The following is a 144,179-nucleotide window of genomic DNA, read 5'->3' as shown; positions in this document are numbered from 1 at the left end:
GTCATAGATTAAGGAACCATATGCCTATCTCATGTTTACATTCACTCACTGTATTAGACTCTACCACTACTGCTTGGAGGCTGTTTTACTTATCTACCACCCTTTCAGTTGAGTACAACTTCCTTACATTACACCTAAGCCTCTGACCTTCTAGTTGTAGACTATGACCTCTTGTTCTGAAGAACACACTCTAGAACTCTTGGCTTACAGGATATATACATTTAATCCCAATACGGCATGCATGGATTCGAAGAGCTGTCATTTTTATGTGAAGAACATTCATTAGTGAAAGACCAAATTGGGGGTTCCTTTAGAGAACAAGCGTAGGGAGGACCATCAATGGTGGCATTGTGAGACCAGGAAGCAAATACTGTAGGACCATAATATACCATTGGATCTCAATAGAGGACATAGCTACATGATATCTATTCATGTATTGGGGGCAAACCGGTTATAAGGACCTGATTAGTTATGGATTGTTGATCGGAGATCAGATTGTCCTGGAATATTAAAGTCTTTTTCCCCCTTTTCGAGACAGAATTTAAAAAGTTTCAATGAGGGACTTTTGTCGCCTTCTGGATCATTCGCAGATTGGAGATTGGTCGGCCAAGTATAAAGCATAGTTAAATAATCCTATAATACAAAAGGTATTTCTTTGTATAAATAAGCAATTTGGGCATTTTTACACTGACCATCCATGTATCATGGTGGATTTAGGGGACCTCCACTGTAAAGTAATAAGTGCCATGGAAACATTGAGATATTTTTGTGTGTAGATATGTAGATCCTAAAGAAAAATCCCACTGGAATCTGTGCAGAGTGGCCATAATCAGTTCCCTGAATCATGTCTGCCTGGGTCATGTCCCCCGCTGGACCCTGGCACCTTCATGTAGTTTGATCATTGGATTTCTACAAAACTGAGCCTCGCTACTCTGGGAAAAAATTGCCTAAAACTACGAAGGTTGAACCCACTTGGGTCATGACAAGAGTGAAATAGAATTCCCGTTCCAGGGGAATCTATACAATTTTAAGTACGTTTTATGGAATCACACCAATTGATTTTTCCACCAAGGGTGAGATGTTTGAAATATCAAGGTTAATCTTTAACTATTATACTTTTTTTCGTAAGGTTTATAATTTATTGTTGATGTGTTAATCACGATCGGGCTCTCTCATTGCTGGGTCTCCTTTCTGGGGAAAATGCCCATGTCATTATGTGCTTGGGGGGGCCACAGGCTTTTACACCTGACATCTTATGTCAAGATGCAGGGCTTTATTCTTGACATTGTGACTGCCTAGCCGAGTATAGCATTTCACGCCTTTTGCCACCACTTAAAACTTTCTTCCTCGACCGTGTAGTGAGTCTTGTTGGAGTATGCTATTCTCTTATTGATCCCTCAATATTCGACTTTGGTTAGTCTATGGACATTGCTCATCCTAAGCCTGCCCCAACTCTTTGGCTTGTTCTTCAACTTAGAGTTGCCCTTAGTTTCTTTTACTCCAGGAAGGAGAAGCAACTGGTGGTCATGGTGCCTGGGCAGAAGACCTTCTCTCTTAGACTTTCCCTAGTTTTCCTGACCAAGGGTCCATCCTCCGACAAAGCCTGCGTTACCACCGGCAGATTATTTAGGTGCCTGGTTGCCAGGATGTATTGTTTTAGCTGTCAGTGCCTGGAGAAGAATTTAAAAATGATCTTACGCAGTTAGAAACATTCTTTCCTCCTTTTACCGAAACAAAGAAACTTGATTCATTGCCAATTAACAGATTTCGTATAGCATTAGCATATTGTAATGAAGCTTAAGACATTAATGAATTATTTAAAATGCAAGCAATTATTTTGTTAATCACGTCTGTGTACAATGAGAACTGCTTATAGCAAACATAAGTTGGATCCTCTGTTTCTTTAGACAGTTTTAGTTTACAGAACCTAAGTAAGCAACAAAGCTGAATATGCAAGGACTGTAAATATTTAGACACTACACAAGTGAGAATAACACACCAGAATGTGCGGTCGGACTAAATTACATCAGAACGGCCAGAATGGTAAGTGTTCAAGAGATCGGATGATGTCACAGAGTCCGTTATCCTACCCTGCTTCCTGATTGACCTATAAAATGCTGGAACTCCATGGTATACGCTACCCTTGGTTGGCGTACATGTTCTACTGACTCTTGGTTCCTGATCCAATTTGGTGTCTGTCCACACCTGGTGTCCGATTACGCTTGCTCCAAGATTTGGTTTTGTCTCATCCAGTTTGGTTCTGACCCAGCTCGGCCTTTGACTCTGCACCAGTCTTTAAATTTGGTTCAGACATCTTGGTTCCTGTTTTGTCGACCTGCATCTGGTCCTATCTTCGCTGCAGGATTTCAGATTTCTGCTTACCCGTTACAAATTATTCAAATTAATTGCACTCTGAAGTGTGTAAAGCAAATACAATTTAGCAGATCTCTACTTCTACTCTGTCCTCCAAAGGTTTTTTGCATAAAAAACATAGTTTCTATGACAACAGCCTGTCATTGTCTGCCTTTGCGTCACAAGAGTGAGGTCATTTTTTACTAGATTGAAGATTTAATTGTGTAAAGTCCCATTTAACAGTAGTGGGTCTAATGTTTCAGATGCTACATGAGTGTTTTGAGGGCCTATGAATTCAAATAAGGTGTCTTTAGAAAAAAAGGTCAAAGTTGGAATCATGGTACATATCCAGTGACATATTCCAGCCTAGTCTGGCAGATTCAGGGAGGTTGAAGTCCCCTCGCCTCTTTGACGGTGTGCCACTGCCCAACTGGCCCATTGTCTCTATGGAGGTTGAGTCAAACTAGCACAGCCTCCATAGACTGCTTTAGAAGCCACTCTCCCTTAAGTCATGGAGCAGTGAAGATGGACCTAGAACAGTGCCCAAGGTAACTACACCTGGATACACCTTTTATTAATACATGTAGTATTAAAGTATTCAATGCTGTCAATTTTAGAAGGTACCACTAAGACCTAAGGCTAGTGTTCTAGAACATAGATGCTGGATGTTCCTTAAGAAAAGAACTTCATAAGAGCATTCATTAGGCATATTAAAAGACAGAATGGGTTAAGTTAGCATTTTTTGGCACAACTCAAACACTTTTACAATGTAAAAAAGGTCATATGATTTTGTTTTTATGAATTTTCTGAATTTGTTTTTCTGAATTTTACTCACTAAGACTATTAATTGATTAAGAGGAGGCCGGATATCCCTCGGAAGAATTTCAATATAGGAGGTTTACTGGTGATTCTTTGAAGGCCAGTTCTGTGCTTTCATTTGTATTTAATTAATCAATGGAGGTGTAATTATTACCAAGCCATCTGTTGTATTTAAATCAGTTAATTGTAATTCATTTCAAGGTTACTGAAATAATATGAATTAGTTCATTTTTTTTCATGTCAAAACTGCACATTTGTTTAAAATTAAAACTTTAATGCAATTAGTGTAATTTATACACAACAGGTTAGTCTGAACAAACTTTAAGGCGATTGCCAGAATCTTTTCTCAAGCATTGGATCACTGTAAATGAACAAATTCCAGACTGGGAATGGATATTTGCACACCTGGTGACCAGTGGCTTCTACGGCCCAAAGGCCCAGCAGCTGGTTCAGGTTTATGAGCATGGTGGTGTGGTTACACTGGCATGGCGGAACCTAATAAAGCTGTGGCCAACACCCTTTCCCATATCAATGTCTCCTGTCTTCAACTTAATGCGGGTGGTTAAGAGGTGTTTGAGAGTCGGAGACTCCAGACCTAAGCAGTCATGTAGACAAAGAAACATAGAATCTGAAGGCATATAAGAACCATTCTGCCCATCTAGTCTGTCTCACCCATGATCCTCTGGAATGTCTTCTCCTGAAGTCTTGAAGCCTCCTTCAGCTTGAAAGACTGCCGAGATGATGTTGCACAATGTAACGTGAAGTCATCACATAAACATGGAGGTTACAAATGCCCCTTGCATGAAGTCATTTATTGCCAAAAGGGCTGCTAAATGTTGTCTTGTGTTTGGCAATGCATGTCTTCACACAAGGATGTCGCTGCCCCGGTTGGGAGAAGTGATGCTGGAGAGCTGTGAAGAAAGAACATACTGTAGATATGGAGGGAGCGAGGAACTGAGGACAGCCATGGAGAACTGTAGGTATGTTCTCAAGCTCACCACTTCTCCCATCACCTACAGTACCTACTAAGCACAGAACACTAGGTACCCTACTGACTATACCGCTATACCAACAACCAAAAAAAAAAGGAGGGGGTGGTAGAGGGATAAAAAATCAGAACATTCTTTACATGAAATGAAATTTGTGAAACAAACTCCAACGTAATCCCAGTGGAAAGCTGGAAGTACCAATGTACTCTGGAATCATTAAGAAGAATATGCCTCTTCATCTACAGCTTTGATAGGACCTCATACCTCATATAAATTCTGTTTTTTTACAATTAACTCTCAGAACGTCATTTATGGAGTGGGAAAAAGAGTAAAAAAAAAAAGAAACATATGGCAGACGCACCAGGGAAATGCGCTGAAACGATGGAAAAAAAAGTCAAACTAAGGAAAATTCTGAAACATAAACATGGTGGCATACAGTAGCTGCGTTTGTGGGTTAGAGGAAAAGATATTTAAGAAGACGTTAAACAACAAAGAAATTACACCTTTGTAGGATTTCTTTAAACAGTATAAAAATGAAGAAATTATCATTTTGCTATTGATTGAAAAAATGTAACAAATTTTAAAATTTGAATTTTAAATTTAACATAATGGTTAAAATTTGACCTATAGCCTTTTAGTTTAACCTGTGCCGTCAAACTCTTTAATAACCGGACATATGACACCAAGGAGTCCACCAATAAGTTAATTATGAGTCAATAAAGGGATAATAAAGTCTCAGGAATCCCCCCCTAGAGCTCAGTGACTTCACCCGATTCCACTTACGATGATCGGAAGCGTGGGCAGATACCACCACTTCCTTCCTGTAGACCTCATGAGTAGTCAAGTAACATCTACGTCAAGATGTTCTTCAACAATGTTCCCTCTAATTTTAAGTAGTTGGTGTGCCCAGAAATCTTATGTTGTGCAAAAGTGTGCGCGTACTGAATTTGTTTCAACAGTATTTTGACAAAGCCCCCAGAGTCCCTTTGTCCCCCTCCTTCACTGTTCTACAACTCCCTTTTCCTCCCCATGAAAAAAAACACATGGAAACACACCATTGTGGGTATAGATCAAATAAGTAATGCATGGAAACTCTAAATTGCAGACATAGTTGCTTTAATTATGCAGACATAATGCTTCTGCTTCCAGTATGCTATAGTTGATATCTCTGCTTGAATACAGGTGACTCATTCAAAGTGTATCTCTAAATCATTGATGTTGATTTTTCAATGATGACTGGGATTGGAGCCATTTGGTGAATCACTACATAGAATCTCCACGATAGGCTATTAAAGAGTCAAGAGAATCTCAGGGTCTTCTGATTTAAGTAGTACCTTCCGTCAGTTACCTGCGAAAGGGTGTGAAATTGAGAGGTTTCTCTTACAAGGGGCTATTCTCTTGAACTAGAGTCAGAGATTTATCTCTCCTATTTCTCTTTTTCTCTCTTTTTTCTCTTTATCTCTTCCCCCCTTTTTCATGACCTCTCCATCTCTTCTTTCTCTTTATCTCTCCCCCACCCTTTTTCATGACCTCTCCATCTCTTCTTTCTCTTTATCTGTCCCCCACCCTTTTTCATGACCTCTCCATCTCTTCTTTCTATTTCTCCCCTCTTTCGTTATAGCTCCACTTATCTATTTTTATCTCTTTTTTTCTCTTTATCGCCCCACCCTTTATCTCTCAGACTTGGTAGAGGCTAATACAGTGAGGGAATTTTTAAACTTTGCATTACAATGGCATACAAAGGGATTCATGGAATTTATATTTTTTAATATTTCTATTTTTCACAAAAAAAGGAAGGTTAACCCCTTAAGGACAATGGGCGGCCCCTAAACCCATTGAAAACAATGCATTTTGAGCCCGTACATGTATGGGCTTTGTCATTAAGGGGTTTATAAAAAACGGTGACCGAAATGTTATTTATGAAAGGTTTATTTAGGGAGAGCATAGTCGTTTCTGCCAAAATGTGTTTATGTAGATATTCTTCTTTTTTTTTAATTTCAAGTCAAAATATTCCGCAGCAGCTGGGGAAACAGATTTCCAGAATGCCATGAAACAAACATACGCACATCAGGTGCGAAATAAAGAATTTTGTTCTAGAGTACGCTAGCTGTGATAAACTTGTTTTGAAGCTTTTGTTATTTTGTCGCACACAGAGACCTCAAACGGATGCGACGAACGGCAAAAGAATAACCTATTTGGAAATAAATTCCGACATTAAAACAAATATTTTTGGAAGTTATTACAATCATACAGATGGCTCCGTGAACGAAGGCAAAGGGGCGCGCACGCATGAAGATGGGGTACCTTAGCAAATCTGGGGAAGGTACTTGGATAAGCCAAAGTCAAGAAGAGAGAGAGACCCGCAGAGGCAGCACTTCACCCAGAGATTTTGAGTAAAACGCAGAGACTATGACATCTTGTCCAAGGATTTTCCTTAGGTGTCCCAGCTCAGTTGGTTAAGTAATTCACCAGCTTTGGGTTTCAGTATATTCTTATTAAAAATGCTTAGTCTTAGCATACATGTAATGACCATACCTGAGAACTCTCCGGGTTTGACCCGGAGATCTCCGGGTGAAGCACCGTTTCTCCGGTTCTTCGGGTCCACACCTGAATCCTCCAGGTCGCGGCAATGCGGTCGCGGCATGACCCACTCCCCGGCCATTTCCCCTTTAAATGGGGGTGTTTCCCACGATGTCAGCGGGAACGTCCACTGACATCAGCGGAAACTTCAGTGGGCAGTCCTGGCCGCGTCGGACAAGGGAAGGCTACCGGTAAACTTCCCAAGGATGGAGTCGCTGGAGCTCTACTTCTCCTGCTTCTTATAGCAGCCAGAATGGGGTGTGCCTCAAATAAAGGGGCAGGACAAATTACACATAAAGGTAGGGTAGTTTCAGATTGCGTTGAAAGGGGTGGGGCCACGGTAGGAGTGGGTGTGGAAAACTCTGCTTACCTACCCACAGATCGAGCTGATTCTTGCTAACAAAGTCTGCTCCTCCTTAGACTTTATTTAGTCAGTGTGTCCGACTGGGTGATTAAAAAATTCTATTATCTACCACAGGCAGTATGATAAGGAATCAGGGGATCAGATAACAGAACAAGAACTCAAACGGCTAGTATTCAGCTGCCTAAAAAGATTATTTTGTCCAAAATGCAGAACTGCTTTAAAAAAAATAGAATATTTCTAAAAATTAATTTTTAATCGGAGACTAATAATAAATAAAAAAAACAAACATTGCCAGTTGGCACTAGTATATACCATTGGGAAGTATAGAAAGGATGGTTTGCTTATCCATTTTATTTAAACAATCGATTTTTAATTGCCGTGTCCTTGAACAATCATTTTCCGGAGCATTGTAATTTAGATTTAATGTGAACGCTGCTGGTTCATCAAAACAAAAATCCAGTAACCGCTGTGAAATCCTGTCTCAATGTCACTGAATAAGAAAACCGTCCAAACTTCACAAGAGAAATAAAACGAAAAAAATATAAATTCAAGAGGTGAACTTCCTGATCCGTTGCATCGTCGGAGGCCATATTGAATTCCAGATGGCGGCTGGTGGTCAATTATGAAATGTAATATATATAAATAATTTTTTATATATTATAAAAAATTATATATTATTTATTTTATTATGCTGTTTATATGCATACTGGCCCATCGTTAAAATGACGTGCCTGATCATATCTCTCTTCTGCTCCCTCTCTCTCAATGTCTCTCCCCTTCCTATGTTCTCACTCTCTTTCCATTTCTTCTTTCTCTCCTCCTCCGTCTCTCCCCTCGCCCTGTCTTTAATACATTTATTTCAAATTGAAACTGTTAACTTCTACAAAAGAGGGAAATCAGGGGAGGAAAGAAGGATAAAGGGATTTGGTTCCCTTTGGAGGAACGTTAATGTCCAGCTAAAGGCTGATGTCGCTTCCTACGGCACCCAAAGTGCCTAAAACAGCCATTAATGAACTGAATTAAATTTTTGATGTATTATGGTATGTATTTTTTTGTGTTATGGGTACCTAAGTTGGCACATCCAGAAAGCAGGGTGTGCCGTTGCTCCAAGCAAGTCCAGGTCAGGATTCACACACGGGTGAAGCTAGTTGTAGCTCACCTCACCTAATGAAAAGGTCCATGTGAGGAGTCTCACAGGGGTGAAGCTAGTTGAAGCTCATCTACCTCATCTAATGAAAAGGTCCAATTTAAAAGGACCAATTCAGTCTCTCCCTTATCTTAGCCAACATTGGTTTGTGTTGGGCTACAGGCAGGCCTGGACAGACCATCTACTGCACTGGGCAAGTGCCCCATACTCACCAGATAGGCCTCTTAAGCTTCAGATTGGGTTTTGATGCATGTGGATACATATGCCTGACCACACGCTGACCGCACGCTTACGCTGACAGCACGCTTACGCTGCCAGGTGACCGCTGGCCTTAAGGTGTCAGGGCTACCTCGTCATGGCCAGTCAGGCCCTGGCTACAGGCCCGGGCAACATTGAGACGTGGAGAAGCTACTAACATCTTTGACCCATTAACCCCTTCGTGAGCCTTAGGACATACAAGTACGTACTATAAAACAGGTCCTAAACTGTCGAATACTAAAAAAAAAAAGACAGAAAGAAGCCTCAATGTATTTTAAATAAATAATTAATTTTCCTCTTCGTCATCTGTTCTTGGTGCTATTAGTTTTGCAATATTGCTTTCCTCCGTAAGAGAAATGGTCTCTAAAGATGACTTCAAAGGACTCCTAATTATGGTCATTCTGAATGTATTGCTTTAAGTGGCTGTTTTCCAAATGATAGGAAAGCTCTAACAACTGGTGTCCTTTTTTACCAACACTAGAAGTATTCTGTTTACATGACGACGAATAATAATTAGCCCGGTGAGTCCAAATGATCCTAGGAAATGATGTGGTTTCGATGTTATCTTATTACCAATCTACAAAAGAAAATACATTTATAGAACTCGAGACTCTTCAATGATGTAACATAGTAACATAGTTCATAAGGTTGAAAAAAGACCAAAGTCCATCAAGTTCAACCTATATACATATTGTGTCCCTACTGTGTTGATCCAGAGGAAGGCAAAAAACCCTTATGAAGCAGATGCCAATTGCCCCATACCAGGGGGAAAATTCCTTCCCGACTCCAAATATGGCAATCAGAATAAATCCCTGGATCAACGTTCTGTCCCTATTAATCTAATATCCATAACTTGTAATATTATTGCTTTCAAGAAACACGTCCAGGCTCCTTTTGAACTCTTTTATTGAGTTTACCATCACCACTTCCTCTGGCAGAGAGTTCCATAATCTCACCGCTCTTACTGTAAAGAACCCCCGTCTGTGCTGGTGTAGAAACCTTCTTTCCTCCAGCCGTAGAGGATGTCCCCTTGTTATAGATACAGTCCTGGGTATAAATAGGTCCTGGGAGTGATCTCTGTACTGTCCCCTTATATATTTATACATAGTTATTAAGTCCCCCCTAAGCCGTCTTTTTTCCAAACTAAATACCGTATTTGCTCGATTATAAGACGAGGTTTTTTTCAGAGCAAATGCTCTGAAAAATACCCCTCGTCTTCTACTCGGGGTCGTCTTCTAATCAGACCTCAAATAGAGTCTGATTAGGAGACTAAGATCCAGATCCCCCACACCGCTCGCTGCAGGGGACCTGGATCCTCCTGTCTCACCCCCCCCCCATCATACACACACACACTTACCGGTGCTTCCTGCTGTATTGCCGGGGCAGCGGGTTGAGGTCTACGCGATCCGCGTAGACAACGTCCGCTGCAGCCGGAAGGAGGTGTGGCTAGCAGCGGGGGTTGTCTGCGTCCGTCGCGTAGACCTTCCCCGACTGTCAGAGATCTCTGATCTCTGACAGCCGGGGAAAGTATACGCGACGGACGCATACAAACCCCCGCTGCCAACTCCACCTCCTTCCGGCTGCAGCAGAAGGCGACGTCAACCCGCTGCCCCGGCTGGAAGCACCGGTAAGAGAGGGCTGAGAGGGGAGAGAGGGGAGAGAGGAGAGAGGAGAGGGGAGGGGAGGGGAGGGGGGGGAGAGAGTGTGTGTGTGTGTGTTAGTTAAATGGGGGCATAGGGCATTTCTGGAGTGGCGTTAAGGGGGCATTTAATAGAGCACTCTGCCTCCTGAAATGCCTTATACCTCCCTATATGCCACTCTGCCCCATAATATGCCTTTTAACCCCCTAAATGCCAGAGTGGCATATAGGGGTATAAGGCATTTCTGGAGGCAGAGTGCTCTATACAATGCCTTTTAACTCCCTTAATGCCACTCTGCCTCCTGAAATGCCTTATACCTCCCTATATGCCACTCTGCCCCATAATATGCATTTTAACCCCCTAAATGCCAGAATGGGATATAGGGGTATAAGGCATTTCTGGAGGCAGAGTGGCATATAGGGGGTCAAAAGGCATACCATGGGGCACAGTGGCATATAGAGGGTTAAAAGGCATATCATGGGCCACAGTGCCATATTGGTGTGGCAAGCCTGGGGGCAGATGTGCGTAACTGGGGGACAGGCTGGAAAATACAAGAAATAAAAACAAAAAAAATATTTTTCTCAATCATAGCTTTTATTAAAAAAAATAGTTTACATGAATTAACATTTACTGGTAAAACTTTTTTCCTTTAGGGTCGTCTTATATTCAGGCTTTTTCTTTTTTCCTAAGTTAATATTCAGATTTTGGGGGGTCGTCTTATAATCAGGGTCGTCTTATAATCGAGCAAATACGGTAACCCCAATTCTGATAGGCTTTCTGGGTACTGTAGTCCTCCCATTCCCCTTATTACTCTGGTTGCCCGTCTTTGAACCCTCTCCAGCTCCACTATATCTTTCTTGTACACTGGTGCCCAGTACTGTACACAGTATTCCATGTGTGGTCTGACTAGTGACTTGTACAGGGGTAGAATTATTTCCTTGTCGTGGGCATCTATGCCCCTTTTGATGCACCCCATGATTTTATTTGCCTTAGCAGCAGCTGCCTGACACTGGTCGCTACAGGTAAATTTACTGTTAACTAAAACTCCTAAGTCCTTTTCCATGTCAGTCGTCCCCAGTGTTTTCCCATTTAATACATATTCCCAGCCTGGATTTTTCTTCCCCATGTGCATAACCTTACATTTATCTGTGTTGAACCTCATCTGCCACATCCCAGCCCAAGCCTCCAACCTATGCAGATCCATTTGTAATCGTGCGCTGTCCTCTATTGTGTTAACCACGTTACAGAGCTTAGTATCGTCTGCAAAGATTGATACTTTACTATGCAATCCCTCTACAAGGTCATTAATAAATATATTAAAAAGAATAGGACCCAAAACTGACCCCTGTGGTACCCCACTAGCAACAGTAACCCACTCAGAGTATGTACCATTAATAACCACCCTCTGTTTCCTATCACTGAGCCAGTTACTTACCCACATACACACATTCTCCCCCAGCCCAAGCATTCTCATTTTATGTACCAGCCTTTTATGTGGCACCGTATCAAATGCTTTGGAAAAATCAAGATATACGACATCCAGCGATTCACCCCGATCCAGTCTTGAGCTCACCTCCTCATAAAAGCTGATCAGGTTAGTTTGACAGGACCGACCCCTTGTAAACCCATGCTGATATGGAGTCATACACTTATTTTCATTGAGATACTCCAAAATAGCATCTCTTAGGAAACCCTCAAACAGTTTACACACAACAGAAGTTAAACTAACAGGCCTATAATTCCCCGGGTCACTTTTTGTCCCCTTTTTGAATATTGGCACAACATTTGCTATGCGCCAGTCCTGGGGAACAGACCCTGTCACTATAGAGTCCTTGAATATTAGAAATAGGGGTCTGTCTATTACATTACTTAACTCCCTTAGAACGCGGGGGTGAATGCCATCTGGACCTGGTGATTTGTCGTTGGAAGTTGGAATTTGCGCAATCTTTCCACCTCCTCAGAAAGTATCGTTTTGTACTTAATTAGCGTCTCATTTCTTTTATGCGGAACTTCATCACCTGCAAATGTCTTTTAACCCTTGGCCTTAATTAGAAAAGCATCTGGTGCTATGCCTTATACGTGGCTCACAAAAGCATCAGCACTTCATATCTTGAGTCAAAACACCTCCGTAATCTCTCTTCCCTTTATCTTCACACAAGTCGCCTAACGTACTTTCTAAAGACACGGCAAAATCTTTGTATGGAAAAGAGCCACATGACACCAACGTTCAAACATGGCATATTTAATTAAAACACTCATAATTCTAATTGCAAGCTGTTCGTGTAAACAGGGAAGGACATGATGAAGATAGTTCTATGGTCTTACTGATGGACAGAGGTCTACTTGGTACCCAAGCTTCCTTATTACTTGGTTTGATTCTATGACTTTTATATGCATAAATGTATGTATATAACCTGGGAACCTTCCTGAATAGGAGGTCTGCCTCTTCTGGACATGTGTAGGAGTGGGGCCAGTCTCAGACAACCTTTAATGGGAAGGAACTGGGAAGGGATCTGGGCAATTGAGCGGGGACAAGGCAGAACATGGTCAGAGAGCGGACATGGCGACATGCTGCTTCCTTAACCAGGAGATGAAGAAGAAGCTGGCCTGGAAACCTTCAGGAAGGTCCAACTCCACTGAGCTTCTGCTTCAAGAAAAGCTTGCCTGGCCCTGTATAAAGTGCCTGAAAATGAGGAGGAAGCCCCAGCAAGACAAACGGAGGAGAAAGCACACAATTTTCATTCTCGGACAACTGCTTCCATCTTTCTCCACTTTCCTGTCTGTCTCCGCTTCCCCATCTCCGCTTCTCCTTCTGCATCTTTCTCTCATCTTTTGTGCTCTTCAGAGTACTTCCGCAACAGGCCCAGCCTCTGCACGCACCACGTGGACAACCACTTCCCCCGTTGGGGAGCAGAAGTGAATACAGAGAAGCAGTTGTCAGAGAAACAGCTAATTTAATTTCTGGGGGAAACAACAGAATTTTGTCCAAATTGGGGAACAAAATGAGTTGTCTGAAGAAGAAACCAAAAATGAAGGTCAATAATTTTTGGTCCACAAGCGCATCTCTAGTTGAAACCACAACTCCACTGTCAATAACCCTCAAAGCAAGACAGGCATGACCTACCACTATAGTAAATTTTCGGCGAAGATGTTAACGCTGAGACTTTCCTAAATAAATAAAATTGTGAGGCATGAAGCTGCCACAGCATTTCTATAAACCAAGGATCTTCGGCATTCCTTCAAGCCAAGTGTGACAATGTCCCATCAAAGATACAGTATAAAAATAAGTAATATGAGTTTTTGTAGCTCATATCAAACCAGTTTGCAAACTTAGACAAAAAAATAAATAAAGTAAGATTGATTGAACTAAGGCAGCCAATTCCAAAACATATTTCTAAAAGAAAATATGAAAAGGTAAGCAACATTTTGCCACAATCCATTAAACCAGCCTTGTCTTTTTTATTACTCTCGCCGAAGACATATTCTATCAAACGACTTGACCTTTTTAGAATCCGAAAGCAGAGAATTTTAATCGCCGAAGAAAGAGACTTTTTTTTTACTTGCCTCCCGTATTTTCTCATTTCTGCGAGAGAGCCTCTTTACGACGCAAGAGGACATCGTTAATTTGGAGCCGTTTCAGCCCGTAAACGACACATTTGCCATCAAAATTAGATTAGCGTTTTCAAGGCGAGGTATAGAAGACAGGCTTTTTTATTTTTTTTTATATTCATTCCGGCGCTTTGGAAATTCAAATCGATAGAAGCCTAGCTGTTTGAAAACAATGCAAATATTTTTATTTATTTTTTTTGCGTTAATTTTCCAGGATTTTGAAAAAAGATGGCCATTTTGTGATTTTTTCCCCCCTAAAATTATCCAACATAAAACTAAATTGGAGTCTCTAATCAGACCTTTATCAGACTAACTGCCAACCGTATTTTTAAATCCAAACGCATCTGAGTTAAATGGCCGAAACGCGGCCAAAACCTACGTTGGGCCAAGGTGGTCAATAAAAAAATAAAATTAGGATAAAACATTAAAATAGCCCATCGCTAGCATTCTGCTTTACTATGAAATCAGGGCTTCCAACCAGGAGCTACCGAGTTTTTCTGTTGAATTAAGAATATTCATGGACCACATCGCAGCTTGAAGCTACCTGAACTTTTGAATGAGATCAGGTTCCATATGAATAGGACTAATAAACAATTTTGCATGTGTAGTCCATTTATTTGAAGGTCCTTGATACCTTTTATTGGGCCGACATAGAGTAAGATGTGAAGTTGTATAAGCTTTTGGAACCTCGGAAGCCTCTTCTTCATTCCACCTGAAAAAGACATCTTTGAGGTTTAGAAAATGTCCAGCGTCCTCCACAAATATGAGAAAGATATATTTGAAGAATATTCCCAGTGATATTTTACATTTTTTTAGTACACTTGGGTGACTAGAAACAGGAAATTGTTCAACCTATACAGGGGTATAAATAGTAAGTAACACATGGGCCAAATTCCCTTAGTCTTCATCACAATGGGTAAGACCAAGGACTATATCTCTGATTTGTGGCAAATGGTTGTTGAACTTCATAAAATGGGAAGTGGCTGTAAGAAAACGGCAAAAATGCCCATTTCCGCCATCAACTGGAAATGTTATGAATCAACCTGGTAGAGGTCATATGTCTATATCATCTTACACTGCGAAGAGGATGGTTCGAGGGGAGCATCACAGCTGGAGAATTGCAGAAGTTAGTTGCGTCTTGGGGTCAGAAAGTCTCCAAAAATTACAATCCGACGTCACCAACATCATCACAAGTTTTTTGGAAGGGCTTCAAGAAAAGATCCTCGACTCTCATCCAAAGACAAACTCAACTGTCTTCAGTTTGCCAGACACTACTGGAACTTCAAATGGGATCTGTTTCTAATGTCAGATGAAACCAAAATAGAGATTTTTTGGAATAAACACCAGAGGGTGGTTTGGCGCACACAGAGAGGTAGCCATATGTACGTCATGCTCACGGTTAATTATGGTGGTGGCTCTTTAATGTTTTGGGGCTGTTCCTTCTCCTCTTCCTTCTGAGGACCTAGACCTTTTGTTAGGATACATGGCATTATGGACTCTATCAAATATCAACAAATATTAAATGACTGCCTCTGCCAGAAAGCTTAAGATGGGCTGTGGTTAGATCTTCCAGCAGGACAATGATCCATGTTTCTACCTGTGTTGGGGTGTGTGACCATCATGAGGTGGCCACATGGGAGATACAATGGAGATCTCTGCTATAGCTTCTTGGGCAGTCAGGGGAGATCAGAAGGTCTTTCCACTATCAGCAAAAGTAGGACAGCTACCAGGGACAGAAAGACAGTGCCTTAAAACTAGAGGAACGCTGCCGGTCCCATGAACCATGACTGTTGGGAGGTATGTAGATACAACCTTCAACACCGAGACAACAAAAAATATTAAAACTGCTTAAAAAAATACAAAATAATGTACCCTCTAAGCAGTGACAATAAAACATCGCAGGCTATCTTGTTGACAACAAGAGGTAGGCATCGGACAATTTCCAGTGGATCTAATCGGGAACTTGTCCAAGTGACTCAGTAGGTACTTTAATGACGCACAGAACAAACATATCTTAAAACTTCTTTTGGTCCTTCTCCCAAGAAATGCAAATCACAACAAGCATTGCCATTTGTATTGCAATATTAACCCCTTAAGGACAATGGGGCGGTCCCTAAACCCATTGAAAACAATGCATTTTGAGACCGGACATGTACGGGCTTTGTCATTAAGGGGTTAAAGTACCGGGATGTATTTGTATTCCTTGTTTCGGATCGATAGCATGTTTTGTTAACAAAGGATTCTTCCCACAGTTCTTTTTTTTTATCTCAACTTTCAGTATTTTTTGGCTGGGAGGTTAACGAATAATTGTTGCCAAACTATTTATTTTTTTTTGCTTCCTGCTGTTCAAAGCTGCTGCAGAGCCAACAAACGTCCTCTCTCTCTCTCTCTCTGCCAGGGAAAAAAAACCTGTTAGAGAAAAGACCGCGCGGAGAAATTAGAGATCGCTCTGTAATATTTAGAACTCATTTACCAAATGGCAACCCAACGACCTTCGTAACATTTATCTGAATTGCTTCAATATTGAGTTTAAAAGAAAAAAAAAATTGTTGTGATCTCACGAATAGGATTGTCCTTTAACCCAAGCTGAAAGATGAAAAAACGTAATTAGCTGGCGGAAGAAAAAAAAAAAAAAAAATAGCTGGAGGAAAAAAAAAATATATAAAAAAAAAAATAGCTGGAGGAAGAAAAAAATAAAAAAAATCTGGAAAAAAAATATAATGTAAATATTATTTTTTTGTATTTTTTTTTTTTTTTGGTGGGTTCTCCGACACCTCGGTAAGCTGATTGGAGGAGAAGAGATAGAACTTGTTGATGCTGGTTCTGCCACAGGCTGCCACGGATATGAAGTAAAAGCTATAGGTACATTGAATGAATACATTTAGTTGTGATGTCAATAACTCCAGCGGTTTTCAAGTTATACTTTTTTTTGTTTCATTTGCTTACTTTGGTTGGATTACTTTTGTTCAAAACCAAAAAAAAAAAAAAATCACATTATTGTAACGCAAGTAGGACCTGTTGAGAGTCGGATACGTTCCCGCAATTTCCCTGTGTGTCATGTAAGCGGGGGGGTGTTTCGTATTGTACGCCAGCCTCGCATTTTAATTTTAGATCCGTTTTGTTATTCCCTGATCTAAAAAAAAAGAGCAATTGCGTATAGTTTAAACAATAGAGAAAAATTGCTGGAAATAAAGCTAATTAGCTCCGTAGAAATAGGTACGTGAATAAATCCTTTTTTCTCGACACCCTGTGTATATAGCGCCATACTGTTTTATACCTATCAACGTATGGATCTATTTAGCGATATATTGTTATACTTGCAACGGCAGCAGTAGGCGGCTGCGCACGCTTTCCGTTTAACCGCCGTGTTCCTAGGAGAATCGGAGACCTAGTGATCGGAGGAAAGACTGAAGTCACAATATTTTTTACAATCTCTTGTTGATTTATAGTTCCAATAATGCTTGGGCCCATTGAAACATATTTTTGGTCTGGGGATGACTAAGTGGCCCTGGCCAGTAAGTGTGGCTGCCGGCCGCGTGTTATGTTTCTGCATCTCTGGCATCCGCCTATTCCACTCCCAAGAATCCACAAAAACTCTGGTTCATTCACTTATCATTTCCCGTCTTGACTACTGCAACACTCCTCTGGTTGGCCCTCCACTGTCTTGACTCTCCTCTGCAGTCCGTCCCAAATGCCGCTGCTAGGCTTATCTTCCTTGCACGTCGCTCCTCCACTGGCTCCCAATTACCTTTAGAATTAAATTTTAAATCCTGGTACTGACATATACATATACATAACACTGCCCCCCCATAATACTGCCCCATAACACTGCCCCTCAATAACACTGTCCCCCATAACACTGCCCCTCCATAACACTGCCCCCCATAACACCGCCCCTCCATAACACTGCCCCCCATAATACTGCCCCTCCATAACACTGTCCCCATAACACCGCCCCTCCATAACACTGCCCCTCCATAACACTGCCCCTCCATAACACTGTCCCCATAACACTGTCCCTCCATAACACTGTCCCCCATAACACTGCCCCTCAATAACACTGCCCCCCATAACATCGCCCCCCATAACACTGCCCCAAATATTCTCCTACTCGATCCCTACGTTCTTCCCATAGGCTAAGGCTCTCCTCCTTGCTTCTCACCTCTTCCTTTTCCCGTCCATAAGATTTCACTCGAGCTGCCCCCTTATCTCTGGAGCTTTCACCGTCCCTTCCAACATTCAAGAAACATCTCAAAACCCACATCTTCAGAGAAGCCGCACCATAACGTCACTGATACAACCCCACACTACCTCTCACCTCTCTCTGTGCCTTATGTTTGTCACCCCTTTCCCTCAAGATTGTAAGCTTGCGAGCAGGGCTCTCTCCACCTAATGTATCGGTTTGTCTTAGTCTGTAAATTCTCGTCTTGTCAGACACCTTTGAATTTATGTATTGTATGAAGCGCTGCCAAAATTTTTGCCGTTATATAAATAAAAGATAATAATAATAATACTAGACTTGTGCATCCGGAATCATACAGATTTTAATTTGCGCTAAATTTGCCAATTTGTAAGGCTGAAAAAACGAGGAGGGACCCACAATGCATAGAGATTCGCGGAGAAAGAGAGGTGCAGAAACACCTCTTGATGTACTTACAGGAAAGGGAAGAGTTACAGAAACAGCCTCTCACCCGTTCCTCCAATTGGGGGAGGTAGTGTGCACGGAGGCTCCACCCTTTTTGCGGAAGTGCTCTGGTAGGCCTGGTTCACAGAGAAGCGTAAGAAGAAAGAAGACACAGCAAGAAGTGGATGAAGATAGAAGAAAGAAGACACAGAGGAGAACGGAGATAAGTACATGGAAGCAGTCGGCGGAGATGGTAGGGGGAATCCAAGACGAGACCAACGACTGATTAAGGTTTGAGTAGACAAGTGGACTTGATGGGGCCGGAATGGGGCAGATCTGCCGGCGGATTCTATCTTTTTATATGGCCGAGCTTGGAAGAAAAGCCAAGAAAACACCTTGCTAATTAATCTGTGATTGGCTTCTTTCCTTACCTTGCAGAAGAAGCCAACTGAAGACCATGAAGACCTCTAAAGAGATCAGTGCATTGGATGAAGAAGAAAGACACCACCTTATTCTTCTTCATAATCGTATGCATTCAGCCAATCATATTGATCTTGGTTTTGCTGAAATAGGTCAACGTACCATCAGCTCTGAATTGATTTCTTCTCTTGGCCTCTGGGATTGTGATTTTATTCATATAATTACCGCTATCAGTGGATTTATTTATTTATTTATTTTACTTTTTTTTTGCTTCTTTTTGGAAAGGAAAAGGAATTTCAACGCTGGCCAAATTCTAACGCCGGCGGTGCCAAAAGTTATCAATGATGATTTTATTAACACACTTAACAGACAGGTGTTCGGTTTCCAGGTTGTCAAGTATTTAAGGAATCGCTAAAACGAAAAAAGTGGCAGATCTAAAAACATAAAAATTTGGTCTAACAAAAATTAGACCTTTTTGAAATTAGAAATTTTTGAAATTAGAAATCAGATAAGAATGTATAAAGGTAGCTGTGCTACCTATGTCTCCCAACAGTCTCAGCGTCAGTGGGACAGTCCTGATTTTGGACTTGGGATGTCATTACAAATCAACCCCATTGTGTATTAAATTTTAGTTAAATGGTGATCTTTCCTTTCTATAGTGAGAAACTCTCTGTGCAAAACAGTATGCATTGCAATATCCAATAATATGTCCACTAAGATTTAATTAAGGTACGCAGCAGCTTTGGCGCCAGGATTTTAAAAGTCTGTACAAGCAACTCTATTGGTCGCCGGCTGGGAGCTCCTCTGGCATCAACCAATGAAGGAGCTCCCTGCCGGAGTCCAACAGAGTTGCTCGTACGGACCTTTAACTCCTGCCGGCGAAACCCCGCCTGGGGAGGTTCCAGGTGTTAAAGGTCCGTGCGAGCGACTCTATTGGTCGCCGACAGGGAGCTCCTCTGGCAGAGTCGCTTGTACAGACCTTTAACTCGTGTCGGCAAAACTCTGCCTCAGGAGACCAGTGGTCACCCTGATGCAGGAGTTAAAAGTCCGTACGAGCGACTCTATTGGTCGCCTGCAGGGGCCTTCTTCAAGAGCAGACAGCTGTCCTTCATTGGTTGATGCCAGAGGAGCTTCCTGCCGGCGACCAATAGAGTCGCTCGCGCCGACCTTTAACTCCTGACACCCAAACTCCCTGCTGCATGAGTTAAAGGTCCGTACGAGCGACTCATTCGGCATCAACCAATGAAGGGCAGCTGCCCTTCATTGGTTGATGCCAGAGGAGGCCCCAGCAGGCGACCAATAGAGTCGTTCGCATGGCCACTTAACGCCTTGCGCAATCCTATGGATTCCCACTCCCGTTAGCCCCTGCGATGCTGCGTAGACAAGGTAGGCTAGAAGGGGAAGGGACCAGGGAGATTATTTAGGAGATATTAACTCTATACCCTGCAATATCTGCAAAACAAACGAGGCAGGTGATGGAATAGTTGCCTTTCACATAAAACCTGTTTTATCACTGTTTAACTCTTCGTTTATTATGTATTCTTCCTCTGCACTGTTTGTTCTCGCTTTAACGGACCTTCTGTGTACTAGAAATAAATAAACCGACAGAGGTTTGCGAACGGTTCTGCAATAATAAACTTTCACTCCCTGGAGCAGAGAAATTAGTACTGGAACACGCTGTGTACAAGCAATCAACAATTATAAGGATTGCTTACAGTTGTGTTCCCATCACTACCTTAACCAACAATTAAACGGCCCCCGAGAGGTCGCTGCTAAATCTTAAAATCGAATCTAAATTTTTGAAAATCGGGGGAAATAGATGCAATTTCGGGGTATAAAGGGGGTCTTCCACAAACCCCCCCTCCCCACGGATTTGAAAAAAGGGTAACACCAGATTTAAAGGGACCACATAGTTATTATCATATCCCTTAAAGGGACCCCTATGCACCTTAATGGATATGATAATAACTATGTGGCCCCTTTAAATCTGGTGTTACCCTTTTTTCAAATCCATGGGGAGGGGGGGTTATGGAAAATCCCCCTCATATGCGTTTGCCCCTTTTCCCCCACCCCTCAGCTAAATACTCTGCAAAGCTTCCTGCTTCAAGCTGCCAATCACTGGCAAGAATAGTGGGAGCATGGAGAAGGAGGGCAGCTGCAGTAGCAGGACTGCAGCTTCTACCTTAGGTAAATGCATTATTATTATTATTATTATCAATTATTGTTATTTTTTTTAGCGCTATCATATTCTGTAGCGCTGTACAATGTAACCACAGCAGTTTAGGGTTAGTTTAATATGCATTATTTTATAGTGGGGGTTTGAGGGACATTAAACTGTCCCTTTAACTCTTTTTGTTCCATGCATTAAAAAAAAAACTGACAAAGTCTTAATATTGGGTTTTTTTCCCCCAAAACATCTGACCTTGCTTTCCAAAAAAGTTAAAACCCGAGGCAATTACTAATTATTTTCTCCGCCACCCATTCCCCTCTTAACAGCTCACGCCTTCCTTGGTGTTTATTGGCACGGGAACAAAAGGAGCAGGTGTGATTCAAAAGACAACAAAAAATCCCATTTATGACACGAAATTGGTTTTACGATTGCCGTAAGCAAAAATAAATAAATAAATAAAATTGGTGGAAAGCTTGTGTTCCATTGGAAAAATATTACACTGATTGCCCTTGAAGCAGGGCATGCAAAAGTGCCTCATTTATACAAAAGATGCTGACTGTGTACCAAAGAAATTAGTAAAACATTGAAAAACATTGGCTGGTCATTTATTTCCTGGTATAAAGCCTATCCCAAGCTGGTTTCAATTCCCTTACTGTGTTTCTACCACTTCTGCTGGGAGACGGTTCCAAGTATCTACTAATTATCCGTACAACCTCCTTGCATTACATCTACATTTCTAGTTTCAGGTTGTGACCTCTTGTTCTTGTTCTATGTCTCATAGAAAAATACGTCAACGGTGTCTTTTATCCACCCAACTGATGTTCCTTATTCCTTGGGCATCGAGACAGAAGTTATGGTGAGAACACCTGTTGTCAAGCATCCCACAGCATGTGGCTCAGTAGCAAACCTGCTTCGAGTTTGACCTGGGGTCTCTGGGTAAAGTGCTGCTTCCCAGGGTCTCCGAGTCACTTTCTGGTTGTTTTTTTCCGGGCTAGCAGTTTTTAGCCATGCCTACTCCCTGCCCACTTTTCCTTCTACTTAAGACTGCCAGGGGCTAACCCCGCCTACACAGCTGACTAGTCCTGCCCCCTTACAAAGCCCCTCCTCAGAATATCAATAAAATCATCCGCAGATTATTAAAAATCAGAATACTGAGATTTGCATTATCATAGGCCCAACATTTCAAGCATCCAAATCGGGAAAACCTGTGTTTGTGGGTGTGGCCAGGGACTGGAAGAGGTGTGGCCAGCCATGGAAGTGGGCGGTTCTAATGCTGGAAGCGGCAGTTGTTTGAAGGTCCATAAGTTTAAAGGGGACTAGATGTGGTTGTAGGAGGTCACACTGCTGTCATATAATATATAGATTAAGGCTTTGGAAGAATGGAAGTACTCTATTGCTAAGCAGCTCTAGTATCTCAATATACCCTTTAATGCCGTTTTCATGTGACAGTATATTATTCAGCACTTATCTGTAGAGCAGCAACTTTATAACAATCAATAGGAGGAATAAACAACCGGCATAAAGAACCTCTATGAGAAAAATCAGATTCTGTTAAATTTAATAATAATGGCCTGAAATTTAATTAACACGTCTAGCTATAACGCAATAAACTTTAATATATTATTTTGCTCTTATACATTTATTTGTCATGAAAATTCATTGTGTTGCTTTATATAGTTTTTGTGTCTTCTAATTTATTTTATGTTTTTTTTTCTTTTTTCTTTCCCATTCTTGTTTCTAATTAAAAAAAAAACCCAATTATTTATCGACTTTATAGGCAGTATATTAATTGCCGGCTTGCAAATACATTTTATAAATCGTAAAAAAAAATTGTAAAACAATTATGCCACGCAAGCCGGTCTATTTATTATACAGTGAGAGCTGACGTACATACCGATATATATAGAAATACCCTATGGGAGGCACAAAGCTCATTGCATGCACCCCCCCTCATACACCATCCCATGCCCAGTGGAATTGTGAAAAGAAAACAATACAAATAGCCTTGGAAGGCATAGAACCCATATATGCCCCCACCCACCCAATGGGAATGGTAGGGGCAAAGTAGCATTCATCATTCTGATAGAAATGTAAGGGCAGCTTTACTTCAACATGCAAGGCTTCCAATGGGTGGGTAGGAGAGGGCTTCCCATAGTCTGGTGGGCAGACCACTACCCTACAGTAATGGGTTTTGAAATGTATATATTTATACTAGACTTATGCATTCATTTTTGGGCGAACATGAAAACGAACACAAAGGGTGTGTTTTCGTGGTTTAGCCCGAATACCAAACATACGAACATGGCGGCGGGAAAACGTAGACGAACAATACGAAGAATCTTCACGTTCGTCTTCGTTTACTACTCTCCCTGGTCCCTTCCCTATCTACCCTACCTTATCTACGCAGCATCACAGGGGTTAACGGGAGGGGAAATCCGTAGGTTCGCCGTCAGTAGTTAAATGTCCATTAGAACATATTGGTTGATGCCAGAGGAGGCCCCTGCAGGTGACCAATAGAGTCGCTCGCTCTGAACTTTAACATCTGACGGCGGAACTTGGCCTGGGGAGACCATGGTACGCATTATGCAGCAGCTTTGACGCCAGGATTTTAGAGGTCCGTACGAGCGACCCTATTGGTGCACTTCATTGGTTGATGGAGGAGGAGGCCCCTGTCGGCGACCAATAGTGTTGCTCGTACGGACCTTTAAAATCCAGGTGCCAAAGCTGCTGAGTAGTCCGTTCCACGTTAACCCCGTATTAACCCCTTCTACAAAAAACGCCCCCCAAAAAATAACACGAAGAATGTACACAAATATTTGAACCAAACCGAACACAGGAATAGGCGAATATTCCTGGAATACAAAGATTTTTTTCCCCACGAAGACGAACCCGAGGAGTTGGCCGGCACCCAAGTCTAATTTATACCATAGAATAGCAGTATGTACGTCTGACGTAGTTGGCCTTCTGAGGCCAGATTGTCATCTTGACACAACGTACATAGCTGGCACTTTAAACTTATTGTTTAGAAGCCATTTAGTACTATGAAGTGATGCCATAGATGGTCCTCTGTAACTCTGAAAAGGGCCACTCCAAAAATAAACGCATCACAAAAAAGTTGCTGGTTGAACAGGTATCATATATATCCCTGCGCACTGTCGGCCTCAAGTGGTTAGTGGAAGTACTGCATCCTCCAAGACACAACTTCATTTCCTGGCCTCCCTCCAGCAGGTCAAGTTTTCAAAAGATTGCCATTTGTAACCGGCTCAAACTACCAGGAACTGGGCCCCTGCACGCTCTGCTATCTAGGACTGGTCCTTCACGGCACTCTTTCCATTTTGGGGCATAGCTGGAAGCCTTTCAGGGGATAGGAGCCCCACTGGCACCTTCCTGGAGAGTAGAGCATGATGGTGGACCCTTCTTGACTTTGGGACACAATGGTCCCATTGTGAGGTTTAGGACTTGATGGCAGTGGGATAAGTATGGGGCAGGGTGGTTGGAAGAGCATTGGGTGGGGCAGGGTGGTAGGAAGAGCATGGGGTAGGGCAGAGGGATGAGTACGAGGTGGCCATGTCTTAACATTTGCACTGGGCCCTAAGATTTACGATGTTGGCCCTGTTCATGGGTTCATCCATCATAACACCTCCCCCAAATATAGTGTTTGACCCCGTAACATGTTGCATTATAATAATCTGTCATTTTAAGAACCATTTCGTACTTTCTTTGTGCATTCCCTGCCTCCTAAAACTAATTCATTTTTAAGCTATGAAGACAAAAAGTGTAACAAGGCTCATAAATAATGTGTTAATATGCACCGGCAGGAATGGTCATATACTTTAAATGATAAAACAATGTTCAACATTCTAAGTAAAATCGTACTCATGAGAAAAGTCGGAGAAATTCTAGGTTTATGGCAGGCAATTAAACTGAGATTCAACTTAACTACAACTAAATTGCCAGAGAAGCAAAATTCATCCACACAGCATCATTTTTGTTTTAATTTTTTTTTTAAATTTACTTTTTCGGAATTTAGCTTAAGGTATGTTGCAACTTGTTAAAGAATCCCCTCCGGGCTCCATTCTGAACTACTTTTTACAAGTTAAAAAAATAGAAAAAAAAAAATAGAAAATGTAAAAGTGTTTAAAATGCACTCACAAAATATTCCGTTTAGATGATACGTCAATTATCCGTTGTACGTTGAAGGAAAAATAACATATTGGAGTGACTGAAGATATTAAAGGGGAAGTCCCAAGGAATAAAAAACCTCGTTTTATCTCAATTTGTTCCAATAAACTCCCTTTATCTGCAGATCTGGAGCCGCCGTTGCTGTCAGTCATGTGATTTTTTGGGTGACTTTCCCGGCTCAAACACCACACTGAGCTGATGCTTTACGGCGATGCTAATGAAGTCCGTTCCTCAATACGCTTTCATTAATCACAGTGCCCGACTGGGTGATTAAGACCGATCCATTCTATTGTTTAAAGGGACACTCCAGCCAACAGAGATGTCCCTTTCAATATAGGTGGTATCCCCCTAGCAAGTGCCCCTATCTACCGGTGGTACACATATCACTAGCCAGCTGGCTATGCAAGTCCTGGGGGGGTCTAACAAGACTATTTTTAGAGGCTTTAATCAGTGGCAACAATTGCCATACCCAGAGGGGGCCGAAAGCTGCAGCTTCTCCTTAGGGTAAGTAATTGTTTTTTATATTTTTTTACATTTTTTTTTATTATAATTTAAAGAATGCATTAATTAATGATTAATAATTAATATAAATATTTAATCTTCTAATGTCTGGGACATTAAAGTTGTCCCTTTTTTTGAAAACATTATATTATGTAAAAAGTAGAACTGTTTAAAAAAAAAAAAAAGATTCTTTTTAATCTGATACGGCTAATAAAAAAAATATGAATGCAGAAATAGTAACACTAATAAAAAAAAAAAGGGTGGAAGTTCCTCTTTAACAAATTTCGCTTTGTCTGGCACATTTTTATAAAGCACCTAGAACCGGATGAAAAATTTCACCTATCTTTGTCTTTTTTTCAGTTAACAACTACAACTTTCTTCAAAAAGGAAAAAAAAATCAATGAAGGTATCTTTTTTTAACTGCGTAATTATACAATTCTCTCTGCTAGCTCTGTGTCGACAAGCAAGGAACATTTATCTGAAATATTGTTAATTTGGGAAAATATTTTCTGATACATTTCTTCATATTTCTTCAAAAAATATATACATATACCTATATATATATATTAATTACGTATTTTTTACGTTATGTATAAATATATATAAATATATATATATGTTTATATTAATTATGTATTTTTTTACATTATATATTTATATATTTTATATATATATATATTTTTTTTAAATATATATATAAATATATATGTGTATATATTAATTATGTATTTTTTTTACATTTTATATTTATATATTTTAGATATATATATTTAACTATATATATATATATATATATATATATATATATATATATATCTATGTGTATATATTAATTATGTATTTTTTTTATATTAAATAAAATTTAATAAGAAATCAAACTATCCGGAAGAGTATCCGCAAGCCCTTCCCTTTAATGTAATGTAATAATCTAGCAACTTTCATTAGTATTTTTCTTCTGCAAGAGTTAATCCAGTATGTATCTCATTCTGTTCTTGTCTACGCTAGACATCGTTTTAAATGAGGTGTATCAATTGATTCTTGCGCAGCCGGAATGCGGCGCTGTTAATTTCTGCCGGCGCTTACATTTATATAACACCTTTAGTGGGTCAGTTAATTCACCGGTTCTTAACGTTTTGTTGCCTGGACAGTTCGTAAAAACGAAAGCCACATTTTACACTTGAAATAATTTTACACCGGCTTTAAGAAAACCAATACCTGTATGAAAATAGCATTTTTTTTATTTTATTTTTTTTTCAAATTAAATTAACAACGGTTTAAAGGCGTTGTTCCATGTAGGCATATCGTTAATTTCTCTTTAGTATATTAAGCAAATAAAACTTAGAAGATCTATCCAATTAGTCTTTCTTCTAAAGGTTGAATCACATAACAAACAAGAGCTTTTAAGAAGCCTTCACAGTTTCTATGGCAACAGCCTATCAGTGCCTGCTCTTTTGTCACATTACAGTTCATTGTTCCCGACAAAATTAAGAATTTGAGGCAAAACTTTACTTGATTAATTAATAAAGAGGTAGATACAATATGATAACCCGCTTCGATACCAGTAGAACATAGAATGTTAGGCGGTAACGTTGGCCAACGTTACTGCCTAACATTCTATGTTCTACTGGTATTGAAGCGTATGTTGAAGTAGATCATAGGGCTCACGTTGGCCTTGTCAACATTGCCGCCTAACATTCTATGTTCTACTGGAGCGGTGAATTCAAGTGCCGCAAAAAAAGCAGCATATGCAATGGTATCCAATAGTAGGAAAATGCCCAGATTATAATCATCCTTGCAGAAAGGGTTAAGTTTTTGCTTGTGAGAATGGGAACCTGGATTAAACAATATTAAGAGAAAATATACATGACGGTACGTGAAAAACCTGAAACAGAATCAAAAGGCAGACAGCAATTTTATGGGGATACCAAGGTAGCCAGGTCGAGTTCCACCATTTTTTCAAGGTCAACTCAAAGCCAAGTCATTTCTTCTACATTAAGCACAAAGGCCTGCAGATATGCTTGTAACCCTCCCCATCTGCTATCAGCTAGACTGTATATGATGTTATGACGGTGTTCCTCCCAGAATTTTAGTTATATTGAGGACTTTTACTCATGGGACCTCCTCCGAGGATCCAAGAGGAGCTGGGCTTGTTTCTTACGCTTCAGAGAAGAGGACAATCTACAGAATGATATGTTAACAGATCAGATCTTCACTCTGAATGCCGAGAAGTTGATATTTCCGGTAAAAAAAATTCTAAAAAGTTTACTATTTATCATAACTTATATTTGGATTTGGGACAACTTAAGGAGACACTTCAGCCACCATGTACAGTCCCCGCCATATGCATTCCAAGGGGTCCAGCGTTTCCTCTGTGATTACAAAGCCAACCTTGTTTAGCTCATCAACCAACTTATTCTAGAACATCAACAAACACACACAAAGTGGTAATTCTTTGCTCACTGGCTGATTTTGTTATCTAAATATGTTTACGCTGTAAATATAAAGATAATAAGCACTTCGTCTTTAGAAATGAACTGCGCTAATTGGCATCAGCTCCAGCAGCTGCATGGCGAGACGAGTTCTATTGTCTCTCTCCCTAGAACATATGTGACTGTTTTTTTTTCCCTCTGAGTTACATTTATCGGAGGCACACACAGGAATTAAATAATATTTTTTGAGAACGATGATTATGATGGTTCGAATTAGTCGTTATTATTAACGGAAATGAGTTTTCATGAAATTGAGTGTTTTTACACCGAGGGCGACCATATTGTCACTATAGTAACCAACCCAACATGTCGCATAGCTTGTTTTCCCACAACATTTTATGGATTTATGAACTATTTAAAAGGGATGGTAAATGATACGCATACGCACATAACCCTTGTTTCTATTTATTTTGGCCTTGTCACCCCTGATGACCTCATTTTTGATCAGGAGGTTCTCATTTAAACACTGGGACTTCAGTTTTCCTTGGGCTTTTTGATGTAACTTGTGTTCTGATCCAGTTTGCCCTTATATGCTCCACGGTACCAGGTCTGACTTATTCTTATGACCTTCACCGTGTCTCCTAATTTGGTTCTACCTGTTACTATAACATCTTCTAGGTGGCATTCCTGGCCCTCATCGCTGCATCAGGTCTCCTGTTTTCTACGCTGAGCATTACACTATGTTTCCTCAACCATTTTTACTTGTCGCCCAACTCAACATTTCACCTATAAGACTCAATACAAGGCCCTTTAGACACTTCTTCCATCTCTTCGTCTCCTTTCATGTAACATCTAATATATATATATAGAAAACAACTGTGAACAATTTAAAGCTAAGCTTCAGTTCAAATCTGATTTCCAGGAATAACGGAAACTGCTTCACGTTTTGTTTCGGCTCAGTTGTTAAGGGGCTCACTAAGCTTCAGATGCTTTTCACAGTTAATCTCTTCCTGCTCTCCATCTGTTTTGCTATAATGCAACACATCTCCCAAGACACAAATCATGCAGATGCAGTTCTATTAGTTGTCACAAAGTGTTCTAAACCCTAGTCTTCTTTTCATCGGTATTTAGCAAAACATAATTTTCGTGTTCTTATCAAAGGTCTGTTTACATATTGGTTGCTCTAATAGGATCAGTAATAGGCCAATGTAGTCAATTCTGCTTAGGCCTAGATTAGCATAGGTCTAAGTATTTCCAAACGTTTAGTTCTCTATTTACTGTTGAATTATGTTTCTGGTTTATGTTTCGGTAACTGTCAAAAATCTCCACACTCTTGCAATGTCTCTCTGCCTTCTTCATCTCCTTTTCCACAGCTCTTCTTCTTGTTCTCTGCTTCTTCTCCTTGTTCCTGTTCTCCACTTCTTCATTCTTCTTTTTAATCTGAGTTACCCTGTCCTCCTGGATCAGTGAGGAGGAATGAGGGAGAGGTTGTCACTGTGTGGAGAGGCGAGGCTCAGCCATGATTGGAAGTGCTCCAGGAGACCAGGGTAATGCAGCAGATCGCTGGGAGAAGCGGATCACCAGAGAAGAACGAATAATGAAGAAGAAGAGAACAGAGAAGAAAATGGAGAAGAAGCAGAGGACAAGTTAGGTACTTTGCATCCTGCATATGGACCTTTTCTGGTTACTAACAATGGTATGGACTATCACAGTCAAGATCTCACTGATGTTGGCCTTTTTTGGGTCAAACAACAGTGTATGTACAGAACGTAGAAAGCTGGATCAACTGATGGACTTATGTGGTCCTTTAAAAATAGGTAGTAATTTTCTCAGGATAAAATTGATCACTTTGAGTCTTTTCTTGACACAATTCAACACACAGAGGTTGAGGGCAATTACTCTCATCTCTAATCTACGATATTTTACACCAAGGCAAACATTTAGGCAAACAAGTTAGCAGAGTAAATAATAACCCGCAATGTCTTACATACAAATGTATTACTTTTTTTTGTTGAAAAATAATATTCTTTCTTCTGAATCTTGAAGACCCCAACATCTCAGCCCAATGGTGAAGGCCCATCCCAATGGGGAAGTCCTCAACGTCTTTGGTTTTCCAGATGAGTTTCACAGGCGCCCGCAAAGCAAACATTTATGTTACAAACAGAAATTATGGTCCTTTATATTGTGATAGACGGGCAGATAAAGAGCAGAAAGGGTCAACAGGGGTATGGTAAGAATGAGCGACCTACAATTTATTAGGTTGACACTATTTCCTATTTATCACAGGTTGATTCTTATCCATCTATCCATCACCTGGACTGGTGATTTTTTTCCCCACTTCTGCCAGGCTCTGACTTTGTCTGTTGTGCACCAGAAGGTGGTGCCCCATAGGACCTTTAGATAACTGTTCTTTTTGACCCAACCATTAGTTTACATCGGCGCATCTGCCTTAGCATAAGGTATTCATTATGATTTCCAATTGACAGAAATGATCACTTACCCTCAGCCCTGCAAAGGCATCGGGAAATGATAACGTTCAGGAATAAATTAAATTAGTCGCATTAAATATTTTATATTTGGGGGGGCTATAGGGTACATTTCCCTTTAATCGAATTAGTCCTCAAATTATCCGAAGAACACATAACAATTTCCCTTTAAAAGCATTTTGTGGCAGCCGCAAGCATTTGTATTAGTAGCACATTTTGAAGGACAGAAATTTGGCAAGGAAACTCACCTTCTTCTCCAAGTAGCAAAAAGCCTATTAGTGAGCTTGACCTTCCGGCTAATTGAATTAGCTGTGTGATGCCTTATCTGCAGCACTTTTCCTTTTTATTATACAATATTTGTTATTTTTTTATTACTCATTCAAGTGTTTATTTATCAATAATGCTGCCAAAAAAAACAAATATACAAAAAAACCAACCCTTTTTTTGTACCTCTTCGTCCTTTGATCTCAGTTTCTTGAAACCGAGATAGCTTAAACTAACAGAAGCTAAATTCATTCTATGATACTTCTTTCCAACAAGCTATGCATATTAAGATCCCTAAATCTTTCATGGTGAAGATCCCTTAGTCTTTCTGATAAATTTTCCTCCACCCTTTATCACTTGCCATACTTTTCCTCATCCTTGTGTGGAGTGCAAACAGTGTCACAGGCGTCCCCTATTTAAAGCACGTGATCGCTAATATAGGCATAATATGGTGGTGCTACCTACTAGATTTGTGTATTTGGATTTGTATTAATTGGAAATATAACGAATTTTGGGAAATTCATCGATTCATGTGAAGCCCTGAAAACGAGGCCAGACCCCCCACAAATCGGAGGAAAATAAAGCAAAAAGCTCCAAACTTTTGTCTGAAATTTGTGGGCCCGCATTCATTTACACAATCTCACTCTCTCACACTCTCATTGTTGTTCACCCTCATGCTATCTTAATGTTTCTCTACCTTCTCTGCCAACCACTTCCGCTTCTGCTGACCACTTCCGCTTCTCCATCTTCTGCTCTCTACATCTCCGCAGAAATAACCTGTCGGGAACTTCCGCCAAAATGGCGGCGTTTGTGGTGACATCCTCTCTCTGACACTTCTGATCTGGGGAGAGGTGGTCACCGGACGTCATTTTGTCCTGACCTCAAGTGAGGGTAAAAATACAGCATTTGAGGTGACGTCCTTTCCCCCGATTGCAGGATCTGGGTGAGGATGTCACCGCAAGAGCCGCCATTTTGGTGGATGTTCCCGCCGGATTATGTGAGCTGAGACACGGGTGAAGACAGGAGAGGAAAGATTCAGAGGGAAGATGCAGAGAGCAGAAGATGCAGTAGAGGAAGTTGTCAGCAGAGAAAGTAGGGAAACACTTGGAGAGAGCGTGGGAGAGAGAATGAACGAGAGTGTTAGAGAGTGAGTGACAGTGAATGTGGGCACCGGGCAACGAATTTCGTTCCTAAGTGCCACCGTGTAAGGATCCTACCTGGAAATTGGCTTCCTCTTCTCCCCCATTTCTGTTCCATAGGAGCATGGAACGTGTCACCTTTCATATTTAAATATTTTAAGAGGCGTCCATATTTTATTTTTTGTATTTATATATTTGTAGTTTGCGTGATGAAAATTCAGAGCGTCAACTTGGAAACTTTCCGCCGACAGAACCTTCCAAGGAACAAAATTCTATTTTCCTACTCGGCAGCAGCTGTTGAAAGAACCAACTTTAGTGTTGTTATCGATAGGCGCAATTATGAAAAGTGTAATGTCCCCCCCCTTTACAATTAAATTAAACTCCTTATTCATCAAGCAGGAGGGCACCTTCTCTATGAATAGTAAAGGAATACGTCTTGGAAGGTTGAGGCACTTTAAATATTCATGCAATTAAGCACAGAAAAAGGTTTTATTGAGTGAATGTGTGAAATTTCCTTTTGACACTGGGGTTGATGAGTAATCAGTTACAGGAAAATAGAAATAAACAATTTTCTGGTATCATTGGGCAAAGATCACATTACGTAACAAATTAAATATGAAGCTGTATAGAAAGTGATAAAGGCTACCGAGGCATTAAAAAATAATACTCTTGGTTTCCAATAGTACTTATGTTGAAATATTCTTTCAATGGCAGGCGCTAGAAGCCTTCTGCTAACACCATGTGCCCTAATGATAAATAATGAAGCTACAATATAATAATAAGAGAGATATACTAAATTATCCATGACATACAATAAATATATTGAAAAAGAAGCCCTATTGGAACGGAAGGTGGAGATGACATTGCTCTTGAGGCTACAGGTGACCTAGAACAAGGCTATACAACTCCAGTCCCTGTAGACCTCCAACAGGCCACAGTCTTGTGATATCCTAGATTTAGCACAGACATCTCAGTTACAAACTAATTTACCTATTTACGTTCAGGCAAAGATAAACAGAATTGCCTGTTTTTACAGCCCTCAAGGACTCGAGTCATAAGCAGCCCTAATCTAGACAGACATTGACGCCAAGGACCATTCATGGCGATGGTCAAGAGGAGAAGTAGATTCAGTTTCAATATTAGAGCAGGGGGGATATCCGGTCTCTCGAATGCAGGTCATGGGGTATTATCTGGAGATGTAGGTTTCTAGCGAGTGTGTAGAGTTGGAAAAGGTTAGAGAGAGTTAGGATAGAAACGGCATTAGTTAAATCCTGGTGGAATGAGAGTCAAGAGGTGATGATAGCTGGTTAGAAATGCATGTTGTGGCCTTCAAAGGAGGAGAATATGTAATGTCTATGTACAGAATCGAGCAGAAGGGTATTTGGAGATGTGAGCATGTGGGGTACGTTAAGTGTAGGGTCAAGAGTTTGAATTATATGGGGACGACATGGAGGGTATGGGGAAGACATGGAGGAGCCAGCAGATGAAGAATAGTGGTTTAGGAAAACGTTTTTATTTCTACATCCTCTATTCTATCCTGAAACCATGTAGTCCTAATTACTGCTGCAAGAGAGCTCCTACTCCCTTTTTTCAGCCCTCCTATTGTTTCAAATATTTCCAAGGGAGGAAGTGTAAATGAAGAAGACAAGAGGTCTTAGAATTCTGGGCTACACCAGCAAAGATAAAGAGAGGCCTGAGCAAAAAAGAGTGGTGAGTGTGCGGAAAAGGGTTGTTCAACAGTGTCAAGAGATGGAGAGAGATCTAAGAGGATGAAGGAAACGAGAAAATCGAGCGATGTAAATGGAACTATAATGGGACAAAGAAAGGAACGTGTCTATTCACTAAAGAACTTGACTGATCTCCGCGTCGATACGCGTTCTAATGAAAAGTATAGCAATTCAATGTCAACAAGCGGAGCGCTCGATTAAATTTGCAAAAGCGACTGTGTCTCTCGAATTTCATCTCGTCTGCCCAGGACGAGACAAGTTAAGCAAGAACAGATATATTGGGTATGCAACGTGAACAAAAAATGGGTATATTACTTTAACAATGGTGCTTGCTAATTAACAAATTTCATTACACACTCCATTTACCGCAATAAAAAGGAAGAAGACGCCATGACAGATCCCTTTTCAATATGTTAGCAGGAAAGGCAATGCTTGAAAACACTTTTCTGATTGTAAGTTGCTGTTTTTTTTTAAAATTGGCATAAGGTTTGTCTAGGAATCAGATCGCATGGAGACTCGTGGACTTACATGGTGGTGGCCCACAAGCTCTTCTGTGATGGCACCAGGAAAGACTTAGGGACTTAGGGATTTAACAAAGATCTAAGATGCAGGCAGAATTCTATGTTTCTGTGACTCCCAAGCTCTTGCATGGTCGGTAGCAACCACTCTCAAAGTCCCTTGCAGGCGCTTGGGCTTGGTTTCTCAAGGCGCAAGAACTTGACTGCACGTGTTAACGCTCTAACATGACTGACTTGATGCTTTAGTGAATCAACCCGACTGGATTGGGTTTAAGAAGAAATGCATAAGCTACATGGGGCCATATCATCATGGATACATACCTAGGAACTCTCAGGGTTTGGGGCAGGTTCAGATGTCCATTCCGTTATCTTTGATGCCACCTCATTCTAGAGGTGGAAGACATTGCGCGGAAATGGTCACCGGACAGCTCAAGTGTGCCCCTTCCCTTGCGGCACCTGGGGAAGCTGCTCTTCTTGCCCCATGGAAATTACGGCTTTGTAAATTTTCTATAATCCAGAAATCTGTTCTTTTCTTCAGTGCTTCGGAGCCAATCTTTTGTCATCGGTGTCTGCTGTATCTTTAAACAGAAGATCTTCCAAATGAAGTCCATCGCATTAACTAACCTTGTCCACACCTACGAAGTGTCTCCTGCAATGAGGGCCAACTTGGCCATCGTTTTAATTATGCATTTCGTACAGTTTACCTCTCTCACTTGTGGTTATTATGGATATTATTTATGATGTAATCCTTTCCTGTGACATTTTTACCTTCTGCGCTACCATTTGCCTAACCCGGCGCCACTAGCAGCGCTCCTCCGTGCCGCTGTCCTAAATGCTGAATGGCGGGATGTACCTGAAATTGTGAAGCGAGAGAAGTAAACTGTAGAATAATGCATACTGAATGATAATTATTCTTCTTTGGTTTAAAATAAATACATACATTTTTTTTAAAAGAATATCTCCTTAGAACAGATGCAGCAACAAACGTTCTTACATTTAAACAAAACAAACAAAAAAAAACAATTAAGACAGTTTTTTATATTTTTTTTTTTGTAAACACATACAATTATGTCACCGTAGCAACTTTATTTATGCAAAACAGTTTTACAAATGAGTGTGATTTGAGAGAGAGTTTGCTATTTGGCTGGGCAGTAGGTTTAGCCACCGATGACAAAATAAATAAAACAATGCAATAACATTATTTCGGAGGTAAGTAGTATTCTGTATAAAATCTATAGCGGATTTTTGTAGGCTTGAAACGTATATTTAAATATCACAATTAGGCACACTAATTAGCCACACTAAGCAATGTATATTCATGCTACTACACAAACACACATTCATGCTAACACACAAACACTTACACATACACGTTCATGCTAACACACACTTACACATTCATGCCCAGACATCCAGGTACACATACACATTCATGCTTACATACTCTCCCTCTCACACATTTACACATTCATATACACACACATACTTATACATACACACTAACACCCTCCCTTCTTCAATCTTCCTCACCACCTCACCTTACCCACAGCTGCAGCTTTCCTTCTGGCTGCACTCAAAGTATGAAAGCAGCCTCGCCTTTACAGTGGGGTCATGTAACATTGTTTTACCTGACCCCACCTAGTTCCCCCTCTCTGGGGCCAGTCCAAAATTCTTCACAGAGGTCTAGTTCCGCCAGTCCAGACTTCCCCCATTCCCTTTAGGCACCTACGAGGTACCCCTCCATACCCAGGAACTTCCCAGGGAATGGGCTTACTATTCTGAAGGGGTGACGTCAAGAGGCGTCAGGGCTATCCATGAGTGGAGATATGACAAGCTGTACGTGGGGCAGATCTAGGTGCACACAGGAGTGGGGCTAACCCCAGAAAGGGACGGGAGTAGGAGAAAGAGTGTGCATGGCCACATTTTGACCCTCTGTCCAATGGATCAATGGAAACAGGGCTTCACCTGGAGACTCCAGGTCAAGCCTAAAAAGGTTTCCAGGTATGGTACTACCTCATCGCTAGCATCCACATCCTGAAATCTGACCTGTAAAGAGGGGAATGGTTGTGCTGCAAGTGAATGCCCTTAAAGCGGGGTTTGCCTTCAGTATTTAAAAATTAATACCCTTGAATGTCAGAGGTTTTTATTGCCCATTCACATTTAATACGTTGCATTTCGAAATTTGAATTGCAAGCAGCTGTCATCATGCCGGTCTAGATTCAACGTACATTCTAGGTACCCTTAGACACATGATTGTGAATAGCGTTTGCCAACTCTTAGGAAATAATAAAAGGTAGTCTCACGGTAAAAGCTCAGTTGACAGCAGGTATAATTTATTCTTATAATAACTGTTAAATATAAAACTAAACACATATTTTAGGTGACGAGTGACTTAGCCATCTGGTCCTTTTTTATGCATGCTTTCAAGACAAGCCCAATTATATAAAGTGTTTTAAAAAGAAAGCCCTAAGATACCATCCTTCAAATGGCCTTCATTGTGACTTTTCAGCAACTTTTTATGGCGAATATAGAATTTTTTTTACAATAGTATTTATGGCTGATTCTCATCACATTCAATATTAAAATGTTAAAAATTATTAAGTTTCAACATTTCTTATATATATTCTTTAATATTCTTGTGTTATTTTTTTTTCACTTCATCTCTTTCCTCGGTTTCACCTAACCACTATTTTACCAGTGAAAATTGGATTTTTGGTCAATTATATAATAGCTAGTATTTTCTTACATACAACATATGATCTGAATGGTGTCCTTAGACTTGAATTGGGCCTCCCAAACACTGGAGGGCGCTGTTGCAAATAAGTATATATATAAATATATATATATATATATATATATGCAATCATAGGTGTACAGAGGTTCTTACATCACTCCTGTGTCCCAATGGCACATTGTGTTCGCTGATTCAAGTTAAAGTTTAAAACATTTTTCATCGGGCACAGATGGGCGGAAAATGAAGTAGGATCATTTGATGGGTCCTGAAAAGGAAAACAATGATCTTTTTTCCCTTTGTGGGACACAAAGAGTCCATGAATTGACCTCATCTTCCTCCTACCAGAAGGTGGGGAGTAGGGTTTTTTTTGGGGGGGGTTGACACTACCCCTACATCCCACATGGCAATGATGAAAATGGAGGAGAGGCATGGGATTGGGGGAGGTAGGGGAAATAGAAAGGTCATACTCTTGAATACGCCGTTTGAAGACAATTTGACTGTTTTGACCAACTCTGCCGGAGAGACTCTTCCTCCATTATTTATAAACCCTTTAGTAGAAGATCACAAAAGCATGGGCCAGCATCTTGATGATCTGAGCTGCCCATGAATAAGAACACTTCTTGTTCTCCTGCTTGGGTTCTCCACTGGTCCTAGAAACAGTGTGCTGGCGTATGATGTCATAATCAACCATGCAGCCAGTGACTCCGCACAAAAGAAATCTCAAGTTTATATTTTATTTATAACATTCAAACATCCATCAATATAATTTAAACTGACACAAGAAATAATTATTTTAGGTGTGTGCGTCTCCACGATATTCAAATGAAGGCTTATGTAACGTGTTGATTGACAATTTCAAAAGTGACATTTCCATAGTAACATTAAGATGTGTTTTTTCTAATTCTCTGCCGTAGCTGATCATTACATAATTCTGTGAGATCATATTCTAAAGTATCAGTCAGTACTATATATCGCCAGAAATGGAATATAAACATGAGGAAATTCTAGTGGGGGAATTGAAGAAATTTCTAGGTACAATGGGTCAAAGTCCTAGATCAGCCACGGCTCTAATTCCTCTATGCTTGCAGCATTGCAAAGGATTACAGACTTTCTGTCCAAAGAAAAGCCATATCCTTATGATCTCTGTCCAGCACTGAACTGGGGATAAAAATTGTCCCCGGCACTTTAAGGCCAGCAGCTGCCTGCAAGGACAGAATTTGACAGCTGTAACGACTCAAACTTTAATCAGTCCTTGGTCTAATCTTAGATTCAGGAGCTCTTAGATGTATATAAGAAGTTAGAGGCACATATCCCACCAAGCTTTTGCCCAATGGTGTATTTATCTTCGGCGCTGCCCTAAGCCTAACTCAGAGGAACACCACCAGCACCCCTTCCACGTTGGAGTCCTTACTGCTAGGCGTCAGGTTATGGCGAATGGCATTTTCTGGCGATTCACTCATTAAAGATGTACAGCATTGAAGGAAACTAAAGGGGACTTTACCAACCTGGCACAGTCCTCCAGCTAATGAGATCAGTGATCTCCCTCTTAACCAGTCCATGGAGCAGCGCCACTATAGAGCCTGATCGCCCAATAGGAGAACAGCCCCCTGTACCTGCCACCTTAGGCCTAATCGGCAAAGGCAAGAATACGCCACGGGATTTTCCTGGTGTGGCCGATGACCATATCTGGGAACTTCTGGGCTCCGGCTACCTGGAGCTTTTTTTTTTTTTCAAATCTCCGTTTATTAAGTATGCACATTGTCAAATTAGAGAAGAAGCAGAGAAAACATGTACAATATGCATAATGAAGAACAAAACAGGAGGACAGCAGGTAGTTACGATCCACAAGTCTTAACAGCAACCATGCTAAAGACGCCGATGTGGACGGATCAGGCATAGACGGCAAGCCAGAGTCGGTGTAACCCGAGGCAAGTGCAATGTTACCAGTAATCCAGTGTAATGGAGACGGAGCAAGAACCGGAGATTCACAGCATAAACAGTAAGACAAAATAAGAAAATAAAATAAACAGTAACCTCATAAAAAGAAAAGAAAACGAAAGCACATGCTGCCGCGAAATGTCATGTGAAAAGACACGGTCAACAGGGGACGCGACTAACAACATGACGGAGCCCAACCCTAGGCGAGGTGGTGAAGGGGACCAGAGGCCAGTAGTTAATCCAGCAGAGAGCCAGGAGGAGGGGAATCATACAGTCAAGGAACCCAAGTTGGCAGGCCGTGGGGGGATCAGCGGCACAAGTCAAGGAGGCGGTTGGACGAAATAAAGGACGTCCAGGGGAGCCATGTGATATCATTCCCATATTCCTTCCCCCTGGAAGACGCCACTAAATCCTCCATTTGGTAGATAAAGGTAACCCTAGATATCCAGGCATCAATGGGGGGCGGTCTCGGGGACTTCCAAAAGCGGGGGATGACGGCCTTAGCTGCCTGGATCAGGTGGACAAGCAAGGACCTCCTATAAGCACCATAGGAGGATTGCGTGTAGTGGAGCAAGAGAGCTGCCGGGGAGGCTACGAAATTGGGGTCCACCACTTCTCTTATCACCTTCACTACAGTGGACCAAAAAGGGCGTATCTCCCTACAGTCCCACCACAAATGCAGGTACGAGCCGGCAGAGACGCCGCATCTCCAGCACAGGGGGGAGACAAGGGGGAGGTAATGGTGCAACTCCGCGGGGACCTTGTACCATCGAGACAAAAATTTATATGAGCATTCCTGAATCCTACTTGATATGCTGCCTTTATGAGTAAGTAGTATCATTTTGTCCCATTCAGCCCCAGAGAACGGGATCCCGAGATCCCTCTCCCACAGGCTCAGGAAGAATGGTTTCGTTTTGCACTGTTCGTCCAACAATAACGCATAAAGGTGAGATAACAAATGGGCTGGTTCCTCAGACAAAACACACAATTTCTCAAGAGCACTCAACTCCCTCGTAAGCAGAGGAGCCGGTAGCAAGGCAACAGCGTAGTGTTTGATTTGGTGGTATACAAAAAGAAGCTGAAAGGTGGGGGGTGACTGGGACGTGAATTCAGTAATCGGGCGAAAGGAGGTGCCCCTCAGGATCTGATGGATCCGGACAGGACCAGAATGCGGAGGGGGGAACAAACCCTGCAATCCCCTGCGTGTGGTGAAGTCAAGGTCAGGGTTATGCGTGAGGGGGAGCATAGGGCTAGGAACGGACGTCAGGAGGCGTCGTGAAGCCACTCGCTTCAGAACACGCAAAGTGGCAGGGATGGTAGGGTGTGAGGCGGCAGTCAGAGTCCAGTAACGGGTCGGCAACCATGGGGCGGCTGAAATATGGTGAACAAAAAAGGAGTTTTCCAGGGAAACCCAAAGCTTAGGCACGTCCAGAGACCACTCCACGAGTCGACGCAAATGTGACGCCATCCAATACCCTTCAATATTGGGCACCCCCAGTCCCCCCCTATGTTTAGGCCTGGATAAGTGGGAAAGGGAGAGCCTGGGACTCCGCGCGGCCCAAATGTAGTTCCGAAAAATCTTATGACACTTCCGAAAGTACGATTTGGGAAGGGAGATGGGTAGGCATTGTAATAAATATAAAAACCTTGGGAGGATGTTCATTTTAAGAACCCCTATACGGCCGAACCAGGAGATATGCGGGACCGCCCATTTGCGGAGATCCGCAAGCACTGAGGAAAGCAGCGCATCAAAGTTAAGATGCTGGAGGCGAGACAAATCTGACGGGATCCAAACACCCAAATACTTAATCGCAGAAACGGCCCATCGAAAGGGGAAAGAACGAACTATATCCTCTTTAACCGAGTCAGGAATGTTGATCCCCAAGATCTCGGACTTATGCAAATTAATTTTGTAGTTGGAGAGGGCCGCAAAAATGTCCAGCTCGTGTAGAATGTGTGTGAGGGAGACCCGCGGCCGGGTGACCATGCAAAGCATGTCGTCCGCATAAATAGCAAGTTTATGTGTGTGACCGTCGACCGAGATTCCACAAATATCACTGTTCATCCTAATGGCCTGCGCCAGGGGCTCCATTACCAAGATGAAGAGAAGGGGAGAAAGGGGACAGCCCTGACGGGTGCCATTCCGAATATCAAAACTGTCAGAAAGGATGCCATTTACTTTGACCCGTGCAGAGGGGTTAGCATAGAGAGCCCTGAGTTGGTTAAAAAAATGTCTCGGTAAGCCAATAGAGGTTAGAACCTGGAAGAGAAACGGCCACGAAACTCTATCAAATGCCTTCTCGGCGTCCATAGAGATCAGCGCGTAGGGCGTATCCAGCCGGCGGGCATGGGTCAAGAGATTGAGAACCCTAATGGTATTATCCCTGGCCTCCCTTCCGAGAACGAAACCAACCTGGTCCTTATGAATTAAAGAGGGAATATATGATTGGAGGCGAAGGGCCAGAACCTTCGCTAAAAGCTTGAGGTCAGTATTAATAAGGGAGATGGGGCGATAGTTGGAACAGCAATCGGCATCCCTACCCGGCTTGGGAATGACTGTGATGTGGGCCAAATTGGTTTGGGGGTCCGGGATCGGCTACCTGGAGCTTAACCTTGCAGGACGTGTCCAGGACTGCCCACTGAAGTCGGTGGGCGGTCCCGCTAATGTCCTGGACGATTCCGTTGACATTGGGGGCATTCCCACTAATGTCAGTGGGTGTTCAAGGGTAAATGGGCGGGGAGTAGGGTGTATCAGGATCCTGCTCAGGTGACCCATAGGGTTCAGATATTGACCCATAGAACTGGAGAAGCGGCGCTTCTCCCGGAGTTCTCTGGGTGAGTTCCCAGATATGCCAATGGCTAGTCCAGGCCTGTCTCTACCTAAATGTCGGCCTGTGAACAGTAAAGCTGTCATCTCCAGTCGGTGTGGCTGTCATTGTGGGCTGGGCTAGCTGACATAGGGGTGGGGGTTAGCCCCAGTTAGACTTTGAAAGAACATGAAGTGGGCAGAGAGTAGGAACTGGGCTCTTATAGGAACACTTAGGCCAAACATTCATTGAATTCTCTAGCATAATAGGCAAATAAACTTTAGCAGATCCATAATTTTAAGTACAGTCCCATAAAAAAACCCATAAAAACTTAAGGAGCCGATTCCAGATTTGTGGCAAAAAAAAATACACATTTTGTGTCACATGACAATTATGTATTCCCTGAAAAACTAGTAATTTTTTCCCTAATTAAAGAGTTATTTTTGAGCAGCCTTTAGAACATGAGGATTGAAGATTGACAAGACAGGAAATTGACTAAAATGTCAAACATCTCATGCCAGAAATGAAAGTCCTCCTGTTTTTTTTAATGAAATTTCGCCGAAACAATTATCAAAAAATCATCAAAAAAAAAGAAAAAAAATTGAAACAAAGAACACCTTTTCTGCAATATCACATACTCAGTCTCTGAGTACAGTAGTAATAATAACCCAGGGAGGGAGGTTAAAATACTCTTTAACATTTTTTTTTAAAAGTTTTAGGTTGGGGCATTAAAGGGTTTTTTTTAAATTAAAGATTTCTATTGTGAGAGATACAAGGTGTTTGGGCATCACAAAGTCAGGTGATGTTACCACTCCATTACCTCTCTTTGAATGCTTTCTAGAAAATCGGGGACATACCCAACACGTTTTAGACCATGAATGGTGGCATGATGGCCAGACTGGAGATGACAAGGTGACCCTTCACTTTGAGGCCGGCGGCCACCGGATGACATATGTGGCCCACGCATTATGGTTTTATGTTCATGTAGCATACAACAGGGAATGTCCACACTTTTGCCCCAGCTGTTCTGACCAACAGCCCACTGGGCATTTGCCCTGTGCAACAATAGCCTGCTAGATGGGCCAAATTCTATGTAAGGATTAAGGCTGTTGGCAATCACAACGGTTCCACTCAAAAAGTTCCATATTGAAAATATGAGTTGGACTCCCTAAACGTAAATCAGCCATTGAGCCCCGGTTAACGCTTTACTGTCCATTGGACGTCTTCGTTGATGTTCACCAGAGATATTTTCAGACAGCGCGATTACCCATCAACTGTGCTGGAACATCCCGAAAGTATACTGATGAGCAGAACTCCAACGTCAAAGTTGTTCAGCGGAGAATGAACAAAGCATAATAGCTTAGCTATCGGAAGCTGTGGGAAGGTTGCCCTCTTGAGAATAGAACATTGTTTTTCTCACTTTCAACATGTGTCTGCAATAAACGAGGACGGTCTAGTGCCTTTAATAAACTGCGAATCGCAGAGGATATGCGGCTCACAATGATTTTTTTCTCTGCCTTCTCGTAAAACATAAAAAGATGCGTGTCTTACATCAGATAACGTCCATGGTCAATAATTCGAGTTTAGTAACCGAAAATGGCTGACCATGTCCACCATCAGGATATTTAGACCGTATGGGGGGGGCGTCTAAGTTAAATTAAAATCCAGAGCACCTTGCTTAATAGCATTTTAAATGACATAATCCTTAAAGCGGATCAGTCCCTCTTCCCAAATAATACACTTTGCAGTTCATTACGTTGAGTAATGGGGTTTACAGATTAAAGCAAGCAATATATTAAAAATCCATTTCTTGCTAATGCCTCTGTCCCCATGGGCGTCCACAAAAATTCTAGCCCTGCCCAAAGGGGTGGGGCATAGGCAGAATTAAGGAGGAGCATGGGCAGGGCTAAAATGCACGCTGACGCTAACACAACAGAACTACCAAACTTACACACACACGTACACACATACAGAGACTCTATCACGCGCGCACACAGACACTAACACTCACACTACCATACTCTGACACACACACTAACATGCAGACACACAGTCACCCACATTAACAAACACACACACACACTAGAATCCAGTTATTGTCAGCCGTATCCTTAGATGAACTAAACAACCAGGATTTTTTTTTTAAGCTTCAATTTCAGTTTTTATAGCTGCCGGCAGATATGTTTATTTTGTTTTTCCTTAAGGATTTTGGGTTTCTCCAACTGTCTTGCTTATAGCCCTAGGGGACTGACACAGGTAAAGGTCACAAAAGGAGATTTTAAGCGTAAACTTTGTCATTTCCCCCTCATAAGACAATCTTTTCGGATATCATCATTGCTCAGATAGACGGGCAGAGCAAGATTAGGTTACATTTGGTATTGAGCAGTTATATAAAGCATAGTTCTGTTACACAAAGCGCATTTCTGAAATAAGCTACAAATCTTACAGCATGTACACAGATATAGAAAGATGTTCTTTTGTTTCAATCAAAACAATGTATGATGTGTTTTGGGCAGCAATGAGGATGTTCTGGCACTTTATGGCTGACAGCTGGCATATTTTTAATGGGTGCATTGCACCCAGGTGCCTCTAGGTGGCAAGCATCAGAGAAGGCAAAAGTCTCCCTCCAAGGTGTCCTCATGAGTGAGCAGTGCACAAGAGTTGTAACAACGTGCGGCCAGGCATAGCCAGCTATTGACCGCGTGCTACAATACCCAATCTGTCAGGGGAGTGTCGTGCTGGTGAGCCAGGTGGCCAGTAAGGGCCTGATGGTGCATCAGTAAGGAGTCCATCAATGTGGTCACTAAAGGTTGAGTAGACAGTCAAGTTGAACAGCGTTGATAAGGCCCACTCAAGCTCAATAAAATCAACTGCCAACAAAGTTTCATTCAACTCAAATGCAGTCAAGAAACTAGGGATATGAACCAATGACATTGAGCACCAAGATGCTCTGTGATTGCATGTCCCCTGTCATCCTGGACTGGTTCCTGACACATCAGCAGCCCGTCAATTCACTAGGTCTTTTATATATGAGGCCTACTTCTAACTTCCCTTGGTGGATCATTGTGCCTTGGTCATGATCTGTGTATTCCTGAAGATTTTTCTATAGTAATTATTGTCCATGTCCCCACCCACGGCTTTGGGCTTTAGTTTTTGTGTTCCTACTTACCTTTCTGATACTTTGCGTCACCCTGACAAATTATTATTTTCTGTACCTGACCTGGACTCATTGTTTGCTCATTGGTAACTACATTTGACGTTTGCCTGTCCAAACTCTAGTTAAGAGTGAGCCAACACTATAAAAAAGGACAACATCTCCAGAGCTTCACCGTGCCATGTCCCAACTTTGCATATGGCATATGATCATGAGTTATGTTTACAAGCCACAGCTGAAACTAATAGATGGAACTTTCATTGCAAAAGTTTTGGGTTCTGTCTGGGTTTAATTTTAGAGAACTTTAGAGAAACTTTATTAGAACTAGGGACATGTGGGCATGGTTCCGATGTCAATAGACAATATATCTGAGTACAGGGCACGAGTCAGTCCTAAATAAGGTTACTTTTAAAGAGAAAAAAATACAGCTTTCTAAACTAAGGCCCCTATGTAGTACTTTAGGTGATAAAATCCAGGCCTAATTTTGTTGAACCAAGACAGATAAGTGTCAGTATGCTAGCGGAATTTTTATATCGCCCAAGGTTTTATCTTCCAATGTTCTTAATTCTCAGAAGAGCAAGAAAACTTCTCTTATGAACCACACGTACTAAAGCAAAAATTAAAAGCAATATATAGATATCGCTACTTTGGTAGAATGCCCCCTTAGGATCTCTCCTTCTTGCTAAGGCCGGCTCTGCGGAGGTTGCTGTGTCTCTGCAGCACGGATGGCCCGGAGACAACTTTAAATTAAATCGCTTTACTTGTAGTGTAACTTTGTGCTAAGAGTAAACGAAGAAAATAAAATGAAAACTGTTCGCACTAAAAAGGACTAACCTTCGGAATACCCTGACTAAGGCGACCCATCAGGAGCGCAACAAATACACGATTGACTTCTTACTGTCTTTTCTTCAGGCAACGGTATTTCCAGATGGAATTCAGGAACCGGCGATCTATTGGTTTCAGGCCATCACAAACCAGAGGAAGAAGCAACCCACAAAAGATGCGAACACAACCAGCATTTATAGACGGATTTTCAACTTTAGAAATCCATCGGTAGAAGGAACCGGTGGATTAATGAAGAGTTTGTGGTCTCCTGTCTCATCTTGTACTTTGTGCCACAGTTAACTATGCAACAATAAGATGACCAAGCACTGATTAAGGTTCAGGAAGCATGGACAGTCTAGATGGGGCCAAATGGGTCTGATCTGCTGGCAAATTCCATGTTTCTCTAATTGCGGTTGTGGCGTCTATGGTGTTGTGCCACCACTTCCCCTAGAATTGGAGGTCATTCTACGAACGCCGAAAACTCCTTGAAGACCAAACTCCTAAACAGCCGGAGAGTAAGAAACTTCCCAGGTCAGGCTATCCGGAGCCATCGTTCTTTAAGGGCAGGGGCTTAGTGAGGGGGAGGGGCTAGTTGCATACGTGACCTATCCAGAACAAGGGTGGTCCCAACCCCAAATAGCTTAAAACTGCAATGAAATGGAATAGAGCACTCTCCCGGCCCAGAGACGGAGCATGGCGACCCGGAGACCCCGGAGAAGCAGCGCCCCGCATATTGGATCGGTTTGGGGGAAGCTCATCATAAATGAATGTGTAAATTATTTATAAATATATCATTGTATAATTATTACATATTATAGATATATATTTTTTATTATATCATTTAGTTTTGGTAATTTTTTTTTTTAGAACCTTTGAATAAAAAAAGAGCAAAAACAAGAAACAATAGCGTCTAGGTTATAAGGTTAGATATTTTTTAACCCCTTAATGACACATTAATGATATTAATGATATTTATGATATTAATTAATTAATGAAGGATATTTTTTAACCCCTTAATGGCATTATTTTCAATGGGTTTAGGGACCGCCCATTGTTAAACAGGGGTTAAACACCAAAAAGTTTGAGCGTCCTGTGCAATGGGAAACAAAACACAGAATAAAAGAAGAGGAAATGTCAGCCGTGCTCTCTAGGGCTTCCAATCATATACGTTGGGGTGAAAATATATAAATATGTGAATTCATATCTGTCACCTATCCGTGTTCTTATTCCAGTATCATTTTTTTTTCTTGGAAATATAACCCCCAAAAATGTATGTCTTACAAACAAAATCATAAACACAGACATTGTTGATAGGGTCTACAGTCTACGGATACACATTTCTCCGTAAATGCAATTTGGACTTTCTACAATATCATGAAAAATGTATCGACATTCAGTCTGAAACGATTCCCAGAACGTTGCCATGGAGACCAAGTCCACTGACCAAAAAAAAAATGTTTAAAGATGAGAATTTGTCGTAAGAAAAGGCTAAAGAGACACGGCGTATATACAGTTAAAGGTGCTGTTCCACTTACACACACAAAAAAAGCACTTTTTTTTGTTTCTATGGTAACAGCCTATTGGTGCCTGCTGGTGGGTCACATGACAATTAAGTGTTCCCATGAAAAATGTAAGAATGAGTTTTACTGACTACATAATTATTTCTCGGGAGAGAATGATGGTTTTGTTTTCTTTGTTGTAGCAGCAACTCATCCTGAATGTTATCCGTTTCCACGAATTTTTAGGTCCTCTGAATTTTTTTTATTTTTTTTTACTAAAACGTAAGCGTCTCTCATTCTCCTTCAAAATAATAATTATTGATAATTAATAATTAATAATAATAATTATTATAATTCCTTAATTAAGGGAACCTTCTCTGTGAACCTGGGCTCCCGGTGCACTTCCGCAAAAGGGCGGAGCTTTTGGGTACACCCTTTACCCCAATAAGACGAGCTTGGGGAGAGGCTGTCACTGTGGCTCCTCCCATTTGCAGAGGTACACCAGGAGGCCAGGCACGGAGAAGCGGAAGAAGATAGAAGAAAGAAGACAGGTGCAAGAATAATGCAGTTTCAGGGAGGAAGACAGAAACGCTTCTCTTTCTCCAATAATCTATCCCCAAAGAACATGCCTTAAGGCGGCAAATTGCTGCCCCAATCAAAGTGCCATCTGGGTCCCGTGGACACACCAGGACCCATGTATGGACCGTCTCTCCGGCCGCACCTATGTCTTTAGGTGGCTACTGGACTAAAAGTGCCAAGGCTAACATTTTGGGCACATGTACGGAAAGTGCTCCCCTTGATTCCAGTGGATCACTTTCCTGCCACTGGCGACACTCCTCAGTGCTGCAGCTTCTCCTTAAGACAATACATTTTCTTTTTAAGAAGCTCTTTGTTGAGGCTGCCAGTAAACCGTGCCTTTAATGAACAACCGTTTCGTAGGGAGCGTAAGATAGAGATGTGTGTCGATAAATTCTGGATGCTCTTAAAAACAGCCGGTGCGTGAATAATCAGATTCCGAGAAACAAAGTTGAATACATTGGCTTTTTTTTTCATGCTAATTGTTTCCTATATAAAACAGAATAAGCTCACTACTTAAGGCTATGTTTATACGCGAATGTTGATCACCATCTTTATTTGGCGATCATTAAACGTCTTGATGAAATAATCACATTTTAGCACAAACTAATGATACCAAAAAAAAACTTAACGTTTCCTATCTCTGTCATAAAATCTCCAGGCTAAGCCCTTTTTTCCCGCATTTGCATGTAAAGGCTAAAAAAAAAAAATACATTTGAATAATTTGGAAGTTTTGGAGAAGTATTGTCATTCTGTTCCAGGTGAAAAAAAGGTTTTTGGTTTTTTTTTAAAAAAGTATTTTTATCTTTTATATTTCACCCTACTTACCTACTTTGACAATCTATAAAAATAATTATATTGGATTTAATAAAAAGTGCTTTAAAATTACTTTGCGAAGGTATTAACTTTTGAATTGTTTTCCGGTTACGCATTCATTCTTTTACGTCAAGATAATGAATATATTTAATTTTAAATCTACTCTTTTTAATATCTAAAAAGTAATAGTTCCGTTTTAGTTAATTTTACAAAGACAATAGTTTACAAAACCTGCTAGAAAATATAGATAAATTAGTATGGGGGTGTTAAATTGTATTTTATTCTATAATAAGAGCTAGTAACGAGTGAAACAGGAACATGGAATTTGATGAGAGAAAAGATCCATTCACATTGAGGGGGCATTTTTAATTCATCACTCTCATTCATTCTCTTACACATCCTACGTTCACTCTCACGCTCTCTACATATTTCCCTACCTTCTCTGTCGGCGACGTCCGCTCCTGCCAACCAGCTTCTCATCTTCTTGTTCTTCATCTTCTCTCTTTCATATTCTTTCGTCTCTCTTTTATCTTCTATCTTCGTCTACATTTCCGCAGACATAAACTGGTGTGAACGTCGAAAGCGGCGAAGGAGAACTTCCGCCCAAATCGCGGCACTTCCGGTGACATCACTGGAAGCACCGCCATTTTGGCGTAAATTCACACCATCTTATGTCCAATCCTCCAATCGAGTGAGAAGACGTCAACAAAAGCTCCGCCATTTTGCCCAATTGGGGGGGTCTAGTCTAGTTCTTGTGGCTTTGTATGAATCGCTAGCTGCAACCTCCAAGTCCTTCATGTTTGCCTTTACAACGTGGAGCGCTGGGATATGACGTCATGACTTAAAGGCGTCGACCCATTGAGCATGATGAGGGAGATCTGTCCCCTACTTTTGCAGCTGGAGGACTGCCGTCCGCCGGAGACCTGCCATCATAGGCCCAGGCCAAGATACATCACTGTACATATTATACCCGAGTGCCCTTAGTTCCTGTTTTCCCAGTATGATTTTCCCTGCAGTAAATTGAGTGCTTGCTTCAGTCGAGTGACGCGTCAAGCTGTTACACTCAGTCATCACTTTACTGATAGAGTGGTATATAAGTGGAGCAGCATCACAGCAGAAGTGGTAGAGGGTAATACAGTGAAGGGAATGTAAACATGCATGGGATAGACATACGGCTCCTGAACCTAAGACGAGACCCACGCCTGATGGGGCAGACTAGATGGGGGCCGAATGGGGCCGATCTGCTGTCAAATACTGTTCCATAAAGTGTCCCAATCAAATAAGTCCTTCAGACTCATCTATGTTTTATTTTAATGCTTACCAATTATGTATTCCATTTTATAAGGGAAAGAGGTAAACTTACAGAAATATTTAGAAGTCAGCACAACATTTTTAATTTTTTGTCTTAATAAATCTCTGCTTAATTTATTTAGTCTTAATAAATCCACCGATCCACTACACATCCATTCTTCAACTCTCAGAAGACACATGTAGGAAAAAAAACAGAGCAAGTCATTATAAATCTTAAATAAAACAGAATATTTCTATACAATTATAAATCTTGAGGATGAAAAACAAGCCAATTTGATTTGCTCAGAATTTATGAGAAGCAATTAGGGATATTTAGAGCAAATTTATGGCTTCCATTTCATAAATAGAAGAATATAACATCATATACCTGGTGGTTAAATTCACGACAATCAAATACCTTGAAGATCACAAAGTATATATTGGCCAATTGACTAATGTATGCCAAACTCATAAATCTTTGAATAATTGACCTGGCTAGAGATGGAGACACTTTAAGCCAATAAAACTATTAGCCGCCAGCATGAATGTTTTGGTTTCCGATTAACAAATAATTTGGACAAAAAGGTAAAAAAAAGATCAAAACGGGAGAAAGTCCCATGACAACAGAAGAATGGAAGAAAACAGGATTGGAAGAAAAGCTGTCGTCCTCCTAGATGATGCGATGATGACAAATAGTTATGGCAGCTTCTGTTTTGCCAAATATAGAGTTGATTTTCATGACCAAAACAGTCCTCAGAGTAGGTTCATCTGGAATTTGGTCAACAGTCAAGCCACCAGTAGCTCATCTATGTCAAAATGATGTCATAGACTAGCTAGTATGATGGACTATAGGCCTAGACAGGACATCTGGAAGCCCAGTAGGCCATTAGTCGGTGGAGTTGGCTGGATACAACTGGCCACAAACTGCAAAGGTGCCTCCATCTCCATCATCCTGAGAGATCAAACACTGAAAAGATATTTCCATACAAATGTACACAGATTCTCCACCACAACTTACACTGAATTTGATGGCGGACAAGAACCATTTAGCCCATCTAGTCTCCCCATTTGTGTTGCCCTAATCAAGGCTGTCCCCACCTTCTTTCCATCACCTCATACACTCCTTCCATACCGGGGAACTCTCAGGGTTCTTGCCCCAATCTCCTGGTCTCATGGTGAAGGAGCAAATTCTCAGGGTCACACAGTCTGGAGCTGACTCCTTTGTATTCTACCCACTCTGATCACATATTAGACACCCAGTTGGTGCTTTTGATGCCAGGATGTTACGGTTGATATCCCTGCTTGAATGCATATTAAATGTATCTTTAAATATTTAGAAATCAAGGTTCCCATGAGGGCCGGTATTAGAGCCATTTGGGTAACTCGTTTGGCCGGTCACCACGTAGAATCTAAACGGTTGGCTTTGAGTCTCAGGGTCAGCTCTTTTAAAAGGTTCCCAGGTATGCCTTCTTCACCTCAAAGCCTCCACCACACTTACACACACCATGGGCTGTAAACCTCCCAATACAGCATTATGGAACCTCCCAACAGTCCAGAATTAGCGGGACAGTCCCGATTTTAAAGGACTGCGCCACTTTTTGGGATCATCCAGTTGGAGAGGTCCTCTGATCTCCCAAGAGTGCCCTAGGGAACTGCAAAGTCAACGGAGCTTGTGCTGATGCTGAGCTCCCACATGGCCACCACCGAAGCTCTGCTGTAGAACGTTGCAAGGTAGCTCCTCACCCTAAGATGGGTGAGTAGTTATGCCTCCTGGTCAACATATTTCTGACATCTCCTTCCACACCCACAACACAGTCACCGCAATTTGGACGCCTGAAATGTTCAGGGGGTATGGAACTACACCACTGATACCTGTTAGTGTCAACCCTACACTGTGTTCGTTCCTTGGTTTCATACCCCACCCAGTGTGACCAACAATGCCCGCAGTGACAAGTCTATTATATATAGAGAGAGATATTAACCTTTTTGGTGCAAAATGACCTCACAGACACAATTTTCATTATTTCACAAAGCGTATCATTTAATTAGACAGCTTGACAATAACGATTCAACACATCAAAGCTTTTATTGATTCTGCACAACTGAATAAATTATGTTTTTCCAGATAAAATCTGATTTAATTTCTAGTATCTAAAACAAAACCAAATTTATTACGTGAATAAATATACATGCTGAGAGGAGCTCACTGTACTTAGCTGTCAATCTCTCAAGGCAATGCCAAATCGTATTAATCTATTTTATTTTTTTCTTGATTTTTTTTTTCACAATGGGATACTGGGCCAAGCAGAACACATCGATTTTTTTTTTTTAGAAAAGTTTACGTAAACAAGCCCTTTTTTTGGAATAAATTCATTTAATTTCTATTGATTTGTTCCTATACTTTCTCCCAAATTTTCCATTTTAAATGTTAATTTAAATTCTTTTTTCAAGAAGATGAAGAACATAATAAATTCATATCAGTTTTTGAGTAAGTTAAATGGAGAAAAATGTAAAAAAAAACAAACCCTGACATGTTAACATTATTGGCAAATACTGGGACATAATATGTTTTACAACTAAATCTATAAACGTAATATATAAAGAAAATATGGATTTATTTAGATACATTTTTTTTTAATAAATATTCATATTTAATACAATGTATGTTCCAGCACGTTCCAGCCATCAACAGTCCCGGAACAGCCGCAATTTTCGAGCGCGACCATCTTTCCTGGATAGCTGCCCCACTGTCCTGCTTTTGTTGGCAGTCGGGATCATGGGTTGGTTGGGTAGATCTTCTGATCTCTCCTGACTGTCCCAGGGAACTGTAAATTCTATAGTGGACAGTGGTTTTGCAAAGTTGACCTCCATTGCAGCCTCCAAGAGGCCTCCATACGATGCTCTTTGGGTTGGTAATGCTGCCCTCTTCTGGTGGTAACTCTGCCCACATCTCACCTGGGATCTGCCTCTTATTGGCCAAGTTGGACATCTGAAACATTGAGGGGTATGCCTAATATATACTTAAATGCATATGATGGCTTGACAGACCTCGATTGCAGCTCCCACGTGGCCACCTCATGAAGCTCTGGAGCTGCGAGGTGTGCTGCGAGGTGGCTCTTCGGGTACGATGAGTGGGTGGTCCTGGCTTCCCCGTACCCATATCTGTCCCCCATCCCCATGTCCAGCCACACTCCCAACAAAAGTCCTCATTTAACTTGGGGTTCTTCAGTTTTGGGTCATGAAATGCCATTTGTAAATAGTGAGCATTTTTCAGCAAGTATTCGGGTTCTATGTATTGAACAACGAGATTAACCTATAAATTAAACTTTTCTACCAAATTTCTCTAGCCATTTGTCAATATTTTCACTCAAAGAAAGTAACGACTAGGTACAGAATCGATATAGTTTATAAAGGGAATGTCAGGGTGGCATGATACTGGGATAGCCCTATTATTATTACTATTATCAATCATTCATAATAATAATTCCTGATCTAGGGTGAGTCTGACTTCTTCCAATAAACTCCCTTTATCTGCAGACCTGGAGGCCGCCATTGTTGTCAGTCATGTGATATTGTTGGTGACTTTCCTGCCCAAACACCACGCTGAGCCTTTGCGTCAATGCCAATAAAGCCCATTCCTCCATAGATTTTTATTAGTCAGAGTCCGACTGGGTGACTGAAACCGAGCTATTCTATAATTTACCACAGCCAGCATGATAAGGAGCCAGGTTTTTGTCTAGTAGATTGGGGCCCAGATCACAGAGCGAGATCTCATACAGATGGTTAATTATTAATGGTTATTTTTATAATTATTAATAAAAAAATAATTTAAAAAAACCTGATTTAATTATATAAAAAATATATATATATATATAGTTTTAAATGTGCTGTGCTTTGCTAAAATGTTAGCATGTCATATAGCCAGCTTTCTATTCATTACTGATTAATGTCATTTAGTTCTCAGATTAAAGGTCTGCTTTAATGGTTTGCCAAGTATGCTTAATTCGTTTGTGCCAGTCACCAATTTACTAATTTGAAGATACTTTGAAATTTGTCGTGTCAGTGTGAATTGATGTCGCTTCGCAAACCGATGAGCTGCGATTTCACTGCCAGAAGTATTAAGTTGCCAATAACACTTTCATTGTGGTTATTTGGCACCAAATTAACTGTTAAGTGAATGAATGGGCTATGTAACCGGTTGCTTTTCTATTATGAGCACTGGACTGGCCACCTGGCAAACTGGACAAATGCTTTAATGTGTGGCTACGGGCTGGATACATGTAGCCTGGAGGCACTTACCTTAAGTGGTAGAACTGCAGATCAACCCACCCCAGATCTGCTGCCCCCAGGCCTAGTCGGCTTAGGACATAAAACTCATACCTGGGAACTCTATGGGTTTTGCCAGGAGACTCCAGATGAAGCAACGTTTCTCCAGGTCTCCAGGTCATGACCTGAAATCTCCAGGTCGCGGGATCGATGTGTAGACACGTCCTTCTCCTCCCTAATGGCCATTTCCCTCTTCACCCCCCATACAAAAGTAATGGGACTAACCAAGCACCTTTGGCTTTGGCCGCCAACATCATGGACCTTGGCCGCCAAGGTCATTGGCATTGACTGTCTACCCACTGGGGATGCACATTATTTCATTATTTATGAAGGAAATTCTCAGAATCTTGGTGGACCTTATGTTTGAGATTATATACCTTTTTCTTGGTAGGAATCCTTTTTTTTTTTTTTTTTTAGAACGTTAGATAGAATTGTCAAACGACATCTCTGGAAGAGGTGACAGATCCTCTTTATCTTGATGGAAAACAGTATAATAATATATATCTGGGTTCCCAGGCACGGCCCTGTCTCGTGAAATGCAATTTTCTTTTTTTTTTCTTTCCTTCTAAACGGATGAAAATGCGTAGAGCGCGGAGTACCGGATACGTGGACGCTTCTTTAAGTAAATTGAAAAGGGCTCTTAATGAAAGATCCATGATGTTCAGTACACGGCGTATTAAGATTGGAAAAGCAGCCACGACGTAATGCATAGATCAATTCCAGTTTTTAAACAAAACGTTTAGATCAATTCATGTAATAGTTCCGAGCCGTTTATGACACTACTTTATCTTGAAGAGCAATCACGGAAGGTCCGTGGCAGAAGGTATATCGTAATTGCTATTGTTTTTCGACTAGAGATAATAGAGTGTGAGCGGGAAACCTACTAAGTAACAAGGTTGCTCTATGGCCGTATTGCAACGGCTTTCACAAAATGCTAGAGCTTCATAGAAATTCACCACCAGATAAGGTCCATTTGGCCCACTCGCACTCTGAAGGAGCTTCTTGGCTTCTAAGAAGGTGTTAATTAAGTCTAACAATTACAAAAGCAGAAAAGTAGCCCGAGTAGTAAAAGTTTCGGAAAGGCGTCCCTTGGATGAACCCATGTGCCTCGAGAAGAATTACAAAATAGCAAAAATTGAACAAATTTGGAGTATAATAAAGAAGAAACTGACCCAGAGACTCAGGTGGCCAGGGCTTCACCAGGAGACTCCGGGACCTACCCAGAGAATGATGTCTCTTAGTAGTGTGCATGTGATAAATAGGTGTGCGTATGGCGTATGTACAGAGCTCATGTAATAGTTGACTCATCTAATTAACCCTTAATGGGAGCTCAAATGAAAAAAGAGATGGGGAGAGTAAGGATTTGTAGACGTTCCATTGACCCAAGAGGTAGATTTTCGATGAGGTCCTCCCATGGCAGGGCCGTTCTCACTTTTTTGTGACAGAATTTGGTGGCTCGATATAGATCCATAAATATTGATAGCCGCTGACCTGCCGAATGCAGAACATCTACGGATGGATTCAGAATTATTCACCCATCATGTTTGGGAAAAGTCCATTATTCATAATAATTTTTAAAAAAGTGGATCCTAATGTTATTAAAAATCAGTCTTTTTTACCCAGAACATCAAAAAGAGAGAAAACCTCCATGAAAGTTTGTGCGTTTGCCACGTAAAAAGGTATCACCTTCTCCATCTTCACTTTAAAACGTGGAAACTAATACTTAACGTGGATCGGCCCCATTCGGCCCCCGTCTAGTCTGCCTGTTTCTCCTCCTTTAAAGACTCAAACCTTAATCAGTCATTGGTCTCGTCTTAGATTCAGGAGCCGTATGCCGATCCCATGCATGTTTAAATCCCCTCTGTATTAGCCTCTGCCACCTCTACTGGGAGGCTGTTCCATGTATCTATCACCCTCTCAATAGCCTAAAACTTCTTTACATTTCATCTAAGCCTCTGATCCTCTAATTTGAGATTATAGCCTCTTTTTCTGACATTTCTACTCCTTTGAAATAAACTTCCCTCCTGTGCCTTTAGTTTTTTCAATGTTTCCATCCCAAACCCCTCTCTCTTCTCTCCTCCAGTCCAGACATATTGAGATCTATTTTGTCTTTCCTGATGATTTTTATCCTCCACAACATTTAGTCGCCCTCCTCTGTATCAACCAATAAGCAGTAAGTTATTAAAATGCCCCCCCAATAAATAAATAAATAAATAAATAAATAATAATTATTATTATATATAAACATTTCAGGATACGATATAATATAACATCACTGTATAAAAAATACATTTATAATTTAATTAAAGTTTGTAATATTCTTTTTTTTCCTATAAAACATTCAGAATACGACATTTCTATGTGCTTGATATGATGGGTATGCACTTTAAAGGAATACAATGCTATGGATTTCTGAATAAAAATGTAGAAATATAATCTGATGGTCTTCTTCAATGGAAGTGCACAACAGCTGTCCTCGGGGGGCCCCAAACATGGCATGATTTCTGGGTATCCTTACCTGAAAACCAGTAATTCTGGTTTGCTTTTGGTCAGCTGTTTGTATGATTCTCGCTCTGTTATCTGAGCCCCGATCTACTAAACACCCCGACTCCTCATCATACTGCCTGTGGGGAACAATAGAATGGCTCAGTCTTAATCATTCAGTTGGACACACTGTCTATGGAGGAACGGACTTCCTTAGCATTGCCATAAAGCATCTGCTCAGCTGTATTCAGCGCTGGGGGTAATATTACTGTATACAGCGCTGGGGGTTATATTACTGTATACAGCGCTGGGGGTTATATTACTGTATATACAGCGCTGGGGGGTTATATTACTGTATACAGCGCTGGGGGTTATATTACTGGTTACAGCGCTGGGGGTTATATTACTGTATACAGCGCTGGGGGTTATTACTGTATACAGCGCTGGGGGTTATATTACTGTATACAGGGCTGGGGGTTGTATTACTGTATACAGCGCTGGGGGTTATATTACTGTATACAGCGCTGGGGGGTTATATTACTGTATACAGCGCTGGGGTTATATTACTGTATACAGCGCTGGGGGTTATATTACTGTATACAGCACTGGGGGTTATATTACTGTATACAGCGCTGGGGTTATATTACTGTATACAGCGCTGGGGGTTATATTACTGTATACAGTGCTGGGGGTTATTACTGTATACAGCGCTGGGGGTTATATTACTGTATACAGCGCTGGGGGGTTATATTACTGTATACAGTGCTGCGGGGTTATATTACTGTATACAGCACTGGGGGGTTATATTACTGTATACAGCGATGGGGGTTATATTACTGTATACAGTGCTGGGGGTTATATTACTGTATATAGCACTTTGGGGGGTTTATATTACTGTATATAGCACTGGGGGGTTTATATTACTGTATGCAGCGCTGCGACAGTTATGTACCCCATCTCCCAGGTAGCTGTGGCTCAGGAGTGGCCTACCCAAAAACCCCGTCACATACACAATATTATATCTATCTATTTCTATCGTTGTGGATCATTTTCTCGCTAGAACCCACTCAGAAAATTCTACTCTATAACATTTACAGGCGTTTATGCTGTTTGCTAACCGGACATTAAGAAGACCTATTAAGCAGGAACGTATTGTTAGCAGCAGTAAACAGCAGTAACAGTTGTGTTAACTCCTGAGTCTGCTTACTTCCACCTCGAATAATTCTTTCTTCTGGGTAATGTGGCCTGGGCTGACTTAACAGGAGATGAACTTATCCACCAGGGACCATTGTTAGAATTTTGGCAAACATTCCACAAAAATAAAAAATGTTTACATTTGTAAATTTGTGCTACAGAACTTACTATATGCCCTCTTCTCCTTCCATACCAGCATGTCTTATTGTCAAATTTGTGTACTGTTAATTTTAACGTTATTTTTACTTTTCACTCTCCCTCTATTGTTACGAATCACATAGGAGGGGATGCAGAAGAAACCATATTACAAGTGAAAACAAAAGTCCCAGAAAATATGTCAATTTCAAGGCCAGATTAGGTGTAAAAAAATAAAAATAAATAAAAAATAAAGTGATTTGGTCATAAATAATATGTAAAATACTATAGTTTCATTTTTATTCCTTATATGGAGATGACCAGATCTAATGTCTACTTTTCTGATGCTTTTTATGCACTTTCACGGGTTTCTTCGTAATAAACATACCTGGGAACTTTCCAGGGCAGCCAACCTATAGATGCTCCCTCTTCTGGGGGAGGGGCTTCACACGGCGGTGGGAGGGATTTTGGTAGGGATCGGGGGGAATGGGCAGAACATGGGCGTGGAGTGGGCACGGACGCACACCATTGAAATTGACCAGGAGACCCAGGAAAGCAGGACTTCTTCCTGGAGACTGACGGTCAAACCCAGAGTTCACACAAATATTACCAAAATTAGTTTTCTGGAATAATTGAAAATATGTATTTATGAAATAATGTCTGAACAAAGACCTGAAATGACTCATTTACTGCATTAACTCTTTAGTATCAAAGTCCAAATCATCCATTCGTTCCAAACCATGGCTTCTTGAAGGTTTCTTACATCTTTGCAGTCTGAAAGAAGCAGCTTGAAGAAGCTTTCGAAAAAATATTAATTTACGATCATTTCTTTAAATTGAAGCGAACGTTATTAACCCCTTAAGCTGCTAAGCAGTATCACTAAAACAAACATATGTTTAACAATATATATATGTACGGCGCTAGATAGAAAAATACATTTAAGAGGCATGTATATTAATAATTATTCTGGATTCACTGCAGAATAAAGATGGCGACCTGGTAGATAAAATATACATTTTTTTACCACGGGACGTAAATAAGATGACCTAAATATATAAAATTAAACCATTTTTGAACCAATTACATTATAATACTGTCATAATTATAATTATCCTTGCTTCAATCCATCCATATGGTGGTCAAGCCAATCGCGCTATGTGCCAACAATAATTTGTTTACGGGTGTAAACATTTTAAAATTTACATAACATTTTTATTAATTATATTTTAAACATGACCTACTAGGTCAAGGTTGGAACTGAGTTATGTTCATGGCAAGACAAATAAAGTGAGGGTCCATCACCATGGCTAGATGTTTCAGAGAATTGTATACTTGACTTGTCTGAAGAGTTGGTCCATAGCCAGTAAAACCCATTGTCCTGTAATTGTCTTTTTTTTTGTTACTTTAAGAAACTTTTTCTTTCTGTTCCCCGCTAATTATCCAACCAACCTATCATCAAACCAACAAAAAACATGATTACAAGGTTCGATTAAGATTTTTTTTTTCCTTCTCACCTCTAACCTTCTCCTAGATATCATAGATCCTTCCAAATCTGTAGAGGTTAAATCAAAAGGCCACACAGCACAGTACACGTAAAATACAATTTAATAAACCAGTGCTTTAACCTAGAAATTTTTGTGGAGAATCAATTCCAAACGACTTCTCGCTAGAAAGAAACATTCCAACCGTTATCTAACGTTCCCTTTTTTAAAAAAAAATAAAATAATAAAACATCTTGTTAACTACAATAAACTTTAATTCTCGTATGCTAACGCTGGTCAATAATAATTTTTCCGGCCTAGTTTAAAATGAAGTGCTGCGTGGTGACTAAAGTACGATTGGTAAATGTGATAGTCGAAGCAATAAATGAACCCGACCCCCCCCCAAAAAAAATTGTACAAGTGAGTCTTCTGTACCTGTCATGGGTCTTCTTTGGCACTTCAAAGGGATCACAAGTTGCTGTTTTTTTTTATTCATATAGAACAAAATTTACAAAGCCATTCATACATTTTTTTTTTTGTTTGTTTTACTGACTTCAAAAAATGGGAATATTCAAAATACACTTTTACCCCACTTCATTCTTTTGAAATTTACAGATATATACAAGAAAAATTTATGAGTTCTTTTTTTTTTTTTTTTTTTTTTTTTTTTAGTTGTATTAAAAAGCTTTGAAGGTTTTTTTTTTTTTTTAATTATATAGATGTTCCATGTGAAGGCTCCATAGCTTCTGGAATGGGTCCACCAGGCATGGACTGGAATGATATTGGCATGGGTGTTTTCACGGGACTTTGACGAAATAGTCCTCCGTTTGGTGATCTGTGTTTACATTGTATTGAAGGCATGGTAGCCGAGCTGCTAAGGGGTAAGGGCAAGTTACTGCTTGATACAGAGGTAAGTGTTCTACCACCGTGACCTGACTGTTCAGGTAAAAAGGTGGTGACAGAGAGCTGAGTGTTCTGGTATTCCCGCACTGGTTCCAAGGTTTGAGTCGACGACATTCCGCCGATCTCTAGAGCCGATATTTCAATGGATGCTGCGGAGATTTGCTTATGTGCCATATCTTCATCGATTAAGCTGTTCATACGTCTGTGTACTTGTTCCAAGTTAACTTCCTTATCCTAAAGAGAGAAAGAAAGATTAATATTTGGAAAGATAAGAAGACACTATATTCTGTATAGGAGTATTAATTTGTTATTGAAATTTCTGCATGATATATTAAAGTGTTAGTGGGTATACTTATATACAGGGCCGGACTGGCGATGATGGGTCGGCCCTGGCACTTTCAGGCCACCAGCTGTTTCATGGGGTAAGTGCGACCAGCGGCTGGATATGGATGGCTGCAGTTTTTTTATGGTCACGTAATGTGCCGTCAGGCATCTCCAGCTGCCGGGCACCCGGTATGCTGAATGAGCTGAGTGTGTGGCTTTGTTGGCCAGCGACCCACTGGGCATTTGCTTGGTATACGAGATGGCAACGCAAAGTACCATATGGTGATCATTTTTGGAGGATGCTACATATAAGTGTGTGGGCAGTAGATTGAGCTTCAGAGTCAATTCAAGAGTCAAGGACAGTTCTAGAAGCACAGATGACTTCCAAGCCAAGAAGAAATAACTCCACAAGGTCTAGCCTAAATATTATGGCAATATGTTGTTCCAGAAGCTAGACACCATCATGATTATCTACCCAGTTCATTTTAAGATCGACTCGGCTTCACAACTAGTCTCAACTAGTCTCAGGGTCATATGGATATCGGCGACCAAGGGTGGAAATAATGAGTGATGGCCAAAACCAAGTGACGTTGATACGTGATTTTCTCAAGAGGGTTACCAAAGACTACCTAGCTAAAGTAATGACCTGAAATAAGAGCGAGTGATAAGTGAGCCAGTTGGCATTAACCCTATCAATGACCAACCAGTGATCAGACAATTGGCATTCCCCTATACTATTCCCCTATCACATCAAAATGGCAGTCTATTGGATCTACAAAATGAGGTTAAAAACAGCTAATTTTTACAATCTTTTTTCTGTTCAATTATTAATAATATATTTTCATCTGACATTTAAAACATCCCAGTCATAATCGTTTTCAGAAAACAAATATTAAAATCGAATTACTTGCAAATTCATATAATCTATATTGTTTCCATTATTTTCCATGGTAGCCGCTTCCACATAATAACCTATATAGAGAATATAATAAACCGTATACGTAGTTATGTTGTTTTTTTTTATTGTTTTTGATCCCTCTGCTTGGTTGAATTTACTTTTATTATTTGTAGAAAAGTCAGTTGAAGAAACCCTATTTATTGCATTATTCCAATACATTATATATATATATACACATCTTCTGCTGACAGGTTTATAAATTCAACCTTTCACATCATTAGTTAATTAAAAGATACTTGTATGAAATAAAATAGCAATATGCAGCGGTGTCCAATAGGTATAAAACAAAAATGATATTAAAAATGTGTATTAAAATAATGAAACCATTTATTATTGAGATTAAATTATATTATTTGAGTTTTTACTTGACTCAATTTCTACTAAAGATTAAATTTTTCTTTTATTATGACAGTTTTAATTCATTATTATAATATTACAAACAGAGCGAATGCATTCAAATGGGGAGGTCTTGACTGAGGAGCTCAGAAAGGAACCAGCCATCATTGCTCTACAACCCCTAGTGGCTGTGTGTGGAACTGCAAGTAAAACACCCCTAAAAACATTAAGAGGCCCAAAACATTGAAATCAGAGAAGCCTAGGAGGCATTGCGCCCCTGCCCCCATGCCAGCCACCCCTAGCCATCTGCTCAGTAGTTGGGCTACTGGGATCTAGGTTTAATAGGGAGATCTGTTCTTTAAAGGTTGATGCTCGTAGAGGCTATTGGGTTTATTCACTTAAGTGGGGGACTCCTATGTGTACAATGAAAGGACAATTCTACCATAACATACTTGCCTACGCATTTTACAGGGCCAGCCCAGTCCTAGCTCGAAAGAAGCTTGCTGGGCCCTTCATAATGCATAGGAAAATCAGTCACGTCCCATTCAAACCACTTCCTTAGTGAATAATTCCTAAGAATGCATAGTGAATCATGGTATTTTTTGTCACCATAAGTAGATATTTCTATAATGCATGTGGATATCATGTATCAATTATAAATGTCATATGCGAACGGACGGTCCAAAACAAATAAGGTTAGACAGGGGAGAGGGGGCGAGGAAAAAGAGAACTCAAAGCTATGTATGAAGTAGAAGGGATATGCAAATGAGGGAGACCTTGTGACAGAGGGTACGCAATCAAAAAGTGAACTATTCTGTCCTCATCTGCATGTCTCCGCCTAGATTTCCCAGAGTGCATTGCGACACAAACCTTGCATGTCATGTTTTCATTCGGTACTTTAGTAGAACACCAATGCTTCATTCTCTCGCTTCCTTCATTAAGGCTTGAGTCTTTAGAGTAGATAGTTAGATGGTTAGATTAGATAGTCTGAATGGGTCTGACATTCTATATTTTAAACAAGTGGTTAGTGCAACACACATTTTTTAATTCTTGTAAGAATAGAAAGTCTGTGTCTTAATTTTTCCAGTTTGCTGCTTTTTTTTACCATTAATTTATGTAAATTCTAAAAAAAAAAGAAACTAAATCATGTTCCTTTGTTCCCGCATCGCACTTTCTAATTGTTTTTATATAAATTCCATGTGTCTGCCTTAATTTTTCTGCTACTGCTGTAGAAGTGGACACGGTCTGTGTTTTTTTACTATTAATTTATGTAAATTCTAGAAAAAGAAACTACTGTTTTTTAAAAAAAAATCATGTATTTTTAATCTTATGTTACTGCAATGCACTTTCTATTATTTTTAATATAAATTCTGTTTGTCCGCCTTAGGTTTTGAGTTTACTGCTCGATGGTATCTTGACCCATTATGAGCAATAATTAAGGTAAGGGCTCACACATTCCAGGTCCAATGGTGGAGAGAGAAAAATATTTTCTTTAGCAGGTTATACTTACTCTGCTGAATGTGGTTTATTGGGTAGGTCTTGCCAACATCATATAATATTGTACACTCAATACCACAGATAAAAAAAAATCAAGTTAAAAGGTACTCGTGGTCTCAAATTCCAATGAATAGACTATATTGAATTGTCTTCTCCAACCAACAATGGCCTACAAGTACCTGATTATGTCATAATTCTGCTGGTCGAATTTCGAACGTTCCAAAATGCCAGGTTGAGTTGGAAAGTGACCTTTGACTAGATCACACAATCTCATTAAACTTGAAAACCAAACTGTACATTTCTCCGATTCTCACAACTATGAACCTGTTGTCATTGCTGAGGGTACCAGACATGTAGAAATTACCATCGCTAATCAACACAATGTATATAGTATAATAAACATTATATTAAATGTTAGCAGAATTTCCATCTGCACCATGTCACATAGACGTTGATGGCAGATCAGACCCGTTTGGCCCATCTAGTTTGCCCATTTTTCTTGCCGTAGAGACTTTAACCTCAAGTCGTTGGCCTCGTCTTAGATTCAGGAGCCATATGCCTATCCCATGCATGTTTGAATTCCCTGACTATATTAACCTCTAAGACTCTAAGACAAACACAATGGAACATATAAAATGTAGGTTCTATAAACCTTAACATAGTAGACATACTGTATGTGCTGCTTCCCAACTGGGTCTACGCCGGCATCGATTTCTTAGTTCAATGGAATCTTGATAAAAAGGTAACTACACCTCTAAAAAATGCACTTAAGCTTTTACTTTCAAGGCAGTCTACTTTTTTTTTTCTTATTCCATAAAGAATATTTTTTTAAGATATAGTTCTGTAAATAGAATTATGGGGGCAAAAGGGAACAGATAAGTGCAGGAAACTGCATCAGTGGTTTCCTCTCATTAAATGCCGTATGAGTCACCCGGGATAGTCATTTCCAAGTCTGAAAGCATTTACTACACAACACTCCCAACTCTGAAATTACCTGACCTTTATGAAAGCCAAGAATGGAGTACAACGACTCTCCCCGGACTTATGCATTTAAACTCAGCCATGTGTTGACCGCATCAAAGATATATTTTGTCCGTAACTCAAAGTTTTCATAGTTGTTTTCCAATATAGCAACGGAAATTGCTCAAAATGTTCTTCTCTTGGGTCAATTTGGCTTACCCTATGGTAACACTCTACTATGATATTAATTTGAGAGCTAAAAGAGGATGCTTTATGATGAGACATTATGGGACATTGGTGGAAAGCAACTTGTAACCCTTTAATCTTGCCCAAAGGAGAAGAATACATCCAACACCATTGGTGTTTTCAATATTTTATACTAGACACAGTATTTGTCTATCTTGTATTAATTTATTTTATTTCCAGGGGATTTGCCTTATTTTTCTGGAAATAACTCAGTAGAAGGTCCACCAGTTTTTGAGGGACTACACCTAGACTTCATTTCCTGATGGTCATGTCATAGCGGTCACTCATCAAAAAGATGGACTCAGGTATGGATCCTGATTTGCAAGAGATCTGGCATGGAACTTGGTACCTTTCTCCATACCGAGGAGTATTTTCCATACTTCGACGCTTTTGCGAGTTGGTCTATGAGACCATTGGGAAAATGATGCAGAAGCCCTTGCCATTCTCCTTGGAGGCGATGTTCCTCTACAATACGTCTCTTCTGATCTCGGCATGCAAACATTCTCCAGCTAGACACGTGTTCAAGACATCTCTAATACTCATTTACTGGAGAGAGTCCTCAGTCCTCTACTACAAAGAATGAGTCAACAGCTTTGAGAGTCTTTGAATAGCTGATACGTTCAGCTTCTAATCAAAGACTTAGTTTAGCAGATGGGAATTGAATTGCTCTAAAGTTATTAGAAGGCTGTTATATTTTTTTGTGCATCGTTCCTACTTCACTACTTACAATTAAAACAGGGCTAAACAGACAAAAAAAACATGACATAGTACTCTGGCTGCACCACATCAGCTCTAATGAGCTTCAGTGGTGGCAGTGACCTTCTCCAATATCAATTAGAAGTTTTCATTTGATGTTATTAGAGGCTCAGTGGAAAAAGTGAACGCTGGGCTAAATGTTTTTGTGCATTTTAACAATTAGAGGTTGTTTTTCTGGGTTTACGCTCTGGGGGTTGAATTTTTCTAAAAAAAAGTATGATTTTAGCATGTAAATCAGTCCCAATATGACTTCAAAAGGTGTGTCCTTATCCTTTTTGTTGTAGCTCAGGGTAGTTGCTGTAGTAATGGCTTTATTCACTTTGAAACCCATGTGCCTTATCAGGTTTGAATTTCGGGGGTCCGAGGATTGGTTATAAAAGAACTGTTTTGTAATTTAGGTAAGGATTGATCACTTAAAATCTCTAGACTCTTCATTCTAAGACCTGAGATATTTGCAGTGAGATATATTGACCTCTGGAAAGAAAATGTATAGAGCGTAAATTATTATATTTACAGACATGACCGGACTGGGCATGATGGCGCCAAATGGTATAAGTGCATCCGCCGGATGGACACAAGATTCCATAAGACCCATTCGGTCATTCGGTCACCCATTCTAGTCTGCCCGTTTCTCCTGCTAGACTCAAACCTTAATCAGTCGTTGGTCTCGTCTTAGATTCGGGGGCCATATGCCTATCCCATGCATGTTTAATACCCTCACTGTATTACCCTCCACCACCTCTGCTGGGAGGCTGGTCCACCAGTCTACTACCCTCTCAGTAAGGTACACATAAGCCTTAGGCAATCTGAATCCAGCGTCAGTAAATATCAAGTGAAGAACAATTTCCATTCTAATTTAGGGAGGAGAATTGTTGAAATTTATAGCACAGCAAATTGTTCAAGGTTTCTTACCAGCTGACTGCGCTAAACCGAACAAGTGTTGAATCCCGTGTTTTTATTCTAGTGAGTGGAAGGCATTGTCGGTAATCATTAAAGATGACTGTGAGAAATAATGTCTAATACAGCAGCCATATGGAGGGAAAGCTGCCATCCAGATGCTGCCGAAGAATGCAAGTGTGCTGTTAATGGGGCTACTGGGGGAGCGTCTCGCCAAATATAAGACAGCGCTTACTAAAGAGAATGGTCTATGGAATTATTAAAATGATTAAAATTGCTTTTTAAAACCAAATTAACTTGGTCATAGGAGTTCAATGTAAAGATGGTTAAGAAAAACTTCCATTTTTTTTCAGATCAAAAAATATTGAGCAAAAACATGGTTTTTGCATAAAAAAATATTTTCAGGCAGCTGCATATTAGCCATTTGTAAGTCTTCTCGTTCTGTTATCTTACCTGGTCTACTAGACAAACACCCTGACTTGTTTTTATACTGTCTTGTGGGAAACAATAGAATGGCTCAGTCTTAATCAACCACCCAGACACTCTGACTAACTAAAGTCTATGGAGCGGACTTCATTAGAATTACCATAAAGCATCAGCTCAGAAAAAATGTGATAAAATCATGTTTTTTTTCAATGCCATGCAACACTTATTGGGTTTTATGCTCAAGGATAAAAAGATTTTCCATATTTGACTTTATTTTGGACAAAAAAATCAATTTTTTTGCCTCTATTCTTCTAAGCAGATATAAAAAGTGTCATTAACCATTTATTTGTATAAAATTATTTAAGAGTCCATTTTGTGAGCTCGGAAAGCACTAGCAGCATCCTTGCGTTGAGTTGCGTTGGCCATTGCCAATGCTCACCTATGTCGGTCAAATGAAATGATTCATCTCAGATCAACTCACGATTCAGCAAATAAACTCATTGATGGCTTTATGAATAAAATGTGATTCTGGTGGCAAATTTTAAAAAAAGTCTTCTTATCGATATGGCAACCGATGGAACAATCCAATCGACAAGAACGTTCCATCGGCTGCTGCGATGAGAAGACCTCTTTTCAAACGATGTGGACCATTAAATATATGGAAGTATCATACAGCCCAGTAAAGATAAGAAGTACCGTTATACTGACCTGGAGTCTCTGTTTGTAAGGATACATTTTCTGTTCAAAGTGATATGGTTTCTGACCCTCTGTAATGAAATCACATCACGGTGTTGCTGTATGAAAGGCACAACATGAACTTGTTTCAATTACCTCTGAGCCACTTTATGACACCATGGCCAGACTTATTTTCGTGCAAAAGTAGGTACACGATCTTAGAATTATAAAGGTCTGGCTTCCAAAAAAAACCCCACCCCATACTCAAAGGAACCCAAATTACGTTAGTGACATTTTTTTTTTGAGGTCTACCATGACTTTTGGAATTAGTGGTGCTGTAGGAGAACGAGAGATGTGGTGTTGATCGATGGGATTATGCCTATGATCAAATGAGACAAGCAGCGATCAACTCGAATGACATTGAGCCCTATAGGTGATAATTTATTTTGAATCTCCAAATAATTGTAAAAAAATATTTCTATGGGAGAGAAAGGAAGAAAAAAAGACACTTGCCCAGGGGGTATCTTTAGAAACCAAGTCCATGGGGTAGGGTTGTTGTTGATATTGATTGAAGAAGAAACTATGGAAAATAGCCTGTTTGTGGTCAATGGGAAGGGCTTGCTTATAGCAGTAGACTTTGTAGGGCTTGTCCAAAGGGAGGAACTACTGCTGACACAACCATCTACCACCAAAGAGACATTATGGTTAGCAGGAGACCCATATCTGTGGTCATATGGTGCTTTTCTCATAAGCTGCATATGACCTCAGCAGGAAAAGCAATGGTGTCATACCACCATACCTGGGAACTTCCCAAGTTCAGTTACCCGGGTCCTCTTTCTTTTGTGGGAGCGGCTTTGTGAGGGAGGGGGTTAGCCAGGTGGCCGGTATGCCTTGAGTTCTTTGGGAGTGGGCGAGGAGTGGGTGGGGAGTGGGCATGGCTAAACACCAAAGAGCAGAGAGACCCAGAGACCCAGGGAAGCAACATTTCACCCGGAGACCCTGGGGGAAACCCATAGAGTTTCCAGGTATGCCTACCACTACACCCTACATGACTCAAATCCATGGAGCACAAGGGAGCAATGTTACTGAGATCTGTGACAGCAAAGTACTTCAGTTTCTCCATTAACCACGGGTGAGAGTGGAAAAGGACCCTGGTTGGGGGGGGACTGCTAGAGAGAGAAAAAAGCGGGCATGACCAAATGGGGATGAGAGATAGATGGAGGAAGGAAGAACAAGATCGAGAAAAGAGGGTGAAAAAAAGAGGATACACTAGTGTCTGGAAAGTTCAAGAGTCTGGAGTTAAAAGGGTTCGAAAGGAGGACCGAGTGAGATGGTGGTAATGTGGAGGCTGACGCCATGGAGGCTAGGAGGGAGGAACCATAGACTGTTTCATGAATGTGGATTATAAGGAATATGTTATTTAAACATTATCATTCTTAACAATTTTAGATTCTCAATAGAAATCATGCTTCCTAATTTTATACGGCATTATATTTTATTATATTCCAGTTTCTCTCCGGACTTAACCCTGCTGACTCAGCATTGACCTTCAACTCTCATCTTAAATCGCTAGTTCTCACTAGGTTTAGCATGGAACTCAGCAAAGCCTGAATGGGCCGCATTCCGTAGAGGAATCAACTAAGGTTTGGAATAAAGTTCGCCTCTGACAACGCTGGATTTAGTAAGTAGTTCCCTGATGGCTTCATTATGTGCGCAGGTACACCAGCATCTTCATGTGTTCGGTGGAGTGTATGGAATATAAGGAGATATTATTGCATGGGAATGCTGCTTTCCAGATGTTTGTTGCGTTTATAATGGAAAACAAACATAAATTACATGAAATCACAAGATATCTACATTTTCTATGGGTTTTTCGTGTGGTGAGGTCTTGGTCGCTGACGTAGTCACTGCCTTTTTAGTGCTATTATCTAATCCTGCTGTATCAAAATTTGATCATTGTTAAAGTTAAAGTTTAAGCCATAGTTACCAACTGCCCTGATTTTGCCCGGTGGCCATGACCTCTGTTCTGATGGTGCTGCACAACGTGGTTATAAGACCTAAGTGCCTCACCCAATGATTATGCCACCTTGTGTTCTGACTGCACAGGACGAAATGTTGGCAACTGTGGTTTGAACCCATCTTATCAAGTTAATCAAATACCTCCTAAGGGTCCTCTTTTTCCTGGGACAGTCTCGACTTGGGCCACTGTCCTACCAAGCTCCTCAGCTTGCCCTGCTCTCTTGAGCATAGGTGATCATGGACCGGTTAGGCAGATCGTCGGATCTCCCCTGACCAGCTCACCGAGCTGAAAAATGGGTTGAGGTCTATGCTTTTGTAGCACTGACCTCAACATCAGCTACCACCTGGCCACCTTGTGATATATTGAAACCGAGTGCAGCGGATGATATGACATCATACCCTGTGGAAACTCTGTCTTAATACATCACGAGGTAGCAGGACAGGTAAGAGGATGGTGCTGGTTCTGGCCCCACCATACCACCTCATGAAGGTGTCCAACTTTGGAAACTGCAAATGCTGAAGGATATAGCACCTGAATGCTATAATAACAAGAATTAGAAGTCTCTGTTTATATTTTACAGCCAGAGATTGAAAACTCTTTGAGTGAAGGACATGAGTGCAGGGGCGTAACTAGAAATCACCTGATGAGAAAATTCACCCCGGGCCCCTCAACTTCAGCAGCTAGTCTGTGCCTTCTTTGCCCCTTGCCCCCTACTTCCAACATAAAACATATGTAAACACGCAAATTACACTCACTTACTCATACTCACTAACACACACTCCTTCTCACCCCACTTACACATCCTTGCTCATTCACACACAAGTACACACCCATGCTCACACGCACACACACAGGTACACATCAATGCTCCCACACACAAAAGTACACATTCATGCTCACATACAATTGCATATCCTTGATCACACACTCACACACAATTACACATCCATGCTCACACACACAAAAGTACACATCCATGCTCTTACACAAAAGTACACATCCATCATCACACACAATTACACATCCATGCTCACACACATACTAACACAATTACACATCCATGCTTACACACATACTAACACAATTACACATCCATGCTTACACACATACTAACACAATTACACATCCATGTTCATACACAAAAGTACACATCCATGCTCACACATGGAGAAGTACACATTCCATTCCCACACACACGTACATATCCATGTTCTCTAAACACACACACACAAGTACACATCAATGCTCTTACACACACACGTGCACATCCATGCTCACACACACAAAAATACACATTCCATGCTCACACACAATTACACACTGCAGGGTCACGTGGCGTAGCTCCTGTCACCTTGTGCCGGTTCAACATAGTTTAGAAAGGGCCCTTCCGACCTGGATCGGTGCGGTCCAGGTGAAAAGAGCCCTTTCTAAACAATTTTAAATGGTACGAAGAGACAGGAAGAAGGGGTCGCAGGGGTCGCACTGGTCCCCCCTAGAGGCATGAACTGGGTCGCAGCTGCCACCGCTACAACCGCTGTTGCTGCGCCAGTGCATGAGTGGGTATTCCGAGTAATCCACCTCCCAAAGAATATTTAGCTACAATTATGTCGAAACAGTTACATTTTCAGATATTGTAGGCTATTGTAAGTAATAACTCAATATTTATAACTTCTACACACCTACTCCAACGTACATAGATGTGCACAAATTAGAAATATTGTTGATTCTTTCCGCTAGCGTTGAAACAAATGTTTTTTTATTTTTATCATGGATGAGATAAGGGAACGTTTCCCTGAAGCAACCGGAAAAAACACATTCAGATGGTTTCATTTAATGCTTCAAGAAAATTCTACCCTGAATTCATAAATGTACTTAGCCGTACTCTTTTTTACAACATAATATGCGTTTTAATAGTTTTTCCTAATGTTTTTGATGGGGCGACTAAAAAAAATGAAATAAAAAATAGAAAAAAAAATAGAAAAAAATAGGAAATATTTAACAATATCAAACCGAGGCTTCTACAAGCTCAGTTAAATGTTAGTGCTTTGTTTAGAAGCGTCTGCGGAACCAAAGGGAGTCTCCTGGAAGGTTAGCTTGTTAAGAAAATTAATTGATGGAAATGAATGCTTGTTTTATGCATGACAACAATCAGCATCACCTTATTGTGCTCACAGTTTTATTAAACTTTTTTAATAGTTATATTGGGGTTATTTCTTTTTTTTATCAACACGAAGGGGAAACCTCAAAGTTTTTTTGTCTTTTTTTTTTTTAGATATTTTTTTGCTTTTTTTTAAAAAAAAAATTTTTTTTTATCAATGCGGGAAAGTGGAATTTAATTGGAAACCGTACAGTTTCACATTTTGTTTTAAATTTTGTTTGCTATTAGTTTAAAATATATTAATGACATTGTTATTATATTATTAATCACATTTTATTTTCATTTACTTTTTAGTGAAGCGAAGTGGAAGCCTCTCGATTTACTCAATCTTTAAAAATAGAGGCATTCTTTTTATTTTTGTTATTATATTTATATAGCATATTCATATATTATCTGCATATTAATGTCATTAAGTACATAGTGGAAACCTCTTAATTTACTAATTCTGTAGAGGCTTGATGATTGCATTTTTTTGTTATTTGTTTAAATATATGCATATATTATTTGCACATTATTATCAGCAAATACATAGAAAAAACATATATAATTGAAAAAAAATCATAATTAACAAGAAAATAAGGATGGGATCCTTTATAAATGTTTAAAAAATTTTTTTTTTTTTAAATCTCTTGCACTACTCTAAATTGGCTCGGATTTTTTTTTTTTATAATAAGAGCACATTTTTTATATATATATATATATATATATATAGATAGATATATCGGATAGGGATTTGCATGATTGGTCTTTCCGCACATATTCCTATGGTCAAAAGACTCACCGGAAAGTGCTGTAAGTTGTCAATGCATAACTAGATCTACTAATTGGGTTACTGCGTCCAATGATGCATCTCCCTAAGGTACCTTTTATATAATAAGAATAGTAGTTATGGACCTCTTTTGGTGATTCCTGATGACAGCGATTACTGTTCCACCATAGCTCCAACGCGGCCACCAAGCAGGCGAGTAATAGCCCTATGGCCAGAATGCAGAAGACTCCGGCGAAACTATGCAGTTTTAGCGCCTTTCCGTCCATCTGCGCGTTGTTGTGGCTGTTGAGGTCGCATCTTCCCATACGCGGCCACCATTTTTGTTTCAAGACGTCGAGGTAACCAGTATCTTGGAATTCAAGGATCCTGAAAGGTCAAGGAAACAAAGTATCGACCGGTTATTAGTAATGTGTATTCTGCTCCGCTCACAACCCTTTGTTGGAAATTTGGTAATTTATTGTATTTTTATTGTATACTGCAATATAATTCAAAAACTCTTCATCACGCTTCCAGTCATTATAGTGCCAATGTCCACCATCTTTTTTTTATGACCCCCATGTCATGTTTAAAAGGTGCCCCCCAGAAAATGCCCCTTTATTTTACATGCCCCTTTGATACAAAATTAGCTTGCGTTTTCTAATTTAATATATCATTATTATTATTATTATTATCTTTTTACACAGAGCATCTTACAGTACATATATTCAAGTGGTATGAAAAGACTAGAATTGTCCGACTATTAGAAAAACCGATACAGAATATTTTTTTATGTATTTTTTTTTATTTTAAATATAAAAAAATATATAATATTTATTATATTTATAATAATATTTAAATATATATATAAAAAAATGTATTATTATTTTTTAATAATATTTATTATAATATTTAAATATAAAAAATATAATATATATATATAAATATAAAAATAATAAACTTTTTATTTTTTTATTTTTTTAAAGTATCCTAAGTCTTGTGGAATGTCTGGTATAAAAACTTTCTGTGTCTATTTTTAGGGGATTAAAACTTCAGAGGAAAGAATAAAATGAAGGATCTGCTAAGACTTATTTGTTTAACATACTAAAGGGGGGAATCGATGTGAAAAAAAAAGCAGATTTAGTTAGTTTGAGGATTCTGGCGCTTAATTGGCAGCTGATGTTACTAACGCAATATACCGGCGCCAAACCAGATACGGTCTTAATATTCCCAGTTCGCATGCAGTCCTGCAGACGTTTGTCAGCATTGTAAAGTATTTAATGATACTGCATCTGGGCAGCGGGAACGTGTGCAGAATCCAAAAGGATTTTTTATCCTTTATAAAGTGTCTTATGTATATCACAAGGGATAGTTTTTTTTGTTTGTTTTTTTTCGGTTCCTCCAGAGTTTTGCTGATCTGGAGCAAGTAGTAATAAAAAAATAAAAATAAAAAATCAATTTGTATCTTTCGCAAATCCCGACACATTGATTTTAAGCGCAGGAGGTTATGCAACAGCTTTAATTAGGACTCGGCGAGATTAAAGTTCCTCCCCGGCTGCATGGATCTTACTACATTTTTTCCTTAACACTTTGTTATGATCTCATAGAATCCTTTATTGCTTGTCAATAAAATTTGTCAATGTATTTTAATTTATTTTAATTAACCATATAGGTATATATTTGGGCACCATATTTGGCGAATCTCTACATAGGAGCTTCATGGTGGGCTATTAAAGGGTTAATATTTCAAGAGTCTTGTGTATATATATATATATATATATATATATATAATATAAATACATGTTCTTGAAATATTAACTCTTTAATGGCCCACCGTGAAGCTCCTATGTAGCGATTTGCCAAATATGTTTCCCAAATGGCTCTTATGCAATGGAAAAACTTAACTTAAGTTATTTAAAGACAAACTTGACTGAGTCACCTGTGTTCAGGCAGGGATATCCACCATAACATATGGTGTTATATATGATAACAGGAGTATAGAATAGGAAAGAGTCGGCTCCAGAATGATTTTTTTACGTTTTCATAGATTATTTATTAGTGATAATGTCTTCCCTCTGCAAGCTATACAGAGCTTTCGCTCTTCTTGTGAGGAGGCGGGGCTAACTCGATATGTGGGTGGGGCTATCCATGTGTAGGGCGGGGCTAGGCTTGCCTGGGGCTGGGCTAGCTGTGCATGGGACAGAGCTAGCCACATATATAGGCAGAGCTAGCCCTGGACATTCTAGAGAACCATCCCCCCCGCCCTGAGAAAAAAAGAAGTGACCCGGAAACATATTTTTTTTAAAAGCTTTTCAGTTTCCATGACAACAACCTATAAGCGCCTTCTTTTGTGTCACATTTTTTTTTTTTTATGAAAAATTTGCCACGTTTAATCAACACATGGATAAATAAAAGATCCGAGCATGTTTTACCTCTGAGAGAAGATATCTCTGTACGGGCTTCCGTGTTGCAATGCCATCCCATAGCCTTTACTGCTAATGCTGTTCCCAATAACTGTCACCGAGCATTCGTCATCCGTGAGCGCCGCGTACTCCACCACGGTCACATCCCACAAGAAAGCATAGTTTCCTTTCTTTGCCTGGAAGCAAGTGGATAAAGAAAGGTTACAGACTACAGCACTGTGTATAACAAAACGCAATGTATATAACGATGTAAATAGCGGTCACGATGCTTACTATAGAAATCTGACAGCAGATGAGACCCATTCGGCCCCCCGTCTAGTCTACGCAGTTTTCCTGCTGTAAAGATTTAAACCTTAATCAGTCATTGGTCTTAGATTCAGGAGCCACCTGCCTACCCTATGTAGGCAGGTGGCTACATGGGGTAGGCAGGGGCATTACATCTATTACTCCCCTCTCTCTCTCTCTTGTCTCCTCCAAGTCGGACATATTGAGATCCTTTGGTCTTTCCTTTTTTATCCTACAACCCATTAACCATTTTAGTTGCCCTCCTCTAAGCTCTCTCCAGAATGTCAATATCCTTCTAGAGATGATGGTCTCCAGAACTGTCCCCAACACTCTAGGTGAGATCTAACCAGAGATCTGTAAATGTGTCAGAACCACCTCGCTCTTCCTGCTTCCAATACCACTGACCATACAACCCAGCACCCCGCTTGCTTCCTCCGACACTTTGTTGCATTGTCCATGATTATGCAACCATTAGAAGGCCAGCAAGTAAATACAAAAAAGTATCCGATTCACTTTTCTTTTCTCTGTTTGCTTACTCATTTTTTTTTTTGTTCACGGTGAAGAATTTAGAAATCGACTAACCTGTCCAAACGTTTCCATTATTTGATGAAATGTCCTTTTTAAAATAATTATATATCTCAAAGCCTTTGCACAATGAATCCTTAAATCATATTTTAATGCTACCAATTTTCTGTCCTTTCGACATGCCCATCGTTGTTCTTATGGAAAGTAATCATGACTTTATCGAAGCAATATATTACCCCCCCCCCCTCCGTGTCTAGGATTAATACTGAATACAGAACAACAGATGCTTCCTGGATTTAATGTAAAGGAACATAAATTCACAAGCATTGACTTCTTTGTTTTGTATTTGCATAAGTAAAGCTTTAACATTGAATAATAACGAGTAATTGGAAACGAGGAGCTCTGTTCTTATCTCGACGGACTCGTTCACACCATTGAAATTTACTAATAAAGCAGGCTTCGGATGTGGAGTACAATATATAATCTGTGGTGTATTCATTTATTTTTAATTCATTCCTAATTGAGAATTTTCAATACGTTTCACAAATAAAAGAACCTGAAAATATTAGAATGCACTCTAATCACACCTTAGAACTCTCCAGGTTTGACCCGGAGTCTCTGGGTGAAGTTTCCTGTTTCCCGGATCTCCGGGTCGTTTTCCCCTTTTTCCAGTTTTTGGTCATCCGCTTCCCTTCTTATTAACCACCCACTTAAGGCCATCTAGGACTGGCCATGTCCATATGCATGGACTGTCCAACCCGCTAAGGAAGCCAATCTTTCGGAAGAGGGAGCGCTCCGGGATGCCTTTCCTGGGAAGTTTCCTAGTATGAAGATCATAATGGGTTAAAGATGAGTGAAGATCATGCGATGGAGAACGTATAAGATCACCAAAATGGAAGGGCTCTGTGTTACCCTGTGCTGTGAGTAGGACAGAAGAAAAAAGGTCAATGTTGTTGGTGGCCCAGAGACTCAACTCTTCCTCTAAAATGAAGGAGTCAGGAAGGGACATACACAGACGAGAGAAGGATGAGCTAGCCACATGATGGAATGTCATCTCACAAGGATTGGGCCAAGGTAATGAAGTTAATAGATCCTTGAATCAAGCAGGTCCATTCCCAACGAGAACTGGATTTCACCGATCCCCTTAATTGTGAGGAAAGCTTCCATGGAAAAAAACTATTCCACGGCTGTGTTTGGATGTGGAACATGCATGTTGGAATCATGGCAACACCTGTGGGGCTATTTCCTCACCTTTAAGAATAATTGTTAGGCTAAGTCTTCATTTTCTAGTAACAGGCTAATCTCCAACATAGAACCCCGACACTGCTGGTCATCTGGTCTCGCCGGCATGGTTAAGAAGGGCAAATGGCAATAAAGTCCGTATTCAATAATTCACATCAAACTGGAGCCTTCCAGCCATGCGGAATTGAGCCGCTTTTTACCTTTCCTCAAACAGTAACAATTTATCTGGCATTATTATTATTTAATGATTTATATGGTGCCATCATATTCCACAGTGCTGTCCTTGATGTTCTACGGATTTATACCAATGTCATTTTTTCAATTATTTTTATACATAGGGCTTGTATGAAAGCGTTCTGGAATGTTCTTCTCCCTCACCACTGACATTTACATAATTTGAAAGCAGTAAAAGACCTCAATGGATCTGTCATATTTGCCCTTTGAGAGCCACACTAATTCTGACTTTATTCTCTTCCTGCTATAGCAGTCATTAAAAGTGTTTGAATGCCCTTGACCTTAAATATCATCATAGCTAACTTAGGAGCTCTCCAGGTTTGAGCTGAAGACTTTGGGTATAACAGTTGGCCTCTAGGGGCCAACTTTAATCTCCGTTTGCTTGGGTACTCTGTGGGTTTGACCCAGAGTCTCCTGGTGAAGCATTTCTTTCCCGGGTCTCCAGGTCAGTTTCTTGTTTCTCTGGGCAGGGAAGTCTCACGCTCCCTACTCATGTTCTTCCTACTCAGGGCCAGCCCAAGACATAGTGCCACCTGGGGCGAAGTTTGAAATGCTGCCCCCCCCCCGCCGAAGCCACTGCTCATTATCTACCCTTCCTCTCCATACCTTCTCATTATCTACCCTTCCCCTCCCTACCTTCTCATTATCTACCCATTCCCCCCCCCTTTGTACTTCACTTACCTTGCAGCAGTCCTGCGGCGAATCTCCCTGCTCTGCCGCGGTGCACGCTGCTTCACTGCTGAGCCCCGGAAATGACGTCATATTCCGGCACTCAGCATTACAAGCCGGCACCGAGACCGAGCTAGAGGGCTCGCAGAGGAGAGAGAGGGGTGCCGAGTGGGTACTGAAAAAAGGCACTTGGGGCGGCAAAGTACCGCCTCTTCAAAAGTGCAGCCTGGGGTAATTTCCCCACTCTGCTCCACGGCAGGGCCGGCCCTGTGCCTACTCCTCACTCACCTTCCAATACTCCCCATCTGGTTCCTTGCACACTAAATGCTGTAACATGTATATAAAAATAATCAAGAATTATCCTGTATTTCAATAAAAAGAAAGCGCATATTCCGAGAGAAAAAAATATCTATTGGACATATGAAAATAAAACAAAATAATGGTTCTTATTCTTACATGCAACCCCTACGTCCCATGGAGCCCCTCCAACGAATAATGTATGTTAAAGTGCTTTGTAACGATCCTTCGTGAGCTTTGAGAGGATTCTTTATGGGAATGCTAATGAAGTCCTTTCCTTAATAGACTTTCATTAGCCAGAAAGTCTGGTTAGGTGATTAAGACTGAGCCATTCTATTGTTTCCCACAGGCAGTATGATAAGGAGTCGGGGGGTTTGTCTAGTAGATTGGGGGTCAGATAACAGAACGAGACGTCATACAGATGGCTGATATGCAGCTGCCTGAAACATTATATTATTTAAAAACTAGAACTGCTTAAAAAAAAAAAAAATGGAATATTTTTAAAAAATGTATTTTTAAAAACAGAGCTAGAATATATACAATATATTAAAAAAATATATAAAAAGGTTGAAGATTATTGTTAATAATATTTTTTCCTTCACATTTTTCGATTCATGGAAAATGCTTAACATTCCAAACACATTCAGCAGAAAAGTCCCTATTATGCGCTATTAAGGGAATAAAAATAAATAAATACGTGGCTCTTTAGCTTTAATGATGAAATAATCTCCTTTTGATACTGTTTTATAAGGTGGATCATTTCAGCACTTTTGGAAAATACATTTATAATTTGTTGTAAGGGGATTTAACTAAGGATGTTTTATTATAATATATTTTTTAAATATTTTATTTTCCTTTTTTTTCTCTCTTTTAAGCAAGTTCGATGATAAAATTTTACTTTTTCTCTTTAAAGACACTAATACACCTTTCAAAGAGAAGAAAACTCCATTGCTGCTCCACTATTTTACTAATAATTCTCCATGTAGGCAATTTAAATCGCTGGGATTAAATCGCTAATTATAATTTTGGCTTCTTAAAATGTGTTATAAACCGGAAATAAACAAATATTATTTTTAAACTTTAAGACCATTTAAAGGGGAAGTTCCATGTAAAAAATATTTTTCTGCTTGAGTATAAACCCCAGTTCTGTATACACTAATATAAGGCGGCATTGACAAAAAAACCATTTTTTTCCTCATTTTGTTCCAATAAACTCCCTTTATCTGCAGACCTGGAGGCCGCCGTTGCTGTCAGTCATGTGATATTTTGGGTGATTTACTCTGCTCAAACACCACACTGAGCTGATGCTTTATGGCAATGCTAATGAAGTTCACCTGCCATGACATCCACTGGAAGGTCACTGGAGGACAGGAGAAGTGCAGAAGGGTCAAGACCCTGCTGGCATCTCTGATTGCTCCCCCTGCTGGCTGATCACACGCATTGCGATCCGCTGGACGGCCGCAGGTTGGACACCCCTGATATAGAGAGAAACATTATGATATTCACATAAGAGTTATGATGTAACACCGTGGAATCGATCCGAGAGAAAAGATGTATCTATATCCAAAAAACTAATGAAAGTGGTTTTAGTGGTCATTTATGTCCCTTCCATTTTGAGCTTTACATCACACGTCAGCTTATGACATCACAACACAGGTACATTTCAGGAACTGTTACATACGTCATGACTCCATTGGTAGAATATTGACTTTCCTAGATATTCTTATTCTAGTAGTTTAACAGAAAAGTCAAGGCCTTGAAACCTCTTGTGGCCCTTCAAGCATGTCTAAATGTCTAGACTGGCTTGGATAAGCGGTGGCTTGTGGACCTCAAGATATCAAACACATAATCAGACCCACCAATACATGTCACTAACTTAATTGGCCATAGAAGAATATCACATGTATTTATTCCAAACTATCATTGAGGATTTTAGCCTTCAAGCCCTGATGATGGTCTACGCCACTAACATGGAGACAACACATCGACATGTCCTACTTGTTCACCGGTTGAGCAGAGCCTTGACAGAACTAGACAAGGAGGATGTTCCAACGTTGGAATATAGTCTTTAAGAGTCTAACAATAACATATGATCATCTCAGGCCCAGAGTTGCTTCTCACAAACAACAGGTTTCAGGCATCTCCGGCAAACGAGGTTCTTCTGATGTCACGATACATGATTTTATTATTTACCCGAGAAGGGGGTCAAGTTGTGCGGTTTCATAGCCTATGCCACTGAACGTTTCTCTGTGTCGCCGGCACTTATGTGTGTGTGTGGGGGGGATTGCTGTTGTGTCTTCGGCAGAGAGAGGCAGCTTCTTCTCTCATTAATGCTCCTAGCAACCATATCGTTTCTGCAATGTTCTAGACAAGGTGAATGTACTCAATGTACTGATGCTTCTACGCCGAGAATTTGCTTTCTTCCATGCTAACAACACAATCTTACACTTTTTTTGGTGTTAGATCAGCTTTTATTTTTCTTGTTGACCTCATCTGAACGTTTCTCATATATTTTCTGCCAAAGCTATTTTATTTCTGCATAAAAGACGTACAGATTAAGTTCCTTATAAAAACAGGCTTTTAGTTATACTTTCTATAATGCATTAGGGCTATTGAATCAGCCGTTGTGGCCTTAACTATACTCGCCTTACTTCTGTAGGCACCTGCTGTCATGAAGAATTTGCTTCTCCTCTAGATATTTAGGAAAGTTGGTTTCTAAAGGAGCTTTACACCAAAGAGGAAAGTATCCGCAGCTGGATACGCGGCGTATCTATGTATTTGATGCACTGCGTTCAAGAATCAGCAAGACTTTTTATTTTTGAAGAAAAAAAAAAAAAACATTCATTCTTAATGTATGTATTACATCATTTTCTGATGTTTCTTGCCGCCCTAAAGTTTCAGCTACTGTACGGTCTTTAAACTTTGCAATTTTTTCAAAAAATAAATAAAAAAATAGGAGAAAAGTGAAGTTTTGGAGTGGCAGAGCTATTTGCCACAGGAAATCCTAGAGAAAACCGATAAAGAGATAAGTAGAGATAGAGAATGGATGTAGTATTGTTTCAGACGTGATAAAGACGGGATGAGACTCTAAACAAACTAGTGTCTTGGAAATATGGGGGGGTTTTTTGCATTTATATGGTGAGAGAGAGGAAAAATGAGAAAAATATATAGAGAGAGGGATAAGGGGAGAAAAAGAGAAAAAAAAAGATAGAGAGAGCAAGAAAGGAAAAAAGAGAAAAAGATATGGAGAGGGATAAGGGGAGAAAAAGAGAAAAAAGATAGAGAGAGCGAGAGAGGAAAAAAGAGAAAAATATATGCAGAGGGATAAGGGGAGAAAAAAAGATAGAGAGAGCAATAGAGAAAGAAATTAAGCAAGAGGAGGGCAGAGAGATAGAAAGAGAAAGAAAGAAAGAGAGGTGTCTTTTTGCAGATGATACAAAGGTCTGTACTTTTAGGCCAATGGCCTTCTGATGACAAGTATGGCTGACGGCTGGGTATGCACGGCCACAGGCTATGTTTCTCTTCCCCTTAAGGAGGTCCTGAAGGATAGGATTTACACTGTGCAATTCTTCCGACTTGAGAGTACGCCAAGATGGCGCCTGGGGAATCACGAGCCGCAGAGATGAAAGATTGTATGCGTTGGAGGGAGGCCATGGGCCCAGAAAGATTTACCTATCTCACCCGAATGGGTGTAAAGTCACAGCTTTCACCTGTCAGTGTCTGGAAATGTATCCCAAAATGTCATAATGTCCATCAACTTCCGGCCTCATCAATGCTCCTATGGTATTAACCATGGAAGCAAGAACAAAAAATTCTACTGTAACAGCCACAGTAGAATTTACCTCAAGGAAGGACCTCAAAGTGAGCTAGCCAACTTGGCTCTCCTACCGATGAGCTATGTGTTGGGTTGAAGTCCTCACTGGCTGCTCCAGAGGAGTCCATGAAGTCCTGGATACCCCAATTAGACATAGATGGACCATAGTGATACATCGTTAATTAGACAACTGCTTATAGTTTATATGTTACTTTAAGATGTCCTACAGAGACAAATCCATTCCAAGTTGCATCGATATATAACCCTCGAATTATGTGCTGCAAATCATTGTCAGGTAGCTACATAGAGAAATACTGCACGAGTGATCAATTCTGGATCCAATATCCCCATTACCGTACGAACAAAAGAAAAAAAATACAAAAGAGACAGAAATAATAAAGAGCTTGCATATGGATAATAATATTTCTAATGGATAGACCACAATGGCTTCAAAGACATGTCTGAAACATTCTGTCTTACTTAGTAATCTATTAAAATCCCCGTGAATAGGCCGCATCGCTGTGTTTATTGATTAAGATGGATATAACATGTCATTTCTTGTCGTGCCTTCTAAAGCTATCACCCACAAACATTGTGAAAGCCCCTGCCTTGGCACTGTAAGCATCATTATGACTGATATAATCCTTTTGGCTTTTAAGTTGAATAATTTGCTCCATACTTTCAAAATTCCAACCTTGAAATGTTCTGCCAGGAAGCTCATTCTCGTGTCATGATGTTCTACAAAAGGATCTATGTTTAGCAAACCACATCCTTTTATCTGGAGACGAATCGAGACAAGATAATTGTAATAATTCTATCAGAACACGCTGAAAGCTCTGAGAAAATTACATTCTAAATAAAAGATGCTTATTTATTTAAATAGCAATGTCACCTGTGCCCACGGCTTAATTGTCCATGTCCTTCATCTCACCAGGGCTTGCTTGATAATATTTTAAAAAAGTACTTTAGTTTTCTACGTGTAAACAGTAATTTCCAGGTCTTCCTACACAAGTATATATTTGTTCTTTAATGAAAGGGTTGGATTCCGTAGCATGGTAAGTTTTTCAGAGTCTTTAGTGATACCCTTTATTGGGTCAACATAAAAAAATATCTTACATATAGGGACCTCATGGTTCTTGTCTGCAGTCTTTTTAAGGACAGTAAGGTCAAGTGTCATCAATAAAGGAGGGCTGGCACCTTTTGGTCTAGGGGAGAAGGGGGAAAGCAACTTGACTATCCCAAAGGAGAAGAGAGGCCACCATCTCTCCCTAACCATTATGGACCAGCTGTTATGACAAGTCATGCTGAACCTTCTATGCTGAGTCAGGTCACTCAGGTCAGGTTTTCACCGATGACAGCCCCTTTTCCTCTAGGGTTGAGCCCCAGAGTACTCCATGGCCACCAGCACTTAGCTGCGCCCACCTGTAACCCCTTACCAAAACCATTAGTGTGATAGAAGGTAAACGGACTGGACACGGAGGGACAGAACGAGGATACATCCAGAGCACATATCAGGAGCCAGGCCAGACTTATGAGCAGGGTCAAGCCTAGGTCAAATCAGATCATAAGCTATGTATAAAGGGCAAGAGCAGCAACAAAGTCCAAAACCAAGCAGAGGTCCGGGCAGCCAGCAGGCAACAAATCACCAAAACAACAAATCTAACAAACAAGCTCAGCAATTAGGTACCATAGGGAGGGTTGAAGTCAGGGGTCATTCAGAACGTAATAATAATAATAATAATAATAATAATCAAGTAATAAATAACATAATAAATAAAGATAAAACATTAATAAAATGCAAAGAAAGTCCCTCAGTATCTTTTTTAGTAGAAAAAGAAGGCCAAAAAAAAAACATTTTGTTGACATAAACACAGAAATACTCAAAATGAATGAAATTAGTGTGCTGGGGAACATTGTGGCCCTCAAAAACACTTCAAAAAATACTATGTGTGTGAGATATTGCTGTATTCGGGGAGAGGTTGCTAAAATTAAGTTTTTAACATTGATACATATCCTTCTCCTGGGCTTGTTCCTCATCCCAATCTTAATATGCCCTGGGCTGTGGCTTTATACCGTATTTGCTCGATTCTTTTAAAGTTCACCAACCTTTTTATATATATATATATATATATATATTTATTATTATTAATGTATATATTATGTTTTATGTATAAATCTGATTTCATATGAAAGCCCTGAAGAATAAAAAGTGTAAAAAAAAAAAGTAATACATCCTTGGTCATGAAGGGGTTAACATCTACCTGTCTCTTCTTCTTCTGCGATCAAAAGAAGAAAAAAAAGGCAATTTTCAAAACATTCCCGGCGATCAACCCACACAAGTTAGATTAACACACGCGGGTAATTAATGTTTAAGTGGAACTGCGCCTTTAAGGACCAATTATACCTCTTTAACCTGTCATTAAGAGGTGTCATTAAGGGGTTAATGCGGTTAATGGTGCGTTTGTGAGATGTAAGACCACCGACACCAAGAATGAAATGTAACTTTGGGAAGGCAACCTGATAGGAAATGCGTTGATGTAGTTGACATCTATTAACCCCTTAGGGACAATGGGCGGTCCCTAAACCCATTGAAAACAATGCATTTTGACATTAAGGGGTTAAGAATCCCATAAAGCGTACGGAGAATAATTTAAAGGTCTGTTCTTAAAACGACAAGAGAAGAAAAGATTAAACCCAACAAATAAATTACAAGCAGAGACGCAGGTGACTTCGCTGAGCACTTACGCAGCGAGAGTGTTAATCGAAGAACAAACCCTGGAGGTGTATCATAGAACTTTCAAATAAAAGTGTCCAATAACCTAAATGATTTCGTCACTTGACAGAGTACGACCCGGAGGAAAAAAAGGTGTCGAACATTCACATTCTGAGTAAATGAAGCCGGGATCTAGTAAACGCTTCAAGCAGAGATTTTGGACGGGTTAATCGTAACGGTAAGTCTGGCATGAAAAAAAAATAAAAAATCAAATATTTAACAAAATAAAAATAAAATAAATAAATAAATAAATAAAATATTTTATTTATTTTTTTATTAAATAAATAAAATAACTTAAATAAAAATAAATAAATAAAAATATGGAAATTATGTAGCCAATAAAACTTAAATAGAATAATACATAGACAGATATAGATATAAATGAGAACTTTTTTTTTTTTTTGGTAAACTAGCTTTTAGCAATAGGTCATCACAAGGACATAGCGCTAATGTATTTTGTGTCAGATGAGACAGAAAAAAATATATAAAAGATAATGCTACTCTATGTATATGGAATATATGTAGGGTCGAAAAGAACTCATCCCATTGGACAGCACTATATTCATTAACTATAATAATAATAGTAATAATTATTCAAATAATTATCATTTTAAAAATAATAATGATTATTGTTATTATTTAATTAATTTAATTTAATAATTATTATTATTATCACTACTAGTATTATTATTATTTTCATTATTATTATTATTTTTTTTAATTATTATCTGTGCCAAAAAAAAAAAAAATAGTGAAAGAGGGCTATACAATAGCATTGGCTACAAGGTTAAAATATAAACTAGAAAGGTTTCTTGCGCATGTAAAATGCAATTATCGATTATTTGCAGAAGAACATTTTGACCAGGACAAAGCAAGTCACACATATAATATATAATAAGAATATAATATAGGATATTTTAGCACCCTGATTATTTAAACGGGGCAAACGTGTTGAGATTATCCTGCCAAAAAAAGACTGGGTTTACCATTTTAATGCATAATTTAATAAATGTAGTTTTCACATAATATAAAGTTTACGGCGGCTGCATATTAGCCACGTGTATGTGTTCCAGCTTAGTCTAACACACAAGTTCGTATCATATTGCTTTGGGGGTCAAAATAGAATGGCTCAGTCTCATTCATCCATTGGGACTCGGGAACTAATGAAAGCCTATGGAGGGAAAGACTTCATTAGATAAACAGGACTTTATTAGCATTGCCATAAAGCATCAGCTCGGTGTGGTAAAGTCAAGTTTCCTTTCCTATATGGACTCATAGGATGTTTATGATGTTTATGAGGATACATGGTTCATTGACTTACCTTTCTGATACCGTCTGAAGGACTGGACACACAGTTATCGTTCCCGTTATTTTTGCTTATGGTTCTCCATAGTTCCGCAAACGTGCTATCTTGTTCCAAAGTGTTGGTTCCTTTTGCCTTAAAGTATTCATATACAGAAGAATCCTTCACGGTCCCATACGACATATCCATTTGCTTGGCAAGGTCTTGAAAGGTTCTACAACGAAATCCGAATGATAAGAATTCAAAAGAGATAGAGCACATAAAAAGCCTATGTCATCGGGACGCAACCAAATGAGCTTTTCATGCTAATAGGGAAAATCGATACAGTTGTATTGGTATAAGAGAAGATGGCCGGGGCGAGGTAGCCCAGGGGGGCACCTGCCCCCTTGGACGGTCCAAAAATCTTCACGAAGGACCAATCCGACCAGGAACGGGCCAGAGTGTCCCACAATTATTTTGCTTTTCTTTTTTTAAGAACAGTTCTAGTTTTTGGATGATATAATGTTTGCAGGCGGCTGCACGTTAGCCATTTGTATGACTCTTTATCATACTGCCCGGGGGGACACAATAGAATGGCTCAGTCTTAATCACCCACCCCAAAACTCTGACTCATGAAAGTCTGTGGAGGAACGGACTTCATTAGCATTGCCATAAAGCATCAGCTCAGTGTGGTGTTTGAGCCGGGAAAGTCACCCAAAATATCATATTATATCATATCATGGTAATACGTATAGTGCTTTAACTCTTCAAACCACTGAAAGTATTGATTTTATTGGCATTTCTCAGGAAGCTATTATTGATGTCAGCATGGTTGATGGACTCCATGTTATTTATTGATGTCATACCGGTTCTCTGACACTACAAACCAAGAACCCAGCGCCTACCAAGTGAATACCATTCAAAAAACACCTACCTAAGTCATAAATATTGGGGACTCCGTCACACTATATGGCCGTATATCTCTCAGCTGGCCACTACATGAATGTACCCCAAGTTGGGCGAGTGCTGTCTAATGTTTCCATGGCTGTATTACTTACCAAGGAGCTGAATCAGTGCGACTGCACCGCCTTTTAACCCAAAAGAGACTCTTAAGTGATGTAAAGCCTAATCTGGATACCACTAATGAGGCACATGGCACAACACCATCCTTTGATGAGTAAAAAAAATGGAAGTGTGAAGAGCTCGACCCCCGGAATGGTGGATGAGGTATGTGCAGCTCAGAATATTGAGTGGGGTTGATTCTCTAAAGTGGGACTTTGACTAATGCATCATTCCTTATAAAAGGCCAACCTTGGCAAGTTCTTCTTCCTGAAGGCACGAGTCAACCCTGTAGACTGCATAGGTTTTTTTGACTCATTGGTGAACGTCGGTGGTCCACATTTAAAATATTTTAATTCAGATATTTATTATCACATAATATGTATTATTACATTAAAATTTATTGTATTAATGAAAGTGAAATAAACAAATGTTAGGAGAAAATAAGAGCAGAAATTGAGAAATGTTAAAACTGGAGGATCAGAGGTTTAGATGGAATCTTGTAGGATCCGGTTTTCCTTCTGGTAGACTAGTGATTGATTTTTATAATCAGGAATCTGCTCCAAAAGGTCTGTTGCTCTTGAATTGAAATTTGTTCGTAACATCTTAAATTTAAAAAATTTGTTTGTTTCCGAGGCTACGAATTTTTGATATACTGACATGAGTAAAGCTTGATTTACAGTTGTGGCTTTAGGCGGGCAAAACTCTTCATATTTTAAAATTGGGTTAAAAAGCATGCATTTTCTAGAGTTGCACAACCCCCGTAGGCACTGGCATTTATCCCGGTGGGTATTCATGAATACTGCCCTGGTCAGAAAAGTTGAGTTTCCACCAAGTTCTATTCATGATGTCCTCCAAGCACAACATCTACTAGTACCTCCTTACGTGGCTGGGGTGGGCAAAACCCTTTTTTTCTTTCCAATTCAAAGAACATGCTGGACTGGCATAGACCTAAAATGGTTATGGTGTCAGCAGTTGATTGCCGGTGGTGGGTAGAGTTTGGTTGAAAAATGGGTAACGGTGGTTTGTATTTAGTTGGCAAGACGTCCTCAGTTGACTTGGGGATTGGTTTGTATATGGAATTCTATGTATACATTGGTTCCAAAGAGGACGTAAGGAAGTTTTACTTCACACAGAGGGTGGTAGATAAGTAGAATGGTTCTTATGGCCTATGGTGGTAACTCCAATGATACAAAATACCAAACTTTCTTTAATGTGTTTGGTTTATGCAAGACTTTTGTTTCACTGTTAAATGTTAATGTCCTGGTCTGTTATTTGTACAGAAGGTTTGACGAAGATTGGTGAATATTATGCTCTTTAAACTCTAAAAGCAGTTTAGAATGATTTCGAGTCCACTGTAATTGTAAGCCGAGGCGTCAAATGTCATTTCAGCTGCTAAATAAAGCGGCAGAGAGCGAATCTACGTGATTAACTTTTAAAATCTTAGCAGCTGTTCTTGAAACCTGCTGAGGTTCTAAAAAAAAACAACTCTGAATGTCTTTAATGCTAAGAAGTTACAAACTTGCCGGATTACTGGGTTGGCAAGGCCAAGACTAGACTGGGGACGATAAAGTGGCTTTGGCACTTTAAGGCCAGTGACCATGGGCTGATGGCTTTACGTTCCTTTTTTTATAGTCTCGTAGAGAATGGCTGCCCATATCTAGCTTGCGGCTGCCCGATCTGCCACTGGAACACTAGTATGGGTAAGCATGTGGCCAGTGGCCCACTTGGCATCGGCCCGGTGTGTTGGATTGCCTCTGGGGGCTTGATGGTGATCTCAATTAGTTCTGTGATCTATCAAACACACAACAGGACTCTCCTATCTAACTGTATGTACCTCATTAAATACAACAGTGTGGACATCAAGTTCTACAATGACCTTACTGAAGCTACTCGCATGATCTTTATTTGTTGAATTTTCGAAATATTAGAAGGGCTTTTTGTTATAACCCAACTTATTTAATATCTTCATTAAACCAAGTCCACCACGTCTCACCCTTTGAAGATCCATAACTACACAGACTCGTAAAAGCGAGTACAGCAGTAACCTGAAGAGTATCCCACAGTGTCCACTGTTTACCTTCCTCTCGACTTCCTTCTCTCCTACTGTTGTCAATTATTGTGAAGAAGAGCATACGTATATTACATCAGAATGCTGAAAATCAAAAGAACACTCGTAGGGGGTCTTTCTTTGAATTGGGATTCCAAAGGTCAACGATGATCACACGCCTGTTTTAGTAAATTGAGGACAATCAAAGCAAACCTACACACATCGGAAACAACCCCTTATCCGGCCCACGTTCAGTTCTTTTTTCTAAAGCCTCGGACGCTGACGTCATCATTTCTTTCTGAGAGAAATACACTGGACACCATTTCTGATGATGGGTCAGGAGAAGACTGCTGCACAAGAGGCATTGCCGAGTTCTAAGCAGGCAACTAGTTATCAGAACTTTGTTCTAGAACTTGCTTCCTCTAATGATCCTCCATAAGTAGAGCTGCTGGTTTTTAATTCCAATTAACGAGGGTCAATTAATAGGAAATTTTTATTTTTGGCAGATAAGAACCATTCGGCCAATCTAGAGTTCACATTTTCACAGCAACAGGCAGGCTAGATGGGCCAAAAAAGTCTTATTTAATTCAAGCCAGAACCTCGATATGATATGTTTTATATCGATGTCCCTTTTGATTAAAAACCCGTTGAGTAGTTCTATTTTACAAAGTGTTTACAACATGGGAAACATGCCATAAAATATCTCAATCTCGTATCCCTCTCTCCGAAAAGACTGGGTTACAAAAGATACAGGAACAGAAAACATGAAAGGCTTGCTGAAAATGCTTTTTAAAAAAAAAATGTTTCGAAAAATCATCAAAAACATGATTGAAATGATTGTCATTATCTTAATTAAGGAATGTTTTGGATTAATGCTCCCAGAAAAAAAAGCTAATTGCTTTGGACAGACATTATCTGATTATCTCTTTTTTTTTCAAGCACTACACGATGCAAGGTATTCCACATCAAACATGTTGGTGCTAAACGAGCTATTTCGTTCAAAATGAGATTAAACGATAATAATTATGATGAGCTACACATAGGACTCCCGAAAGCAGATATTAACCCCTTAATGGCAAAGCAGCCAATCAGTGGCGCAATAATGCAGGAGGCGTTGGCTGCAGCTTCTCCTGAAGCTTAATGATTCATTTTATTTTTCCCTAGGTTACAGGAATGCATGTTAAACTATTTAATTTTAATATGTTTTTTTTGTTTACATATTTTGAGTAGTTAGCGTAATTGGGGTTAGTTAGTGGGGGTTTTATATAAAAGCAAATTAATGAATATATTTTAAGTAATTTTTTTTAACCCAATTTTTTTTAAAAAAATATATTGATAAAATAAAATTAAAAAAAACAAAAACAAAAAAAATATATAAAATTTAAAGAAATACTGGTGGATATATTTTACAAACCCCATTATAACATCATATAAATAATTGCAAATAAACAGAAGAATTGCAATAAATATTCTTTAAGAAACCCTTTCAACTGAAACTGAAATGCTATTTAATCTTTTTTAATCAGATTTTAAGATTTTACAATGATCTGACCCAAAGACACTGTCAATCGCTCCATTTATTAGCTTACATATCGCCGGCTTGGCGTGCACCTCCGGAGGTTAATGTGTCAGCTAGGCTATGATATTTCAGATCCTTACTTTATTAATTAAACTAAAAGCTGCAGATGGTGTTTAATAACAAGATGGTCCCAGCAGCAGGTTCTAGTCACTTTACCTAAATCACATCTTATAAAGTTGCCTTGGAAATCATATCATGTGAATCAAACACATCTGTTGAGTAACACCTCTTTCCCCACACCTGCAGACTAATAAAAGCAACAAACTACTTTGATTATTTACGTAGATGTACTAGGTTCATGAATAAGAGGTGGGAGCATTCTTGATCCATTGGGCCAACATAGATGAAGAACGCTGAGTCACATAAGCAGTCAAGACCGGCTAAGTCTCTTCTTCAGATGGAAGGATTGAGACACCTGAGATCACAAAGGCTTACGACACTCAACATCTTTTCCTAGGTTGGCCAGAAGAAAGGTATCACCTCCTACGTTCTTATTATGCTGTAGTCAACTGGAGCACCCCTGCCTAGAGAAAGACCAAAGAGGACTTAGAGACCCAGGGAAGCACCACTTAAACCTGAGACTCCAGGTCAAACCCGGAGAGTCCTCAAGTAGTCAAGTAGACCAATGTTGACTCTAGAATTCTCTCTTCCTTGTTTGTCACTAGAATAATTGCCAGCATTGTCGATATTTTCCATGTAGCCTCTCGGAAACTATATGTATGTCTTTAAATAAGCATAAACTATCCAACAACAATGTAAAATGCCTGCTGGGACAGGCTGTAATTGTTCTCATCGCTACAGACTTTGTAAACCACTAGAAATCTTTCCCAAGACAAATAAGGAAATACAAGATCAGCTACCTAGGCACTGAACCATGAGTGGGCAATAGACGTGTGCAAATAGACCAAAAACTACTGAAAACAATGACATTGAAATTAAAATTCTGTTTGTTTCCTTGGGGGTCCTTTCTCATTTTCGGGCAATCCTATGAATTGTCAAAATATGCAAATTTCATTCAAATTGCAATTCGTATGAATCAAAATGCACAAGTCTAGTCAGTAAGGTTTCGTACATGGACAGCAGTGTCCATCACAACCATTTGTGGTGCCTGTCAACCTGCTGGTGCCCTCCAGAGGTGGACTGGACTTTCTGTCGCTGGATGAGCAGGGCTGATTGGGGAGATCACCAAAACGAAGGGAGGTCAAGGCTTGTCCCTACAGACTCCTGCCTCAGTGCTCCCTTACGGTGTGTTAACTACCGATGATGAATATAGAGATACGATGTCATGTCCCAGCACCCACCACAGGACCATGGATTAGAGCTATTGGTAGGAAAAAAAGAAGAGAGAAGAGAAAGGAGAGACAGGCAAGAGAAAGTTGGTATCCTAGGGCAAGTGTGGCTGTGTAAGGGCAAGTAGACTTGTGTCTAGAGGGACAACTCTATGCTAGGATGTGTTTAAGGACAAGCATGAATACGTCGGTATGTGTGTGTATGGACAGGTGTTTGTAAGGGCAAGTGTGTATGTGAATATCTTGAAACTATTTCTCTTTTGGACCGTCGTAAAAAATAGTATGACGCATTCTAGCACATTTTTATCCATTTTTTTAACTATTTGACATTGAACATTGAACATGTCCACCATCTGTAGCCCGTATAAAGGTCTCTATGTAGATATCACAGTTTATAGTTAAAGAAAAGTACATCCTTCCTTAGATATCCTGAATTTAAAAAGTCTGGATTTCGTAACCACCGCAAAGAAGAAAAAAAACACGTTTTGGGTTTTTTCTACATATTAGCAAGCAAGACAAGCCATATGAATGACATCTAAACGAAGTGAACACAAACAAGTATTTTTTTTTTGGATAGCATCTGCTTTGCAAAATCTGGTGTCAGAACATAATAAATAGATAATGATTTCCCTTGTAGTCCCGGCGGCTGAGAAATCATTATTCTCATGGAAAATTGAAGCATCTTGTGCTATATAGGATATTAAAAGATACTTCCCTTCTGAATTGGATGAGGTACTAAAGGCAGACATGTAAAGCATACCGAGCAAAAAATAAAACTGTAATTTTGGTAATTTTCACTCTTAAAAATAATCCCTTTTAATAAGAGTTAGATATATAAAATTATATATGTTACCCGAGAACCAGTAATAATTAGGATATTATGATAATAATATTTATATATTTTATTTTATTTTTTAATTTTTTATTGAAAATATAATGCAATTTACAGAAAATGTGATGTAAACATTATAATAAATAACATATAAACTTTTTATTTAAATATTTTTTATATTTATTCAGGGCGTTTTGAATAATGATAAAAAAAAGTTTTATCGGCGAATGGTAATTCCCTGTTTTTTGTTTTTGGTAAAATTCTCATTGTGTTACAAAATAATGTCATTTTTTTTTTTTTTTAATTGTTTTGTTTTTGGAAAGATCTTTTCTTTATGGTTAATTAACCCTTTGATGTTGTTTGCCAATATATAAATGTAGTAAAAAATAGGTAAATTTCCCCCTAAAACATTAGCCCTTTCTACAGCATATGTTCTAATATCAATAAAAATTGACTCAGCTGAAAAACATAATTTTTAAAAGAAATCTACATGAACTTTTTTTTTTTTTTTTAATATATAATAGAAAAGGAAAAAAATATGAGTTTGAGGGCAATGCGTTATCTGAACAAATATTCCGTTGAAACTTCTGACGGCTAGTGTTCGTTTGCCCTCATTTCACAGCAGGCTGCTTAATTACCAGAGAAAATCATTTCGCAACCCAAGCTCCATAAAACATACCGCTGGAGTCGGATCAGATCCGACGGCCAGGGGCTAAGAAATACTCGATTCAGCAGTTTAACCGAGGGAAAAAAAAAAGGTTTTAGTACAATTTTTGGGGGAAAGAGACAATGAGTGCTATTCAAGAATGAATTCTGCTAAGCAAGAGGCACAACTGCGTAACATAACTTTGCTTTATGTGGTTTGTCAGGGACAAAACTCAATAATAATTATACCCTCCAGAGTAGGAGCCCCCCTAATGTTTGCAAGTAGGGAAAGTCTATTTACTAAAGTGTGAGTGCTTGTGAGCAGTAAACTGGCTTTGTTTGGGCAAAATCTGTGATTTCAGGTATTTTGCTCTTCAAGAGTAATATTGCTATTTTAGGCCCCTATTTTAGGTTTTTATATAATATTTAACACTCCATGCCCCGGGTCACTTTAGTTCAGCCCACGTTAGTAATTAGGGAGCCCCATATTTTTTATTTACATTTTCATTAAAAAAAAAAATTTATTTCTTAGTTTTTTTTAATCGTTTTTTTAAAATTGTTATTTAAAGTAGCGGGGGTGGATATTTTGCTGCTTGTGTCACAAGAAAACACCTAATGAGTTTCCTTTTTAGGTCATTATTATGTTCCAACTTATGGTAGCTGTTAACCCCTTAAGGACTAGAGCTTTTTTTTTACTCTGAAGTGCCAGCGATTGTCATGTTTTTGCTATGTCAACCTTTATTTTCCTCTCGTTTAGTGAACCCACACAAATTATTTTATTTTTTGGGGACTAGTAGGGATTTTTTTAAAAAAAACACGTTTATTCATAGTTTTATATGTATCTAAATTTTTAATTTAAACCTGCCTTGATTTGCAAACCCTATATTTCTATATATTTTTTTTCTAATTCTTTTTAGGTTTTTATTTTTTTAACCCATACCTGACTCTAACCCTATCTAATAGTGTTTTCTGTCTCTCTCCAGTCTGCGATCACAGTCACAATAAGACAGGTTTACAAGCACTGCCTTTATTATCTGACCTTATCTGTGTATGTGATTGGTTAAAGCAGTGATCAGATGCATGGAATAGCATGGAATCTGCTATAGGCTGACCACTACGTGGGACCAGTTTTTACTCATGACGTACCAGGTACGTCATTGGTCCTCTAGGGATATCTTTTCTTGATGTACCCGGTAGTTCGTAGGTTGTGAAGGGGTTATCCTAACTGCCAAAATACAGTATGTCTAACTGGCCAGATTTTGTTTGCAAAGACCTCAGCTTCACTTGTGAAGCTTGATGAGGACTCTAGTGGTCTACAGATAACAAATAGTTGGACAACGGCTGATAAACTGATGGTGGTTCTAAACATAGTGATCTATAACCTGTAAAGCTTGGAATACAAGTCGTGTACGGTATTTCAATAATTCCTTGAATAACATCGATTCTACTAAGAAACTTAATTTGATTCATAGATCTATGGCCATCTTTAATTGAAGATGAGCATCTGAAAGTACCAGTGCAATGGGGATGGCAGCTGTAATATCCATTATCTATTATGACACCACCTTTTCTTCTAATTCCTTCATCCTCTTTGTATAAACATATGGACAGTTTAGCTTTATCAGAGGACATTTATGGAGATTCAAAGATATTTGTGGCTTTATTTGCCACATATGGTGCCATGATTGCCCCAGTGTGCCAAATACTACTCAGGAATTATGGTTGGCCGGCAATAGAGTTGGAGCCGGGTCCCCCTACCTTCTTAAGTTTTCTTTAAGACCAGATTGTTATGTGAGAACTGAGGATAAGGATGGAGAGGGAATGGTCAGGGTAATAAAAGAGTAGTTAAACATTGGAACGGCTTCCTAGCAGAAGTGGTAGAGGTTAATATGGAAGGGGGGGATTTAAACATACATGGGACAGGCATACGGCTCCTAAATCTAAGACGAGACTGACGACTGATTAAGGTTTGAGTCTTTACAGCAACGAGCAGACTAGATGGACCGTATGGGTCTTATCTGCTGTCAACTTCTACATCTCTAAATCCTTTTCACGTTTTAAAGAGATATATATTTGACAGAATAAGCTATTACTTTTGAACAAACTGAGCTTCTGCTGTCATTGACGGATTCATAATTGCCCCAACTCTGATCACATGAACATTTTATATGATCCCAAGACCTGGTTCTATTGTCGTTGGAAAGGAACACAGTATCAATCTCTTGCAACAAACGGAGACAAAGAAGGATTTTTTTCGGCAAGATTATCTCTCTTGCCGTTTTCCTATGTAACGTCTCGTACAAATGGCTAAGGTTTTTCTAGCTATGAACAGCAATGGCCCCTATTGGTTTAATAGACGAGATGTCCCTCCTAGATTCGAAGGATGTTCTGTCTTTCTTTATGTATTTTAATTTGAATATGTAACTCAATTTGAATGTTACATTTTGAAATAAAAAAAAAACAGGTTAGCGTCACAAAATCTAGACATGAATTTTTGGATACCAAGATGTCAGAATAACTGCTCGTAATACTTTGGTAAGTGGAGGTAGTAGATAAGTGAGGCATGCTTCCAGCAGAAGTGGTAGAGGGTAATACATTGAGGGGATAGCCATATGGCTCCTGAATCTAAGAAGAGACCTCTTTACAGCAAGAGAAACGGGCAGACTAGAAGGGGGCCGAATAGGGCCGGCAGATTCTGTGTTAAGTTGCACAGTCTTTGAAGAGTCTCAGATGTCCGAAGTTAAGACAGCTACAAAGATCCATAGCAACGATAACGGTCTGGCAATGTCAAATAGAATTTGCGGTCAAAGAAAACAAAATCTATTAAGGATTTTTTATTTTTAAAAAAATGATAATTTAATAAAAAATATGATAAAAAGATGATAAGTTTAGCAACATTGGTGGCTTAAAAAAATACGCAAAAAACATAAATCATCCCTATAAGATATGAGTTAATCTCAAAACCTCTGCCTCGCCAGCCATGGACAAGAAACCTTCTGCTTTATCTTTTTTTTACTTAAGTTATTAAACTACTTTAAGCAGCCAATAAGTGGCACAAAAACAGGAACACAGAGAAGGAAGTGGGATTCAGCTCTGGAGCGGCAGCTTCTCCCTAAGCTAAGTTTATTGGTTGTTTTTTTTAACAGGTTGAAGAACGCATATCTAAGTATTTAAATATGGATTATTTTTTGGTGACAATTTTGATATGTATATATATAAATACACTTATTAAAGTGGCTTTCATGTGATATTATTCTTATAACCCTGCCTATAACCGGCACCCACGCCAGATAGATCGAAGGTACAATCCAGTCCTATCCCAATGTCCCATTTCATGGGAAAACCCTGATCGTTTTTTTTTCATTGTATTCATTTCTTTTAATTATTATTACTTTTATTTTATTATATTTTTTTTGTTTTGTTTTGTTTTGTGCACCGGGCTATCGTTGGTCATGTTTTAAAAAAAAAAAATATATATATATATATAGTACCTTATAGGATTGTCCATTCTTGATACGGTTAAAAATGCCGCCAGATTAGCGGTGTAGGAAGAACAGACGATGAGAGTAAAGAGCCACCAGCTTCCCATCACAATCCGCATTGCCACCGAATTTGTGATTGTTTCTCCGCCTAGAAATGAAAAGAAATCATTGACCGAAGACATTTGTAGATTAGACAAAGGAACAAAGGGTGGAATGGTATGAGGTTCTACTAGTCTAGAGTAGGTTGCCAACAGTTATCTCTATTGGGTAACACTCTTCACTGATTGGTCAAAACGCAACTCCATGTTGGTCAACAAAGAAAAACTAGTGGTAGCCCACCACTAGCGATAGGAATACGAGGTTGAAGTCGTTAAGTTAGGCCAACGACCCAATTACAAGACTAATGGCATGGTTGAAACTGAATTGTTGAGTGGATCAGTGCCAGATACAAGCACTGCGGAAAAAAATATATAACATCTGATGTCAAAGGCCTTTATTTGAGGTTTCAGTATCATTTCCCACCAGATTATATAATGTGACTTAAAGAGTTTTGTGGTCATCGGAGCAAGGAATGAAACATCTGCACGTGAGATGATGGGGGTCAGAAGGTTACAGACAAAATACTTAAGGGAAGTCTTATTCTTCCATGAAAAGAACATTTCAGAACAAGAGGTCACGTTCTAGAATCAAAGGCTGGCACGTTAGAGGCCAACATATGAACCAATCTCTGTTCTGAATGACTGGTTTATTTAATAAATACGAGTCCTTCTCACGTGGTGGGTATCTATCGAGACAGATAAATCATGACACCGGTAACCTTTACCTAACACATTTATATGTTACACCATAAAGTGTAATTGACACATTAAGGTCATTCACCATCATCGCGAAAGCGATTGCGAAGGATTTTCAGTATTTTTGCCAATTTATTTTCATTTTTTTTTTTCCAAGTAGGTTTTGAAATCTTGCAATCGATAAAAACACACCTGTTTTAAGGTAGGTCTTGAATATTACGCTAATATCCTTGGATTTGTAAAATGCCATTGGCATATAACACACATTTATTGAGTATTTGTACATCTAACATGTTTAACTTGGCTTGTCATTAACCCATTTGCGTCTTCTTCATGTTCCATGTCATCGCAGCTTCAAAGCCTACTATGAAGCCATTGGACGCCATCTATAAAGTAGCTGTGTGAACACCATTGCCCATCGCTTATTAGTGGTTCCAGTTGCAATGGTCTTGCAACTAGAGCCGTCCCAGGGAACCAATGGGAGCTGGTCGTAGTCATGTAACCACTGTGATCACCAATCACCAATGATCATATGCAGGGGCGTAACTAGAAGCCTCAGGGCCCCAATGTGAGAATCTGTTAAGGTAACCTCCCAACCCCCCCAAAAAACATGATGTTTTTCTCATACTATCTACCCCCCTTCTCACACTATCTCCCCCCCTTCTCACACTATCTTTCCCCCTTCTCACACTATCTACCGCTCTCCCCCCTTCTCACACTATCTACCCCTCCCCCTTCTCACACTATCTACCCCTCTCCCCTTTCTCACACTATCTACCCTCTCCCTACCCCCTTGCTTCTTACTATCTACCCTCTCTTTACCCCCTCCCTTCGCAGTTGCGACCCCTGCGACCCTGGATGTTCCGCCACTGATCATATGTAATCATGACAGCCATGCATTAAGCCCAGTGTAATCATAGATATTTGGGATCAGTGACATATTCTGACCTAGGACCTTTTACAAGAGATATCTGGGCGTTGTGCGTCCTTTTGCGTGGAACGTGGGGATGTGATGTCATACCTCAGTAGAAAGGTGTGGAAGATGTTACTTTTGAACAGGCTGACATAAATACCTCACTGCACACAGCACAATACCTTGTTGAACAAATGCTCCGTATACAATCCATATGGCACTATGCAGCGTTGAGGAAGTGGACTGACTCGATTGTGCCGAATTTTGCGCCCTCACTGCCTGGATCCGATTCAAGACAAAGATCAAGACGCCAACCACCGGTATCACAGCGGCGATGCATGCCCAGACGGCAAAGTCAAACGGGGCAAACAGAGAGAAGATATTTATTCTTTCTTCTGGCTTCTTGATAAGAATTCCAACAGAATAATCCAAGTATCGTTTACTGAAATCCACCACGCTCTCCCGTTCCGGAGTGATGGTGATTGCCGAGACGGCGATATCTGCCCTCTACAAAACAAAACAAAACACAAGAACTTTGATATTTTGTTTTACATTTTTTAATAAGACTCTATTTTTCATAGGTTCTACTTAGATAAAACATTAATTGCTATGCAAATACAATTACAACCCAAGAAAGTGTAGTAAAAATATAAACCATGTATGCGTATCAAAAATTCTAAAATTAAACTTAAGATATAACAAGGCAATAAATAACAGAACTGAGATAAATGACCCTCTCATATTATTTATTATAATACTTTTTTCCCCAAAATGTGTCCAGTATCCCCCATATATACATATAAAGGGTGCCTGTACCAGAAAAGTCTTTCAAAGGCGGCCATTAAAAATATAATAATAATAATAATATATTATTATTAAGTTGCCCCATTATTTCTTCCACTTTAGTTGACCACAACATCTTATTTTTAATTCCCATTAATTGGCTCGTTAAACTCTTCCTTACCTTGTTTATCAGTTCTCCTATCATGCCGTTCCAAGAACCATTGGCAAGCTGGTTTCCATATTTGCCATCGGGAACTTGGTAAATCTCATATTTGAAGCCAAGGTTTTGCGAAAGAGCGTCCAGAACGTCGATTGAGAAGCCTTTATATTTCTTCGGTTGACCCAGTATGTTTTCTGCGACCATCACAAAAGGCTCTTCCTATGATGAATAATAAAAAAAAAAAAATTAAAATGTATACTAAAAAATATTTCTTTGCAAATGCATAACCTTACATTTTTAATATGGAATAATATAATATATAATAATATAATATGGAAAAAATGTAAAAAAAATAAATACTTTTATGATTGGAATACTTTGCTGTAATATATTCAGAATTTTAATTTCCCAGCTTGAGGCCTACATAACGTGAGCTAAAAATATTACGTCTTCTCAACAGACACCCATGTGCCAAGACATGGCAAAGTCTCTTGACAAGCGGAGTTGAGAAATCTCGATCGAGAATTTTTCCACCATTGTGTAACGTAACCGTCATTTTTGACAGTTTGCGCAACAAACCTCAATAACAGCATCTGCTTGTTTCGTAAAAATGGAAGGCAAAAAAAAAGACTAGATTTAGAAGCCTAAAATTGGCATTATTGTGTTCTTGCGATGACGGGGAACTTTACATAAAGTCATGTGTGCGTGATGGCAATTAAATCTCTATAATCACTGCCTCGAGACGAAAAAGCATGAAAGCAATCCAAAATAAAAACAGAATGTGCTTCTTAACCCCTTAAGGACAATGGGCGGTGCCTAAACCCATTGAAAACAATGCATTTTGAGCCTGTACATGTACAGGCTTTGTCATTAAGGGGTTAATTCTCTTTTTTCCTTCATTCCTCTATTTTTTTTTTATTTTAAAACTTTGGCATACCAAGATAGTCACCACTTTCAGCGTTAATCCTTGAAGATCACTGTCAAGGCGTTTTTCTTGCAGGCTTCCGTTCAGGCCTTTCATGGAGTCCCAGGTCGCCAACTAAAACAATAGCGTGACAGTATGATTACAGAGGGGAAAAAAAGCGGTTAAAAATAAATGCTCGCAGGAAAAACGACATCGTTCTACCTCGAGATCAATTTTGAAATCTTAACTGGTGTGACCCAAATTGTCGTAACAATTTTGTTTTTTATGGCTTCTCGTCCTGCTATAAATCAGTGACTGTGGATGAATGAATCATTCTGTGACATAAATATCATGGAAACATTTAGTGATAGTGAGGAAAAAAAGCATCAAAGAGCTAAACGTACAATTTTTCAGAGCAAGTCCCCAATACATTAAAGTACCTCTTAAATTCAATAGCATTTTAACTTTTTGAGACAATAGACAATAATTCTTAAACATTTGGGGTCTGAGAATTCCGAAAATAGTGGATTTTAAGGCTGATCTCCTGTTATCAATTTTCACTACTTATTTTGGTTTGTAATGAAAACATTAATTGCACTCTCTAGTATGTTAAGCAGAGAAACCTTTTCAGTTTAATTACGTAAAATAACAAAGCTAACATTTTTAACACATTGTTTTCAGGTTCCATGGCAACAGACTATCAGTAGCTGTTTTTGTGTCACTTGACAATTAAGTGTTCCCTACAAAATTTTGATGAAAATTTAATAGGTTCTGTTAAGAAAATGGCTGCCAAAATAACTCTGCACCCTGAGGAGGAAAAACCTTTCAAAAGAGCAAAATTGCCCAAAAAATAGATACAAACCAAAGATAATTGAAAGAAAAAACTAAATGATTGCGTGCAACCCTACGACAACATTTCACACTGAAAAGTGTAACCTTTGGGAAAAAAAGGTCTAAAAAGTTATTTATAATAAGATAGAAATAAGATATATAAAAAGTCAAGCGTTGAAGAGGACTCCTTATCTATGGAGGGTTAAGCCACTGACCCAATCAGAAAATGGTAATTGTAAAGGTATAGGATCAGTAATAAAAGTCATTAACACGATAAATAGGTATTTTAATCATTTTTTACTTATTCGGATAAAATTAGCTTTTCTTCTTTTTTGTTATGTTTTGTTTTGTTTAAATCCAAAGGATCTATATTAATTAATACAGCGTCCCTTTAAACCTAAGCTTTGAAGAAAATGGTGAAGCCTTACTGATAAGGGTTTGTTTTTTTTCTGGAGATTTTACTTTTTTGTGACTTTTTTTCCCAAAACTAAAATATCGCAAACTACTGACTGAATATGTTACGCATCAAACATTTTGAAGAAAGACGAGCAAAAGCTAACAGAAGGGGAAAACTGTCAAAATAATTTTAAGGCTTTCAGAATTTCAATTGAATCATAACTTCACATTTTGCTTTGGAACCGAGAAAGGAATTTCTTTATATGATCGGGAAGGAAACTTTATTTGTTTGAAAGTTTGCTTGTCTAAATCCCATTGTTACAGACTATTCCAATTTCACGTACATCACTCATACATTATAGTGCCCGAAATTTTTTTTTTTTTAAAAAATATATATATAAAATAAATATAAATATAAATACATTTTATTTATTTTTATTTATATTATATTATATTTTTATTTTATTTTTTTCCAGGCAATAGTTTTTTCTTTAATGATTATAAAATAATATACTAAAACAAAAAAACTTTAATGTTTTATAAGGCAGTTTGAGATTTATCTTTTAAATTTGATCCGCACGGACTGGTCCACGTCCGGTTAGAATTCCCGTTAGAACTAAATTTGAACTATACATTTCTCCCAAACCAATGGTCTTTGAGTAAATATTTTCTGGAAGCTAATCCAATCAATGCGTACTTTTTAAAATCTGTAATTCTGGGCTTAAAAAAATACTTTTATGTATATATTTATATATATATATATATATATATATATATATATATATATATATATGCATTTTTCCTAAACATTCTAAATATAAATTAATAAAAATGTACATTTTTCACATTTAACTTTCTATTCTACTTCTTTCCGTGCAAACCAAAAGTGTCTATGTTATTTATTATTGTGTTCACATGCACTTTGGCTCTCCTTTTGGTTTGTAAGACCAGATATTACAGCACATTTTCTGTAAAATGCATAATAGTTTTAATAAAAAAATAAAAAAAGTCTCTTCCTTTCAATTTCATGTGCGCCCGACAATATAACGATTGCAGGAATGTGTGAAGTTGTGTTGTACATATTAAGCTAATTTTGTAAGAATGAACATGATGATTTTGCTCAAACTGCTAAGAAAAACCTGTAATTTAATGACTTTCTGTGACGTTCCCGAGCCAGGTGTGAAGAAATGAACAAGTGTTTTATGTCTTGACAGGTAGAGATATTTTACTGTCATTAGCAGCTGAACATAGTTTAAAGAGACAGTTTAACCCTTGAATTAGAAAAGAACACAAATTATTTTAATTATATTTATTTTTAGACAAATTATGTCATAGATCCACTACTAAGAAAATGTATCTGCAAACTTAATGATCTTTAGATTGTAATTATGTTGTCTTGTATGCAAACTGAATGATTTTTATACTGTAATTAATCAAGTTGTCCTATAATATGCTAAACGTTGAATTGAGCTGCCTTTCGTTTCAATCCGGAATTATGGATTTTAGGTTTCACCTCTCCTTTTCTTAAACTATAATGAAAGGGACGCTCCAGCCATCATGTAAACATCAACGCATATGATAGCTGGGTAATTCCTTCAAATATCCATGTAGACCTTCTTACAAACACATGGAGGGTTTCTACAGAACTCTCCATTTGTATTTGACCCTTCCCCAAGCCGACATCTACTTGGCTTGCAGGACTGGTGTTTGGCCAAACCCAAGACATTCTCAGACCTGGGAACTCTTCAAGGTTGACGCAACCCCATAGTCCTTTAACATAATATTATTATTAACATAGTGATTTAGGATGAAAAGGTACGCAAGTCCATCAAGTTCAACCTCACTGTTGGTCAAGAAGAAGACAAGAAAACCCCCCAAAGCAATTTCCAATGGGGGAAAATAACATTTGGCTCTGTCTGGAGACCAAACATTGGAAAATGTGAAATCAGGTAGCCAGGCATTTAAACTGCTTCATGTTAGGGAATCCAAGTGATGATTCTAAACACTAAATCCATGTCCACTTGTAGCTCCTGCCATCCACCAGCCACGGTCTCAAGTTAAGCCACACAGGCATTATACGCAGAACGTAGAACCATATTTAAAAAAATGAAGTAATAAAATGATGTTAACACATGCTACAATCCTTTTATTAAATTCTTGTTAATAATCTGGTTGAAATTCCTAAAATTTGTGGGGAAAAAGTGTGTGTGGGGGGGTAATATTTTTTCAACCACAAATTTCTTATTCCGAAAGAGTACGCTTCCAGACTGAGATCAGATTCTAAACAAAAAGTGATGGATTAGAGTGAGATAAGACGACTTTAGTTCAGATCACTGGGCTAAAAAGAAAAGAAATTCAGACTGGACAGGATAATGGATGTTATGTGTTCATGATGACTTATTGAGCCAAGGGATGTTGGCGCAACCCAAGCTCTCAAAATTCTAAAAGGGCTAGTTTTAAGAAATATGTACTCATCACTAGACTTGTGAATTCTGATTCATACAAATTTTAATTAGAACATTTTTTGCTAAATTCATTAATTGATTCGAATGTCAAAATCGAGGAGGGAGCCTCAACAAAACAAACGAAAATGAAGGAGAACGCTCAGAATTTGTTTGAAATCGGACAACTGCTTCCGTGTCTCTTCTTTCTCAGTCTCTGCTTCTCCGTCCGTCTTCTTCTCTTCTTTCAGTGCTCTTCAGAGTATTGACTTGGAACAATGATCGGGACTATGAGGGAAGAGGACGTCCTCTGAAGAGCGCTGAAGAGGAGAGATGAAGCCGATGGAGGGAGAAACGGTTGTCGGAGAAGGTAGCGGGATAATGTGAGTGAATGAAAAAAACAACAAATTTTGTTTTTATAAAAAAAAGCGCTCAAAACTTTGTCCGAATGGAAAAGGCCAAGTAAATAAATTAGTTGTACCAAAAATAAAACCAAAAATAGTTTTTGGTCCACATGCCCATCTCTGCTCGCCATTCACCATAAAGCTGGTTAAAGTAATGAATTACCTAGTTCTTTTACACAATTAAACAATGACCTCCCTAATCATTTTTCTACTAGCTCAATATATAAATGTCTTCTTCACACGATTATAGCCAGCAATTATATTATAATCTTAGCTTAATTATATTACAGAGTAATCAGCGACAATGCACTGCTCCGTAAAAAAAAAATAATAAAAAAAATTAATCCTAGGAGCTTTCCGCGGCGTTTTCTATTCCTAGTTCAAAAATTAGATTTTAAGGAATGCAATTTATAATACCCCAAATCCCTAACACGTCCCTAATATAGTCATTCTTTGCTAGTATGGTTCACTAGTAAAATTACACTAAATTAAAATTCTCCTGGGAAAAAAATATTTTGCCTATAATTTCTCAATTTAATTACTCGGTTTAAACAAGGATCTTAATAAATATACTTAAAATAAGGTACATGAAGAGGCTCGAGGGAGAGAGAGAATATTTTTTTTAAATAGTAGGGCTTTTTTAATAAATAAATTCATACTGGTTTTCATTTATTACCCAAAATGGTCTTTTCTAATAGTCTTCCTTTTAATTACTTTTTTATTTAAGAAAATAGAGCCTCGGAATTTTTACACATGGGCAGTTCTCTCTAATACACATTCATCAAACAAGGACTTTATAGACTGCCAGGAAGATTGGGTTTGACCCAGAGTCTCCAGGTGAAGCCATGTTTCCGTGGCTCTTCTTTCTCTGGGCTCTCCCACTCACCGTTCACATTCTGCCTACCCTTGCCCACTTCCCACCTAGTTCTATCCCATTAAAGATGATCTTGGGCAAGCCTCTCCCCACCATGAAGCTATCCCCCCCCCCCAAAAAAAGAGAGAGCTCTGGGTAGTCTACCATAGGAAGTTCCTAGGCATATCGATAACTGGAGAACTGGAAATATCCAATAATGGCAAGCATGGTGTTTGAAGTCTTAACACCCTGGTGGCTTCATGTGGAATTACAAGTCCGATGTGCCAATGACAAGAGGCGTCCCAAAATCTAGAAGAGTCCCAGATACTTCTGCAGGCAAAACTTGACTTTTTGCCCAGCTTTAGAAATAAGTTATCCCCGTTTTGACACAAAAAACGTAGAACTCGTCGCCTCTTGGTTGGAAATACTCGAATTACCTTTAAAATAATTACCGCCGACTGCAAATAATAATAATAATAAAAAGAGAATTTTTCCACATTTCATGATGCAGAAAGATATTTTCACTCCGTGACTTTGGCTTTGAAATAAATTACATAAATTGAAGATCGTTAACAACTTAACATCCATTTGGAACAGCTGGTGTACCTTATTTAAGTCCTAAGAACATGTTTGATTTATGATCGTCTTTCATATTGCAATATCCAGAGCTCAAAGACAAGCCTCAGTTCATTTGATACGTGATTTGCTTTCTTTTGTTGGTACGGGATTATTACATACCAATTTTCGATATCTGAAGAATTGAATTACCTTATGGTGTCAGCCTCTACCTACAGTATTCAGAAAGAGATCATTTCATAGATCTCCCATCATTCACCCTTATACCGGTGCATAGACATGCACAAAATAACCCCCCCCCATCCTTATTATCAGGGACCACTTGGATGGAGAACACCCGTTTCAATATCGATATCAGTGTTTAAGATCAATTCAAGCACCTGTTGTTGACCCATAAAACAGTTCTATATGCTCTGCTATTGTCAATGATGACAAAGGTATAGGGTTGTACTGAGTTAGCCATAGAATGAGAGAAGGCAAACTTGGTAAAGATGATGCCTTTATTGGCTTTCGAGACTATCTAGCCCTCTTCTTCCGGCATATGATACCTAATATGCTTGAAGAAGAGACCTAGATACCTAAGATCCTTGAAGAAGAGACCTAGAAACCTAAGATCCTTGAAGAAGAGACCTAGATACCTAAGATCTTTGAAGAAGAGACCTAGATACCCAAAATCCTTGAAGAAGAGACCTAGAAACCTAAGATCCTTGAAGAAGAGACCTAGAAACCTAAGATCCTTGAAGAAGAGACCTAGATACCTAAGATCCTTGAAGAAGAGACCTAGATACCTAAGATCCTTGAAAAAGAGACCTCAATAACTAATATCCTTTAGAAGACATCTAGATGCCTAATATCCCTGAGGAAGAAACCTAAATGTCTAATATACCCGAAGAAGACACCTAGATAGTCTTGAAAGCTTGCAATCCATTATACATCAGTTAGCCAATTGTCAATGTTATCAATAACCACATTTTACCGAGAAACAGTAATAATAAAAACCATATTTTTTTTTATTTTTTTTTTTGTATTTTCAACAACTTTGTATGTTTTCAATACAAATCATATATATATATATATATATATATATATATATATATATAAAAATTCAGTTTCAGTTTTGGATCAACAATAATGAGATCTTATTTCTGTATATCAATTAATTATCGCAATATATTTACTACGTTGTTTTTCTTTTCTCTAAAACCTATTGGTGACCAAACACACCATCTCAACGACATTTTTTTTTTATGGAAAAGTATATAAAAATGTGAAAGTACATATAGATCAGATTATTTTAGAATGTCTGCGAGGTGTGAAGAGGTTAATCTTCCCTGTCTGAAGCTACCCTATTCTCCTGCAGGTATTCATTCATATCACTATTTTCTAGGACAAATTTCCCTTCCTTATCTATTTTTACCTGACACTGGACAAACATCCTATTATCGAAAGTGACGGGGAATAAAGAAGAAAAATGAAATCTAATAAAGGACTGTACTGGAAGAAAAAGACAGCATTTTGGCCATTTTTTTGCCTACAGCTATAATTTATCATAACATGGGAGCAGGTGTGCAAAATAGGTAGAGGTTAGAGCTCTTTTTTAAAAAAAATTTATGAGAAAATATACAGGACATACAGCATAATAATAACAAAGTAAATATATAATAATGCGTATTAAAATAATAATTTTATAAATAACATTACTACTACTGCTACTATTACTAGTAATATTTTATTAATATTATTATTTTTTTTTTTTTTATTATTATTATGCAAGAGTTTTGTACATAAAGCATAGGGTTCTAAATGTATTTTACTATTTTGTTTAGAAATTCAGAAATGTAGGATATCTAAGGCGTAATAACAATTACATTAATTATTATTATTACTATTATTATGATATTGTTATTATTTATTATTATGCTAGAGTTTTGTACATAAAGCATAGGGTTTTAAATGTATGTTACTATTTTGTTTAGAAATTCTTAAATGTATGATACCTAAGGAGTAAAAAATTACATTATTATTAATATTATTAGTTTTATTTATAAAATTATAATTTTAATAAGCATTATTATATATGTATAATATATATATAATATGTTTAATGTAATATGTATTATATAAATATATATATATTTATTATTATCATGCTAGAGTTTGGTACGTAAAGCACAGGGTTCTAAATGTCATTTTATTATTTTGTTTAAAAATTCTGAAATTTATGTTACATAAGGAATAATATTAACAATTACATTATTATTCAATAATTTCATTATTATTATTATTATCATTATTATTATTACTTTAAATATTTTTATTATTATTAACCCAATAATATAAATAAGAATTATGATAGAGTTGCTAAAGAATATGTTTTTAAATGTTCTGAAAATGATGGTGCCTGGGGAATAAAAGGAGCATTTGTTCATTTCCCTTCCAGGAAATGCTACGGAATATGAACAGATCTGTCTTAGAGTCAGAGGTTTCAGCACTTGGGATTATACAGGTCTCCTTATCTCAACTACAAAGGTAAAGATTATATCGTTATTGTGAATCTTTCCTCACCATGACATTGGTAGCAGCCGCGCTGTCATCCCCCTGTGAATGGGGTACAATGCGCTCTAAAATTAATGGCTCCTCTGTCGTAAAAAGCTTTGTCTGTTTGAGTTGCTCTGTATACGAGAAGCTCCACACACAACATCCAGAGCACCAGGACCAGCAAGGCTTAAAGATGACGTGCCATGGTCAAAAATATCCTCGTCCTAGACCCCAGTGCTGTATACAGTAATATAACCGTAGGATGTAGGAGCAGAGGAGCTCCCTGCCGGCGACCAATAAAGTCAATCGTATGGACCTTTAACTCCTGACGGCGAAACTTCGCCTGGACCCGCTCCAAGAGTTGAAGGTCTGTACGAGCGACTCTATCAGTCTCCGGCAGGGAGCTCCTCTGGCAGATCGCTCATAGAGTCGCTCGCACCGACCTTTAACTCCTGATCCCGAAACTAGGCCTGGGGAGGGAACAGGAGTTAAAGGTCCATAAGAGCTACTCTATTGGTCGCCAGCAGGGGCCTCCTCTTGCGTCAACCAATTGGACCTTCATAAGACAGACTGTCCAGCGGAGGGACTAAGACAGAGGAATTCTATTGTTTACCACAAGCAGTGAGAGTTCCACTTAAAGTAACAATAAAGTTTCCCTGTTACTTGCAGAAGCATCGATGCTCAAACAGGAAGTTTCATTAAAGATGGAAAAGTCACAAACTATTAATGGATACCTTTTTCATATGAAGAAAATTGTACTTGTTAGCTTGGCTCTAATCGTAGGTATATGCTATTAAAAGCCCTTTAGGCTAACTAGGGTATTGATTTCTATTTTGAAGTAGTTTTAAAAGTGTGTTCTTCCCCGTCCTTCGCAAACAATCAGAAACATTTTACTTATGAACCCATTCACTTCTTAAAAAGTAAATAGAACTGTGCTGCTAGAATATTTAAAGGGACCCTCAGATCCTCATATGTGCTTTAATGCATGTCATCTCTCTATGGATTTAGCTTGTTTCCTCAGGTCCAGTCCCTTGCAGGAGATAAAGTTGACTGATGGTACTCAACTCCAGTTGGCTCCAAAGATTGTTCTGGTGGGATTTCCATGGGAGCACTTTCCTGTCAGTGATTGTCTCTTTCAACTAAGTGGTGGGAATAACAAGGAGCAGATGGGGCATAAAACCACAGCATTTTCAAGTATTTTGAAGTAAAAAAATACATATCACATCATCTCAGGTGCCTCATCGGACACCGTCATTAGTGGCAGAGCTCTAGGGGTGTTGGAGCTATTGTATGGTCAAGGGCACCTTCCTTATCCCTTGTGAGGTGGTGAAGTTGAATGCACAACTTCACCATGCCGCAAGGTGGCCATGTAGGAGCCTGGCTAGAGAATCTCCCCATCTAGCCCATGATTCCCACTGCTAGACAGTGGGGCTCCTCAACGGGACCTAGCTTGACAGTCGGGAAGGAGTATACTTGCTAAGTATTTTAATATCCATTATGAATGGTGAGGCTGTGTGGGTCATTCATCTGTTCCTTTATGCATTTTGTGTTGGTAGAGATGGAAAAAGACATTTCTGCACCAAGGAAGAGCTAGGGATGGTAAGGCCGTCCATAACACTGTTCCTCCATACATTTCAGCAAATACTCTCCTACTCGATCCTTACGTTCTTCCCATGGGCTAAGGCTCTCCTCCTCACTTATCACCTCTTCCTTTTCCCGTCTACAAGATTTCATTCGAGCTGCCCCATATCTCTGGAATCTACTCCCAAGGAACCTTCAGCGTTCACCCTCCCTCCCAACATTCAAGAAACATCTAAAAACCCACTTCTTCAGAGAAGCCGCACCATCTTAGCTGCTAGAACTTCCTTGTCATTGATACAACCACCACACTACCTCTCACCCTCTCTCTGTGCCTTATACGCTCCCACACTACCTCTCACCCTCTCTCTATGCCTTATACCCCCACACTACCTCTCACCCTCTCTCTGTGCCTTATGTTTGTCACCCCATTTCCCTCAAGATTGTAAGCTTGCGAGCAGGACTCTCTCCACCTAATGTATTGGTTTGTCTTAGTCTGTCAATTCTCGTCTAGTCATATCCCTTGAATATATATATATATATATTGCATTAAGCTCTGCATAAATTGTTGGCGCTATATAAATAAAAGATAATAATAATAAATTGCAAGCAAATTAGATTGTTCTTCTCAATATCGTCTCAATATCTCCTTAACCCTGGCTAGTCATCTCCATTCTGCCGTGAAGTCTTCGTATGACTTAGAATCTAGCACAACAAATGGATATGTGGAATGACTCCCCGACATAAAAAGCCCATCGTTGCTTAATTATCATCGTTATTTAGTTTTCTCGATATTTAGATGGCGGGTAAGTGGCGGGTACCTTCATATAGTTTGAGCGTAAATTGAAAGTAGATTTGTTTTTTTACTCCTTTTATCAATCAAATTTGTATTGACCTCACTTGGATCTGACTCGCTCTACCTTCTAAATTTATTTTGCACAAAGCCATATTCTCTAGATACTTTACAAAAAAAAACATTGACTGCAAATAGAAAATCAGTGCTCCAGCGTCTTTGAAACTAATAAACAGTAAATAATTATGCTAGCCATTAAAACACCTAACAAAGCATTAATTGCGGTGATATTTGCATGGGCTGTGTTTGATATCTATGTAAATGAGCAATTACCAGCTCGTTATATATTCATCTGATGCGTAAAAAGCTCCGTGAACTGATGAAATGATCAACTTGAAGGCACCAACTAACATTTATCATCTGTTTTAAGTGTTACGATACATGGCCGTTAGCATTGAAGCGCTCAACTTTAGCTTCCATGTAACATCGTTTATCACAGTGTATAGTTCTAAAGTATATTTACCAAAGATTTGCCCAACTCTCAAAGGGGGTATAAAGCAGCGCATCCCATCCTAGAGAAACTATCGCCGGAAAAGCCTCGTTCCCACCAAGTTTTCCACCAACATATAACAGCCAGTTTCCACACTCATCTTTACTTCCGTGTGATTTACAGATCTGATGCCTAATGTGTATGTGGAAAATTCAAACAATGTCTACAAAGTAGAGCTTTCCACCCCCAACAAGAGTCTCTCAAGAAGAACCTCCTTGCTACTTCTCACTTTCCACCATCATATAACTGGTGGTCTTCAACCACTTTCCCACTCTTCTTGGCTTCTATGCGGCTCTAGCAAGAGGAAAAGTCCCGAAGAAGTGTTTTTCAATATCCTGGCACGTGCTAGTTGGTGAAGCCACCAACGCTGGTCATTACAACCTTCTACTGCTTCCTCATTTAAGGTTCTTAGATATGTAGTCATCCACAGAAAGACACAGAGGTCCCATAGTTGTTTTTTTATAGCTGTCCATAGTACAATATATGTAGATAACCATTGAGCGCAGGTCTGGTCAAGCCATCTGGCAAACTGGGCAGGTGCCAGGTAGGTCAGTAGGGTCACATACGTACCCATACTCTCTCTCCAGCAGAAACTACGTAAAACATACTGGTAAAATCTATATGACTCCTGCACTTTATTTCCGGCACAGTCAAGTACATAAGTAAACAGAGACGCCAAGACCAGGCAGCAAACATAAGATGCGTAGTCATCATCATACCTTTTGTTATCATCATACCTTTAAATGCTGAAAATAGATTAGAGCACTTAATTTTTTTCCCGGTATTCTTTCTCTTGAGATATTTTATACATAAAAACAGAGTATTTCTCAGAAATGCTGTTAAATGTTTACATGACCTTTATATGTATGGTGGTCAATAAAGGGTTACATTTGGTAACCCTCAAATGTACCCTCAGCTTTTTCCCCCGGAGTGTCACTCAACCTGGCAGCGAGCGCGTGTAATAGAGTGGGCAATAAAGTTTTGTTTTTTGTTTTTTAAAAAAATTCACATCTCCTAGGATGGCTAGCAGATGCTGAGGAAACTTTTTTCCATTTTACTAATTTTTGGTTTTCATTTTTAATTTGTTTTTCTTTTTCCTTTTTTTTTTTTTTTTGCACTGTCCTCGCCAGCAACAGAGAGGTTCCCTTGGGGTCTTTCCAAGCACCCTCCCCAAAGATGTCATAGTCACATCTCTGTGGTCCTATATTTTTTAATTTTATGTAAAAGTTTTATTTTATTTTCGTTATTTTTTTTCATTTTATCCAATTTTTCCCCAAGAAGGAAACCCTATGTGTAGAATCCCCTTTGTCACGAAGGAGTTAAGTTACATTGCAATCCTAAAAAGACATCTAGAATGGGCCACAATTATATTTTTGGCCTCGAAAGGTGTATTTGATTCAATATTTCAGCCAGAAAACACCGTCCTCATGTAGGTTTATTTCGTGTGATGAGATTCTTGGGACATGTAGGCTCGTAATACTCCATCTGTATTTTTGGACGAAAATTCTAATTCATAACGCCTTTGTCTGGCCTCGCAGTGTTGGAATTCAACGACGGATAATTCCGACCAACCTTAATGATTTAATTTATAAAATAGAAGACGTGCCAATTAAAACTGGAAATGTAATCGTTATATCGTTTACATTTAACACAGGAAACACACATTATAAGCCTACCCTCTCCACGTGGAGTGTCTCACGTCAGTCTAATGATGTATGTGGGTGGTTCTAGCCCCAAACAATGTAATTATCTCAGCAAAAGGTCACTTTTTGTGCGGAAACATTTTTTTCCTTGGAAGTTTACATGAGGCCGAAAGTGCTACTTCTCAAATAAGGGCAATTTTTGCCCCTCTGTACTACCCTCCTCTCTATTCCACAAAACCCCTCTATTATATTATTTTAATATATTGTCTACTTGCAGTTACCACTTTCTGCCACTAGTTGCATGTAAAGCATTATGCTTTACATGCAACTAGTGGCAGAATGTGGTAACTGCAAGTAGACAGAGAAAGCGTGTGTACGTGTACGTATATGGATTGAATTTAACCCCTTAACGACAATTGCCGGTCCTGGCACGACACGGAAAAGCATGTGCTTTACGACAATTGACGTGCCAGGACCGGCACGTCTTTAAACGGGTGCAGAAAGCGATCTGTTTTCGCTTTCTGCACCCAAAAAACGTTGCTGAATGCCTCGACCTCGAGGCATTCAGCAACGCCGCGATCGGAACGAAGGGGCCATCTCTGGCCCCTCCACGGGGCGTCAACATCCGCCATACTTTGTATGGCGGCGGACGCCCGTTTTAAAAGCGTTTAGGAGGCGATCGACGATCGCCTCCTAAACTTAAATGGTGTCGCTGGAATGCCTCGATCAGGAGGCATCCAGCGACATCAAACACTTACCTTTCGATGGGCTGTGACCGCTCCGGAGAGCGGTCACAGCCGCAGCTGCCGATGATCTTCGCCATCAAGCAAGATGGCCGCTGCCCTGTAACAGGAACCAACAAATTTTAAAAGTTCGCTAGATGGTCCAGACCATCTAGAGAACTTTGGCTCCACTTGCAGGTTGAATACAGGTACTGCATTCACCATGCAAGTCAATGGAACCCAACTTTCTAATCACAGTGTGATTAGTAAAAATAAATTAAAAAATAAAATAAAATTAATAATAATTAGAAAAAAAATAGTAAAAAACTAGTAAAATGTAAAAATCATTTCCCACTGATGTCACTATCAGGGGAACCTCCAAGTTGAAAAAAAATGTTAACATTTTTTTTTTAAAAAGACAAAAAAAAAAATATATATATAAAAAATATATTTTTGTGAGCAAGTCCTAAAATTAGCATATTAGCTTAAAACAATTCTCGCATGGAAAGAGTTAAAATACTGGCATATTAAATGCCCGTGGGGTGTCTACTTTTAAAAAAGGTATGATTTGATGAGGTAAATTGAATTGGCCAGGTTCAACAACGTCCCAATTAACACCGGGGGAAGGATGGCCACACACCTAATTTCCAATTAGAAAAATGCACATGTACCAAATGTGGCCTTTTAGTTCCCACAAAAATGACAAACCCATGCATGTGGGGTATCACTGCACTCAGGAGATGTTGCTGAACACATTATGGGGTGTCGTGTGACAGCGGCATATACCAGGAGCTGTAAATTCATACATAAAGTAGGTGTGTGTGGGAAAAATACACACACAAAAATACTACTGCAAACTTTGAAAACATGCTGGTGGTAAAATGTGTGCATGCAAAGAGTTAAAATACCAGCATTTAAAATACCCTGTGGTGTCTAGTTTTTAAAAATATATGGTTTTGTTGGGCACACTGAAATGGCCCGGCTCAAAGATGTACCAAATAGGGCATGGGCAGTGGATCCCCAAATGCCAAAGTTCAACATTGAAAAATGCGCATGCCCCAAATGTGGCCCTTTTGCCCCCAAACGGCCAGGCAAAATCATTCATGTGAGGTATCGCTGTACTCAGGAGATGTTGCTGAACACATATTGGGGTGTTTTGTGATAGTGACATATACAAGAACTTTTTAATTCATACCTGAAGTAAAATGTGTGTGACAAAACAAATGCAAAAAAATGACTACCACAAAGTTTGACAAAAACTGGTGGTAGATATGGTGCATGGAAATAGTTAAAATACTAGCATTTGGAATACCCTGGGCTGTCTAGTTTTCAAAAATATATGATTTGATGGGGTAAATTGCATTGGCTGGGTTCAAAGATACCCGAAATGGCACATGGGGGGAAGAATTACCAGATTTGGAAAAAATGGCTTTGAAATAGCAAAACGCTACCTGTACTTATTGCCCCATAATGGGTAGAAAAAAGCAAAAAAACATAAAAACATTGGGTATTTCTAAACTCAGGACAAATAGTAGAATCCATTTAGCAGGTTTTTTCATTACCTTTTATAAATGAGTAAAAGATTTTTCAACTAAAAGTTAGAAACAGTCATTTTTTTCTAAATTTTTCACCATATTTTATACTTTTTTTAGTAGTAAATAATATGATACAATCAAAACAATGTCATCTAAAGAAAGCCCTTCTTGTCCTGAAAAAAACAATATCTAATGTGTGTGGGTTCAGTAAACGGGAAAGAAGAAAATTACAGCTAAACACGAGCAGCGCAGAAATGTTAAAACGGCCATTGTCACGAAGGGTACAAAAAGTAAAATCAGCCTTTGTCACGAAGGGGTTAAATAGCATTGTGTTTAAGATATAAAGAGAGAGTCACCACTATTAACCACTTAAGATCAATGGGCGGTCAGTAAACCCTTTGAAAACAATGCATTTTGTCATTAAGGGGTTAATATTTCTCTTGAACCTTGTTATGGTCCTTGAAAAAGAACATTCAGGCTGAATATTAAATGCACAATATCAATCTTGTTTCTGATTAAATAATGATTTTGTATTCCAAGTGGATTATTAGAATTTTAGGCTTTCAGTCCTAATGTGTACAGACATAAAAAAATAATGTGGAACGTCAAATATTTATAAATTCTTTTTTTTTTTTCTTTGCATCTGAGTGGTAAATATTTCAGGAAAAAATCATCTACTTATTGTTACAGATGCTGTATGGCTGTATCTGCAGCTTTTTTTTGTTAAAAGGGAACATTGTTAAAATAGTTATTTGTTTTCTCATAAAATGTGTTTCTAGAGGCTGAAAAAAAGAAAGGAGTGAAAAAAGGAAAGTCGCAAATGAGAAAAAGAGAAAGAAAAGGGAAAGGGAAAAATAGAAACAAAAGGAAGAGTGAAAGAGAGTGAGAAAGAGAGTGAGAGAGAGAGAAAGAAAGAGAGCGAGAAAGCGTGCGCGAAAGAGAGCAAGAGAGAAAGGGAGAAAGGGAAACAGGGACAGAAATGAGAAAAAAATGCCAGATAGGAGACTCTTGAATGCAACCACATACATGATTTACCTTGTGGTTGCTCTTTGGTAACCACGGATCCCATATGTGCTTGCCAATGAAACAGTTGACACTTACGCCTCTGCTGGGAGTCTAGACCCACAAATATGGTACGGCTGTACCAATCAGCTAAATGAGACCTTACGAAGAGCAAGTCATGCTGGGTAGAGTTATGTCTTTGTTGGAAAAGGGCTAGCTAATAATATTTTGGTGGACACAAAGGTGCCACCATATACACAGATGTAGTAGAAGGTTAAGGCTTCCATTTATCTATGGGGACCCTTCAGAGCATGATGAAGGGGTTGGACATGGCTTCCTCACGATTATTCAAATTTAACGTCACAAGGTGAGAACTTTCATCCACATCTGGAAACTGGTGAAGAGTAGCTCTTGCATGGTGAGAACTTCATGAACGTTGGTTGGTTGGGTACTTCAACATAAAAGTTTTGTGTTCCTTAGTTTACATCTAACTATTATTTCCATCACTTGTTTTAGAGATAGGGTCCTTTAAGTATCATGCCTAGGCTACCTCAAAACCAAGAGCTGGAACTACCATTTCCTGACATCTGGACCATAGACGTTGGTATTTATTGACAGATGTTCCTGGTTGCCCTTAGAACTTCTTATGACAGTTCAAAAAGGAATTATTTTTGGTTGATTTCCCAGTTATGGTCCTCCAACATAATTTTTTCCACTTCTCTACTTCTTTTTAAGCTTTAGCTTGCAGAGCATTATCCCACATTAGTTTAATTGAATCGTATTTGGCGTCCATTAACCTAACTAATTAACTCAATACTCTGCTATATTTGATTCTGCATTTTCTCATTAGTTCCACTCATTGCAATTTACCAAGCAGCCTGATATATTGCTGAATCCTGATCTTTTCCACTATTTAGTAGGTAAAAGTAGATACGCTATAAGGTATAAAACTAATCGAAACTAAAGCTGCTTTCATAAAACTAAATTTAAAGTGCAGACTTTTAGCTTTCCCATTTGAATGCAAATTTTGTAACATATTCTGTAGTTCACTATAAAAAAAAATAAAAAATGTAAAAAAATTATAATTAAAAAAAAAATAAAAAAAAATAATAAAAATAAAAAAAATAATAAATAATAATAATAATAATGAAAAATAATAATTCAAGTTTAAAAGTTGGTTGATTCCCAGGGATATTTATTCTAGAATTGTGCTCTTCAATACTTTTAAAGGAAAGTGATTTAATGAATTTTCTAAACCAGATCTAAACCGAAAACCAGAATAGATCTTAGACAGGAAAACCACACGGTATAATTATAAGTATGACCTACTTATTACTCTCGATATTATTTTCTTTTGACAACTTATCCTTTTCACTCTTTAATTGATATGTTCGCTCATGGGGAGCGCACATTGATATAAGTCTATAATTCCGAAAGTATTCTTTTTTATAACTCACTCATCCTGGTAATGAGTAACACAAAAGTACTGATTCTGCAGCTTTGCGTCTGATCGGCTTGACCCATGCGTGGCCTCGAGCCCACAGCTCTGCAGCTAATGACAGTGTCCTTGGCCGGAAATATTTTGAGAGATCCATTAGGTGAAATCATTATGTGGGATTTAAGCTTCCCAAGACCTTTATGAAGATTTCAAAACAGATAGATCTGCTCCATTCTGCGTCTTCATCAAGTGTTCCTCACCTTGAAGAACAATCCGTCTTTGAAACACAGATTGCTCTTCTCTACGTTCCTATCATGGTCCCCCTCGTTATTAGAATATCAATTTTTTGGTGTGTTCCATCTGTGTTTTAATGATTGGACTACATAGTTAATTCACCTGTTAAAATTACGTAATGACTTATCTACTGAAAAATAAACTCTAAAGGGGCCATCTAAAAGATCTTCGCAAAGTCCTTTCGCTTAGCCATGCCACCACCCACATTGGGCAAAATAAAGATGTTCCTCTTCCGCCATCTTTCAAATTGATGAATTACTGGACATTCCACAAGTTGGAAAGCAAAATAGCACTGAGAAGAAGGATGCTCAACCTTCCATTAATGAGTTCTAAGTGGAGTTACCACCTATTTCCATAGTATCTTTCATGGAAACAAGGAGGTCCACATGACGTTCGCAAACTTTTCATTGCAGTTTAGGTTGAGAAAAAGACTTGCGTCCATCAAGCTCAAACCATTTCCCATTCTTTGTTATATGCTGTTGATCCAAAACAAGGCAAAAAAACATCAAAAATGTCAACGATTTCAAATTGTGCTTTCAATGAGGAAAAACTCTTCATGGCAAAATCAGATTTCTCCTTGGATCAACAAGCACTAAATAAATATTAATTCCTATACTATGTTCTGCTTCATTAGTAACAAAACTCATGATACAAACTGCGAAATAAATGTTTTTATCCATCTCTATTCAGGTTACGGGGTTACTTTTTAAATGGCCCTTGGTGAGCTTTTAGGTCGCCCTTGATGGATCTTGGTCAGTGGTCAGGAACGTGAAGTGAGGCTAGCTGCATGCAGGGACATGGTGCACCACATTTTATTAGAAAGGTGGAGAGCCAAAGAACACTCTGCGAATTGAACCATTGCCCCGGAGGGCTGGAAATCCCGAACCCTCCAGCACCCCCTCCTGGATAAACTTACTTACTACAGAGGAAAGTTTGTCATGGCGCTGCCAGTTTAAGATTATATCCTTTTCTGAGTAATCAAAGTTTTGTTTGCTTTTAACCAAATTACTTTTTAATGCGATACTGCAGATAAACAATTTTCCTTCGAACATTCAGCCCAATTCAAATTTAAATTCTAATGCTGAATTTAATGTCTAACAGCTTATGGATATAACACTTCCCCTCACCCAAACATCTGTCCCTGAACAAGCATCTGGTTTTAACCTATATAATGCAAACTAAGGACAAACATTCTCTATCGCTAAATTAATGGAATTTAGAGCACATACTATGGTACTTTATTTTTTTTTTTACATAATGTTACTTCTATTTTAATCAAAACATTATGCTAAAAATTAATAATTTTCTTATTTTATATATTAGAATATTACATGTAAAGTAAATGACTTTGTGGAACAAGAACTCACTTTTCAGCTTATAAAAACCAGAAAGATCACCAACTCAAGATAGTTATAACGTTGGTATAGATACATGCAGTAGACACAGTTACTAAATGCTGCCACCTGCTGGCCAGGCTGGCTTTATGTTTAGCAGTCAAAATATAACACTTCTTCCCTCTACATCACAAAGTCTTTACCATAACTCGGATCTTGGACTGCCCCATTCAGCTTTGAGGTCAGAGTTATCTTATTGAAACATCATTCGGGCTTGTTAACTCGTCTTGCGCTATGTCAGATGAAATGGAAGATGATGGCTTAAGAAGAAAAAAGAGCTGTAGGGGAATTGTCCCTGGTTTACAATCATCAGGAACAATAGAAGACCCAGTGCCTACTGGGACAGTATCAAACGCATTTGTTCCAATCTCGGATTTGATCATTATGTCTCCTCAATATACTGCCGTCAGGAATCTGGACTTTGATTGACACAGGTCATGTTGCTATAAGATCTTTCACAGGCACCCATTTGTCTCCATTACCATAGACTCTTCCTATAACTTAATTCAGAATGTAGACAATCCAAACAAGTTTTTAGCTGGCGGCTTATAAGTGGCTCTGTAGGACTAAAACTTGTGCTCGAACCTCAACCTCAATTTCCATTGATGATTCTCTTTAGGGAGTCTTTTGTATTCAGAATCAGAAACGTCTTGAATTATGATGAGATAAATTGTGCCCCTTAAACAGTATTAGGCAACCCATGAGTACTAAACACGTTCCCAAGGATTTGTATGGCGGGACAACTTAGTGAATGAATCAAAAGCGAAAAAGATCATTTGTCCTTATAAAGGCCATCAAAATCTATATGTAATTGTAACTATGGACTTTGGCGGGTCATGTCATGTGGACTTGGCACCCATTTCTCTGTTTGTTTGCCCGTTTTTGGCCGCCAACATACTTTTGACTACGGCTTTCATACAGGCTATTCACAGATGTCCCTCATGGAGAACATTCACTTTCTATGTCCTACTTTAGAAATTATTGCTATTGTCCCCATAAGAGAATCTGCAGAATCCCCCCATGCACTCGTACGGGGGGGGGGGGTCAATGGAAATGTAAAGAGACCGCTCAGCTATTATATTTAGTAAAGTGCATTTGATGGCTGGATTCTCCCTTTAAAGGTGTGTGCTACATGTATTCTATTTCCCATTTTTCCCATTTATGGCATTATTTTGGAAATAGGGCTCACCATTTTACGCACCTCTATGGAGTGGAACCTATTTTTCCATTGGTTTTGTCCCATTAAATTCTGTTTTTCACTAGGTTTGTCCAAGATGATCTAAATGCACCAGATGTCACGATGCATGCCTCATATGGAGACACATCTTCTGCTTAATGGTAAAAGTTCTGTTTGGCCAGTAGCTTGAGTTGGTGTGTCTCATTACGTATTCCAGACACAAGCCTTTCTCTTAACAAGGATTCTAAACTGCTACCGAAATTGCAATTTTCTGACGAGCTACGCAGCTCTACAATGCATACTGCAATACTTTCTCTTGGTTGCTGATTACATCTGTTGAAGTGGAACCGTCTCACCGTTTCAGATGGGGTTGGTACAAAATGATTTCGAAGCAGAGTATTTATTCAAATGAGCCATTACGGACAATATCGGAAGTCTTAGAACCATAGACGCTCAACAATGCAGCTGCTGACTAGCATTAGATTCCAAGAAAAAAACCTAGCCTGCCAGTATATGACTGAAAGAAGAATGGATTGTCCATGTCAAACTCCTCTATGTGCCCCAGAGAAGCCATGCTGGGATATATTCTATTTTTATGAATCCGGAAGAAATGTCAACCATTTTCCGCTGAATATTTACTGCAAAAACACGCATCATCCAATTCTCATTACCAGTTTCATGAACAAGTGGCTGCAAAAAACAAGAACCACCCCTCTGTATTGTCAAAACCAAAAAGATTACAGCACAAGATAGATTTACAGGACAACGATCTGTAAGGAGAGACAGTTGCTAAATGCTGCCACCTGCTGGCCAGGCTGACTCCTGCAGTCATTCCTTTATTTAAAGTACTGTACTGGATACGCATTAACTTTTAATAATTCAATGATTAAATAAATAAAAATATGACACAGCCAACGACAGTTTTAGATTTAGCTCCTGGTTATCTCTCTTCAGCACGGATATATATATAACGTTGGTTTAAGAAATATCGCTTAAATGGAACAATAAGAAAGAAAGTGTTTACCCTTCGAACATCTTTGCCAAATGTTTCACTGTAGCTCGTTCCAAGAATCTCAAACTGCACATGAGGGTTAGCTCCATCTTCTCTAAACTCCATAATCCCGGTTAATCCTGTTATCCGACCCTGATGAAATAGGATTAAAAAAAAAACATTCGATTTTGCCGGTTTATTGAAATGCAATTATTACTCTCCACATAATCTTATCTTTTAACACTTTCTCTTTTGTGTTTATTGTTGTAACCGGACAATTTTAGAGGGTATTTTGCAGCACGGGCATTAATAGAAATGCGAATAAACAGATATTCCAAGGAGAAATAGTATCTGACTGTGGAAAATACCACTTATTCAAGCTTGAATCCTGAATTGTCATGGGAATTTTGCAGTTCCAATGGGGCTGCAAGATCTTCCTCGTAACCGGCCCTTTTACCGGCCCATATTGATAGGGAGTGACCGGCACGGCATCCATAATGACCTGAGATACTCTCGATGGCAGCCATGGAGGTAGGACAAGGGGGAGACTGGTGCGTTACCTTAGGTCAGGCCTAGGGGGCACCCAGCCAAGATAGGTCTCTGATTATAGGATTTCAAGACCAATTAAATGCCTAAATATACCGTAACTGTGTTTATTTATCTCCAAAAGATAGGAAATAATATTAAATTTACCTCTTTCTCGGGCGGTATAATCAGATAATATCATATATTTTAAAAATGCTTAAAAAACGGAGTTGCCCTATATATTTATATATATATACATAACCAAAACCTTTTTAGAAATGATAGTCACTCTTTTGGCCCTAAATCTAGCCCTCCCTCTTTCCCTCACGGTGGGTGTTCTGCAGCCCTAAAAAGCCACAACAAATATCAATAGAAACAGCAGAAAATAAGTTGATAAATTACATTTTTTATTAGTTTTATAAAAAAATATGATATAATACCTTCCAGCTGCGAAGAAAAACGAAAAAAACGAATCCATCATCTGATAATGGATAGGTGGGTGAATTGGAGGGCCTCCTGGTCATGTCTAAAAGTGCAGTCTATGCTACCGTCTAATACATCATACGTAAGTACACAATTTGTGTTCAATCATAAAAAAGAGCTATATATAAATAAACATTAATTTTCGTCTAGACGTACAGTAACTCGACATCTCCATGACCTTCATTCTTCTCCTACCTCCAGAAGGAGGACTTTCAAAGCTACAGTATTAAGACATGTTACTATTTAACTTCAAGGGAACCAAATACGGTTGATTTTTTGTTTTTGTTGTTGCTATTGCTAGCTCCAAAAAAAAACAAAAAAACTATAATAGATTAGTATGCCATAAAAAAATATATTTCATCTTCTAAATGGAAAATACATCCGCGAGAATGATATAAAACATTTTCATGTTCTGTCGAATGCCAGATTTTTATGGAAGGGAGAGAATGGAGTAGAAGGTTTAAGATGCGAGATGAATATTCATGTGCTAAAGCAGCTGTACAAATGTTGTTTTAACTAAATTTAAGGGGTATAGACCTAATTTCTTACTGATTGTTGGGGAAAACATGGTTAAGTTAGTGGAGCTCATGGCCGAGTGGGTAGAGCTTTAATATAGTCCCTCACTCTCTTGTCCGTCAACTGCTTCGGTGTCTTCTCTAGCATCCTCCTCATCTTTTTGTTCTTCATCTTTTTGTTGTTCTTCCCTCTTCTGCCATGACCTCCTGATTAACTTTTTGGAAAAATGGCAGCCCTTCCAGGGGTTGCTACTTTCTGCTCATTTTGAGAGATGGGAGAATGTTTTTTGGGGGGACTAGGCACACGTTGTGGGGGCCAAGGAATGTGTGGAGGGTAGGGCATGGATAGCCCAAGGTAAAGTAGGTGGGACTATGCAGAACCAAACTTTGTTACACTGTTTGAAGAAAGAGGAGTGTGACCAGGAGACCCAGGAAAGAAGGGCTTCTCCTGGAGACTCCGGGTCAACTCCGGGTCAACCCTCAAAGACTTACGCAGTTCCTTCCAATGATAGTTCGCCTTTCTATGTGCCCTGCTTGACAGTAGATATTGGCTGATGCTTCCAGTCGATGGATTAAAGGAACATAGGCTTCAGGTTGCCGATATCTTAAGACAGTTACCTTTTTAATAGTCTCTAGCATGGACTTCCCACCGTTCCATGGCTTCGTTGATTTCCTCATGCAGTTTAAACTCGCCATGCTATGCCATTTCCGGTCTTCTAGTTTTCTATGAAACGCGTTGGCCAACATCAAGACACTGTCATACAGGTACAAATTGGAAACCTGTAACGTAACAAACAGGAAGTAAATGAATGAACATTCAACCATTGATTAAGAACGAAATATTCATCATTAGTGTCATTTTCTACCATTACTTAGAAACATCAGGATGTTTTCACAAAAAACGTTTAATTGCTAATTTATTATGATTGCACCTTGAATGGTAATTAGCGGTGAAAGTGGTGCACTTAATTTCGAATTAATGCATAAATGAATTGCCTTTTTCTTAAGCATAATCTCTATTTTTTTGCAAATATACTGTAAAAATAATATACATGCTGAGCATTTTAGGAAATGTTTGCGGAAAAGTACTTTTTCCTTTGGGTCTGAAGCATTTCGTTTATATGTAACCCCCAACATTCAAGGCGCATGAATTAGGACACAGTTGGTGGTGTGGCTAGAGGCTACCTATATATGTGTATCTATTTACATATACATACACACATACACCCAAACCCTTTTGCGATTATGTTACAGCTAGAAATGGCGATGCCATGTGTAGTGACATGAAGTATCTATTAGGATTTCCATTGTTCCGTCAAAGATGGGTCATTTTTTTGCTGACCATGAATGAGCAAATCTCTACTTGCACCGACGTAAGCAGCTTCTAAGAAGAGAGATACATAAAGCATCTACATTCTCGACACTCTTCGTTCTGGTCAACACTGAAGAGTTGCAAAATCTTCCCACTGATTGATAGATCTTCCTTAAGCTTCTAGTTTGAGAACCAAGACAAAGTGTCTTGAGGCTAGGCTTGGATGTACCCATTAATTTAAAGATTAACTTTTCCCCGTGGCTTCGCAGCCAACAGTTAACTAAAAACGTAAAGAGATTAAATTCATGATCTATGAAGAACTCTAATAAAAAAAGATGCCAAAAGAGTTCTATCGGAATCGAGGACGTGGGAATTATCTTCGTTTTTTGAGGGAAGGTTTTCGGAAAAAGCCGGATACTTCATGTAACTTGATGTCTTCATATTAGGTCAACGTACCAGGAATACTTACAATTTAATATCTTAAATAACAACCAAAAAATTAATATGTAGGCAGAAAATCAAACGTATCAAAGAAAAAGTGCTACAGAGGAGCTTTATGCCACAGCATCTCTTCCTATCTGATTATGACTTGCGTTATAGCTGGCCAAAGTTGGAAGAACATTGATTCACCATTGAAAGACAAGGTGGTAGACGTCCAACTTTGTCCATTGAGCAACATTGGAGCCAACGCTTTCATTTAGTGATATCTAGTGCCAGTTGTGAAGGGCTACAAACTCAACAGTAGGTAGGTAGTAGATACCCGACAGTAACAGTAGTAGGTCTAGGAGGTGAGGTCCATCTAGACAGATGAGGTCCCTGCTTTTGTCATCATTACTCAGGGTGAAATCCCTCCCTTGCTGTTTACTGGACAAAATGGAGTCTTCTACGTCCACGGGCACCGATATCCCTTTCTTTCTTCGCCAATGGCCAATGATTGGACAGTTCCAAGTTAGAACATCATGATCCAGCCTGACTACCCCCCTAAAAATACATCCCAATGTACGGAGCTGGGGAATACATAGCTATCCATGTTCTCGATTAGGAAACCAGGGACAGCAGGTAATAAGGGGTACCTGTAGAACCTTAAATTGATTGTTACCCTGAAGGGTCAACACAAGTAGGAGTGAAAACAAATCTAGACTTAATGTTTGAGTGCCGAGGGACGATGATACATTTTATTTTTGCTGTATTAGTTACATTTAGGGGACAAACTTTGAAGCAGTTTACCTTTCAACTACAGTATTTAGCTATTCATAGTTGCCTAGTTTAGGGCTTTATTTCCTTAAAAATTCCAAATCAAAAAGTATCAAATGATGGAAACAATTGCTTAAGTAGCCCACTTACACTATGGTGGCTGTGCCAGCTCAGCCTCCATAACGGAACGTAACAATCATGTGGCCACCCCTTTAAAAGCCACTAGCTGTGTATCAGATGATCTCTCACACTCTCTTCCTGCACACTGTCTGATCCAGCATGCAGGAAGGGACATCACGTCCATTCCCTGACATACAGGCAAGCAGTTTGTGGACTAGGATGGTACAAGCAAGCTATTTGGGGGCTAAGATGACACAGACAGCTGTTTGGGGGCTAAAATGGCACAGAGAAGCTGTTTGGGGACAAATGTGACACTGATAAGCTGTTTGGGGACAAAGTTGTCATTCTGGGACATGTTGCTTGATGAAGTTGGGGAGGGGGCAAGTTTTGCACCTTTGCCCTGTGGTTTCTAGCTACCCCCCTGCATCCGTGGACTGCATTAGAAGGTGCTGAGACACAGGATATACCCCGCCGCTCCGCGTCTTTAATGCAGGAAATACACCGCCTGCGGAGGGGGCGGCCGGGGGTCAGGCCAGGCCTTGGGCAGCGCAGAAGGTAAATACAACTCTGATAGGAGATATGTAGTTGGCCATCTCTGCTTTGCCAGTTACATGTCTCGTCAGGCACTTTAGGGGTTAATACTGAAATTTTCCGCACCATCTGGCCCTACTTGCTATTTTTACGGCGAGATGATGCTACGAGGAATGCTTCAACTCACTGTTAATAAATGTAAGTTTCTTGCACGACGCGTCCTATTTGTGGGCATTGAAAGGACAACTTAAAAATAACTAAATTAACTTTATATGTAATGTAACAAAGTTTTACTTTACCGTGGGGGTAGTGGATAAATGGAACAACTTTCTGGCAGAAGTGGTAGAGGGTAATACAGTGAGGGGATTTAAACATGCATGGGATAGACATATGGCTCCTGGGGGTGAAGAGGAGACCATGAATGATTAAGGTCTGAAGACTAGATGGGGGAGGGGGGTTGGGGGGGTCAACGGGACTTCTTTGTTTCGATGTAATCTAAAAACCACAGAGATAATCCGTTTGCGGAGACCTGATGTTTTCATCGTTACTGAAAATATTTACTTTGCGAAATAAACATATCATTCAACGTAAGTAATCGGCACCGTCATTCGACTGTTGGAGAAAACACATCGGCAGGATCTGTTCTTATGTTACCTGACATCTCAGACATCCAGTTAATTAACGTTTGTTTTAGAGAGGCTAAAAAAAGTGAGAGCGAGCGAGACGTCTGGCTAAATAACCCCCGAAAACAAACAAACCTACTAAATACATTTGGGGTTAGTCACCTCTATGATTATTCTCAGAGATGAAATGCCCGTACGGTGTGACGATCGATGGAGTAGAACAGATTGTTCTGATGAAAAGAAAAAAAAACAGCCAAGTTTTAAGTGACTTTAATTGAAAACGCTTAATTGTCACTAGTTTTATTCCAAAGAAAAATGCAATTTAAAGTAGTGCGTTTACTAAATTAGTAGGGCTCCTGCAGGGGAGGGGTGGCATCTTCTGGCTCGTGGGGGCAGGTAAAGCCAAGTGGCCCCATTGGTCCCTTGCTCCCGGTAACTTAAATACACACTGGCACACATATTTACACTCACTCTCAGATTATTACAAATTTACACACATATACACTCATGCTTACAAATACTTCCACTAAAGCACACTTACACATACTAACACACAAGTATGCACTCACATACTAGCACTTAGTACCTCTCACACACTTACGCACTTACATATACATATGGACAAAAACGTTCATGCTCACACACATTCACATTCATGCTAACACACATATACATTCATGCTAACACATACTTACACTAACACACTCATACATACACATTCATGCTCGCACACACATACATTCTAGGGTAAATCAATGTTTATTGAGATTTTCAAAATTTTCAAAATATGTGGGATACAGAAAAGAAAGGGTAGGGGAGCAAACAAACCGTGACATCCAAGTTGGTACACATCAGAACAATGGCATCCCGACAATCCGCCCCCCGACAATTACCCGCCTAGCGACAAGATATCATCAGAAGACCCCTGACAGACACATGTCTTAAATAGCACACCTAAGAGAGGGAGTGAGGAGCCTCAAAGGTTGCTGACTCCAGCTCTGAATGGCCTTAGTGGCCTTAAGTGCTAAATGAGCGCAACCACCAGCGTAGAGGCGCCAGGGATGGAGCAGCCTGTCAAGGGGGATCCTTGCACGGGCATACGGCCCATATAACCGCAGAGGAGAGAACGGGGGTCGAGCGGGTAGAGTCAAGAGCGGCATGCGAAGGAAGGCAGGCCACGGGGGAAGGGAAAAAAAAAAAAGGGAGAAACAAAAAGGGGGGGAGAAGAAGAGAAAAAAGAGAAAGAAAGAGAAGGGGGGAAAAAAAAAAAAAAAAAAAAGGGGGGGGGTTAGAGGAGGGGCCAGGACTGGGGATGTGGACCAGAGCGCTACAATATCGTCGGGCAGGGGGTCAAGATATAAGGGCTGTAGGTAAGTCCGCAGGCGCCTGGGACAGTAAGGAACGGGCGAGGGGACCAGAGGCATATGCCAGCCAGTGGTACCAGGTGCGTTGGTATCTCTCAACCGCATTCGAAGCCGACAGGGCCAATTCCTCCAATGAGCGCTTATTGTCCACCCGGAGGAACCACTCCCTAAAAGAGGGAGGGGAGGGGTTACTCCAGTGGAGAGGTATGAGGGCCTTAGCGGCCGTGATCAGGTGCCTAACAACCGTCCGTTTGTACCAGGAGAAGGAGAACGTCATATGTTGTAGGAGGTAGAACTCCGGGGTGAAGGGGAGGACCCTGTCAGTGAGGGACTGAGCACAATCGTGCACGGCGGACCAGAAGGGAGCGATACGAGGGCAGTTCCACCAGAGGTGAAGGAGAGAGCCCGGGGACTCCCCGCACCTCCAGCACTCGTCTGTCGACCCAGGCCGGTAGCGAGACAGCACCGAAGGCGGGCGGTACCAGTGGGCTAGCAGTTTATAAGACATCTCCTGGTCTTTAGCGCTGAGAGAGCAGCGATGTGCGAAGATGCACATCTTGCTCCACTGTTCCTCAGTAAGGACGACCTGCAGCGCCGCCTCCCACCTCCCCATAAACGCAGGGGGTGAGGGGGTCAAGGCGGACAGGAGGAGGCTGTAAAGTTTGGAGATACCATGGGATAGAGGGGCATCCATCACACACAGGGACTCAAAAGGGGAGAGGTCACGCAGCACGTTATGTTTCCGAGCCAAAGAGCGGTAAAAATTTTGCAGTTGCAGGTAGCGAAGCCTAACCATCAGGGAGGTCGTCCCCTGGCCGACAAGGTGATCCAAGGGCTTAAGCCCCGCAGGGGTCACAAAAGATCGTAATCTCGGGACACCCTCCGGAGTCGCTGCAGGGAAAAGATTGAGTCCCAGCCCAGGCGGAAAGTCGGGGTTATCTCTGAGTGGGGTGAGCGGGGAAGGGACAGAAGAAAGCCGTGTAGTGCGGAGCAAGGAGTGCCAGACCCGTAGCGTAGCACACATGAAGGGGTGAGGGGAGGCAAGACGACGCGCCGTATCCACAGCGAGCCAGGGGAGAGAGGAGATCGGGAGGCCCAGCAGCGCGCTCTCCACTCCCACCCACTGTTTATGGGCCGGAGAGCGGGTCCACTCCACAATGCGCAGCAAATGACAGGCGCGATAATACGTTCGCGGGCAGGGCAGGGCGAGGCCACCCCTAGACTTAGGGAGGATCAGCGTAGCGAAACTGATGCGTCGCGATCGAGGGCCCCACAGGAAACTGAGAAAGGCGGAGCGGACAGAGGAAAAGAAAGAGGGTGGGATGGAAATCGGCAAGGTTTGAAACAGGTAGAGGAGGCGAGGCATAACATTCATTTTGATGGTGTTAACCCTACCCAACCAGGAGACCCTAAGTCTCGACCACTTAAGCAGGTCAGATCGAATCGATGACAAGAGGGGAGGGAAGTTAAGGCTAAAGAGGCGAGAGGAGTCATCCGTCAGCCAAACACCCAGATATCTCAGCTGGGAAGGGCACCACTTAAAAGGAAAGGAAGCAGCCAGGGAGTCCCTGTCCGCCGGGGGTAAGTTGACATTGAGAATCTCCGACTTAGACATGTTAATTTTAAAATTAGAAAGTTTCCCGTAATCGGAAAGCTCCTTCAGGACGACCGGCAAGGAAAGATGGGGCCGGGTGATAGCGAACAGAAGGTCGTCAGCATAGCCCAGGACCTTGTGGCTGGACCCCCCCGCCGTCAGACCATGAATGTCCGGGTTTAAACGAACGGCCTGGAGCAGGGGTTCCAAGGAGAGCACAAACAGCAGGGGCGACAGGGGGCACCCCTGCCTCGTGCCGTTAGATATAGGAAGCACACACATACATTCTAACACAAACTGATACATACACATTCATGCTGACACACATACACATTCATGCTCACACACACATACATTCATGCTAACATATACCTACACTAACACACTCATACATACACATTAATGCTGACACACATACATATTCATCCTCACACACACATACATTCTAACACACACTGACACATACACATTCATGCTAACACACAAACACTTACACATACATATTTATGCTGACACACCATGTTTTCTCTACGTGTATTCTGACAAATAGCTACAAGCTGTGTCCTAGAGTCACGTTTCGGGGAATTACCCCAAACAGTCAGAAGTGCCAGTTCGGTTACCTTTACCAACATTCTATGCTCCCCATGATGTGTGTGTGTCATCATTCATGGCTGGGACCTAAACCTGGTTTACAGGATTCTCCCTGCAAATTCAGGACTGTTGGTAACTATTGCTCAATGCATGCATGCACTTACATGCTCTGGGTGCACTTCTTTCCTATGGCTAAATTCAGAACTGAATTAAAGGGAATAATATACTTATTAAGATACCTTATTGTTTTTTTTTTATATTTTATTTTAAAGGAGGAATAATTAAAATGCAGAATATTTGTTTGAGAACATCGCACATCCGAGGATAGTTATGTAATTATCTGCAATTAAAGGTCCAGCTCATTTGCAGCATAGCGATCGCAAAAAAAAAATATTTAATTTTATCTGTCATACTTTTTCAAAAATTAAATATTTAAATGTTTTCTTCATTCTTTTTTTTTTCTTATTTTTTTTTTCATTAAAATTAAAGGGATTGGATATGTAATCTTAAAAACAATTATTAAAAATAATTATTAAGTATCACTATATTTTATTTAAGGACTATAGATTCTAAAAAGGGCACAAATCAGCATTGTCCGTGTGCTTGCGGCAAAAAACAGAGGTTAAAGGGTCGCTAAGCACACCGCACCTGGAATACATCTGTGATTTGCTGGAGCGTCGTTGAGGCACGCCCCGTTCCCCGCCCACATTAAGTTCAATTTGTCTGCATTTTGGGCTGGCGGACCACCCAACAACATCAGCAGGACCTAAAGGTTACTGTAGCAAAGCTCTGAAACTTGGCCAGGTTCCGGGTTGAAGGGGGGGGGGGGTGTGCCCTTACCTCCAGCACTCAAAGAGTTAAAGGGTATATTTGGGTAGAGTAAAAATGGGGGGGGGGCAGATTATGCTATTATATATCCAGGGATGTCAAAGCGTACTTATTAGTGCAATGACGATATAGTCATCCATTGTCCTCTATATTATTCACTTTGGCCACGGCTAATTACATGCGGTTACTTAACAACACGGAGAAAAGGAGTCTATTAAGAGCAAAGGGCATAAATAAAGCAAGTTCTCCCCTCTTAGAGACAAAAGGAAAATGACGGCACCTACCAGCGAGATATTTTTCTAATTACCGGCTAAATGCTCCGCGCATGCATAATGAAACACAGAAGCAATCCATTTCTAAAGCTTTAATTAGGTTCAGATTGGATTAGGAGAACGTAACCTTCTTAGATTTATATACATTTTTTTTTTCTACATCTCTTCAAAGGGCGTATCACGGCCAAGGCTGACTAGTCCTAGAGCAACTGTAAGCTCTACGGGGCAGGGACCTCCTTTCCTAATGTATTCATACCTATTGTGCTCCAATCAAGAGGTCTTATGATACGATATTAGTGGTCAAAAAATATAAAGATAAAGGGGGTTCTCCAAGGATTACATAATCTAGAATGATCTTAAAAGGTTCTAGAAGGGGCAGCAATTGACAGGAGAGTTGCAGTTTCATACCCCTCACCTCACTATTCATCGTGAAGGGCACGTTTCTCCAGCTTGAAGGGCTGAGATGGCCCTGAATAACGTTTGACTCAACAGGTCCAACCTCTTGCTGCAGGAGAAGCTCACTGGGGTTGGCCCTTCATAACGTATGGTGAAGTAGGACGTTGAAACCACAACTCGGCTGTCGGTGAGTATACCTCAAAGTATCCAGTAGGTTTGTGAGATTTGTCTCCGAGACCTTATATTGGTTATGGACTCTTTGTCCATTAGGAGCCAACCATTTTTAATGGTCTACCATAATTACTTTTTTATGTATGATTTCAATCATAATATTGGTCAACGTAACTTTATATTCCAGAGATTTTTCAAGAGACATAATCTTACATCTGACACTCATGGTTAGGGATTTCCCTGGGCAGGCTACCCGGAGCGCTCCCTCTTCTGGGAGAGTGGTTTCATGTAGGGACAGGGCTAGCAAAACATAGGAGCATGACTATCCCTAGAGGGCCTTCAGCGGAGGGGAACTGGGCAGGAGCAGAGGAAAGTGGACATGGAGTAGGCAGAACATGGTCAGTAAGTAGGCATGACCAAACACGGATCGCCTGCCCGAAGGATGAAGAAACTGACTCGGAGAACCGAGGAACCAGAGACTTCGGGTCAAGTGAGTAGCCAGACATGGCGATGCCAGCAGTATTCTAAAATGAGCCTCAGGCCATTTCTACTGAGACGTGGTACACATGGTAGACAAGACCAAGGACCAAGTAAGGTTTGAGATATTTCCCGCAGGAAAATATGGGCAGACTAGATAGGCTGAAGGGTTCTTCTGCGTTCCCCCTTTGCACTACAGATTGACCAAAAGTATAAAAGCATCTAAAGGTGATGTCATTACTTGGATAAGAGTTCTTCACAGGTTCTCTATGCAAATTATAAATATAAGCACAAATTATTTTCATGTATAATATTAAAACTATTCACAGAGATTAAAATGCATCCATATGTTATATGTTTATACCGCCATATGTAGCCTCTACATCAAAGGAGCGAGGAAATTAGACAAAGCCATCTTCAGCTGATATCGAGTCCCACATCGAGTCCCAATATGTTCCTTTGCCAACGCGCAACCTCCGATGAATACTTTTTCATGCATATTGGCTTCAGACAGATGTCTCCTGCGCTACAGCTGGATTTTTCAAGGTTGCACTTTCAATTAATTAATTTGGCAGAAAGAGCCCTCGAGTAAAAGTATCACGTGGACCTCAGTGATTAGCAAGACGAGCGAGGTTCCACTAAGGCTTGACTTTCTCAATCAGTAGTTGGCCTTCGGCCAATGCACTTAGAGCACCTTTAAAGAGTACGGCCAAGGCAGAGTTTACATGTTCAGAAGAGATAAGGGCACCCGGTTGGTATTTCTTAGTTAACCTTTAGCGAGTGGTTCTATGATCACGTTAACTAATTGCTGTAGGCTTGGGCCACCATGTTTCTAAGCGAGGAACAGGGGAACCAATGGGATTGATTGCAAACAGAATCTTAATCTAGACGACAAACAATTTATTTAATTTTGAAATTGGACGCTTACAAAATAAGTTTTAGGCAAAAATAAAATAATAATAATAATAATAATAATAATAATAAAATATTTTTTTAGAATGTTTCTCCAATTATTTGAAAGATCATAAAAGTCAACATTCTCCGTTATATTGTTTCTCGAAGAAAAGCATATGAATATTAATGATTACACCAAAAAATGATGACATCATACCTGGGAATCATCGGTGTTTGACCTAGAGTCTCCAGGGGAAGGCCTGGTTCCTGGGACAGTTTCTTCTTTCTTCAGACAGGGGGGGTTGTATTTGGCCACGCCCACTCCCCGCCTACTTATCTCTCACCCCCAATCCACTATAGGCTGTCCAGCTAGCCCAGCTATGTACGCCGAGCCCTGCCTTTTTACTGGGTCACTTTTCTGCTCTAGGTAGCCTACCTTGAGAGGTTCCCAGGTATAGCCGTTACATGTGCCCCATCATTAGAGGCTAATAAATGGTTAACTTGAGGTTGGTTAAAATGGGGACAATAAGTAACTTCAGCGATAATTTAATGGGGAGGAATACATGCATTTATATTATGTTAACAGTAAAGTGTAAATGGCATTATATAGGTTTACGAGGATTTTGAGGAAATGACCGTGAGAATTCTGACACCGACCTGTAGCATCTGCAGATAACCTTCTTGAGGATCGCAAGGAAGTGATGGAATCCGGTGATTATTCCTCATACACCTGGCATTGTCTTTGAAAGAGGGGAAGATTTGCCGGATAACGGTGATCCTCCCAAGGGCACTGTGAACAAGTTCTACGATTTCTGCGTCGTTGATTTCCTAACAAAATAAAACAAACGCAGGAAGTCAGACAACGTTTACTGGTTAATGTCACAGCTTGAAATGTCCCAAAAGAACCCTGCTATAGAGGACCTCATCCTTCTGCCAGCGGCGGAACAAAAAATACCAAGGCTCCCCTGCGACACTTATGGTGGGGGACCCCAAGCTTCTCTTACACACACAGTAACATACTTACACATACTAACACACTCTAAAATACTTCCACAAACACACTATAACATCCTTACACACACATTAACATACACACACTAACATTTATACACACAGTAACATACTGACATACGCACAGTAACACACACACACATACTAACACACACAGTAACATACTTACACACAGTCATATACTTACACAGCCTCACACAGTAACATGCTAAACTTATTTACACACAGTAATATACTTACACAGACACACACTAACATATTTACACATGCACACACAGTAACATACTAACATAATCACTCTCACACACACACACTAACATACTTATCCAAACACACATACACGCCCAAACACCCCACCCTCCACTGTTGTCTTCTGACCTATGAAAGCGTTTCTGCTCCCTCACGGTGCTCACACACTTGCTACGCTTGAGTGCTAGGAAATGACATCATATTTTGGCACTCGGACTTGGCGCAGACTTTGGTGGGGATGCAAATGTCTCCCTAACCTGGCACTCAAAGGGTTAAACTTCATCCAAAGCACAAAAAAAGGATCTTTAAAAGCTCTGCTCTTTGACTGTGTCAAACTTCAACTCGAGCGGCGGTTAAATAAGACAAATGTGTCAACTGATCCAAATCACGGGAATCAAGAGTCCTTGCTGACAAAAAAACAAATAGGCTGAGAGTCGGGAAATAGACTTGCAAATGAGTGGATATTGGGTGTCTTGAGTAAAGCCAAGTGGCCTCATCGCCCCTGCCCCTCCCCCTGGTAACTCACATATACACTGGCACACACACACATATTCACACTTACACAAACTTACACATTCATGCTAACACACATACACACTTATGCTTACATATACTTACACTAACATACTCACTAACACATAATTACACACATATCCTAATACACACGCTTACACACTCATGCTAAAACATACTCCCTCTCGCACGCATTCCCTCTCACACATAAACATTCATGCTAACACACAGACGCTTACACACACGCATTCATGCTCACAACCACACTCATTCTAACACACAAACACTTACATATACCCATTCATTCTCACACATATACATACACTCTCACTCTTACATACATATGCGCCTACTTACTGCCTCCCTTACCCTCTCACTCATTCCCTGCCCTCACCTGCAGCTCTCACCACAGGGTCACATAACATTGCATTACGTGACTCTGCTGCCTTCGTGCCTCCCCGGGAGGTCCAAAGTTGTTTATAAAGGGCCCATCAGAAAATGCTTACTTACATGTTGGCAATTTGGACCATGTTGGGCTATTTCATTATGGCTGACTCCACCATTCATTATGAAGGGCTGTGCTGGCCCTGTATAATGTATAAGTCAATGGCCCGGGGAGACCTTGGAGAAAGCTCGCCAATTTAAATATACATTGTACAGGGCTAGCCAAGATCTTCCTGCAGCAGACGCTAACTGGGGATCTCCCCTACCTTCTCACTATGCCTTCAACAGCGGGACAGTTCTGCGGCCGCACAGGACAATGGGCTAGCGTCCAAAAAACAAGACTGTCCTGTGAAAACCAGGACTGTTGGAAGGTATGGTTTACGAACATCAGGTTACAAAGTAACCTCTCGCATTTAAAAAAAAAAAATCTTTCAAAAGGAATTTCCTTGGGAAATGTGTCATTTTTTTCAGCAGCTGTTCCACGCAATAAATTAGGTCTGCAGATCCGAGATCAGTAAGAGCGATAATGTATAGCATGGAATTCCGAGTAAATAATAAAAAATGATGCCTCTCCCCCATCGCACTTCATTTCACAGAAATGGCCGGGCATAATTAATATCATTCACCATCTCATTACCAGGCAATGAGGATTCTTGTCTTTAACATCCGTAGATAAATGTCCCAAGTGCTGCTTTTCCGTGAGTAGAGCTGTGTCTAATTCGAAGGCTCTGCACGCTCATTATCGCTTGGATCTCTTCGGACGGCCTCGTACACGGTTTAGATCAATATTAATGTTATAAGAATAAATGCTTTTAAAGGCAGATCTCACTTATTAGCACTACATTTAAAAAAAACAAGTTTAAAAAAAAAATAAAAAAAAAATAAAATACTAATAATAATAATAATTATAATAATAATAATAATGGTTGAGCTCAAACCAGTTTTTTTTGTATTTTTTTTTAAAGAAAAAGTAGGGAAATGTATTTTTTGCTTGAGAACACGTTAAGCACTTCATTGATACCAAGATTAGGACAAATCGTGCATCCTTTAATGATATACGGTGTAGTTGAAAAAATGCAGACAAAAAAAAAATGTTTTTTCTCCCATTATGTGCCCAAAAATCCAAACGAAATAGGAAAAGTGATGAAATAACTTTGTGAAAGGTACGCGCAAGAGGTTAAATGTGATAAAAAAGAAAACATAGGTAGAAAATGCCACCCTGTTTGCACACTTTCCCTTTTCGAATTGTTGCTACCATGATAGCAAGCAGCCACATTGTCTGCCTCCTCCATGGACCTGAGCACCCCCTAAATGTCTCCCACATAACTGGCACCGTAGGGTTTTTCTAATCCAATGCACCAAACACTTATCATACTGCCTTCAAGTTAGGGTGACCAATCAGAGACACTTACTTTGACGAGTTATGCTTGGGACTGGCAAAAACGTATTTTCCCGACCATTTTTTAGTATTTAGACAATGCATTGTCCCAGATTGGGGCTGCCTGGGACTCGGGACATGAAGCCCCATTTCAGGACTGTCCCGGGGAATCCGGGACATGTGGTCACCCTACTTGTATTCCATAACAGAATGCGTCAATCTTAATTGTCCAGAGGGACATCTGACTACAATGGACTTCATTAGATATGCAGGACTTCATTAGCATAGCCATAAAGCATCAGCTCAGTGTGGTGTCGGTGCAGAGAAAGCCACTCAAAATATCACATGACTGACAGCAACGGCAGATAAATAAAGGGTTTTTTTCAGAACAAAATAAAAATTTAAAAAGATTTTTTTCAATGCAAAACTACATTGATAAATAATTTTAAAATAAAAGCAGGTCAAGCAATTTCAAGCATTACAAACTAACTATGCCTAAGGAAGACCAACAAACAAAAAAAAGGGTCATTTACATCTCCCAGAACCCTCAGCCATTCATAGAACGGGCTCTGATACTCCAATTGCTAAATAAATTCCAAATTTTTTAATTAAAAAATATATATATTTTATTTAAATCAATTATATATATATTTTTTTAATGTTTTATTTTATTTTATTTTTTTTACGGGAAAAAAATTATAGGAAAATATTGTGTTTTAGTAAAACGTCTGTAGAAAATGCAGGTCTTAAAAAGTAGAAAAATAAAGCTGCATCTGTTCTCCTCCAGAGAATAAACTCATTTTAAGCTTCTGGAGCAAAGAATTGAAGTTAGACGGTAAACAAGCGGAGCTCTGGCGCCACAACAGGAATCCTCGCATACAGCTGGAAAAACAGCCGGTTATCTCTTTGCAACACGACGGGAATCATGGTGTAAAAGCGATTCGGGTATAAAGTTTAAAAAAAAAAGTGAAGGATTCGTTAGAAACATGCTCTTGGTTGCCATGGTGATTGCACATCAGAATGGATCTTTATCCATGACCCCCAATGGAGTTCATCAGCGAATTGAACGTGAGGACAATTATTGGCACCGTTTTTGTTTTTTTTATACAACCCAATTATTTCAATTATTTTTTTTAAATATTTTTATTTTATTTTTTTATTTAAAAAAAAATATATATATATTTATCTTTTTTATACAAAAATAAAATGCAGATATAGAGACGGAAGTTCTTTGGTTGTGATAGATTTATTTTATTTTTGTTTACTTTTTTCTAGTTTTTATTTTTAATGTACTGTGGTTTAGATGGAAGGTAAGGAAGTATTGCTTTACAGAGAGGGTGGTAGATCAATGGAACAGCCTCCCATCAGAAGTGGTAGAGGCTAATACTGTAAGGAAACTTAAATATGGATAATGATCGAAGGATCAAAGACGGGACCAACGACTGATTAACCCCTTCATTTACCCCCTAATTGGCTTTTTTGCTACTTTTAGCATTTTTAGCTTGACTAGCTGTCCTTGTGAAAAAAAAACAATGTATAATTTGGGGCATGAAAATGTATTTTAATGTATCTAGTGGGGGGCATGAGGTATTTTGTTTTTTTTATTTTTTTCTAAATTTTTTAACATTATTATTATTATTATTTTAAATTTTTATACTTTTTTTTGACTGGAGATCCCTCTGAGGTCATTAAAGACCTTGTGGATTTGTCTGGGAACTAGATGGTACCCCTTATGATGTCACGGTGACATCACTAGAGTCTGTTTAATTGTTTATTATTTTTAGTTTTTTATATATTTTGTTTTCTTTTACTATTTTTAAATTATTTAATTTTAATATTTTATTTTTAAAAAAATATTCTGATGCAATCAGTGCTCGCTGTGACATCAGATCAGTAAGCAAGTCCTGCTGAAAGGAGAGACCCAAGTATCGACTCTCCCTCAAACACCTAGATTGTAAGATCCCGATATCAGAGCCCCCCTCTCCTTCTGTACCAGTAACGTCTTAACATGTCGAAATCTTAATCGTCAATTTAAAGGTTATAGCTAATTTTCACGGTTCTTTTTTTGTAATAGCGCTAAAGAATCTACTCTGTATATTAATATATACCTGCCAACAGCCCTGTTTTTTTGAGGGGGGTCCAGTCCCGTCAAATTCAGGGTCCCAGGATCCAGTATATATAGATATATATATATATAAAGAATGTAACGTGTTGGGTTTATTGGGTTAATAGACCAAAGACATTCACAGAGTACAGCAGAAAATACAGAAATTGCCATAATCCACAAAATGGAAAGAAAATTGCTGCTACACTTAAAATAAAAAGTTTAAAATATCAGTAAAAAAAACCATAACTGAAATCTTACAAAGAATTGTTTGTCTTACTGTATTGCCTATAAATAATACCGATGGATTTATACAGAGTCGCCATCGTACGCCGACCGCAGGTGTGCGGATACAATACATATATTTAAAATATGGATACTCAGCAAGCATAGGGTCTCGTAACCCATAATTTATACAGGTGTATAATAACGGGGGGAAAAAAAAAGTATTTTTCTATTTTTTAACCCCTTAATGACAAAGCCCGTGCATGTACGGGCTCAAAATGCATTGTTTTCAATGGGTTTAGGGACCGCCCCACCGTCCTTAAGGGGTTAAACTTCTAATTCGCGCTTCAGAAACTTTCGAGGCATAATATACGCTTAGAAAAAGACTAGGCTATAGTCTATGAACACGGGCCCCTCGGGAGCTTATTTAGAATTAACGTATTCGGGCTGGTATCGTGAGACCCAGAACGGGCAAGATTAATGCGCATGGAAATTTGGCGAGCCAGCCTCGCTCGAGGAAAATCGCTTCAGACGGGATACGCAAGACATTTCTTTTTCATGAGCACAATTACAAAAGGCTGTCGCGATTTGGTGCTGTAACCGCTTCCATGCCGATTAGTCTAATTATAGCAAACGGAATTCATTGGACTTGCTGTGTGGGTATTTTAGACAAACGAAAGAATATAGGGGGGGCGGTATAGTGGCTGCTGCCAGATTCACAGGAGTCGAGCTAGGTAGAAGAAAGAGAAGCCCCAAGAAATAAATATTCTTCTACTTAAGTGTAAACCCTAGCGCTGTATACAGTAATAAATCCCAGCGCTATATATATAGTAATAACCCCCAGCGCTGTATACAGTAATGTCGGTCGGTGACAAAAACCTGGTTTTATCTAATTTTTCTCATACAAAAACTCCCTTTATCTGCAGACCTGGAGGCGGCCATTGCTGTCAGTCATGTGATACTTTCCTGCTCAAACACCACACTGAGCTGATGCTTTATGGCAATGCTAATGAAGTCCGCTTCTCCGTAGACTTTCATTAGACAGACTCTGACTGGGTGATTAACACTGAGCCATTCTATTGTTTCCCACAGGCAGTATGATAAGGAGTCGGGGGGGTTGGTAGATCGGGGCTCAGATAACAGAGCGAGAACTGATATGCAGCTGGCTGAATAAAATTATACGATGGGGCAAAAACTAGGACTGTTATAAAAAAAAAAAGAGAAAACATCAGAATTTTTTTAAAACTTTTTTTTAATCTGATACAAGAAATTAAGTAATGGGTGGGGGTTACTTCATAACTTAATTACGGAACTCATCAAATCCTGGCTATATCTGAATATTGTAACAATAATTATTGTCAATGGGTTACGTTTTTTGGGGGGGGGCGGGGATATTTGCCGCGTCCAAATTTTTAAATTGTAAAATGAAATTGTCGATGCCATAACGCCCTTAGCTTAGTTTCCGGAAGAGTGTTTTATAATTCATGCTATAAGTACGTATGTGATCAGATTTAATGCTATTAATTGCAGGGCATGTGATCCGCATGCAAAAATACAACAATTAAGTGCCAGAGCCTTCTAACTATGCTTTATACAGTCACGGGTCCGCTGGGAGAAATCCATACTCCATTATTCATCGTTTGTCCGTGTTTTACATAACTGCTTAAATTGAAACAAAGAAATGAGCTTAGAGCTAAAATATCAATATATATAATATATGTTTCATAAGCATACCTCCCAAGTATCACGGTTTTCACGGTACAATCCCGATTTTAAGTGCATATTCGGATCAGGGCCGGGACCCATGTTTTTTTTTTTAAATATTTTTATTAGTGATGCTACAAAAGCAGAGTAGACATTCCTGGTTGGACAAGTCAAACGGCAAATGAGTTCATTTTTAAGCAAATTAGAAGAGTGTGGCAACTGCAGTTTAACGTTGATAAATGTCAAATAACGCACTTGGCACATCGAAATCCAAAGACAAAATACAGATCACTGGGATCACTGGGCTGAAAGCAACAACGGAAGCTAGGAACTTTGGGGGTAATTGTTTCCAATGACTTGAAGGTAAGCAGGCAATGAAACAAAGTGTTGCACAAAGCAAGCAGGGTGCTGGGTTGTATAGCTAGAGCCATTAGTAGCAAGAAGAGATCTGGTTGTTCTTCTACGTTACAGATCTCTGGTCAGGCCTCACCTAGAGTATTGGGGGCAGTTCTGGAGACCCCCATCTCCAGAAGGATCTGGAAATTCTGGACAGAGTTCCAAGGAGGGCGGCTAAAGTGGTGAATGGTTTCCAGGATAAGATCTCAATATGGTCAGCTTGGACGAGAGAAGATGTGATGGACACACTTAAATACATAAAGAAGGAGAAATGCTAGATCACACTAGCCAGAGGCTTAGATGTAATGTAAAGAAGGTTAATTTCCCTGAGAGGGTGGTAGATAATTGGAACAGGGTCCCAGTAGACGTGGTAGAGGTTAATACAGTGAAGGGATTTAAACAAGCATGGGAAAGGTGTATGTCTTAAGACGAGACCAACGACCAACAGGTAGATAATCACAGGAGGGGCTTATATGGGGACTGTGGGGGGCTTGTAAGGCTCCTTGGATTCTGATGAATTCCTACATGAGAAAAAAGAAAATAATCTAAAAGGGACACTGAGATATTCTATGCGTGGAAGTGTACATGCCAGCTGGAGTCTCCCTTTAAATACAATGGTGGTATTATCAGCTACACATGGTAGAGATACATTGTCCCACATGTAACGCTGGTGTCTTGGTGTAAAGCAGATTGAAAGGGTTAATAATGTCTTTATATACATTAGAGCAAAGCAAACCATAGAAAGAGAAAAATGAGGGTGACAGACATATGTACAAAAAAAAATGAAGCCAAATTCGAGTTCTGATTGGCTTACGATATTGTCCTTGGCAAGAAGATGCTCAGACGAGGATGAATGAATGGTTACTTCTCATCTATACTAAAATGAACTCATGGGAACCCTCTGGGTTTTGCCTGGGGACTCTGGGAGAAGCGTCGCTGATGGGGCGGCCCACTGACAATAGCGGGACCACCCACGACATCAACGGGAACGCCCACCGACGTAAGTGGGACCATGTAGTCCTGGCCGCATCCACAAGGATAGTCTCCAGGTATGCACATGATAAATATACACTTTGATATTTAATGTACATCGTTGGATGAAGCAGCTCATCCATAGGTGATTTTTTTTTTTATTTTATCTTTTTTGGGGTAGAAAAAAGTCCATCAAAGTTCAAAGCTGTTGATCCAGAAGAAGACCAAAAAAAGGCACATTGAAGCGAATACCGATTGTGCCTCAAAGAGGGATTATTGACTGAATCCACAATTTATAACCAATCCTGTCCTTAAAGAAAGCCCATATTTGAAGGCATCTGTTGGATCCTCTGTGGAGAGCGGATTCCACATGTTTAGTGCTCTTACTGTAAAAGAATCCGTTTCACGAATCTCAATGGATGACCACTTGGTCCTATTAATGAAGAGGTCGTCAGTATACCTGCGACATTTCCCAATGAGCTGGCCCTTGAGACTCTTGAGATATTAACCCTTTAATAGCCCATCATGAAGATTTTATGTGGTTATTGACCAACTGCGTTGTACTGATCCTCAAGGAAACATTGACTCGTCATTATTTAGAGATATATGCGTGATTGAGTCACCTACATTCAAGCAGGGATATCGGCACCGGCAAAACCACCAATTGGGAGTCTCATATAAGGTCAAAGCAGGTGTCAGCTCTTGACTGTGTGACCCTGAGAATCTCCGCCTTCACCCTGAGACTGGGTCAAAACTTTGAGACTCGGAGAGTTACCAGGTAGGGTCATCAGAGGGCAGTTTGTATCTTCTTTGGGGCAAAGAAGATCCTAAGTCCCCCAACCCATATTAACCCAAAAATTCATTTATACTTATGAATTCTTCAAAATTTTCAAGGTCTACTTACCTCGTTGACGTAGACCCAGTGGCTGTCCTTGGAAGCAAGATTGGTCTCCACAGCCTACAAATAAAAAAAAAAAAAAGGAAAAAAAAAATCATGAAATATATTCAGAAATTATAATCTTTTCAGCAAATCTCGTCAATTTTACCAAGTTCACGTTAAACGAATAAGCTTTTGAAACAAAAACGTATTCATACCATGTTCCAAAGACGCACATAGACATTAAGGAGACCTCAGACGTCGAGGCTGCGTGACGTCTCCAAGCTGAAAATTTATGGTAACTAGAACATTTCCCCCAAAATGACTGCAACGCACGATATTATCGCGCCACCCCCCCCCCCCCCGACTACATATACAAAGCGGTTTTCTTGTGCGCCATCGATCAAATTTGAAGACGTGTCACGGATAACATTTATAGCTGTCAACTTCCGCCCACTTCTACCATGAAACGCGATATATTATGTTCCAGCAAATGTAACAAAATCGACTTTTTTTAATTCACTTTTTGTGTTGTCGTTATTGTTTCCTAATTATAGGATTTCATTCATAATTAAGTGAGACATCATGGTTTAGACTCCGTAATTTGACTATTTAAGCTGTCTGCTCAAATTAAAGACTGCAAAAAGGGAAAGAGTTTGTAAAATAAAGACAATGAGGTGCACATTTTTTAAAGGCGCTCTACCCACAAAAAAAAAACATTTATTTTATTATTAATATTTTTTTCTATTTTTTTTAAATGATAATAATAACTAGTGCAACTGCACTTCATTGCTTGATGGCAGAGGAGCTCCCTGCCGGTGACCAATACAAACCATTGTCTCCCCAGG

At 39.6% G+C, this 144,179-nt stretch overlaps 1 protein-coding gene across 1 annotated transcript; it reads right to left on the bottom strand.

The window, feature by feature from the left end:
• Positions 1 to 60,188: 60,188 nt before the first annotated feature.
• Positions 60,189 to 143,575, bottom strand: LOC149274996 (glutamate receptor ionotropic, delta-1-like). The gene is made up of 13 exons (XM_089504995.1): positions 143,501 to 143,575; positions 143,359 to 143,412; positions 134,116 to 134,286; positions 123,710 to 123,871; positions 121,602 to 121,721; positions 100,446 to 100,547; positions 99,530 to 99,727; positions 98,748 to 99,072; positions 96,868 to 97,006; positions 85,962 to 86,157; positions 74,811 to 74,977; positions 72,528 to 72,768; positions 60,189 to 60,614 (listed from the first exon to the last, which is right to left on the bottom strand). The coding sequence occupies exons 1-13, from the start codon at positions 143,573 to 143,575 to the stop codon at positions 60,189 to 60,191; spliced, it is 2,376 nt and encodes a 791-aa protein (XP_089361121.1).
• Between the last annotated feature and the right edge of the window lie 604 nt (positions 143,576 to 144,179).

This window comes from Sceloporus occidentalis, unplaced genomic scaffold, assembly GCF_023333645.1.
Source record: "Sceloporus occidentalis isolate IW3139 unplaced genomic scaffold, rSceOcc1.0.p SCAF_305, whole genome shotgun sequence".
Lineage (NCBI taxonomy): Eukaryota > Metazoa > Chordata > Lepidosauria > Squamata > Phrynosomatidae > Sceloporus > Sceloporus occidentalis.
The sequence above is the reverse complement of the archived record's forward strand: the minus strand, read 5'-3'. Positions and strand labels throughout refer to the sequence as shown.

Coding starts and splice junctions, on each gene's coding strand:
- LOC149274996 (XM_089504995.1), bottom strand. CDS start 143,575: ATGTCTATGTGCGTCTTTGGAACATGGTATGAATACGTTTTTGTTTCA. Junction 143,413..143,500: donor ATTCGTTTAACGTGAACTTG/GTAAAATTGACG, acceptor TTTTATTTGTAG/GCTGTGGAGACCAATCTTGC. Junction 72,769..74,810: donor AGAGATATCTTCTCTCAGAG/GTAAAACATGCT, acceptor TTGACCTTTCAG/GATCCTTGAATTCCAAGATA.